General features: G+C 31.0%; 13 protein-coding genes across 17 annotated transcripts; 6 read left to right on the forward strand and 7 right to left on the reverse strand.

Annotated features, from left to right (window-relative positions):
• Positions 1–15,164: 15,164 nt before the first annotated feature.
• On the reverse strand, positions 15,165–17,927 carry LOC114168934 (putative WRKY transcription factor 31). The gene is made up of 5 exons (XM_028053915.2): positions 17,453–17,927; positions 17,082–17,180; positions 16,434–16,985; positions 16,226–16,339; positions 15,165–16,079 (listed from the first exon to the last, which is right to left on the reverse strand). Exons 1-5 carry the CDS (start codon positions 17,789–17,791, stop codon positions 15,411–15,413), a joined length of 1,773 nt encoding a protein of 590 aa, XP_027909716.1. The 5' UTR covers positions 17,792–17,927; the 3' UTR covers positions 15,165–15,410.
• Positions 17,928–20,995: 3,068 nt separating this feature from the next.
• LOC114168491 (uncharacterized) lies at positions 20,996–25,376 on the reverse strand. Its single transcript, XM_028053328.2, has 5 exons — positions 25,082–25,376; positions 24,287–24,429; positions 24,040–24,169; positions 22,706–22,897; positions 20,996–21,414 (listed from the first exon to the last, which is right to left on the reverse strand). The coding sequence occupies exons 1-5, from the start codon at positions 25,217–25,219 to the stop codon at positions 21,205–21,207; spliced, it is 813 nt and encodes a 270-aa protein (XP_027909129.1). The 5' UTR covers positions 25,220–25,376; the 3' UTR covers positions 20,996–21,204.
• A 922-nt stretch (positions 25,377–26,298) lies between these two features.
• Positions 26,299–31,144, forward strand: LOC114169920 (cellulose synthase-like protein H1). Of its 2 annotated transcripts, none has more exons than XM_028055316.2 (9): positions 26,299–26,576; positions 27,730–28,060; positions 28,182–28,304; positions 28,572–28,688; positions 28,846–29,058; positions 29,177–29,285; positions 29,395–29,582; positions 29,691–30,044; positions 30,526–31,144. In XM_028055316.2, exons 1-9 carry the CDS (start codon positions 26,320–26,322, stop codon positions 31,072–31,074), a joined length of 2,241 nt encoding a protein of 746 aa, XP_027911117.1. In that variant the 5' UTR covers positions 26,299–26,319; the 3' UTR covers positions 31,075–31,144. The 2 variants fall into 2 exon arrangements, with proteins under 2 accessions (XP_027911117.1, XP_027911118.1); XM_028055317.2 differs by having other exon boundaries at positions 28,590–28,688.
• Positions 31,145–37,071: 5,927 nt separating this feature from the next.
• Positions 37,072–51,586, forward strand: LOC114168527 (cellulose synthase-like protein H1). Its single transcript, XM_028053381.2, has 14 exons — positions 37,072–37,172; positions 37,342–37,490; positions 38,092–38,133; positions 40,293–40,399; positions 46,056–46,192; positions 46,303–46,613; positions 46,844–47,171; positions 48,755–48,877; positions 49,188–49,304; positions 49,438–49,650; positions 49,763–49,871; positions 50,048–50,235; positions 50,462–50,812; positions 50,968–51,586. The coding sequence occupies exons 6-14, from the start codon at positions 46,357–46,359 to the stop codon at positions 51,520–51,522; spliced, it is 2,241 nt and encodes a 746-aa protein (XP_027909182.1). The 5' UTR covers positions 37,072–37,172; positions 37,342–37,490; positions 38,092–38,133; positions 40,293–40,399; positions 46,056–46,192; positions 46,303–46,356; the 3' UTR covers positions 51,523–51,586.
• A 5,300-nt stretch (positions 51,587–56,886) lies between these two features.
• On the forward strand, positions 56,887–59,353 carry LOC114168529 (uncharacterized). The gene is made up of 3 exons (XM_028053389.2): positions 56,887–57,245; positions 58,085–58,108; positions 58,755–59,353. The coding sequence occupies exons 1-3, from the start codon at positions 57,044–57,046 to the stop codon at positions 59,099–59,101; spliced, it is 573 nt and encodes a 190-aa protein (XP_027909190.1). The 5' UTR covers positions 56,887–57,043; the 3' UTR covers positions 59,102–59,353.
• A 1,116-nt stretch (positions 59,354–60,469) lies between these two features.
• On the reverse strand, positions 60,470–65,522 carry EMB2795 (condensin complex subunit). 2 transcript variants are annotated; one of them, XM_028053839.2, is made up of 14 exons: positions 65,112–65,522; positions 64,931–65,032; positions 64,410–64,527; positions 64,052–64,119; positions 63,916–63,976; positions 63,622–63,822; positions 63,243–63,532; positions 62,964–63,111; positions 62,619–62,869; positions 62,484–62,514; positions 61,974–62,119; positions 61,708–61,818; positions 61,159–61,423; positions 60,470–60,733 (listed from the first exon to the last, which is right to left on the reverse strand). In XM_028053839.2, exons 1-13 carry the CDS (start codon positions 65,367–65,369, stop codon positions 61,205–61,207), a joined length of 2,004 nt encoding a protein of 667 aa, XP_027909640.1. In that variant the 5' UTR covers positions 65,370–65,522; the 3' UTR covers positions 60,470–60,733; positions 61,159–61,204. The 2 variants fall into 2 exon arrangements, with proteins under 2 accessions (XP_027909640.1, XP_027909638.1); XM_028053837.2 differs by having other exon boundaries at positions 62,619–62,875; positions 65,112–65,521.
• Positions 65,523–72,954: 7,432 nt separating this feature from the next.
• TPR7 (Tetratricopeptide repeat (TPR)-like superfamily protein) lies at positions 72,955–78,255 on the forward strand. Of its 2 annotated transcripts, XM_028055137.2 has the most exons (12): positions 72,955–73,032; positions 73,137–73,489; positions 74,020–74,250; positions 74,777–74,833; positions 74,930–75,058; positions 75,307–75,384; positions 75,473–75,543; positions 75,851–75,900; positions 76,020–76,203; positions 76,482–77,046; positions 77,293–77,436; positions 77,697–78,255. In XM_028055137.2, exons 2-12 carry the CDS (start codon positions 73,394–73,396, stop codon positions 77,841–77,843), a joined length of 1,752 nt encoding a protein of 583 aa, XP_027910938.1. In that variant the 5' UTR covers positions 72,955–73,032; positions 73,137–73,393; the 3' UTR covers positions 77,844–78,255. The 2 variants fall into 2 exon arrangements, with proteins under 2 accessions (XP_027910938.1, XP_027910939.1); XM_028055138.2 differs by having other exon boundaries at positions 72,997–73,489.
• Positions 78,256–82,197: 3,942 nt separating this feature from the next.
• LOC114170385 (uncharacterized) lies at positions 82,198–83,325 on the reverse strand. The gene is made up of 3 exons (XM_028055864.1): positions 83,071–83,325; positions 82,631–82,914; positions 82,198–82,462 (listed from the first exon to the last, which is right to left on the reverse strand). The coding sequence occupies exons 1-3, from the start codon at positions 83,323–83,325 to the stop codon at positions 82,198–82,200; spliced, it is 804 nt and encodes a 267-aa protein (XP_027911665.1).
• A 7,462-nt stretch (positions 83,326–90,787) lies between these two features.
• Positions 90,788–91,990, forward strand: LOC114168765 (uncharacterized). The gene has a single exon (XM_028053693.2). It carries the CDS (start codon positions 91,077–91,079, stop codon positions 91,557–91,559), a length of 483 nt encoding a protein of 160 aa, XP_027909494.1. The 5' UTR covers positions 90,788–91,076; the 3' UTR covers positions 91,560–91,990.
• A 2,405-nt stretch (positions 91,991–94,395) lies between these two features.
• Positions 94,396–95,796, reverse strand: LOC114168341 (strigolactones hydrolase CXE15-like). The gene is made up of 2 exons (XM_028053121.2): positions 95,048–95,796; positions 94,396–94,918 (listed from the first exon to the last, which is right to left on the reverse strand). The coding sequence occupies exons 1-2, from the start codon at positions 95,716–95,718 to the stop codon at positions 94,606–94,608; spliced, it is 984 nt and encodes a 327-aa protein (XP_027908922.1). The 5' UTR covers positions 95,719–95,796; the 3' UTR covers positions 94,396–94,605.
• Positions 95,797–103,591: 7,795 nt separating this feature from the next.
• LOC114169454 (fasciclin-like arabinogalactan protein 16) lies at positions 103,592–106,723 on the forward strand. Its single transcript, XM_028054608.2, has 3 exons — positions 103,592–105,062; positions 105,867–105,986; positions 106,384–106,723. Exons 1-2 carry the CDS (start codon positions 103,784–103,786, stop codon positions 105,938–105,940), a joined length of 1,353 nt encoding a protein of 450 aa, XP_027910409.1. The 5' UTR covers positions 103,592–103,783; the 3' UTR covers positions 105,941–105,986; positions 106,384–106,723.
• A 1,102-nt stretch (positions 106,724–107,825) lies between these two features.
• On the reverse strand, positions 107,826–119,944 carry RFC1 (replication factor C1). 2 transcript variants are annotated; one of them, XM_085669455.1, is made up of 22 exons: positions 119,816–119,944; positions 119,554–119,667; positions 118,629–119,081; positions 118,477–118,544; positions 118,225–118,300; positions 118,089–118,150; positions 117,850–117,998; positions 117,544–117,674; positions 117,252–117,440; positions 117,038–117,159; positions 116,756–116,963; positions 113,124–113,177; positions 112,772–112,941; positions 111,954–112,044; positions 111,396–111,577; positions 111,259–111,298; positions 109,414–109,538; positions 108,991–109,063; positions 108,797–108,889; positions 108,467–108,713; positions 108,327–108,383; positions 107,826–108,242 (listed from the first exon to the last, which is right to left on the reverse strand). In XM_085669455.1, the coding sequence occupies exons 1-22, from the start codon at positions 119,816–119,818 to the stop codon at positions 108,115–108,117; spliced, it is 2,835 nt and encodes a 944-aa protein (XP_085525581.1). In that variant the 5' UTR covers positions 119,819–119,944; the 3' UTR covers positions 107,826–108,114. The 2 variants fall into 2 exon arrangements, with proteins under 2 accessions (XP_085525581.1, XP_027910745.1); XM_028054944.2 differs by having other exon boundaries at positions 108,327–108,386.
• Positions 119,945–127,450: 7,506 nt separating this feature from the next.
• LOC114169916 (Calcium-dependent phosphotriesterase superfamily protein) lies at positions 127,451–131,394 on the reverse strand. Its single transcript, XM_028055311.2, has 4 exons — positions 130,937–131,394; positions 129,283–129,564; positions 128,630–128,797; positions 127,451–128,113 (listed from the first exon to the last, which is right to left on the reverse strand). Exons 1-4 carry the CDS (start codon positions 131,263–131,265, stop codon positions 127,711–127,713), a joined length of 1,182 nt encoding a protein of 393 aa, XP_027911112.1. The 5' UTR covers positions 131,266–131,394; the 3' UTR covers positions 127,451–127,710.
• Between the last annotated feature and the right edge of the window lie 12,785 nt (positions 131,395–144,179).

The following is a 144,179-nucleotide window of genomic DNA, read 5'->3' on the forward strand; positions in this document are numbered from 1 at the left end:
GGGGTGGCAATGAAGGAGAGATTCCTTGTTTTGTATTATAGTTAGATGAAGTTTGAAAAAAATTAATGTGGGGAAGGATTTGGCGAGTTGGGTGGGTATGAACTTTGAAGAGTTGAACCACCCAAAGGTTGAAAGTTTGGTATCTTTTTTTGAAGTTAGTTTTATTTGATGGTATAAGGATTGATTTTTGTGACTGTTACCGTGTGAATGTGTAGACTTGACAAATTAGAAGTCGTATAGGGTGAAGAAGAGTACAAGTCAACTGGTGCAGGTGGTTTAGATAGCAGTCAAATATTAAAGAGAAAATTCCGTTGTTTTCCCATTAAATAAATATGTTCCAGACCTTTTCCACCTCCTCCTGTTATAAACGTTTCTCCCAAAGAAATATAATTATTCGTAAAATGTAGAAAATTGTTAGTCAAGAATTTGTTAAATATTTTTATATTTCAGTCAATTTTATATGGATTTGGTGAAATGAAAATTAGTTAAATTATTTAATAATATACTCGTCCTCAACGCCTTTAATGTTTCTAATGTGTAAAGTTATGTTATCATCATTGTTTCTTGTAACTTGTCTCGATGATAATGGAACATTTTTCATGAGCTGGTGGATTTTCCTTTGAGCTTTCAAAAATTGAAGGATCATTCAAAGGTGGAAAGTAGTTGTAGAATTTGTATAAGTGATTGATAAACTCTGTTCTTTTCTTTTTTTGTTAATGCTAGTCTTAATTTATTTTATTAGTTTAAAATTTAGTTTACCCAATATTAAAAAAAAACACTATATGATAAAAAATTTGAAAGTAGTTCATCTGATGAAATTAGACTTTGTAAGTTATAAGTTATTTCAATTAACTTTAAATTTGTAATTTTTTTTAATTTTTTATTACTATTTTTTATATTTTAATCCTTTTTATTTTCTTTAACTTTTTTATCTGTTATTATTTACTTAATTTTCTAAAGACAAAAGCTTTCCTTTCTTTTCTTTCGGATTTATGCTCTAAAAATTTTTTTTTAAAATATATATAAATTTGTAATCGTGTAATAATATATTTTTATCTAAAAATTAAAATTTATTTATATTATGTAATTTTACATTAAAACTAGTTTAAAATAGTTTTTTCAAACACTTATAAACGTATATATTAAAATAATAATAATTATATATATATATATATATATATATATATATATATATATATATAATTGTGGTTTGCTTAATAATGTGATAGAAGAAAAATAGAGGGAATTAGATTCATACATAATAAAAATAAAAATAAAAATACATTAACCACGAAAAAATTAACCCAATGTCTATCTATCATTTAATAGTACTTTAAATGCTTAAAATGATCTTAAAAAAGCATGTTAAACTTATTTCAAGAAAATAATGACTTGTTTTTATTAATGCGATAGAAATCTTCTAAAAAGAAAAAACTGGTTATTTCTTCATATTTAAATTATTTTAAATAAAAATTAATGTCCGGGAACAAAATAAATTTCATATATAAGCACATTACATCACACATTGAATGAAGTAATTTTTTTTTTTCGTATAAGAAGTGGTATAGCCCTGATTAATTAGACACCTAAATTTAAGTTAATTGATACAAAATGACTAGATGTATCTGAATCACATTATCAATAAGCAATAGATAAAGAAATTATTTAAAATAAATAATCTTAAGAGGACAACCAATACTTATTTCTTTGAATTACTAAAACTAGGATTTATTATATTAGTAAGAACTACCAATATTCTTATATTCATTGAGTATAAGAATTGTTTGTATATATATAAAAAAAGTAAAAGGATAACATAAAGATCATGAAATCACACATGAATTATCAAAATTAAGTTATAAAGCTCCGGGATTATTTAATAGCTTAATCATAATCATTTATATGTGATGTAGGTCTATTTTATGACTATTTATTGAACTCAATTAATTTAATGGATTTGACAATTCAACCCAAACCATTAAATTGGTTGGAGTTAGTCCTGCTATTTTTTTAAAGTGAATCAATCCAATTATAGCTTATTAAATTCTTGAATTTTTTAATAAACTGAAGTCCGGATCAATTGTTCTTTAACTTTAGAGTAATATATTTTATTTAATACTTAATGCTTAATTTTTTTTCTCTATTTTTTGACTCTTTTTTTTACGCATTATAATTTCTTATATGCTTATCAAGCATTGCCAAGTGTTCTAATTGATTATATGTTGTGTACTTTCTGTTGTCATATTCTAAGTAAAAAAAAGGAATGACATATATAAAAAAAAAGTAACAAATGTAAGAAATATTAAACCAATAAGTATCTAGTCATTAAAAAACTAACCTTACGTTAATATAAAATAGACCATAGATATATATCTTTTAAATCATAAAACTCAATTTTCAACATAATTTGAAGAAAACAAAACCAATATTCTTAATTGAATTAGTTTAGATTAGTTAATTTTATTTTCAAACCCAAACTAAACTAATTTAACTAAATATATGGTGATAATTCACCCCAAACCCAAATTAATCCATTATGCGAATACCCTTATCCATGTATTTGTTCCTCTCATTACAAACGATTTTCTTTTAATCATAAAAGTCGGGAAAGTGTTTGATAGAGAAATTATTTTAAAATTTAAAAAGTATCTGATTTTTTACGAATTTGGATTCTTTGCTGTGTTTTTTTGTGTTGTTCCTCTACTGTACCTTCATAATATATTGATTACCACTAATTTTGACATTTTAAAATATATTAAAAAGATATTTAAAATATCAACCCAATATATTTTTAATGTTCAACAGATAACAGCACCACAAAAATCAATAGAGAATCTGAACTTGTTTTTGACTCTCATATTTTATATATATTTTTTAAAATCATTTTTTACATTTTTACCTGTATCCCTTTTATTAAGTTTTTTTTCACTGAAACTTTTTTCATAAAAAGAAGTAAGATAAGAATCTTTAAGTTTCTTGAAAATATTTTTTATATATAATTACATCTCTCCTTTTCTGAAATATTTTAGACATACCAAACATATTGACATATTTATAACATTAATGAGAAACACGATTTCTAAAAAAATAAAATTCCTAAAAGACATGATTATCATGAATGGGAAAAGAAAGTAGAAATCCGTATACCAAAGGCTCCCATGATATAAAGACATTTTTATATTAAAAATGCGTAACTTCGTTTTTTTATCATAGCAGAATAGTTATGATGTTTCTTATGTTATACTTTTTTACATTACGATATATATGTATATATATTGACTAAAAATTAAATGAAAAATGGGAAAATAATATTATCTTAAATTTTAAAATATATATATAAACAAAAATCTTTCGAAAACTTGGAAATTTTCCACGCACTTCAATTCGAAAAGTCTTTTTGAGAAAACTTTGAAACTTAGTTATTGGGATGATAATTCAGTTTCGCCCAAAAGCACCAAATGGCATGTAAGACTATTAGCGCATTCCCGTTTCTAGAAGCTCAACGAAGAGAAGTAACAAAATCATCACCAAAAGTTGACCCTTATGGTTGTTCGAGAACTATTACCCCCAAGTAAAGTAATCATCATAATCTCAACCCAAATAAAGATTAATTTTTCGTGTTAAACAACTTAATTTTTTTTTTTAGTTTGAATTATCATGTGCTACACGACATAATTGGATGGTTTTGAATGATCTCCGATTATTATAATACAATGATGAAAAGCATGGTCAAAAAGTTGAGTTTAAATTAGAAACCAATCAAGCAATTCAAAATCATTGGAATGTGAGAGTTCTTTTTTGACATTGATTAACACTCTTTAACCTAACGAAACCTATCATTACGTGTGATGGCTTTCGTCTCCTGAGATGGACATAGATCTCCAATATCTTATGCTTCAAATAAACGTCACTCTTACACTAATTTTGTTTTGGTTAATGTTCTTTGAATTGAGTTTTGGGTTATTCTTACGACATTGTAGGTTATGTGGGGGCAGAGGTTCTGGGGTTTAGTCATTGAGTTCACTTCTAAAATTGTGAATCATGTGGTTCTTTCCATCTCAAATTCTAACCATTTTTAATGATTGTGGATTTTAGAGTTAATTAATTAAAACATTTACTCTTGTCTTTAACAAAACAATCTATTAATTCAAGGGAAATGTAATTTTGATATCTAATCTTTATATGAAGTTATTATAATTATTCTCTACACATGTAATGTGGATAAGTTCTTCTTCTTTCAACATGTGTAATGTACCATCTCATTATCACATGAAAAAAAAAACAAAATAATTGTAATTAGTAATTAATAGCATTAATTCTTTTCTCAACTCTCCCATCTCTATTAAAATTCACTATTGATCAATTGAGCATAAATAATCATTTTAATATAATAGGTTCTTAAAGTCTATAATCTCCAACACACATCTTCACCTAAAACTAAGCATTAGGGTATGGTCTATTAATAGTCCAATAACCCATTACACTATAATATCCAACAACAAATCTCTTATTAGAGATGACACAATGTATTCAACAAACAACAAATATTATTAGGATAAACTTTGAATAACACTGATATCATATTAAGAACTGAATTTTAAACCTAACTCAATCTTAAAAAATTAACTTGTAAGGAAGGAGTTTGAGCCTATTGATACTATAAATCGAACTTATCTCTAATGGATGTGAGATATCCAACACAAATATTAACATATTTTGTTTTTAGTACAATAAGAAAAAAACTAATGTCTTAATACTACAACTTTGATTTTTTAAAGTTGTTTTGAACTCCGGTAATGTTTGAGATAATTTTGAACATGTTTTTGACATTTAGTAATCGTTATATTTAGTTTATTAAATAACAGATTAAAAAATATAAAATTAACCTTGAAGAGTTATAAAGTTTCAATAGCATATTAACAATTACTAAGAGTTAAATATATTCAATCACTTTAAACATTATCTGAGTTCACATAAAATTAACATAATAATTTTTTTTTTAAAAAAGACTAATTTATTTTTCTTATCATATAAATATGTAAAAAAACCTATTATTTATCTTTGAACCTAAAGAGTGAATAATATTTAATATTATTCTTTATCTCATAAGTTAATGTGGTTGTAAATTGAATTGGTTGAAATTTCGTACAAGTTTTTTGGTTATAGCATCACTTCCTCCGGAGTCAACTAGCTCTCTTGCATGAATTTTGGGGCTATACTCCCTCCTTAATACAACACCAGAAAAAGAGAAGTACATTATGATGTCAAACGTGCCCAATTTAATTCCATATAAAAGACATTCAATGAATCACATTATATTTATTAACTATAAAAAAAATGTAAATGACTATTTTGACCTTTCAATATCATAATTTACCTGAAATCATTGTGTCATTAAATTCTAATGTTTAAAGACAATAATTTGTCATTAAATTACATTTTTTAAAAGTCAATCGAATATTAACTCCTAACATTTATGAGTTAGCATATATTAAAATATGTTGCAATTTTTATGTTTTTCAATAATTAAGAATAATTCCATAAATATTAATTAAAAATTTCAAATAAGTTTAAAATAATTTATAAAATCAATGATTAAATTTTTATTTGTAGTTTAAGTTGGTACTAATTTTAATACATCGAACGATTTATTTTATTTTATATAAAAGAAAAAGTCTTGAAATTTACATGTTGATGAATTAAATTGTAATTTATTGTTATGAAAAGGGGTTTGGTGAGTTGATGGTGTGAAATAGAAGCTAAATAAAGGTGGTATTTAAAGTGTTTATAAATTTTGTGAATGACTTAAAGAGTGAAGAGAGCATGACTTAAATTTTGTGAATTTATTACTCAGCAAAAGCACTACACAAGGGAACTTGAATCATTGTCCTTTTTCCAGTTACGCAAAACACACAACATTGAGTTAGATAAGTTGGTTGCGCCAATATCCCCATTCTTAATTATGCCACCTTCGAACCATACTTCTGTCAAATTCAAATTTATTTTCTGTCAGTTATATCATATTATATAAGAAAATAATTATCTTTAGTTTAAACTTTTAAATAATGTAAAATTATTAAATATATCATTATAGACTTATTTTAAAAACAAAATCGTAAAAAAGAAAACATTTCAAATCTTAAAAAATATATATAAATGGATGGATGGCGTGACTTGTAAGGGATGAGGCATCGATATTGAAGAAGGGTTTTCGTCACACGTAAGGCACGTGGTCCTATTTTTCGTCCTTCTTTTAGTGCCAGAAAGAAAGAAAAAAAATTAGGGTTTTGTTATGCGTGGTTATGTAATGGTAGAAGAATGAAGAGAAGTGGGTCCAATTCTGATTGCATTAAGAGAGCACGTGTGAATTAAGAGCATGAGGGACACGTTTTGTCTACCAGTGGAGTGATGCAATATTCTAAGAAGAAAAATACTTAAATAATAACTATCATTACCATTTCAATTTTAAATATTATCTTTTCGATTATAATTAAGTTTTTTTTTTAACTGGAAAACTATCTCTTAATATACATTTGCATTTATTTTTTTAATATGTTTTTTTTTTAATGATAACAAGTTTTCTATCTATTCGGAACCATTTTTGGACTCTTAAATACTTAGCAAATTTCATTAAACATTATTCTGAAATAAATTTCTCTCAGTAAAGTGTTGATGCATGGATATGAAATGATGCTAAAGCATAGAGTGAGTTAAAAGAAATTTTGTAAATTAAAATATTTAGTATAAATTTCAATTAAAAAGTATTCTTCTACAATATTTCAACAAAAGAAAAATAAACAGTATAATATTTATATCTCTTTGGAGTTATAGAAGTGTATGATAGTAAATTAAGAAAAATCAATTATATATTTTAACAAAAATAAAGAACCATATAATAATCATATCTCCTGGAAATAACTATATTTTTATCAATTTTTTATATACATTTAATATACTGAAATTGAAATTCAGCCTATAGAAGGGCTTATAAGTGGGTTGGGCTTGTGCACAAATGATAATTGGGCTGATAGAAAGAATTGATGAATTTACTTTCTTAATCTTCTCATCTCACACACATTCAAAACCTCACGTCAATCATTTATTGATGTTGGAATATCCAAAAATCATGATTATTTAATTCCTTAAATAATTCCCACCTCCGATCCTTCTCTTAGTTTTAAAACTTTGTTTAAAAAAATGAAAAATATTTTTTCCTTGACATTAATAAAGTATTTATAATTTTTTACTTCATTTTTATTTTTGAATCATAATGAATACATATATGTAAAGAAATTAAAATTTGAAGTACAGTGTAAGGATATAAGTAAAAAGCGATTAATACTTTTTGTTTATTTTAAGAATGATAATTAAATAAAAAATATTTGAAAAATACGATAGTTATTGAAGTATGTAATTAGACATCAGTCACCACGTGGCTTCTTTAATGTTGCAAGTGTGGGCGTCAAGCTCATATTTAGCTGTAAATAGTTAGTCAAATAAATTTTTTTCTATTTTGAAAACTATTAAATTTTGTTAGAATTTTTTTTTTATAAAAGTGATTAAACAATAAATTTTTATTTGACAGTACGCTATTCAAAATTTACCAATATATATATATATATACATATATATATATATATATATATATATATATATATATATATATATTATATGTATAAAGTAACGTTTCATCTGATAATTTAAATATAACCTGAACAATGTTTGTCGAAAAATATTAAATGTTAAATCGCGCGCTAATTTCGTTGTTAATTAAACTTTTAGGTTTGGTTTTACCTTTCGAAATTCTCCTTTTATTGGCTCTATCATAATATCAATAGTTACGCAGCAATATATTTTAATCCTACTCCTAGTTTGGGTTTAGTGGGAAATCTATTATTTAACATTTAAAAAGATATTAATTAGGTTGGATTGCCTTATGTTTCTGAATTTTTTATATTAAACTCAATTTAATCTCATTATTTTTGTGTGGGTTGGATTAGACTGAGTTAGTTGACTTAAAATTTTGATTTTTTTTATTAAAAACTATAATTTTTAAATATCAATATAATTAAAAAATAATATAATACTTATATAAATTAATTTAAATTTTAAATAAGTCAAAGTTAAAATAAATTTGTTTAAGTTAATCTAAAATATAAGTAAATATAATATAATTTATTTCAAATATGATTGGAGGAGATCCAGTCACATATTAATTAAATTATAAATAAAATCCAATTCAATTTAATTAAATTGAATGGAGTCGGATAAAATTATTTAGCAACTCAACTCGATTAACACTTCAATATGTTCTCAATTTATTATTTTATTTTCATTAATAAATTATTCTTTTTTTTTGCTGTTTTAATTTCATTATTTTATTTCCATATAATTTGTGGATTACTTGTTCTTTGTCCTGTGTGATTGAGAGCACGAGTCCACATGTGAAAAAAAAATATTGATATAATATTAATAAAATAAAATACAAGTTTTATCTTATAAATAATTGTATATAACAGTGAAAAAAAATAAAACTTATATATCAGAGCAGTGAATACTTTGATCTAATTGGGAGGCCTTCTCTCTGCACCTCCAACAGTTCTTCTGTACCTCCCAAAATTTACTGTTATATCCTTATTTAACATACAGGTGAAAGTGGGTAGGGACGCAGTAAATTTCATTTACTACGTCGCCAACGTCCCTGCACCCCCAAAACGTTACTATTACTATTTCTTCTTCTCCCGTTTCTTCTCTGTCCCACTCTGCTTTCATTTAAATTTTTTTCAGTTTCATTCTTTGTGGTCTATAAGAGCTTTAATTTTTCTGTCCTTCATTCTTTCATTGTCTCTGGTGGGTGGTGGTCCCTCTTTCGGTTTGTATCACTTTCATTCATTTTTTTTAAAGGAATGTTGTTTATTCTCTCGGTGTCTCAGTGTGCGTTGTGGTTATTGTGGTTGAAGGTTCTGTGATTGTTGGTTCTTTGAAGGAAGGTGGTATTGTGAGTAACTGCATCCTCTTATCTTCTCTCCAAGTGTGGTAGTTCCCGTCTGTCCAGGTTAGCCTTAATACTAGCTTAAGTTTTTTTTTTCTGTTTGTGATGTGAAACGGAATTTGTTTTCCGTTTCAGAAACTATAACATGAAATCTTTTATGAAATGCATTCTGGCATCCGTTTCAAACCCTTTACCAAACGGATTACGTAAGCTGTTTCGCGAAAAAAGTCAAAATGTATGGGAAACGGATTACGAACAAAGCATTTCTTACCGCACCCCATATTTTTCTAAAATTCCAACTATTCCCCCTGCTGAAGTTAATAGAAAGGGAGAGTGTTTTGAATGATTTAGGTTTGTTATCTTGCAAGTGACTGTGGGTGGTGTAGGATTTGTTTCGTGTTTAAATTATAGTTACGGGACGGTACAATATGTAAATAATTTGATTACATGATCTAAAATTCAAAAATATTAATTATATATATTTTGAATTGTGCAACTCAAAATGTTAATATTCTATATTTTAGAATCTAAAATGCATGTTTATGTTTATATTTTTAAGTGTACAATCCTCAATGTAAATTTCGAAATACATATGCATATAATATATATATATATATATATATATATATATATATAATTTGGATAATACGTATTTATATTTTGAATTGTACAATCTAAAATGTAAATATGCATTTCAAATTTTACAATAAAAAATATTAATAATAATTTAAGTTTGTAAAATCTGAAATGTATATTTGATTTTTGGACTTTTTTTAATTATCATGGTTGTTTATATGTTAATATGTGTTAACGGAAGAGGTCGACCTTCGACCAAGGATGACCCGTCTCGACCTTCGTCTCAAGGCAACCCATATCGACATTTAGTCTAAGACGACCCGTTTCGACCTTTGGCCCAACCAACCAGTCTCAACGTTTAGTCTAGGTCGGCCAGTCTCGACATTTGACATGGGTAGACCCATCTAAACCTTTACACCGTAACAACCCGTCTTGACCTTTAGCTTGAGCTGGATCGTCTTGGCTTGGACCCATGCTTACCGAGCCTACCCGTCTTAACTTTCAGCCCTAAATAATATGTCTAGTCTTTAGCTTGGGTTAGTTTGTATCGGTTTTCATCCTAGACCCGTCTCAAATTTTGGCCAAGAATGACCCATTTCGACCTTTAACCTCAGATAACTCATCTTGAATTTCAGCCCGAAAAGACTAGTCTCAACCTTCAAGTTGGACCAACCTTCTTGATCGTCGACCTGGGATGACCCATCTCAACCTTTTTCTCGATTCAAGACTTTGTTTGAGACAAGTCGTTTCAACCTTTGGTCTGGGTTGACCCACCTTAACCTTCATGTTGTAGTGATTTTTGGTGATGGGCTTGGAGGTCTAGTGATTGTTGCGTTTGGATAAAAAATTGTTGTGGGCTTGAGGTGGCTCGCATACATTTTTCAGTGGCTGCGTGGAAGAGAACTCATGATTTAGAAAAGGGTTCGTGCATGATGTGTTTGCTTGTGTTTTGTTGCGGTGTGACTTACGTGATGGTCACTTTTGTTCCTATGAGTGCTTCAGTGAGTCGAGATACGAGTCATGGGTTGCTGGTGCATGATTTGCTTTGGTCCGTGGTGCAATGTGCAAAGGCTTCTCTGATGACGCTTTTCTGGTAATGATGGAGGAGCGATATGTTGTAGGAGGTGGAGGAGCTGCTCCATAATTTTAGATCTGCTGCTTGTGCTAGAGAGGCTACGCGATGATGGTTGGAGGTTGATCTATGACGATTGATGCATTTGCTAGGGAGGTGCAAACTTGGATTTATGTTTGCTTCTCTTCTCACTGAAGTTTTTCTAATATGCATGATAGGCCACGACGTAGTGGCGACGAGGTTTTGCTGCTTTTATGAACGTCGAACGGTGGACTTGAGTCGTAATGGACAGCGATGTCTAATAGTGTATGCAGTGAAAATGTTGGATGTGAGTGTTGGATTTGCTTGAGGAAGAAGGAGATGACATAACAAGTCCTGGTTGGTAAAATCTGATAGTGAATGATTGTGACACTTGACATCTCCTGGTTAGTCAGATTTGAAAATGGAGGACAATGACACGTGGTAGTTCCTGGTTGGGAAAATTTTGAGTGCTAGGATGAGTTTTTCCTAGTAGTAATTATACTTGAGCATTGACTAGTATTGATGTAGGTTTTGTGGTGATTATACATAGGTATCGGTTAACATTGATGCAATGTGTCTAGTAATTGTGCAAGGGCATTGGCTAATATTGATGGATGGTATGTGGTAATTATACATAGGCATTTGTTAACTTTAATGCAGGTGTACAATGAAAAGAAATTCTTCGGATGGTTTAATTCCAAGTGAGCATACTCTTTATAATGGAGTGATTGCTGGCATAGGCAATGAAGATGTATTTATTTTATTCATGGTGTGGAGATTGTTGAATTGATGAAAATAATACATCTTGGAAAGTCCCACATCACCTAGAATAAGCAATGGTATGGTGTTAGTAACTAAATAAGTTTATGATTTTAGTCCCAAGTCAAAGACACTTTAAGCTTGTATTAAATTCTTATTTTGAAGATTGTGGGTGTACTTGGGAGTTAAAAGGCATGAGAGAGTAATCTGTGTTGTAAAAACTTTTGTAAAATTTTTTACATAATATTATTCTCAGGTTGTTATTAGATAACAATCGTGGTTTTTCGTAATAATTTTCTAGTTTTGTAGTTTTCACATTATATTCTTTTATTCATCTTATTTATCTATTGATAGGATAATTCTCGAAAGTAAAGAAATTGATATTCTTTAATGCGTTTTTCCCCATCACTTTTTCACAAGAGTATGAGTGGGTCTTTGTAGAGAGGTTTCTATGCTCGGTGTTTATGAAGGAAAACAAGTAGATTTGACCCATGATGTGTTTCTATTTTATGGCTTTATAAAGTCCAGTACATAGAAGATGTGACAAATTGCTTTTAAACAAGTTAGTATAGTAGATACCAAAGACAATGTGTTTGTCCTCTGTGGTTGGGGACAAAACACACCATGAGAATTTTACCTTGCTGTCTCTCGTAAGTAAATTATGCAATATTTATGGAATCCATTCCAAAGGTTATAATACCAATAGCTACTAATTTTATACTTGTCAGTAAGAGATATCATAGGTGGCTAAAAGGGAATATCAACATAATAGTAGTAGTATATAGCTAGAAAGACTATGCTTATTTGCAAGTAATCTCTTCTTAACTTTATGCATTATGTTTTCTTAGTACTTCTTGTACCGTTTTGTGATATAAATTTTGCTTGCTAATAAAAAGAAAAACTTGACCTTAGGGAGTTTTATAGAACAAAATCTCTAGTCTATTAGGGAGATGAAAGAAAGTAGCTTCACTACATTCTCATTGGTTCATGATTGATTATATTCTAGTTGAGAGTTAATTTTGACAGTGTCTATATATGATTTGGTCCATGTATTCATAACTCAAACTATTTTGTATGACTTTTTTTTTTTAATAATGAAGTCGTTATTCATGAGATACTCAATCTTTTATTTCACTAACGAATAAAACATATCAAAGTTGATTACTATTTCATTTGTCAACAAGTGCAAGATCAAACTATTCTAACTATTTATATTTGAAGTCATAATCGACTAGTTAATGTCTTTCTCAATGTGTTGTTAACACACAATCATTAAGATCAACCAATATTTTTATGTAGTTTAAGGAAAAGTATTGATATATTTAGAAAATTAGATTTTTATTAATTTTAAATAATGTTAAGGAACAAATCTTGAAGAACTAAAAGAAATAGAAAATTTTGTTATTTTGTACTGTATCAAGTCATAACTTTGTGCTTACAAAATCAAATATATTCCCTAGTTTAAATAACTTATATTTTTTTGGTAATAATTATAAATAATCTATCTATATAATAAGATTGTATACAGCACACAAATAAAATACCGTTTTCATTAATTATTTTTTTCTTCTACTGCATATATGTTGTCTTAGAAAAAACACTAGATTCTCTTCATTGTATGTCTCATCGACGAATCATGTATAATTGTTCGTGTGTTTTCTTATTGTTTTAATCTTGTCTACGCCATAAAGCTGCCCGTGGTGCCGAAACAATAGAATGTTTTTGTTCGTTAGGTTTAGATTTTGTTGAAAAAATCACCAGCAAAAAGGCGTACATAAATATCTGACGGAAAGAATTACAAAAACATCAACGATAAAAGAGCTGAATTCATATATAAAAGATTGACATAATCTTTAATATATATAAAACTTTATAACACATTACTCTTCGTTCAGGAAGATTTTGATACAAAACTCTTGAGTCTATTATTAAAACTAACAATCAATTTTAATACCACTAGAAAATATTTTGAAAAAAAGTTATTGAAAAAATACTACCTAATGAGACATTAATTCAACCGTCACATAAACTATTTATATCAAAATCTATCTTAAAATCTTAAGAGAATAAATTTAAAGTTCAATTTTCTCAATTTTAATTTAAGGTGAAACTTACGCTCACGATTTGAATTCCAACAAAATCAACCTCGTAAGAAAACCAACGCAGAAAATCGAGTAAAAACTATAAAAATGCAGTGAGAATTTGTCCATGCAAATAATTACCCCAAACAAAATAGTTAATCCAAAGGAAGAGACCAATCCAGTTTAACATATTATTTAATCAAACAAAAGTCGATGCATGTAGTGGAATGTCAATTGTACGATCACTGAGAATAGAATTATATTTTGGTGCTGAATTTAAAAAAAAAAAAGGTTGTATTTTGGTGCTGAATAACACAGTGGTCAGAAGCATGGGAATGCTCAATTAGCCTGAGCATTCAAGAATCATAGCCTATTGCTTCTTTGAGCTTTCAAATTGGCAGTGAAGGCATGCAACAAATAAATGATGAAGCCAACAAGTCACGACCAACCCATCAAACACTTTACCATATAACTTCCCATACAAACTAGTCACATGCTAGACCCAAAAGCAAGACACAAAATCTAGTTACCACATTTCCCAATACTATATAGTGGATTTGGTAAGGTTAGGCTTTGGCGTGTACAACATAACGACAAAAGGTCCAATGAATAGTAACCTAATCGATAGCTTCACCAAAAAGCCTATATATACATGTGTGTGTTGATGAAATAGGAGGCACCACTTTAGGTCTGGTAACCACGTTAGGTTTGTTTGGTATCACAGACCAAAGTCTTTGGTTTAAATATATAACCTATATTTGTATATACCCTTTATGGGTCGCAGATAAAGTTATTCACATATACTTGCTCTTACATGATCACATATATTAAATTGTCGGGTTTAGATTAACTTTCTTAATTCAAAGTTATTCACATATAATAGTAAGTAATCTGAATCAAGTTTTTAACATGATAGACAACCTTATACGTCTTAACGTCTTTGAAATCTCATTTAGTTTATCTATAAATGCTTCTAGACCTAATAGACCAGCTGGCCATAATAAGTTTGCAGGTTTTGGGCATTAAATTCTTAAGTCAGGACTTGATAAGAGATTACCATGATCTTCTTTCTGGGGATGATGATTTTGTTAAAGGAAAAGTATCTTTGGTTCAAAAGAAAATAATGATACTAATTAATGAAGAAAACTAAACAATAGGGTTACTGTTAGATGATAGTGTATATTAGCCATGTATTCAGTTGGAAAATTCCTTTTCAACGTCAAAGTTGAACAACAAAAAGCTATTCAGCTTGATTGTGAGCTGTATTTTATTATATATATATATATATATATATATATATATATATATATATATATATATATATATATATATATATGCATGAAAACAAAGGTAAAATCATGTCGAAAATGCCTATGATGTCAATTCTTTAACAAGCTTGTGAAACTGCATTCACATAGCTGTTTGACCAGATATGGCGCCATGCAAAAGACAAATTGAAGATCATGACTCTCTCTGAGTCGGTGTTCGTTTTCTCTCACTATAAAAATATGAGTCCAAGAAGTGACATCCACTTTAACTGCTCTCAGACAGTTTTCTTGAATTCTCGTTTCCCTTTCCATATATAATGCCATTTGTTGCACGCAGTAGATATGTAGAAGTTTCTTTTTCAACAAGATAAAGAAAAAAAAAGTGAGGAAAGAGAGTGATTTCTTATATATGCATAAGCATAAATAAAATTTATGCATGTTTTTGTATACTGGTTTCATAACAACTGATATAAAAAAGTCTATATAACCAAACAAAAACTGATCTATGTCAAATAGTAACGCTTTCCTGAATCATAAAACAAATGAACAAATAGAAAGGTCATAAAATCAACTTAATTAAATCAATGTCGTAAAAAAAATGAAAGGGTGACTAATTCACTAATGGAATTGGTGATTTTATTTTATTGCTTTCCGTTGTTGTTGTTGCTACTCGTGATGTTGCCATTGCCATTGTTGGCGGTCATGTTTCCATTATTGTTAGTATTATTACTGTTGTTGTGCTGCTGAGCGCCACCAATAATGGAAGTGATAGCTGCTGCCAAAGCTGCAGTGAAGTTTGGATCAACAGCAATGGCAGCACTAACTGTTTCACTGAGGTGTGGTGGTACCTGCTGAGGGTGGTTTCCAAATTGTGAAGGATCTGCATCATGTGACATTTGAAGCCCAGAAAACTTTGATTGGTTGTAGAGTGCTTGTCCAAAAATCTGAGGCATTAAAGAGGCTGGGGAGTTTGAAAAACTCTGAGGAACACCTTGGAGGGGAATCTGTAACTGGTTTGGGTGCCTTGGGAAGTGTAGAGGGTTTGGAGATTGTGTTAGGTCCAATGTAACAGTTGGGAATGGAGCAGATGCTGAGATAGTAGCCATGCTTGAAGAACAAGGAAGGAGTGCTCTTGTGAGTAAGTTGGCATTCATCATGCTGTCAGCACTAGACATTGACCCAGAAAGAAGCATTCTTGCTGCTGAGGAAGTGGTTTGTGCCATTGCCATAGCTGCTGGTGGCAAAGGGTGGTTGTGATTCCCTTCGTAGGTTGTGTTCAGGACTGTTCGATCTTCAACACACCTTTGTACCTGTTTTTTTCAGGTACCAAACATTGGATTAGATAAACCACTTCATTTTTAACCTACCACACCTTACATTGAACAACAAAACTGATATTCTTCAACAAAAATCATCAATCTTGTATCAAACCAGGAAATCAAAGCTTTAAAGATACCTGTTTTCTAACTGGGCAACCAACAGCCATGGTACACCTATAATAAGCTCTAGGACATGGGTTTCCTTTGGCCATTTTCTGCCCATACTTTCTCCATTGACACCCATCGGTGATCTGAGACAATTAAAAGCTTCTCTATCAACTAAAATGAACAAAATTATCATGAAAAGTTTTCCAAAATTGAAGAACATGCATTATTCCTACTTACCATGGGTGCTTCTGATCGAGCTCTAACAGAAACTCTTGCCTTCCTCATGGTTGCCTCAGCCTGTTCAACGTTATTCCTCTGAGGACTGAACCTTGGAACTTTATCCCCAGCAAAAGCATGGCCTGAGGGACTATCCTCACTTTCACCCCCTCTACCATATTCCTTCTTCTCCTTTTCAAACCCTTCATCATTAACATTCTCATTCTTACTGGTCCCTAATTCCTTGGAAGCCACTTCTGCGTTGGGTGATCCTGATCGATCTTGGCTTCTTCCCCCTGATGAAGAAGAGGGTTCGTCAGTGTCAGCATTAGTAGCCAATCCAAGATCCATGAACTGTCTTGGCACCAATACCCCGCCACTCTCACCTTGCTTCTTCTCTTCTAACATTCCACCAATCACTTCTTGTTCTTCAACTCCCTCGCCCTTCTGCTGCATCAAATTCATGAAATGCATCTGAAGTGCATCGTAATTGACGTTAACCTGATGAAGCGCGTCTCTCAACTTTTGATTCTCCCCCTTCATTCTCTCAAGCTCAGCTTGAAGAACAACAAGCTATGAAAAGCACTCAATTTTAGAACACCCTCCAAAGTAAAACAAACGAAAAGAGAACCTCATGTCATCTCATTATATCTATGTATCGATCTTTACCTTATTCTCAGCTCTTATGTCTTCTGATTTGGGTGATATCTCATCATCCACCATAGATTGATCACTTCTGGTGTTGGTAGTAAGAAGATTCAGCCTAGTCTATCAAAAACAAATTACAGATTCATGAGCCCACCAACAAAATGATCACACAAATTTAAAACAATAAACCATAAAATACATGGATAAAACTTAGACAGATACGTACATCTTCAGGTATTTCTGATACTATTTTTAAATTAAAACTATAAATTCATTTCAATAATCGAGACAAAATAAAGGTTGGTATATAACAATATAAAAAACAACTAAGAATGTTTGTGTGCGAGAGAGAGTATTTTTCCATAAAATATGATGATGGTCAGGTGACTCACGTTTAGTTTGAATTCCAACGTAGGTGGGGTGGTGGAATGATGATGATTAGAGGCAGAAGCAGAAACGTTGTCGTTGTTAACGTTGTCGTTGTTGTTATTGTCGGAGAAGAAGTCCATCTCGGTTGTGTTGTGGAGGGGTGGTGGGGGAGAGTGATGATTATTGTTTGTAGAAGAGCTAAGGTTGACTTGGAAGGGGATTGTGTGGATGTTGTTGTGGGGACTAAGTTTCCACTTGTGGTGGTTTGTGTCTTCGGGGAAAGAGTTAAGAACAATAGGCTTGTGGAGGAAGAAGCTCCCAATTGGATCTGAATCCATGGAGAGTCCACCACCTCTAACCATAAATTCCAAGAGAGAAAAAGATACAGAGAGAGAGAATAAGACTAAAGAAAGAGAGAGAGAAAGAGAGAGAAGTCTGTGAAGTCTTTATAAACGATGCAATGGACTCGGCAATAAAACGGGACAACTGAGACTTAAGAAGATGACCAGAACTTCCGTTGTCTCTCTTAGCTTTGAATAACTTTCAAGTATTATTACATTACAGTTTTACATGTGGACAAAGACTTCTCAATGCTAATGTTTACGTATATATTCATAAAAAAAAATTTATTTCTTATATATATATATATATATATATATATATATTTATGTATTGTTACTATAGAAGTAGACAGATTTAACAATTTTTTTTGTACCCTTAACATTTTTCATTGCTATTTTTTAACATGTTCAAAGTTCTTGTCCAAAAGATAATTAAAAACTTACTTTTGTTATAAGAATGGAACTTGAAGGATATAACGTTACATAAGTATACTAATGGCTAAATTAGTTTTATTTGAAGAAGGGTAAGAAAATCCATGAATGATGCTTTTAGTTATAGTTAATTTGGAATTACATATGTAAATATAGGTTTCAAAATAGAGGTGTGTAATTTTTGGAAGCCTAAAAGTGTAGGGTAGATTGCGCACCCTTAATCATAGGGTAAATTGTTTATAAAAAGTCATATACTAATTTAATAGTAACTAGGAAAGAAAAGAAAGTTGGTGGATCCCGAAACGTAAGTTGGTTGACTAAACCAAATTCAACATTTGCACCAATGATATGAGGAAAAAATTGTCGAAATTAATATGGGTACGTATCGAAAGTAAATTGTTGTTGTTGTTTTTGTGTTGGAGAATTAGTATGATTTTGTAGGTGATGTTGTTGATTTGGTGTGAATGAAGGCAAAAGATTAGGAAGAGGAGATTGACGCGTTCGTTCTGGAAAATCACCGCCCTTGTTGGGCCGGCGCATGAGGCTCGTGAAAAGTGTAGTCTGAGTCAAAGGTTGTAATGTAATGTAATGTGATGAAAGACTAAGTATGGGTCCCCTCCTTCATTGCATTCTATTTTTATCCTTTTACACTCTTGACTTCGATACACACACATATGACATGATGCCTACACAGATTCACACCATAAATTAACCATCTCTTTCTCTTTCTTCTTTTCTTTTGAACAGGCATTGATATTGTATCATTGGGAGAAAAGAAGAGACATTGTATAGATAGAGAAAGGAATTTTTTTTTTTACCATATTAGTATAATTTTTTCACAAAAGTTATTGAAATGGATAAATTTTATAAATTGTGTGCATATCACTGAGTCGAGTTTGCATGATACAATTTTGTTGTGAAAAAGACATATATGCATAACACGACTTTAAAGTGAAATCGTGTTGACTCTTTATGACTTCTGTATAAGTGAAGAAGTTTGTGGTCAAACAAGACTTTTATTCCATTTATTTATTTTATTTTATTTGAATTGCAGTCGTGTTAAAATAATATGACTTTAGTGTAATGTGATTTGAATTGAAGTCGTAATTCAAATCACATTTTACTATAGTCGTGCTATATATCTTAACATAACTTTAGTTCAAATTAAAAAATAATAATAATTAAGTGTAACCAAAGTCGTATTTGCTCTAGACAACTTTTTCTCTTATAAAAAAAGTTGTATAGATTTAATAACAAGACTTCACTTTAACAAGTTTGAAGTCGTGTTATACATGCACGACTACTTCACAGTTAAGTCATGTCATATAAGTACGATTTACCCAAATTTTTAAAACCCAAATTGGTAAAATGTTACATTAAAATGTTGAAAAAAATCAAAGGTAAACATAATATACTACTCTGTGAGTATAGGTTACAAATGTCATGGTGAATATAATTAAGATAGATAATACATAATTAAAGAGATCTAGAAACATCCCGATCTTGGATTTAAACCTTTTCTTTATGATTTATTGATATCAAATTTCTTTATAAAAATCAAATTGTAAAATATTATCCATAGTTAAATATTTGTAATTAAAGTACTTTAAGCACCTTTTTGTTTTTGTATTTTTTTTAGTAATGAAATACTAGCATACTAAAAGTAAATTATTTACATTTACAAGAATAATAATGTAGATATATCACAAGGACTGAAACAACATAATAAGAGTGATTTAACTTTTTTTTTTATATGAAAACCAAACATAAATTTTGAATCATAAAAGTTCTACTTGTGAGAAAAAGTTCATGAAGTAGCATTGCTTTAATATAAAAGCAGTCGCATACACACTATAGCATGGTAATGACAATGATAGTTTGATTTCTAAATAATGTTAATGTAAAGGATTTATATATAATATAGTTTCGGAGATTATGATTGTAATTAAAAAAAATAAAAGTCATTACACGTTTGATACACGAACTATTTTATCTAATAAAAAATAGAGAAGTTATGCAACATCTTCATTTCTCCAACTCAAATAATTAAGTACCAACGCAACTTTTTATGACTTTTTTTTGGGTTATTTTAATCAGAAAAAGAGTGTGCAAATGTTGCCAAATTTGTGTAGATATTTTATTTGATTAGAAGGTATAGGTCGGTTTTACTTCTTGGATTCTAAAGTGATCATCTTAATAATAATTTCTGAACCTAACTGGACCCAACTTTTGCTTAGTTTTGTTTCCTTAGTAATTCTAATTTCTTCAGAGGTTCTTAGACGCGTAAAACCATGTGTTTTGGGTTTCTATTTGCGTCTCAAAGAAACTGCAGACATTGTAGAAGGAAGACTCTTTACAATATAGCTTGCAAGAAAGTGCATAAATTTTGTTGGTTTCTTCAACCAAAGAAACTAAAAAAAGATTATTGCTTATGATTTGAATTACTTATTTATATGACATAAAATTAAAAGTGATTGATTTGTCATTATTATGTATAAAGAGATTGGTCGGATGGTAGCTGTTTAAGCTGCATTTTATATTAGTCTTTCCTCACGTGACCCTTTTCTTCTTTCAGATCCACACTCCTTAGCATCTCAACACTACCATTGTGTTCACACTCACCCACCATCAAAAGCTAAAGTAATCACCAAAAAGTTTCCCTTTTTTCTAACTGCAATTAACATATGCAGATAATCAAACTTCGTACAATATGAAAATGTCGACATCAATTTGATGTCACAAAGGATTGATGAAAAACTAGACCATAAAATGGAGAAAAATGATACCAATGAATAAACAAAGAGCATATTTACTTCTTATAGACAAACTAGAACCGTTTCAAAATTATTCCCAAGTCAAATTTCTCAAGGGGGTGCATGTATGCAATCCACCCTACAGGAAACAAGCACCAAATTTATGGGGCCATTAAGAGTTCTGGTAAACTACTTCTACCATGGTACATAGAAGTATAACATACCATTGAGGCAGTACTAGTAAGGTATTTAGACAGTTAAATAATGTGTCATCCATGACTGAAAACGGGACCATGCGAGCTGAACTGCAGCTTCATCTTCGTCTGACATTCCCATGTTCTTCCTTCTCTTGATTCCTTCAGGAGACCTGTTCATGAATGCATGTCCATTGTTAGGATATATGTGAACCTCATGAGCAACTCCAGATTCCTTCAGCTTTTTCTCCAAGGCCTTGGCTGCCTGAGACATTAAACAATGTTCAAACACTTTTCTTTATCAGTTAAACAATGTTCAAACATGATGTTACTAGTGCAGAATTTGGAAACTCGTAACATTAGTAAGTGTCAAAAACATTTCTAAACAAACTTTTTCTTGTCAGAATGTCTTATGATGAGGAGATATAAGATTGTCTTTGTGGTGAAAGTGAAAGGGAGAAGGTACAATTTTAAAAGTATAAAACTAACAGTTAAGGGATTGGTTTAGTTTTTATCAAAGCAGTTGAATAAACTTAATTGCATTTGACAGATTATGTGCATTGGCAGCACAGGAATGATATAGAAAGGTTGTGTTTCTTTTAAGTGGTGAAATTCTATGTTCACAAAGTGCATTGGAGTTTTGCCCTTTATTAGACTGGGGAAATTGGACTGTGTATCATAAAAGCTTCAAGAGTTTCTCAACATTACTTAAAGGGTGGTGAATAATAAAAAGATGAAGAAACAGAGAGGAACAAAAACTGAAATGAATAAAAAGGTAAGAATTAGTGTGAGATTTATCCCTTCTCTACTTCAATTTCTACCACATGCACACATTAGTGTGAGATCAAGAGTCTCTAGAATACCAAGTTTCACCAAGATATACTTTAATTTCTTGATAAGTGGACCATGTTTAACAATCTTTTTAGGAATCATTTAAAAGCTTAATGTGATTTTATATCTAGAAGCAATGATAGAAAATTGAATTTGAGTGCACTTACATTACCCAAAAAGAAAAAAAAAAACATCTTTAAAATATTTTTTTCTACAGTTTAAGCCAACCAACTACTGGGCTGTGGTGTAGATGTCTTTTCTTCCTATTTATACTCTTAACCAGAAAGTATATAATGATTTTAAATTCTAATTTACAACCCTCCATCATTTAGTTTTCTAGCAAGTACAACATCTTTGTAAGATCAAGTGTCCCTCCCTTTGCATACTAATCCTCACAAAAATGAACTAAATGTATGTTTTAAGGTGTGTTTGGATTTCAGTTGGAACACTTTCAATTTTCATTGAACACTGTATGAACATATTTGACACTGTTATTTCAGATCTGGTAAGAAACAAAATTCATCTCATACCCCAGTTGACTTACAATGAGTTACTTTGTTTTAACTCAAGTTGAGTTCAACTCAACTTAATTTCCTAATTGAAATCCAAACATACACTAAGAAATTAGGCACCTCCCTTAAAAAAATGAAAAACAGCAATTATTTACTTGGCAAACAAGGCACCTTAACAAAGATCAGCAATGTGTTGCAAATGTATTCTCATACCGTAACATCTGAAAAACCAACAAAATTATCCAGCTCTCCAAAGTGAGCCTGAACAGGAGCCTTGGCTTGGGCAGGGTCTGCAAGCTCAGAAGAAGGAACTCCGTAGAAAGCTACAGCAGCATCAACATTTGGAACCAAGACTGAGCTTGCAATAGCAAGTGCACCCCCCATACAAAATCCAGTAACACCAGCCTGTTGCAATTAAAGATAAATACACACGTTGTTCAACCAGTGACTTGCCTCTAATTTAAGAAAAATGGTATTTCTCAAAATAGAAAGTATTAAAAAAAGTATCTGGATTCAGTATAATGTATCACTTTTGGCATGCTGATTTATGAGAAACAGGGGAACTAAATTATCTGTTTCGGAACAGAATTAATTCCCATGCTACCTACCTACAAAAAATACCTAAGCCAATGAGCTATTTTATTTTCAAATTACAATAATAAGCATTTTGTTGACAAACTTACCATTTCAAGACAGTATAAGACACAAAAGCACATCAAAATTATGTACTGTGCTGTTAAATGTTATAAAAATGCCAGTAAAATAGTTCCCACCTAGTTATCATGATCATGATGCAAAACTTGTCCAAATAAAAAATAAAAGGAAGATGAATTGAAACTACCATAAGTATTTGGCTGAGCCTATCTTGACTAACTAGATTAGAATTGTAAAATACTTGCAGCAATATAATAACAAAATATTAAAACTATGGAACAAAAATGATAGAAGCAGTATATACATGATAAATGGGCCAGATAATATATGACTTAATAGCACAAGACTTGATGAATTTTAAAAATACCAGGTCTTGGTTTTTTTCATGCTGAACGCCTATTTATTGAAAAATCAATATGGTGTTTTTGTAACCAATGACTTGTAATGGAAAAAAAAATTATGATTTTCATAGGTAAGTTTTTCCATTAATTCGTGAATCAAAATGCAATTAAGTGCAAACACTCCCTTAAGTCTTGATTAAGTTGTCCAATTATTTTAATGTATAAGAGGGGTTTGATGAATAAACTTGTACAACACAACTCTTACACCAAAATAACTGATAAAGTATAATGCATTGTATTTGCTGATTCAATCCTGCCTAATGCAGAGTGCCAAACCCTCAAGCTAACACACTGAATCTCAAGCAAAGGCTGGTTTATGCCTTCATGGATTATAAAACACTAAAACCCTCTGAAATCACATAATGCTGATAAAAGTAAAAACAGAATGCCTGTTCTGACACAGGTCAACACATTAAGAATTCGGTGCCTTAGTTAAGAGGGTGCTTTAAATAAATAATTTTTTATCTTGATAACACATGAATAGGTAGGAACCTTGGCTGAACCATTTGCCTTAAGCCAGTTAACTGAAGCATGAATATCTTTTACAGCGCCTTGCCAATCAAGACCATTCATCAAATGTTGTGCTTCTGCAACATCCAGACCAACCTTTCCTCTGTATAGACTGGGAAAAAGGGGGAAAAAAAACCCTTAAAAAAAATCTGAATAGAGCATATGCTACTACACAATACACAACTCACAGAGACAAAAGATAAAGAAATGGTGGCAATAGTTATCTTACTCTGGAATAAGAGCTTTGAATCCCCGACCGAGTTGAGAAATCATCACAGCATGGTTTTTAATTTCGAAATCCACACCCCACCACTCCTGAAGCACAACGATTCCAGGAGCGTTGTTTTTGCCAACAACATATGCATCAAATGCCTAATCATTGAAAACAGAAATTAAATAGCAGAAAATTAGCTATAAGGTTCCACTACAGGAAGCACATAGAAATCAATATAGAAAATGGCATAAAAAAATTTCAGTTCAACAACATCACTAAAAATGATATCTTATTAATCTTGTCTAAATCACAACCAAGCTTTCAAAAATGGTCCGCAACCACGATTTCAGCCATGTATATTTTCCACAATTTCCCGCAGCGATGAAAAAACCACGACCACAAACCTTGATACAACTTTATGCTGCAAAGTGAAAACCACATTACGGCTGAAATGCACACAAATTTCCATATGTAGGCCAGAATCAATATCAGCACAGCATGAAATAATCACTAAATTCTGACTCCAATTAACAGCCTCCAGAGTATAATTACCCAACACACCGAGGCAAAAAAAATTCCAAACTATATCTTTTCCAGTGTGGTGGCTCGTCAATACCATCCAAGTTTAACTCAAAAACCCGTTACTCAACCCCCACCCAGAAAAAAAAAAGTCAGAAAGATTCTATTTTGCAGATGAAAGAAAGTGGAAAATGAAAATTATGAACAAAATGCGGCAAAACAAAGCAACCCCATGACCCAAAAAAAAATGATATAAAAGAAATGGATTTGGAATGGGTTGTGGTGACTCACAGTGTCATCATCTCGTTGAATGCGGATTTTGTTGAAAGGAACAGAGTCAGCGATAGAACGGACTGAGAAGCGACATGCAAAGGGTGAAACGGTTCGAAGTGGGGCGGTGGTGAAGAATTTGGGAGCTACGCTCAACATTCTTCACTTGGCTTCTGTATGAGACTATGAAGAACAAATCTCTCTAAATTAAGAATGGAGAGTGATGCTGTAACAAATGGTGAAGATTCTCTTACTTTACTTTGGCTTTCTCAATGGCTTGAATTCATCGTATTTTCGTTAAAATGATTTTAGTTTTTGCAAAAATTTAATTGTTTGTTTTGCTTTTTAGTTTTTTTCATGGACCAATTTTTGTCCAACATTTTTATATCATCCAATTTCTAATAGGAGATACCATAGTATTTTCAATTATAACAAAGTGTTAACTTTTGTGTAAGTATTATTAGAGTGCTAATTAAAACGAGTAGTAGGTGTATATATCATAAAAACATATTTTTAACTAGATTTTTCCATTCAGTTGTAGGATAATGTGTACTTTATGCAAACTCTTGGACTTCATCACAAATGTTGCACTTTTTTCTCTCAGAACACCACAATAACCATTGAATCCATTTATATGTGAATGAAATAAATGATAATCAATTGACAAGATAAACCCTAATTCAATATATTTCAATAAAAAGTAATCACAACTGGTTATATTTCACTTCTCTATAACACCCCAAGATTGAAGATAGTCTTAAAGCAAAGGCTTTGAATTTGCAGATAACCTTCACGTGAAATTTAGATCTTTAGCCATTGAGATCTCGTGTGTCGTTGTGTTTTTCTGTACAAGTATTCTTATAATTAACAACACATGATGGACCATCAATCTTGTCTTAGAGTCGTGTACTAATAATTTATGTAATCTCTTTGTCGAAAAATTTCAGTTCTTTCTTCTCTTTCATGCATAAGAGAGGCTAATCAATACTAGAAAATTGACTTTAGGTAACGGGAAAATCAATGCAAATAAATTAACAATAAAACCCTCAAATTATTGACCATAATGCCATAAAAAAAAATAAAGAACTGGAGAATAAACATCCACTATAAGTTATGCCATGTGTCATAATTTCTTGTATTGATAAGTGATCAATTAGTAAATTATAGGAGTATGGTAAACCACCCATTAATTTATTATTTATCTGTTACAGATAAGGATTATAAGAACACACATTTTGTTATCAATTTGGCTCAAATCAATGGCCAAACAAAACTTTCTCCCCCTTTATGAAAAGAACTGGTACAAGCTAAATTACAAAAGGGTAACAGAGAGCTTGCTTTTGATCCTCCTGTTACTGCTGCTATGTTACCGCGTTATCTCTGTCAAAAACTACTCCTTCCCTTGGTTTGTTGCCTTTTTATGTGAGTCATGGTTCACCATCTCTTGGTTTTTCACTCTCACCACTCAGTGGAGTCCAGCAGTAATCAAAACCTACCCAGATCGTCTCTTGCAAAGGTAAACCCTTTACTCAATCATATATATATATATAGCTAACCCTTTCACTTCACTATGCCTTGCCAATTTAATTATCATCAACTGTTGCAATTACCCTCACTATAATATTCATACACTGAGAATCAGATGTTAGATTATCCTGGTTGACAAAGAGTATGGACTATTTGTTTTCTGACTAAAGTGATAGAATTGCATGTTAGGACTATGATCAAACATAGAAGTATTAAGCATTGAAGAACAGTTGGAAATATCCCATTAGTAAAAAGATGAACAACAACTGTATATAAGGAAGAAGAAAGATCCAAACCTTTTATTGTAAGGTTACTCTGACCGACTAACAAACCGATTATCTCATTGACCGGCAAACCGACTAAGATTGTACCAGTGAGTTTGCCAATAAGTGAAGATGATTGACAATCGATTCAATTGGTTTGTCAGTCGGTCAAACAGATCGGTGTGCCTTATTGATCAAAAGGGTTTCTACCATGTAAAAAGCTATGAAACCCGGACACGCCTCATCAATGGCATATTCCATGTCCTATATGTATCGGAAAAAGGCACTCGTACAACACGTATCAGTCATGTGTCTGATTTGAAAGACATTTTTTTTTTCTTTAACATGATTTTGATATGACTCCAACACAATGTTAACAATCACATATTCAATGATTTTCTAAAAAAACCTATAAACTTGTAAATTTATCACATAAGTTTCTATTATGATTATAAAAATAAGGAAAAAATATTATATGATCACTACTTTTCACTTTTTTGGATATTAAATTGATAAATTAAATTTATTTTTGTGTTAGTTGACAATTTGTTAGTTAAAAATTTGAAACTAATATGTATATGCATGTTGTGTCCTATGTTTTTCAATTTAGTCGTATATCTGTGTTCTCCGTATCATATCTGCATCCGTATCTGGGTTTCATACGTAAAAAGTCTTTATATCCCATTATGGTAAACACGGTGTAAATAAGAGTTGTCCCCGATAGAGTGAAAATATCATGTGTTTCTGCTTAAAGATGTTATTTTTTTTTACGGATTGTACATAAAAAAAGTAAGGAATTCTTATCGTATATACTGCTGCATTCATTGGAATTGGACTATGCATATGATTTTTGTTGCTGTTAGTGAATTTTCTCAGCAGTGTGCAGGAGCTTCCAGCAGTGGATATGTTTGTGACAACAGCAGACCCTGTGCTTGAACCACCTATTATTACAGTGAACACCGTGTTGTCTCTGTTAGCACTTGATTACCCACCTCACAAGCTTGCTTGTTATGTTTCTGACGATGGTTGTTCCCCCCTAACCTTCTATGCTCTTCAAGAAGCCTTCAAATTTGCAAAGTTTTGGGTACCATTCTGCAAGAAGTACAATGTGCAAGTTAGAGCTCCACTCAGATACTTCTCTGGCAAACCAGAAGGCTCAACAGACAGCAACAACACACCAGAATTCAAACAAGAATGGTTACAAATGAAAGTAAGTTCCACAGTTACATCATAATGCAACATTGGATTGATAGTTTTACATAAGCAAGCATTGAATGTGAGGACAAACATCAGATTCTGCATAATAATTTGGTCATGCAAGGTCATTGCAGGATATGTATGATAATCTTAGACAAAAAATAGAATTAGACGAGTTTCAAAAATCAAATCCATGTCATGGAGAATTTGACATTTTCTCAAACACTGAGAAGACAAACCATCCAACTATAATTCAGGTATGTAACTTCAATAGTATTCCATTAGTAACTCATATGTGCTATACATTTACAATATCTATATAATACGATTTCTTGTTAATTGCTTTTAGTGTTGATTTTTCAAAATTTGTTTACTGCTTTGATTTTGCTCTTGAAGTTTATACATGGAATGCACAGAAAACAGTTGTTTACTATTTCTGTTATATTGTTTTTATCCCACCATCTTTATACTAGTAAGAAAATACATTTAACAAAACATTACACACAATATTCTGAATTAATAAGGTTATATGGGAGAACAAGGAATGTCTTGCAGATGGATTGCCACATTTGATATACATATCTAGAGAGAAAAAGCCAAAACAGTCACATCATTTCAAAGCTGGTGCAATGAATGTGTTGGTGAGAACCTCACTCTTATTTCTCAACAATCTCACTTTAATTAACTTGTTGAATTAGACAGTCATGCATGCTACTATGTAAGTCACAAAGTTAGCTTATTGAATGCACTAGCATATTGAGCTTCTGATTTTATTTTCCCACAACAAGCTGTAATCAGACAAGAGTCTCTGGGTTGATGACCAATGCTCCATTTATCTTAAACGTGGACTGTGACATGATTGTAAACAATCCAAAGGTTGTTCTGCATGCGTTATGCATTTTGCTTGATTCCAAAGGAGAAAAAGAAGTTGCATTTGCTCAATTTCCCCAACAGTTCTATGCTACTTTGAAGGACGATCCTTTCGGAAATCAGATGGCAATTCTTATTAAGGTCATTGTAATTAAACACTAATCTTTATATAGTACAATATTAAACCTTTTTAGCACTAACTTGTTACGTTTGAAAGTCAATTAATTGCTTCTGAAAAAAAAAATTCAAAACAATGCAGTACTTGACTGCTGGAATAGCTGGATTGCAAGGACCTTTCTACGGTGGAACAAACTGCTTCCATAGAAGAAAAGTTATTTATGGCCTTTTTCCAGATAGCATGGAAAAGGGTATGTTTTTTATTTATTTAAATTTTTTGAATAAATAGTTTTAATCTAGTGCTATGCTCATTTAACTTAATTTAATTTACATGTTTGAACCTTCTACCTAATTTTTCAGGAAACAGATTATCAAAAGATGAATTAGAACAAAAGTTTGGAGATTCAAAGGAGATTATGAAAACAGTTCATGATGCTTTGGAGGGGAAGACATATTTGCCTAATCATACTAATATTTCTATGGCAATTGACATTGCAGCACAAGTTGCAAGTTGTGGATATGAACATGGCACTGGCTGGGGCAAATATGTAAATCAACTTTCTTTGAGGGCTATTTTAAAATTAATTTTTCCTTTTGTTTGGCCAATTTTGTCCTGAAATTGAAACTCAATGTACTTTAATTTATGCAAATTTTAGGTGGGTTGGATATATGGATCAATAGCAGAAGATAAACTACTTGGACTGACCATACATGAAAAAGGTTGGAGATCAGAATTGTGTACACCAAGCCCAATTGCCTTCACAGGCTTTGCTCCAGGAGGTGGCCCAATTGCAATGGCCCAACAAAAGAGATGGGCCATAGGATTACTTGAGATCTTCTTTAGCAAACACTGTCCTATTTTTGGCACCATTTTCCATAAGCTTACTCTGAGACAATGCTTAGCATACATGTGGATAATCAACTACTGGGGCCTAAAGCCACTCTTTGAACTATGCTATGCATGTCTTCTTTCATACTGCATCATCACCAATTCCAATTTCTTGCCCATGGTGAGCCTTTTCAGAAAATTATTAATACAATTTTTAAAGAATATGTGACTGTGTAGGACAAAAATTTACATTATACATAGATATAATTATATATGTTTTATTTAGTTTAAAATCCATAGATGAATTATGCCAGGTTAAATATACTTATAGTCTTTAAACTTTAAATTTAAATTCGTCTTTGTTTCAAATTTTAATATATTTTGGACCTTAAACTTTAATGTTAAACGATGTTTCAGGTTGATGTTTGAGTTCATTTCAACTCAAATGTCAACCTAAAATATGTAGAAAAAGTTTAATATTATTGAATTAGAATGACTGTATATGTTTATTTTTAAAGTTCAGACTTCTTCAAACCGTATCAAAAAAATGAGACAAACATAAATTTAAATTCTACATCAAAGTTAAAGTACTAAATTTAACCCTATATATCTATGTTTTTTCTCAGTATATAAGTGTTGATTTTGTATTTTTCTGAATGCAGGACCTAGGTATATGTATCTCCATTGCTTTTTTCGTAAGTTACAAGATATATACCATATCAGAATATTTATCAGCAGGACTATCATACAGAGCATGGTGGAACAATCAAAGGATGTCGAGAATTACACGCATGAATGCTGGTTTTTGTGCATTTGTCTGCATCCTACTGAAGTTGTTAAGAATATCTGACACAGTATTTGACATAACAAAAAAAGATGTGCCTGTTAGAGATGATGCTGAAGATGATAAGGATGCTGGTAGGTTCACCTTTGATGAGTCCCTAGTTTTCTTGTCGGGCACTACCATTTTGTTGCTGCAATTGACGATAATGTTTATCAAGTTATTGGGATTGCAACCACTGATGCCAACACATAATGGAAGTGGAGTGGGTGAGATTTTTTGTAGTATTTATTTGATAATTTGCCTTTGGCCATTTTTTAGAGGATTATTTGAGAAAGGGAAGTATAGAATTCCGTTTTCCTTGGTAAGCAAATCAATTATTTTAACATGGTGTTTTATACACTTGTGTAAAAGAACCATGCATGATTAATGGGCGTGGAAACTAAAACTCCATGATTGATAATTAATATAAGCTTGTTAGTTACCTTATATTTATCAAATTGGAATAGCAAGTGTTGTTCTCTTTGATTTTATGAAGTATTTAAACATCCTAAAACAAACAAAACATAATATACATGACATGAAGTATTTTTAAAAAAAAATACATCGTAAACATACACAAAACACACATATTTAGATCTAAAACTAAAGTGATTATTGTTTCTCATACGTTACTTTCATACATGTGTCTTTATATTCAGTCATGCATATATGTTTGTAGATCCACTCATTTACATTTACACAGTACAAACATTGCAGGCACGAACAACCCAAATAAAGATAAGGTTAAATTATTTTGTTCCTTTATTTGTCATAAAATTTCAATTTGGACTTCATGTTTTTTATTGTCTTAATTTGGTCCTTATTTTCTTAAAAGTGACTCAATTTGGTCTTCATTGTTAACTGTGAACAGATGGTATTAAATCAATGTCACGTGTCAATTTCTGGTTTTTAAAATTCTTTTTAATATTTTCTTTATATTTTTTTAATTTTTTATACGTGTCACTTCACAGTTGTGTCATGTGTCAAAAATTAACAATTTTGACACGTGGCATAATTATGAAGTGACATGTGTAAAAAGTTAAAAAAATTTCAAAAAAAAATGACACGTCACGTTGACTTTAACATTATCTGGTCAAACTAACGGTGAGGACCAAATTGAGGAAAATGATGACCAAATTGAGACAACGAAAAACTTGAGGACCAAACTGAAATTTCATGACAAATAAAAAGACCAAAAGAGTAATTTAACCTAAAAATAAACTAGTTTAGAAATAAATTTCTAACACAAAAGAATGATTTAAAAAAAAAAAACAATTTTATTAACAATTCATAATTTATCCAATTTTCAATTAAACACAAATATACTATAAACATATTGACCACAAATGAATTTATATTTATATGTTAAAAGATATTCTAATATATCTTGTGCAATACTTACACCTAAATTGTACTAAATGTAGATTATTTAAAAATATTAAAAAGATTTGAGTATATTTTATTAGAAACATAAGAAGATGAGTTTTAACTTGAAATGATTTAAGTATCACTTAACTCGAATTCAGAAAAATCAAATTCAGTTTCTCCCTAAAATAATGAAATAGTAAGTCATATAATTTTAAGTATTTTTAATAAAGAAGTATGTATATAAAGAAAATCAATAACCATAAAAACATTTTTAACCTAAGAGTCTCATTCTTAAATTTATAACTTCAAATTTACAAGAAAAAAAAATCATAACATTAGTTTAATATGTATCTTAAATTTAAGTATCAAAATCTTATAGGATGGTGCAATTGGGAATACGGAGCGGGAACAAAATTTATTATCCCATCCTCGTTTGTAAAGTAAAATATTATATTTATTCCCATCTATTAATAGGTATAAAATATAATGATATTATATCTCATGTTTTTTTATTCTCAATGATTAATATATCACTATCTTTTTTTTTAAAAAAAAAATTAATGATTCATCCTAAACCATATAAAGAATTAAAGTATGAACATCAAACAATGAGAATCATACTATAATTTTTCAATAAAATATTTGTCAGACCTTCATCTCTACCAAATAACGAGAATACATGTTGTGTTTGTACATGTTCTTTTTTTTATTGTTTATTTATCAACTAATTAACTTTTATAAAAAAACATGAATTATCAAATATTCAATATTAAAAAAATATATTTAATGTTAAATATTTAGAAAAAAAATAAAATTTGTATAAATTTTAAATTAGAATATCAAATAACAATTAGATAAAAATGAAATAATTATATATAACATTACACCATTACACATGAGTAGAATCTCATAACAACCAAAAAACTATTAATTTTGAAATTGTTACAAAACAAAGTTGATAAAGTTAAAATATATTTTTAAAAAACTAAAAAAAAAAACAAATATTCAAGTTTAAAAATATTTCAAATGTCTCCTTACTTCTTCTAAATTATAATAAAATCTCTTTTTTTTTACATTGATAAAGATTATAATATACTATTTAAATAAAATCACATAAAAAATAATAATAATTTAGATATAGATTTTTCATTTGAACTTCATGACCATATATTAAATTATTCTATTATACTAAATGAAACATCTTTATACAATTTGTGGATTTGTGGTGATAAAATTACATCAAATAGAATGATTTAGAGAATAAAAATAATTATATTAAAAATCATTAAAACAATATTCTATGTAATAAAAGATCAACAAATAAAAATATTAAAAAGTAAAAATGATATGCCTTATAAATAATTTGATATATCATTGAACAAAATTGCACACAAAAAAATAAAATGTATAAAATAAAAGGTACCTTATTAGAAATATGACAAAATTTTCTAGATATCAAACTGGTCAACTGAAAAATATTGAAAATTGTTTGAGAAGAAAAAATCTCAAATAAAACAAAAACTAAGGGTATAGGAGAATGAATAAGATAAGATTTTTTAGATTATATATGAAATGAAGGGTTTACACAATTGTACATAAATTAATAATCAAATACTCATGTGAAAAATAAACAATAAACAAAAGTATTAAAATGAAATAAAAATAATCGAATCTTGAGACCCAAAAATTATTTGAATAATTGAAATTGATAATACACCCGATATTATTTATGTGAAATATGGTGTTAATGATGATGAGAGCAAATAATTAAGAACTTGTAGGAAATAGAATGGGATGAAGAAGTCTCCCTTAGGATGCAAAGAGTTGATTGTTGAGTAAGGATTATGTGGCATAACCATGAGGGCATAATTATAAAATTTGAACACAACATATAACATTGTCCAATGGTTCACCGTATTATTCAAGAAACAATGCCAACTAAATCAATATAAACTGAGGCACATGATTGAAAGACACATGTTGAATGAGTACTTGAAACATGTTCATTTCATGTTTCCCTTTCTCATGAATTAGTTTTTTTTATTCATGCATTGCACGAGTAACTTAGATGATAAATAATATTCTTATTAGTATCTCATTAACATGATGAATAAAGAATGTAATATTTGATTTTAGTAAGAAAATAATATAATCATCATTCATAATATATGTCTAAATTATAGTAAATAATAACAGTCTCAAATATAATTTATATAAATTAAAGAAGATTAACAGCATGTTACATTACCTCAAAATTTTATATTGAAACAAAAGATTTTTATTCATGGTAACTGTTTTTCTCAACAATATTAATATTAATATTAAACATAAACATAACGAGAATAATAGCATGTAAAAAATCATTTTATATGTGTTCCTTGCAATGCCGAAAACATAAATAATAAAAATATATTCATAGCAAAATGTGCAGACTAATAAAAAAATCACACAATATATGAAAAAACATTCTCTTTTAAACAAAATAGCCAAAAAAAAAATCGTAGTCCTAAATTCATTACAGATGTAAAAGAAATTTGTATATGCGGGTATTTGCGGATAAAACTTATAATAGGTAGGATGGATATTGAAAATGAATATTCACGGGGTACGGATATTTTTATATCTGCATGTTAATGGGACGGGTACGAGTATCATATTATTTATACCCGTGGATATCCGTACCCGCTATATTCTCATTTAAATTAAAAAAATTAAATATTAACACATTGATTTTGAATGGATTATTTTTTATCAATTGATTTTAAAAAATCTCCATTTATTTGTAAACTATCATTCAACACAGTTATTTGCACTTTGTTTAAAATTTATAAATGTTATGCATTGTATTTTTATTTGAATTTATAGTTAAAATTTGTTGTTAAATATTAAATTTTTCTTTTTGTAAATACCTGCGGATACCCATGGATATTAAAAAGATATGTAGATACATGCATAACGGATACCCGACGGATATAGATAAAATACGGAACAAATATTTATCCAATGGGTAGGACACGGGGAAACTACTATCCGTACCCTACTCGTCCCGTTGACATCCTAATTACATGCAATGTAGACATGTAAAATTATAAAACAAATGCAAAAACAATCTCTAAACATGTAACCTCGTTAAAGCAAGACAATGAACATTTTTAAACCTAAAGTAACACATCAAAACTATTGTATTTTGGCAAAATATCTATTCTGAACAAATAAAATAAAATAAAAACATATTCTTAGCAAACCGTGCAGAGAACACAAAAGGAAATCAAAATGACTCAAGACTACTCATCTCATGTCATTCAGTCATGACAAATCTATAAATTAGCATGCACCATATATGGGCAAAGAACAAACGACTTTTGTAAAAGTTTTGTAAAAGTCACATCGGGGTTGAAGATTAGGAAAGTAAAACTGAGTTAGTAGCATTGGGTGATAATTCACGAAAGAAGGAACTTTTCATACAATGGTATAAAAAGATTATTTTTTTAGTGGTGAGCATAAAAAGACTAACTTTGATTTATGATCGAATGCTTTAATGTAATGATGTACAACAGAGCAAGGAAATATCTAACGAATATATATTATAATAATTTAAGTTATAGGACATGTTACACTGGACAGTACACTTCAGTTACGGTTGGCAAAACGGGTCAATCCGACTTGTTTTGGCCTACCAAAAATAGATTAAGTCAGACCAGCTCACCATTTAAAAATGGACTAGTGACTTGCCATTTTTTATAAAATTTACTTATATATATACTTATAAATAAATATTTAATCATATAAATATTTTTTACATTTTTAATTGATTAATTAATATAAAATTAAAATAATTATTATATTCACATATTAACTTATTCTATTATAACTAATAATTAGAACTTAATTTGTAAGTGTTAATGATTTAAATTATAATAGTATTATATTTTTACATTTATACAAAAATATAATATATAAAATTTAATTTTTTTAATTTTTAAAAATTACAAGAAAAATCATTTTGATTGACTAGGTGAACCAGACTAAAACAGGCTAGCATGTTAAAAACACTAACCCAACCTGCCTTTTTTTTGGCGAGCCGGTCCGGTAGGTCAGACCCGCTTTAACATTCTTAACCTCAGTAATCAATATTTATTTCAAAATAAATATTATTTAAGAATTATTTAAATAAATGTTAATATATCAAATGATAGTGTTGTTATTATTATAAGTGTTTTTTTAATTATAAAAAAATGTTATTGTAAATATTTTTGCTAAATAAATTTTTAATTTCTTAAAAAATTTATAATTATTATTTGTATTTTTAGTGTTTAAATATAAAACTTTTAAATTTATCTAAATAAATATAATATTATTATTATTATTCTATAAAAAAATAAAAAATAAAAGACCCGTGCAGCACGGTTTAGAGACTAGTTTCTCCCTAAAGTAATGAAATAGTAAGTTATATCATTGAATGTCTTCGTAAGTATTTTTAACAAAGAGAAGTATGGACATATAAATAAAAAAAAAAAAAAAAAAAAAAGATCAAGAACCGTATACAAACATTTTTAATATAAGAGAGTCTCGGTCTTAAATTTATAACTTAAATTTTACAAATAAGAAAAATCATAATATGTGTCTTAAATTTAAAACTCAAAAAATCTCATCTTACATAAGATGGTGATTCTCGAGAAGAAGAAAAAACACATTTAAGTATATAACTAAATTAACTTTTTGAGTTTTAAAAGATTAAAATATAAATAAAATTATCAATTAATTAACGTACTATGATAAAATATAATATATTAAAGTCCTAATAAAATTCTTATAGGTGCAATTGTCATTACAAAAATATGTAATTTTAGATGAGGTTTATTCCTTGAGGTTATAATAACCTCCGGTAAATAATAATAAATAATAGGTATGGTGGAGGTTTTGAGAACCGTATTTAAGTATCAGGGGTTTTTTGATGAACCCCTGGAAAATTTTTATCTTACCTTATTTTTTTATTTCTCACCCTTTTTTCTAATTTTTAATTAGATTATTCAGATTTTCTCCCTTTCTCACTAAGTCAATCTAGAGGAAGAAAATGCAGCCTTCCTGTGCCTCCATCGTTTTTGGTTCAAGTTCAAGGTAACCAAGATCTTTTCTCTCAAAATTTTGTCTCCTTATTTTTGTTGTTCTTTCGATTTCATTTCCCTTTGTCTCATTTCAATTTTGATTTTGTTTTCGTTTTCGTTTTCGTTTCCATGCTGCTATCGATTTGGTTTCCTTCTTTTCATCTCCTTTACCCATGCCCTAGGTCACTGATTACTTTGTCACCATCAAGTAGTAGCGTTGATCGTGCCACAGTTACCGGAACCAGAGTGTGATTCCATTGCCACCGCAACCAGAGTGTGATTCCATTGCCACCGCAACCATCGTAACAGTGTAATCCCTACTTTTGTTCAGGTACTCCTCTTTGCAGCTCCATCTTAGATTTTGTTCTTAAGTTTCACCACTTCGCCATTTTTTCTTTTCCAACTTTTCCTTTCTTTGCTGAGGTAACTCGGTAGGTTATTCCCTTTCTTTGTTGTATGCCTTCACACCTCTTTCTCCCTAAATACTTATCATTCACATTTCTAAATATAAGTGATATAAGTGAAACCAACACTTGTAAAAAATAATATTTCATTAATTTACTCTAGATTTTCCAGAATAATTAATCTTTATTCTGTGTAGAGTAATTTTCCAGAAAAAAAATTGTGTAGAGTAATTTGTCTATTATAAAAGTATCCCGAGAAAATGAAGTTATGACTAATTCTGTTTTAATATTGTTTGGAGGAGAAGATTCCAAAATGGGGAAACTGAATGATATAAATATGTCCCTGAAATGGCTTCCACCTCACTACACGTAATTGTGTTTATACTTTGTTATAATTGATTTTTATTTTTTGCCAAGTTCAAAAACTAAAGTTTCGAATTTCATGTGACAATCTGTTGATAAGGACTTGATTTTAATGTCTAATTGCTTTTGATAAATAATGTTGTTATCTCACTTACATGGCAGCAGCACCTTGTCCAAGATTCAACCAATTGGCAGCTCTTTATGATGGTAAAATTCTATTTATATTTATATAGATTTTGTTTCATGAACGTCAATGCAATAACGTGTGGAGTTTTAATTTTTAATATGAAAATTGGCCTTACAATGTTATTGCAGACAACTAATTTTGGTAAACCTATTCCTATAGGCCTAGTCTTAGAATATGGAGTGATAATGACTATTTCTTTCCACTAACAAAATGAATGGAAGTTGTTTGGTAGGTAGGAATCAATTACCGAAGAATGAAGATGTACTTCTCCAATATCTACATTATTTTTTAAGTCATTTTTATAACCTGTGAAGATATTTTTGTCTCCTTACAATTATACTCTCATTTTTTAGGCTCTCTATAGTTTATAGTTTTCCCTTTACTGCTTTGAAGATTGTCTCAACCCTGGAAGATGGCCTTGTTTAAAGCTCATTAGTAACTCACCAAAATTAGTGTGGTAAACCTCTTTTATGTAAATAGAAAGAATCCAAAGAATGAAATGACCTGAGTATAAATCTCATGAAATTTTGGGGTTCTGATTCCTAAAAGAACCAACAATATTAATATTATTTGTTAAACCAAGAATGGTCCTTTTACTTGCGTTTCATTTCACAAGCATAAGCAAGTGATTCTTAATATCTTTATTATTTTCATTATATACACAAACTGTAACAAGAACAAGAAGCTTATTTGTCCATGACATAATCTATCTAAGGATGGAAACTTCTGTTGGCACTTTGAATGAGAAAAAATGATCATTTTTTAATATGTGAAGTTTTCATTGCATTTTGATGCACATAAGGAAAGCCTTGAGAAGCCCTTGACACATGAAAAATTTTGCTTTTTAAATGAACCTAAGAATACTACTTAAGCATAAAGGCAATAACATGGCTTTTGTGTTTCTTTCTGCCCATATTTCCTCCGGTGGCATCTTTGTGTTTCCAAACTGTGAGGCAGGAACCAAAATGATTTGCGGATCCTTTACATTTAATAATAAAAGCTTTTGCTATGCTCTAATGTTTTAAAGTTGTTCCAGGTTGGGTCAAATTCTCCTAGGAATTCTTGCTTCTTCCCAAAACTTTTTTTATACTTTTCTCATACCTTTTAAATCTATAGGAGGCGAATGGACACAAAGAGTCAACCATTGTTGCAGCAGCAACAGCAGGATGTAGTTCCATTACAAGACAGTTACATGCAAATTTGTTACTGTTAGATCAAATCTCTATTTGTTTTGCTAGTAATTCTATTATCAAGTATACCTTTGCCAACTTCATTAAAACTGTTTAAATCTTGATTATCTTGTCACTCATGAATTTGTTTGCTAATATCCAAAATTGGTAGTTTGCTAAACAAGAACACAACCCAAGAACCTACATTTGATAGGATAATTATTGTCTACAGGTAGTGTTTAATTGCATCTCTGATCTCTACTATGCTAGTTTGTAAAATGAAATTATTTGATTGTATTATGGACTGAAAGTTATATACCCGTTAAAAGAAATAATAAAAAGTTTGATGAAAATTATCCCTCTTTGTAAATAGTTATCAATCTTTCCTTGCATTTCTTATCTATATGCTTGCTATTTTGAGAGTATTTTTTTTTTTTCATTTAAGACAATGATAGCTATAAACTTGTTTTTTTTATCATCTTAAGAAATACTTAAAAGATTATTTTGAAAAATCTCAAATAAGTTTATTATGAAAAAAACTATTCTTTCATTCTATTACTCATCCTTTCTCATCTACAGCTTTTAGTTTCCTCTGCTATAAGAGCAGAACTATCAAATTATGAAAAACATATTTTGTTTAATTAAATTTCTAGTTTTAGTTTTAGTAGAAGTTTAGCTTTAAAAACTTTTAATTTAAACCATATTTTATATATATAATACTAATTTATATGTTTCAAACGATTATGATAACTTTCAAAGTTTTATCCACTTGTTTCAAAGAATATTATAGTAATACCTTTACCACACAACCATGTAATATGATGTTGACAATTTTCATGAATGTGAGCCATTTGAACAACAAAACCTAGAAATATTATTTTCTAACGAGGATGGAAATATACAACTGGCAAGGTTTTTTTTTTCATTTTTCAATTGTTGAGTCATTTTACTAATTCATCTTAAATTATTATCCTTCATTGTTTAATTTGATGTGTTTATCTTATTTGTAGCCACCTGAAGATGAAGAAAATATCAACCAAGAAGAAAATGTCAACCAATAAATCTTCTACATGGGGACATGTAGTTACACCTGCAGCTCATCATCAATCTCATTCAGGTAATTATGATCACTTAAAACCATGAACAATTATGATCTCTCCATTTTAATCTGCTCAAAACAGTTAGATGAGAGTTAAGGTTCGAATCCATGTAAGTATGTGTTTCATGTCAAATAGGTTATATTCTGAAGTATTCCTTGAAACAAGGAATGAAATGCTACTTTATGATAAATTAGAAAACAACACTGATTTTCTTTTAAATGATTGTATATGTCTAATAAATTTTCTCTATTGACTTTATTTTTGCATATTTTTTATAATTCTTTCCACCAGAAAGACAAACAGGAAGGATAGGAGAAATAAAATTGGTAGCTATCAAATCTTATAATCATGCAATGCGTATAATTAAGAAGCATCCATGGTTTTGAACTACTACATATCATTATTTTTGTGAGAATTGATTTAGTTTACCTATCAGTTGGAACAAGCAATATGTGGCTGTCCACATTCACTACACGGAAACCATAATTTGTCATATAATAATCAATGTCTCTCAATCACATCTTCCTATTTGCTTTCTTGTTTTGCAAATTAGAATCTTGATGTCCAAACTCAATCTTCAATCATTAGCATCACTGGATAATTATGATGTAGTGGTTTTCTAAAATACGTGTGTGGGTGAACTTCTCATAAAATTCAGAGAATTTGTGGTCTCCGTACTTCTGATTAGGAGTCTCTTCAATGTTTTTTCTATATATAATCATATCCATATGGATTAGGGTTTATTAGTAGTATTGAAATTTTTGTTACTTTTAATAAAAAGGATGTCTTCATACATCTTTTTTAATTGACAATATATCATATTTCCATTGGTTTGAGATTTTTATTGATCTAGTTTTGACTTGAAGACTGATTTGACCTATAAGCTGTTTTCCTAATTTTCTAGCTTTTAGACTTTCACTATTTTTTCCAGAGACAATTTTTTCCTAAGTTGGTGATAACAAGAGTCATTTACGATCACATAAGCCTTTGCAAGTAGCCAAATATAAGCTTCAACTCCTTGGTTTGCCGGAAGATAAACATTGCTAATAGGACCAAAGTTATCACCCTGAGGATGTGGTTTGCTTAGCTCAATGGCCACTGGCTTTAATGTTCCATTATCTTGTAAGAAAATGATGGTCCTGGTAGCATAGGCCTTTGTCTCTGTTGCATTGATTCGTCTCAAATATGGAATAAGTGTGTCATGGTGATCTAGAATGAAGAGTCTGTTGTTCTCCATCAGTACGAAATAGTTCACTGAACAATGGTATAGGACTAATCCTGCTAAGTGCAGTAGGCAACTAAATTCCACCATCATAGAGTCAACAAATATCATCAAAGCTAGTAAACTCAGGTTGGTTGAATTGTAGTCTAAGTGCAGATTGTAACTTAGGTATCACATTTTGAGATGCAGATTTAAGAATATAAATTTCCTTTTACATTTTGGTTTATTGTAGGTAGATAGTGCACTCCTTATTATGTCATTATCATTCAAATGCTACCTCTCCAACACTTATTATATTAAGAGCATTATGATTGCTAGTCCACTATTGGTACTATTTGAATGAATATTTGTATTGATTGCTTATTTTGAAGTGACCTTGAAATTTTTGCTTATTTGTATTGATTGATACCAAAATGTTAAGCAATAAATAGGATAGAATAAAGTTTTTTTCGTACTCAAATAATTAACTAAACAAATCAATTATCAGGAAAGTACAACTTTAGCATTATGAGCACTAATAACTTTTTGGTATTAACAGGGGTTTTTGAGGAATTAACGGAGGTTTTTGGAACCTCAGGCATTAACGGGGGTTTTTGGAACCCCAAACATTACCTGAGGTTTTCGGAACCTCATGCATTCCTAGGGGTTTCAGAACCCCATGCATTACTGGGGTTTTTCAGAACCTCATGCATTATTGGGGGTTTTCAGAACCTCATGCATTACTGGGGGTTTTCAGAACCCCATGCATTACTGGGGGTTTTCAGAACCTCAGGCATTACTGGGGGTTTTCGAAACCCCCGGTAAGTTGCGCTACTTCCAGGGGTTGCTTAAAACCCCCGGTAATTCGTTAGCCACGCTTGCCCTTCTGGGGGAATATCAAACCCCTGGTAAAACCATTAGTGGGGGTTAAAACCCCTAGAAACGTCAAATATAACCCCCGCTAAAAATAATTATTTTTGTAGTGTGTCTTATGTAATCCGTGATTCAACATAATATTTACTGTTAAAACTATTTAAGCATTGTAGCGAAAGAGGAGTGATCCTTTTACATTAAAGTTAAGAAGTTCACAACTTAAAAAATTAACATATTTTAATTAAACTTTGTTATTTTTTTTTAATATTAAACATCAATATATATTATTATATTATTACGACTGAGTGTTAAAACATCCTCATATATAGTATTAATATATTGATTATCAATAGTTGTTTTCCTTCTTGTTTGTAAAATATATCAATTCTTTGTACATATAGTATAGACAAAAAGTAATACATTAGCTTTTGGTCACACATTTTTAGGATAACTTTTCCTTGATTGAGAATTAAATGTTGGGAAACGATTGGATAACTACTTTTTTGACCGCTTTTCTTAACGTGGTATTACGTTTTTTATTTTATATTTTTTTCTCAACGTACCTTCTATTCTAGTAGTAGAGTCTTGTAGAGAAAATGTAAAAATGTTAGACGTGCGTGCAGAAAATTCACATTCACTTATCTCATTCTTCCAAACAGAAGTGTTGTTTCATTTTCATGTGAACCTGAAGTTTTATTTTTGGACTAAAAATTACCTAATCTGTACCCCGTTTGTGGAGGTTCCCATTTTCGAACCCAATCCTTTACTGTCATTTTCGAACCCTAATCTCATTCCATTGCACCCACGAAGGCACCCATCAGATGTGTGCATTTGGGGAGGTTTTATTTTGCATTCCTCCCAACTTTTCGTCGACAACCCACGAAATTCCCCTCTCATCTGAACTCTGCAACCCATAACCTTAATTTTGAAAACAATTCCTTCATATTGGTGTCAAGTTTGCAATCCCTAACCGGAGGCTTTAGCTATTCATGTTTTTTCATGGTTCCTGGTCAGAGATTTGGGAAAAAACTTGGTTGTCACATTTTTAAACTTAACTTGCAACTGAAGAGCAATTAACTTGTAACTTATGAAAGAGTTTTTGTACAAAATAAAATTGTCAATTTTCCATATTGTATCAGGAGACACAATTCCCTTCCTAACTAAAGTGGTGGATTCCACCTGTGCACACCACTACTAGAGCCTATCCCACTTGGGTCCACAAGGTATAGGTGTATTTGGGGAAAAACTTGGCTGACACACTTTTGAACTTAACTTGCAACTGAAGAACAATTAATTTGTAACCCACAAAGTAATTTTTGCACAAAATAAAATTGTCAAATTTCTATATTGCATTCGGAAACACAATTCCCTCCCCAACTAAAGTGGTGGACCCCACCTGTGCACACCACTACTAGAGCTCATCCCACTTGGGTCCATAAGATATAGGTGCATTTGGGAAAATTTTGGCTGATATATTTTTAAACTTAACTTGCAGCTGAAGAACAATTAACTTATAACTCACGAAGGAAATTTTGCACAAAATAAAATTGTCAGATTTGCATATTGCATCAGAAAACACAATTCCCTCCTTAACTAAAGTGGTGGACCCCACCTAGGAACACCACTACCAGAGCCTATCCCACTAACATGTGTTGTGAAACATGTTAAGAAGTTAGTTGTATTCACTAATGTAGTATCCAAACACTGCCAATATATGTGTGCAAAAAGTATTGTATGGGTGACGAATTAATTTTACTTTAGTTGCATGTTAACTTGACATCTCCGGACTAAATAATTCCAAAATTGTCTTTTGCACAAAGTCCTTGTTTTGTAAGTAGTTAATTGTCATTGTGTTAGAATTAATTTCAGATATCTATTAGGAAGGGAATTTAGTTTCCTCCTGCACTTTCCAAGTATGTCAATTTTTATTTTTGTGCAAAAACTCCTTCGTGGGTTACAAGTTAATTGCTCTTCAGTTGCAAGTTAAGTTTAAAAATGTGACAGCCAAGTTTTTCCTCGAAGTGCGCCTACACCTTATGGACCCAAGTGGGATGGGGTCTAGTAATGGTGTGCACAGGTGGGATCCACCACTTTAGTTAGTGATGGAATTGTGTTTCCTGATGCAGTCTGGAAATCTGGAAATTTTATGTTGTGCAAAAACTCCTTCGTGGCTTACAAGTTAATTGCTCTTTAATTGCAAGTTAAATTTAAAATTGTACCATACAAATTTTTCCCCAAATGCGCCAAACCTTATGGACCCAAGTAGGATGGGCTCTAGTAGTGGTGTGCACAGGTGGGGTCCATCACTTTAATTAGGGAGGGAATTATGTTTCCTGATGCAATATGGAAATCTAACAATTTTATTTTGTACGAAAACTCCTTCGTGGGTTACAAGTTAATTGTTCTTTAGTTGTAAGTTAAGTTTAAGAATATACCAGCTAAGTTTTTCCCTAAATGCACCTATACCTTGTGGACCCAAGTGGGATGAACTCTGGTAATGGTGTGCACAAGTAAGGTCAACCACTTTAGTTAGGAAGGGAATTGTGTTTCCTGATGCAATAAATAAATCTGACAATTTTTTTTCTCAAATATCTGGAATGGAACAAGTAACACCATGTCGAGAGAGAAGATGCAAGGAGAAGACCCAATTTCTATCGAGGAAGAAGACGAATAACACCCTTTGTCACCAAAAATCCCCCACTGCCATGCGAGAACCTCGAAAAAATATGAACACCTAAAGTCTTCCGTTAGGGATTGCAAACTTGACACTAATATGAAGGGGTTGTTTTTGAAACTTTGAAGTTATGGGTTGTAGAGTTCAAATGAGAAGGGAACTTCATAAGTTGTCAACGAAAAGTTAGGGGGAAAGCAAAATAAAACCTCCCTAAACACACATTTGGTGTGTGTCTTCCTGGGTGCAATGGAATGGGATTAGGATTCCAAAATGGCAGCAAAGGATTGAGATCCAAAATGGGAGTTTCCACAAACGGGATAGAGATTGGGTCATTTTAAGTCCAAAAATGAAAGGTTCAAGGAAACAACAATGGAAAATTTTCACAATAATTTTATTTCGAAGAATGGAAGTAAGTGAATGTGAATTTTTTCCACCACCACGCGTGTTTTACATTTCTTTTACCATACTGTACCACTATAAGGTAGATTGAGAAAAAAATTTAAAATAAAAAACGTACTGGCACTTTAGGCAGTAAAAAAAGTGGTAAAAATAGTAGACATCCCATGTTTTCCTTAAATGTTCCATCCGTGAAAACCAACATCTTGAATTACAAATCTAGCAGCAATTTGTGAGCCGTGTGGTCGAAAATGCTTTGGAAGACTGAGATGGGACCGTAATGCAGAAAAACACTGAACATTAACGATCACCTTCACATCACATGTAATTTTTATCTTGTCCTTCTCCTCTAGTGGTCCTCTCCCTACACCGATTCCTGTGTACGGTATGGTTTTCTGTATGTAACACAACCACATGGACCAGTATCTTGTGTTACAGATAGTGCCCTAGTAATTTACGTAATGCGATGGATCACAACTTTTTCTCTGACATGTATCTATCTCTCTATATCTCGCTTCTTCTCTTTCAGACGAATATATGGGGTGCTAAAACGTTTCCCAGATGGCCAATGAAACAAGTTACTAGAAAACGAGGTACAAAATAACCATCCAATAACTGAGCTGTCTGCTGCCACAATAACAACAAAGAAGAATCTAGGGCCGGCCGGTAACTGTTAAGTTTTAACTGTCAATTCTTTGTCTGTTACCTAGCACGTGACTAATTACAATTTTTTTACGACACTCATTTGTTTATTTTAAATACACGTTCCTTCGTAGTCATCATCGTATTCACACACACTCAGAGCTCTCTTAGCACCTTGGCTCATATCAATGGCCAACCAAAACTCTTTCCCTCTCTATGAGAAACACCGGTACAAGTACACTTATAAAAGGGTAACGGAGAGCTTGCTTTTGATCCTTCTCTTGTTGCTGCTTGGTTACCGCGTTATCTCTGTCAACAACTACTCATTCCCTTGGTTTGTTGCTTTCGTCTGCGAATCATGGTTCACCCTCTCTTGGTTTTTCACCCTCTCCACTCAGTGGAGTCCAGCACTAATCAAAACCTACCCAGAACGTCTCTTACAAAGGTATGTTACAGTGTGTTTTTTAACTTTTGTTATATATTATAATATTTTTAAGCAACTCACAGTATAAGATTCCTTGCACTAACGTTAACAAATCATGTTTACATTAATACAGTCTAAAAGTACTGGTGAGGACAACCAAAATATATGATTTTTCGAAATGTTTTAATGTATAGACTGCATGTTTTTGTCTTTGGTGATGCATTGTTGGTATTAGTGAATTTTGTGAGCAGTGTGCAGGAGCTTCCACGAGTGGATATGTTTGTGACAACAGCGGATCCTGTGCTTGAACCACCTATTATCACAGTGAACACTGTGTTGTCTCTGTTGGCACTTGATTACCCACCTCACAAGCTTGCTTGTTATGTCTCTGACGATGGTTGTTCCACTCTTACCTTCTACGCTCTTCAAGAAGCCTCCAAATTTGCAAAGTTTTGGGTACCATTCTGCAAGAAACACAATGTGCAAGTTAGAACTCCGTTCAGATACTTCTCTGCCAAACCAGAAGTCTCCACGGCCAGCAACACACCAGAGTTCAAACATGAATGGTTACAGATGAAGGTAACTATTCCTTAACATAATTATACATTATTTTAATTATTCTTTTCCTGTAAAAGTTACATTAAAATTATATTTTAAGCTTTATGAGAATGATTTCGAATATATTTAGCATATAGTTATTATCCATATCAAATATTATTTTATAGAGACTTTATAAAAGGAACTGTTCTATCCAATATTTTATATAAGAATCAATTAATTAATTTTCAAGATTAAGAAAATAGCTAATATTTCAATATTAATATTGTTTTAAATTGTATATATTTGTTAAATTATTGCTAACATTTATGAGACTTTTTTTTTCAATTATTTTAAGCGCTTCAAATTATCTCATCATTAATATATTTATCATTTTAACTTTTATTTAATATTCATGTGAATGATCAAAGTAAAAATTCTTAAAATGTTCCGCATACAAAATAAAGTTAGACTTAGAAAAGGTCTAGAATATAAATGTATTTTATTTATATTTTACTGGAAAAAATGAGTCGTAACAAAAGATATTTTTTTCTAATAAATAATTAACATTGAAGACATTCTCAATTTCTCATAAAAAGAATTCAGCTATTAGATTTTAGAAGATTATTTTAGCATACCATTTTTTGTAGATTTTAATAAATATATAGGAATGTAATAACTTATAACATTTCTTTTAAAGATTAGATTTTGTTGTTTTTTATTTTAATGAATATCTATGATGAGAATTAAAATATTTGAAAGAACTTTATGCAATTATAATATTGAAAACTCTGATTTTCTGGAAAAAGTTTGAAACTGTAAGAGATAACAAAAGAAATTCTAAAATTTAGTAATGGAAATTAAAATCAAAATGGTTTTCAATATTTTACTACATAAATGATTTTATCGTCAAATTCTTTTCATATATCTACATTATACTAAGATGCATTAGCATCATCTTGTATCACTTTTTTTAGATCAAACAATAGATTTAAAAATATGATTTTTGCTAACTAATAATATTAAATCCGAAATCTTAATTGATAAAGATAAGATTGGTCTACTAAGTTAATCTTAGAGAAGCTACGTAAGATTGGAAGATAAATAGGATAAATTATTGTACTAATATTTGTATTATTCGACAAATAAAGAAAAGATTATATGTAATGCCAAAAATACAAGTTTTTGGCTACTAATATAAAAGAGAATGAGAGGTTAAGAAAAATCTCACCGGTTTGAATGAAACTGTGGGTATAGTGTGATATTTATATATCTTATACTAAAACATTAGAAAATATTCATCGTAATTAATTAATCTTAAAAAAAACTGTAATATGTTAAAATATAGTTAAATACCATATCACAAGTTTTTTGTTATGTTCCGAAACTCGGTAATTCTATCAAATACAGTAAAACGTATTTACGTTAATTTTAAAATCTTAGTAGATTACATTTTCTCTAAACTTTTAATCTGATTTTTATTGAAAAAAAAATCCAAAAAAGAGAGTATATAATTAATAATTAATTAAAGACAAACAGCAGACTAAAATCAATAAAATAGTAACTAAGTTATGTTGTCTCTGACCACAAACTTTCAAAATGGTTGTCTTGTTGTGTGTTGGCAGAATATGTATGATGATCTTAGCCAAAAAATAGAATTGGAAGCATCCCAAAAATCAAATCCAAGTCATGGAAACTTTGCTGTTTTTTCAAACACTGAGAGGACAAATCATCCATCCATAATCAAGGTATATAGAATTAATTATTTACGCCATTTCGTGAACTATTCAACAATATCAAACAAATTTCATAGTTTCTATATTCATCTACATCATATGTTTATCTTCTCTGTCATAAATTGTTTTTATATATCTTCTCTTTTGTCATGTTATTGTTTTTAAATCAATTCTATTTTATATATATTAATTTTCATATTTTATAATTTTAAGATAACATTTTTATTACTCAATGAGATATATGAACAAAACCCTGGCATGTTATATTTAACTTTAGTTTAAAACAAAATACCACTGCTTACTTATACTAAGAATTTGTAAGGTTATATGGGAGAACAAAGAAGACCTTGAAGATGGGTTACCTCATTTGATCTATATATCTAGAGAGAAGAGGCCAAAACATTCTCATCATTTCAAAGCTGGTGCCATGAATGTATTGGTGAGAAACTATTGTCTTTTTTGTTTTTCTGATATATCTCAATGGTGAATCTCTCACTTCATCTTTTTGCCATGCTTTTCATCCCAAACTCATAATCTTTTTGGTAATTCAACGTCCAACAATTATATTTCAGACAAGAGTCTCTGGGTTGATAACCAATGCTCCCTTTATGCTGAACGTGGACTGTGACATGATTGTTAATAATCCAAAGATTGTTCATCATGCATTGTGCATTTTACTTGATCCCAAAGGACAAAAAGAAGTTGCATTTGCCCAATTTCCCCAACAATTCTACGCTACGTTGAAGGACGATCCTTTTGGAAACCAGATGACAATTTTGATTAAGGTGATTGGAATTAAATACTAATCTTTACAGAAGAGAAGAAAAAACCCTTTTCAATATATATAAGTTAGGTCAATTTATTACTTCTAAGAAAATCTCTTTCTATATAATGCAGTACTTGGCAGCGGGATTAGCTGGGCTGCAAGGGCCTTTCTACGCAGGAACAAACTGCTTCCATAGAAGAAAAGTTATATATGGTCTTTCTCCAGATCACGTTCACAAGGGTACATGTTACATTCATACTTTCATGTTTTCATGTTATAATTCAGTATATAGTTTGTGTTTTAATCCTGTATATATAAAAGTAAAAATTCAAGTGTGATGTTCCTTTAAAAACTATATTAAGAATATTTTCCATGGCTTCCATGGTTTATCTTACGCATTCCAGCAATTTTTTCAGGAAACAGCATATCAGAAAAGGATTTAAAACAAAATTTTGGAGCTTCAAAAGAGCTTATGAAGTCAGTTGCTTGTGCATTGGAGGGAAGGACATATTCACCAAATGCTGTTAATATTGCAAACGTTATTGAGGCAGCAAGCCAAGTTGCTGGTTGTGGATATGAATATGGCACAGGATGGGGCAAACAGGTATTCAAATAAGGATGAGAAATAACCGTATAAAGTTTACTTCTGTTACGTCATAAGTCTTACATCGATTAGAAATATGTTCCGGTGTAAACCTGATCTTACAGTTTTTAAAAAATTATGTTTAAAATACACTTTTTAACACTAAAATAATTTGATATTTTTTTCATATATAAATACATATATATTAATGAAATTGAAGCAGAAATTGGTTTGATGGAAACTATAGGTGGGTTGGATATATGGATCCCTAACAGAGGACGTGCTTACTGGACTGACAATCCATGAAAGAGGTTGGAGATCAGAAATCTGTACACCAAACCCAATTGCCTTCACGGGCTTTGCTCCAGGAGGTGGCCCAACTACAATGGCCCAACAGAAGAGATGGGCCACAGGGATGCTGGAGATCTTTGTAAGCAAGCACTGTCCTATTTTTGGCACCCTTTTTCATAAGCTTACTTTGAGACAGTGCATAGCATATATGTGGATTCACAATTGGGGACTGCTACCAGCGTTTGAAGTATGTTATGCATGTCTTCTTGCACACTGCATCATCACCAATTCCAATTTATTGCCACAGGTAAACAAATCAAACAACAACAACCTTTAAACAAAACACAAATCCAAGTGTATGTACTTTATTACTAGAGTCCTAAATTTGTAGTATGCTTATATCTATGTTTAGGGTTTAGGGTTTATAATATGAAGATTAACTTTGGATTGTGTTTAATTCAGGACCTTGGAATGTGTATTCCAGTTGCTATTCTTGTAATTTACAAGGTATACACTGTATCAGTGTATTTAGCAGAAGGGTTATCAATAAAAGCATGGTGGAATAATCAAAGGATGTCAAGAATAACACCCATGAATGCTGGTTTCTGTGCCTTTCTGAGTGTCCTGCTCAAGACTTTAGGAATGTCTGAAACTGTATTTGACATAACAAAGAAAGATTTACCTCCAACAAATGATGTTGGAGATGACAAGGATGGTGGCAGGTACACCTTCGATGAATCCCTAGTTTTCTTGCCAGGCACTACCATTTTGCTGTTGCATTTGTCAGCAATAACTATCAGGTTATTAGGAACGCGACCAGTGGTGGCAATTCAAAGCAAGAACGAGTGTGGAATTGGTGAGATTTTTTGTAGTGTTTATTTGATTATTTGTTATTGGCCATTTCTGAGGGGATTATTTGAGACAGGAAAATATAGGATTCCCTTGTCTACAATATACAAATCAATTGTCTTAACATGTCTCTTTGTACACCTTTCTAGAAAAACTGTTGCTGCTTGATCAGGTTTAGAAACTATGGAAAAAACAATGAATATGGTGAATATGAGAAAATATTTTGTTAATATCCCATACGTTATGATTATACTCGTGGACCTGTGGTTCCATATTTTAACCGTAAAACCTTAAGACATGGGTTATGATTATAGTTATTGAGAAATTGTGGTTTCATATGGTTATATAACATTAGTCTTACGCGTATAAGACATTTGATATCACTTTAACCCCAAAATCTTAAGACAATGGTGTTATGGGTCTTTACTCTTATATAGCATTTAACTTTGTTTATTCTATTCAGTGTGAGACTTTTGACTCACACTTGGACTTTTTCCTAACATAATTTCACCATGTGCTTATTCAAAAAAATTTAAAAATAAATATAATTATGTGCATCGTATTCCATGAGTTATTTTTTATGTTTATATAATGTAGCTATTCATTTAACTGTTTATTTATAGACATGGATATACTATGTTTTTGAGTAACGAGATAGTTAATTATACCTTGGGCATATTATTAAAATATTTGTTATTATAATTTACTATTATCTTCGAAAAAAAATAAGTGGGTATGTATTAATACGTATTTCCGAATTTTCCATATGAATTTAAGCATACACCGAGATAGAAAATTAACTTTAATATAATCTTTTAAATTTTCGATATGTATCTAATTGTAATTAGCATCAAAATAGTTATTCAACAAATTGTCACAATTTTTTATGCTTTCCACACCGTCAATAAAATTATAATTAAATATAACATGTATATTAGCTGCTTCATATGTTTCAAAGGTTAGGAACTTTCAACTAAATTAAATATAAAGAGCTATCATAATAGCGAAAATTTAAATATGAAGTGTGTTAAAATTAGAGTAGTGATTGGTACGACCACAATCATGAATCCTTGTTAGTTAACTGTTACAAAATGATTAAATATAAATATGAAATAATATAATAATAATTATTAAATCAATAATAATATTAAGACAATATATAAAACAATGAATATTAAGAGATCAACAATTATAATAATAATAAAAAATAAAAGATAAAAGGTAAGGAGTAGAAATATCTTGGGTTGAAGCACGCATAGCGCTATTTTTAGAGAGAAAACGTCCCTAGGGCTAAACAAATACACAATCATATGTGTTTCAAATCAAATGTGTTTCTCTCTCAAGATACAACAACCCGCCAAATCAAATGTGTTTCTCTCTCAAGATACAACAACCCGCCAGATTGATCGAGTGCAGCGAAGGATCTCCGAACCTTATGAACACCACTGTCTTAAAGATAATATAAACAATAAAGAATAACACTCTTAAGAAAAACTCTAGTGTTTGTTGTCTCTGTTGTTGTGTCTTTCCCATACACTTAGGTGGTATTTATAAATAGAAAAGGGAGACAAAGAAGTAAAAGTAATAAGAATATAGTCATTAGCCATTAAAAACATTAATCCATAAATTAAATATCTATAAAAATATAAGTAACAATAGAATTTTTATTTTAATTATTTATTTTTTAAATTATAATAAAATATTTCTAACAAAAAGAAATTTTAAGATAATCAAATTTGATTGAATGAAAAAAAATCAGCCCAAAACAAATAGTAAAGTACGTACTAAAACGTTGTTGCTGTTTATTACTAATACTATCAATATATTTTTCAAATGCATTTTTATAATTACAATTTTAAAAATAGAATAAGCGTTTTCAATTTAAGCAAACAACTGGACTACATAAATCAACAAAATAATTTTTTGGATCTTAACCAAACAAGATTGTTTAAACCACTGATATATATATATATAATTTACACTAAGGATCTCATATACTATTCATTTGTTGCAATTTATAATTTATTATACATCTAAATTTCTATAAATAAATAAATATTTAATACCACAGTAATATTTTTTAGAGTCTTGTTAACCGGTGCCCTAAGGGTACTAGTTAAGAATAATTAATACGCATTGAATCTTGTAAAAATTCATAATTAACTGTAATATTAAAGGAAATATAACTAATGGTCATTAATATAATTTTATTTTATCTAAAGTACTAAAATGTCTAAGTGTCGTAAATGTTTAATATTTTATGGAGAATGCTAACCAGTAACTTTAAGGTACCCATTAAGGAATCATTAATACGCATTGGTCTTACCATTCTTACATCGAAAACTGGAATAATTAAGTCCATTAATTGAAATAATATAAATGCATATCACACGTTTTATAACGACAAATTAACCTTTGAAATTTTTAAGTAATAACTTTGATACTAAATAAACACTTTGAAATCTCTAAGGTCTCTATTGAAAGTTTAGATAATTAATTTTTTTTATTGCTTACTTTGTATATTTATAATTAATAATTTCAGATATTGAAATGAAAATTATAATATGACTTCCATTTTTTTACTCTCATCATTTACTCTCTGACGACTTAGTATGAGTCATTGATTATTTCAAAGGAAAAGATAGTGACACATTAATGAATGGTCCACACTAACTCACCTCAGGAAGTAAAGGGTGAGAGTCACAGAATTGAAGCCATAGTATGATTGTCCTATTGAAATAGTCTATTTATTCAGATTTGGTTAAGCTAACATGAATATTGCAAAAGGTTATCGAGAAGTCAAAGAAGGAAATTCAATGAAGTCTCATATTTCAATTGTTTTTCTTTTTTAACTTTTTAGACATTTAACACCATTCTTTGTTGGTTTTTCTATTAATTTAAATTTTTATATGTTTAATTATATTTTAATTTTTAGCAATATTAAAATATAATCATGTCAGATTTTATTTAATATCACAATTAACAATAAACTTTTACAAAATTCAATGCATATTAATTATCCTTAACCAATGTCCTTAGAACATTGATTATTAAGACCCATATTTTATTTAAGGGTCTTGCTAACCAGTGTCCTAAGAGTATTGGTTAAGAATAATTAATATATAGTGAATCTTGTTAAAGTTCATAGTTAATTGTGATAATAAATAAAATATGACCTAATAACCATCAATGAAGTTTTATTCTATTTAAAGGACAAAAATACCCTTAAGTGTTGTACAAATGTGTTTAATAAAATAACAATATTTTAATGTTGCTAAAAATTAAAATATAATTAAAAAAATAGTATAAAAATTAAGAAAAAAATAGTGTTAAACATTTTAAAAGTTTACAAAAAATAAAATTAAAGTATCATTTTGAGACTTCGTTAAATTTCTTTTCTCTAACCTCATAATCTTTTGCAACATTTTTGTTAACTTAACAAAATCTCTTGTATTAAAAAAAAAATTTCAATATCTGAAATTATTAATTATAAATACATAAATTTAGCAATATAAAACAATTTAATTACCTAAACTTTTAGTAGAGACATTAACAATTCTAAAGTGTTTATTTGTATCAGAGTTGCTTAAAATTTCAAATGACACTTCTGTCTTTATCAAATCAGTTATATGCATTTACGTTATTTTAATTAATGGATTTAATTATTGCAATTTTCAGTGTAAAAATAGTAAATCAATGCGCACATGCGCATTAATTAATCTTTAATAGTGTCCAAATACTGGTTAACATTCTCCTTTATTTAATGCTCACAATAAAAGCTAAAAAACAATTAAATAATAAAATAACTATATTTTAATGTTGCTAAAAATTAAAATATAATTAAACATACAAAAATAAAATTAACAGAAAAACCAATAAAAAATAATGTTAAAATATCTAAAAAAACAATTAAACAATTAAAGTGCTTGTTTGTATCACAGAATTATTACTTCAAAATTTCAAAGGATATTGTTAACACCCAATTTCATCTAGGTGAATGCATTCGTAAAAAAGATAAAATAAAAAATATGTTTTTGATTAATTGTCACACCCTTTTCATGAAGCATATTTTCATCCCCACTATTTGCTATTTTCATCCCCTCTATTCTAATATTTTAAGATCTTTGTTCTTAAGGAAGGATATAATTTTAATTTTTAGAAGCAATATTCTTCATAATATTTAGAATAAATATATGGGTTAAATATGTTTTTTGTCTCTTAATTTTTAGTGAATTTTAGAATGAGTCCATTTTGAAACTTTGGACCAATTTAGTCATTTATCTTTCGAAATACATGGATTTAGTCATTTTAATCAAATTTTGTTAGGTTTATTTGATGTTTCGTACGCATTTGAGGATTGTATTTGAATTGTTTATACTGTTTGACACATTTTTGATTTAATGTTAAGTCAAATACTATTATGAAACGTGCTTGAAATTTCAAATAAACTTAACAAAAATTGATTAAAAGGACTAAATCCATGTATTTCGAAAGATGAATGACTAAATTAGTCCAAAGTTTCAAAATGGACTAATTCCAAAATTCACTGAAAGTTAAAAGAACAAAAACATATTTAATCCTAAATTTAATTCATAAAAAAACAAAGTTCAAAATAGGATTTCTTTAAAACCATTTGTTAAAAAATAACTTATTAAAAATTAATATATTAGTATTTTAATCACATTTTTAAATTTAAATTATAATATGATGACTACCGATATCTACGATTGTCTCATTAATATTTTAATCATGTTTTCCACATGTATCCACATTTTTAACAATAACTAATTTATTTAAATTTATATTTTACATCAAACTTTATTTAAATTTTATTTTAAAATTATAAATATATAGATTAATAAATTTATACTCGAAATATTTGTATAACATTATATATTCAACAGTTTTTTAGAGTTGGCTTCAAAATAACAATTTTATAAATTCAAATGTAAAATTTTAAAACAATTTTATAACAAATTAAGATAAATATATTTAAAATTTTAATATTAAATACAATTAATATTATTAAAATATTTAATAAAAATATCAATTTTAATAAAAATAATCATAACATTGTATAAAAGTAAAATTTGGTCTAAATTTGGAGCGCTTGAAATTGAAAATTTAAAAAAAATGGAACTAAAATCAAATCAAATTAACAAATATGATGATCAAATTGATATTCATACAATAATTTGACACGTGTCATCATATTAGATTGACACGTGACACACTACAGACGTGACACATGGCATAAATATTTAAAAAAAATTTTAAAAATTCAAAAAACGAAGAGCTGACACGTGACACTTACTTAACTGTGTTAATTCTATACTAACAAAAAAGACCTAATTGTTAATAATTTACAAAAAAAAATATGAACCTAATATAAAAATAGAGGATTAAATTGATATTTTAGTAAGAAACAATAATAACGAAGTATTTTAACCTATTATTTACTTAGAATAAGATTACAGTAAAATAGTAATTATTGCTTGATAGAAGAAAATGACAATAAATTCAAATCGGAAGACAGAAGAGGAAGCAGTGTGAACAACTTCTCAAACTTTCCACTTGACATTGCCGACGGCCCCAAAAGACACTATCATTCGTTCCTTTTCTCTCACTAGATTTCTGTTATTACTGTCTTCACTTGTGTTTGTGTGTGCCAAAGCACAGAGAGAGAATAATGGCTATGAACCAATCAAAGGCTGTGTTGTTGAGAGTGAGTTTGGTGGTGGTGGCTCTCTGCATAGCAGGATACATAGTGGGTCCCCCTCTCTACTGGCATTTCGTTGAAGGTTTGGCTGCAGTGAGCCACTCTTCTCCTTCTGCTTGTGCCCCCTGCGTCTGTGATTGCTCTTCTCAACCCATTCTTTCCATTCCTCAAGGTCTTTCTCTGTTCTCTTTCAGATCTGATTTCCTTAATTACTCAATTACCCGTTTCCTGATCTTGCTAAAAAAATCATCTTTTCTTAATTGGGTAGGCTTTGGATGAGTTTTCGAGATCTGGGTACTGCTGGTATTTTTACTTTTAGTTTCGTTTTACTTGTGTAAGGTAGGTGGGTGTTAGTGCAATCGTGGAAGTTGAATCATGAGTGCTTCAACTGATTTAAGCAATTAATTCTTAAACTTCTGGTTCTGTTCTCCGGGCATAGTGATTTGATGAGAGGACATTGTTGATAAAACTTGTCAAACGACGGTGTAGATGGGTTTGTTTCTTTAACTTTATTGTGCTAGGGTTTTTGGTTTTTGCTTTGAGACTTAAGTAGACCAGTGAAAAGTTACAAGTTTCAAATTTTTACATGAATCGCTTTTGATGGGACTTACTAGAACTGTTAGAGCAATGAAAACGGTGGGTTTTAAAGTCTTGATGAATTGCTGAGAATAATTTGCTCATGAACTTTCAAGTGGATGTTAGGGCCTAAAAAGAAACTTGATCTACCTCCCCCTTCCTCATTACACTTTACCATTGTCAATTGCTAGTTAAAAATTGATGTTGATCTGCGCTTTCACTGTCAAATTTATGAGACTACTTACAACAAATATGAAATTAAGTACCATAACATTGGTTATCTTATCACTAATAAACTGATAAATCCGCGATTATATTAATTGTAATCTCATTTTTTTCGTACTGTTACAACTATTGTAGCTCTAATTGAGTGTCATCATGATTAATTGCCAATTGAGCATGTACTGATTTCAGTTTCTTTCTTTGTTTCTGCAGGGCTGAGCAACACTTCCTTTGGAGGTTGGTTTCGTCTCCTGAATGAACTACAGTGAATTATATAATAATCCATCTTGTTCTTGACATACTTTTTTTTTTCTATCTAACACTTGTATGACTGTAGAACTGTTGGAGTTGAAGTAACTATGTTAAGTAACTTTAAGTAGTAAGATAGCTATTATTAGTTCTCATAATTTAGGATCATAAATTTCATGCTTCACTCGTATGTTTTTCCTTTTTATTGTGAAAAGCAGAAAAAAAAAGGTTAATTCGTGGCCTACTTTCATGTTTAAAACATCTACTTATCTTGAACTATGTCCACTCTAGCTTTTTGTTTTATGTCACCCCAGTATCCATGTCAATTGCTTTGGGGCAACTTACATGATTTTGGATGTATCAAACTAAATGATAATGCCAAAATATGTACTAAAATTTTCCTTAGATTTCATGTTGCTTTATGATTCATTGCCCACTTTAAATATTACGAACAACAAATTTTAATCTTGTAATGGACAAGCCTCTGCTAGGAAACAACATGAAAACTCAATAGCAGAAGTTGTCATCCGCCAGCAGCATTCACAAAACATGTTATTTTCATTGATGCTTTTCTGTGGTTTCAACTTTCATTAACAGCAGCTTTTTCCTTTTCTTGATTGGAACTGTTATTCAGATTGTGCAAAGTCTGATCCAGAAGTGAGTGGAGACACTGAAAAAAACTTTGCAGAGCTATTGACAGAGGAACTGAAGCTGCGGGAGAACCAAGCGATGGAAAATCAGCAACATGCAGACATGGCACTGCTTGAGGCAAAGAAGATTGCATCACAGTATCAGAAGGAAGCTGACAAGTGCAATTCAGGTATGGAAACTTGCGAAGAGGCTAGGGAGAAGTCTGAGTTGGCATTGGTGGAACAGAAGAAGCTAACTGCATTGTGGGAACTTAGAGCACGTCAGAAAGGGTGGAAAGAAGGGCTTGCCAAATCTCATGCACGCTCTCAAGGAAAAGTGCAGAGTTCTTAGATACATTACATGATAATACTTTTCAACCAAATGGTTTTCGATACTGATAATAGAAAAAGCAAGTAATCGTGTCTCTCACCTGTGTTTGTGAAAGATCAAGTGTAACATACAAATGTTGTTGAATTTCTATCATTCATTTTTGGATATTGAATCCACGTGTATCATTATTTAAAGCAAGAAAGTGTTAAATGTTGTGATAAACTTCTGCATAAAAAAATATTTACTAATATCATTTTGTTTCTTTTGGCTTTAGCTTTGAACCAGCGTTCATACTTTTGTTTCCTCGTCATGTTTATTCAATTTTAGGCTTAATTCACAATGAAAATAAAAGAACCATCGAGTAAATTAATTTTGCTCAATCGTTTTAAAGTATGGTTATTCAGTTCTTCAACCATGAATTACCAAAGAATCCATTTTTTTTCTTGGTATAATAATTTTGAATAATGTTCAAAATGACTTTCCATAAATATTTTTTGTAGTATATGGATGGTGTCCGTAATGTCAGAGTGCACAAATGTAAAGTGAAAAACTCAACCATATGTCTCATTTACTCTTACTATTTTTACAGTTATGCCTTTTGAAATATTTAAAAAAAAAAAAACAAATTAAAAATGAACTATAACTTAGATGTAAAACATACGCAATGTCATTAAAACTACATGAAATATAAACTAGTGAAATGATTGTGCAAAACACAGGTGAATTTTACAAATAATTAATCATGTGGATCGTTTATCTTATTCTAATAAATAACGCCGTGTAACATAAATTAGTAATTGAATTACGTAAATATTTATCTACTTATGAATTCGATATAAAGAGAATATTGGAAATAAAAACTTACCGTACTAAACTTGAAAAAAAAATTAAGTAGTAACTCTTCTAAGTTATTACTTTATTTTCAAATGTTTTTACAATAGCTCAATGAAAGTATTGACTGTGAAGATTAAAGTTATAATAAATCCATATTGATCAACTATCGCGTTATGTTGAATAAATACCAACAAACTCTTTATTTCAACAAATTAGACAATTATTTTTTCATTAATTTTTTTATCTAATTAAATTTTAAGTTTCTTCTATATTTAGATGAGTACTAAAATAATAAAATGCCTCATTTGTGAGTACTTAAATTAATAAGAAAGTTAATAAAAACTCTTGGAAGTATCCAAATGGACAATGAAATTAGACTTGATTAAATTTTACTTTACATTGATTTAGTTGGTTTTTATCTTAAGAGATAGATTAAACAATAAACATGAGCATTTTAAAATTGTTAAAAAACGATTTAACTATATCAATTACAATTAACCATAAATGTGGTTATTTCAGTTTGATAATTAATAGAAAGTGAGAGGAAAGGGAGTGTGATTCAATAATCAGCAACTCATCAACAATCTTTGACTTTATTTATACAACGCTAGCATTAGACACACATGAAACGGGCTGGAGTTGATAATAAAATAAGAGCCTTTCATGTAGGCAAAGACAAAGATATCATGATAGATCTGAAATCTTAACGATTGTTAAACCTCCATAACCAATATTTGCAACCTCCAACCAGACTCGACAACTTGTTACTCACTTCAATGCTTTCTTGGACATGTTTCACACCATTAACAAAGTCCCCATCTGAAAATTATAACATAAATGCATGTCACGTCTGAATGAATCAAAGGCCAAATTTAATTATTGAGTCATATACGTAAAGGACATTGAACTCCAACCTCATGACCAATTTGATTTCAAGTTTTTTTTTCTCTTATCAAGTTTTTAGAGCCAAATCTGTTATCTGCAATCCTCAAATATTAACTACCATCCTAAAAAAAGCTTGAGAAAGTTCATAAGCAGATGTTTGTCATAAAAATAAAATAAAAAATTAAGAAGGCGAAATACCTCGAAGTGTTTTTTAGATTAATCGAGTAAGGAAAATGTAGACAAAAGGTTTTCCAGGAAATTTTCGAAGGTAAAAAAGGCATTCCTCAAAAATGCGCTAATATTGGAAAACAAGAAAGAAAAATCAAACCTTTCTAAAGCAAATAGTAAAGGGAACATACCAAAACATTTTTTGATTCCTGAGCGAATAATTGAGTGATGAAGAATCTAAACTGTTCCCCTTATAGAGTCGGCAACATGTGGAAGGAATATGGTAAGATCATCTAAGTTGGAGCAGTTTTGAATGCTCAATCCTTTCTCGTTTGCCAAATGCAATAGACATATGAAGCACAAGTGAGGTGAGATGTCACTAACGGTTGCAGCAGCATTGCATTCACTAGGAAAGTTGGCCAAAATATTCCTGAAAGATAAGGTATCTTTTTGACCCTTTAGTATAAAGAGTCAAAAAAACAAATCAATGTAAAAATTAGAGAAAATATCACATTGTTCATTTACTTTTAGACATATAAAGTTAAGAAAAAAATATACAACGTTAGCAATGGAACAGAATCCTAAAAAAAAAACACAATGTTGTGAAGAAGTCTCACTGTAACAAGATTTAGTTTGTCTTGAGGAAACCCAAAAGCGAAAGATTAATTTAAAAATTTATAACTAGACAACAAATATTTTGTACTCCGCATTTTCAACGAAATGGTGGAATATTGACATACCTGTGAAGGAAGTTTAACAGATTCTTGAACATGGTCCCAAATAGTAATTTTTAGTGCATGAACATCAACTTGTTTGGAAGTCTTGTCGTACTGGACTTCAATTTTATTGACCTGTCATTTGAAAATATGCATATACATCAGTTCTAACTGCAATATTTTCGACTGAAAATTAATGATAAGGACTATGTGTAACTGTTCTCCTTTCAGCACTTTATGTAACAAAATTATGTCAAGAGTAACTGTGAAAATTGTTCACTAAAAGCCACCTGGCGAGGCTGACTAATAAGAGTGTTGGAGTCCTCCACGTCACTATGAAGATCACCTCCGTAGTCACCAAAGTCATCCCCACCAACACTTCCATTGTCCCAAGTAGGGAATGATTCATATTCATTGGATTGTTCTCTAGATCCGTCTACAGAAAAACACCGTTAGTTAAAACACAACTTAGCAACAGATGAAAATGTGCTAAATGTATATTTTTTCAATATTTGTTGATGTACATTCTACATATAGAGAGAGATATATGATCACACTATACCAAATATGATGTTGATGTAATTAATGACATTTATCTCCAGAAATATATGATCAAATTACAGCACGTCAAGCTTGGTAAAATGAAAGTTTTATGCTTTAACTACTTTTTAAAAATATTATAATTTTATCAACTTTGACAGTCGAATGAAACAGAAGATTTTAACAAATTATTATAGAATTTATAAATTAATTCATACTTCATACACACACATAATATATATTGAAATCACAAATTTTACCTTGAAACCTGTTTGCCCTCCTCGCGAGACACTAAAGAAAGCATGGAAAATCATCAGTGATACAAAATAAGCATCACTCCGTGCCTTCACATTCATCAGTAGAACACTTTAAACCTCATAACTAAAAGAAACTACCTTCACATTCGACAGAAGGAACAGCTTGACAAGATCCTCTGGCTGATAGTGGCAGTCCTCGGGAAGTTTTGTATTGCAAGGCAATCTGCTTTCGGGGAGTAGTAACGATTTGGGATTCTTGGGAGAAGAAAATATATCTAGCATTTCCTTCTCAAGAGAATTTGTGAAATTTAATTCAACTTCAGCCTGTCTCTTACTCTTAGGCTGTCTAGTTTTTAGGGTCGACCCATCTTCGGAAGTAGGATGAACCTCTGAGGCTACAACAAAGACTCTTAACTAATTTACCATACTGATTTCCAAAAAATATAAAAGTATTCAAATTTTTATCTGATACCCAAACCGCACCTTTGGATTTTCGATACTTCCAATGATCAGGGCCTGCCCATGCGTTTTGCTTTGAATTAAAACCCAGACTCAAAAACAAATATCCGTCAACACTGTCAAATCTGTCATCCATATCAGCGTCAGGGGAGGGAAATGGCTCATCACTGTCCTGCATGTACAAGATTTGGAATGATATTAAAACAAGTACATTATTCACGTATTAATTATTAAAATAATAGTTTTAAAAGCCCATTCAAGACAGTCATTCATATATGTTCTATGGTTGAAAACTAAAAAAACCTGAGGGTAATTGGGAAAACTTGGATCTGCGTCAGCAATATAGCCTCCATCGGCAACAACCGTTTGGTCATCGTGATCGTCACTCCAGGCGTTGCTGTTCTCATATTCTTCTCTGTCAAAACCACTTTCATTATTAAAAGAAGTGTCAAGATCTTCAGCTGAATTCTTGTCGTGAAGTTGAACATCAGTGGGCCTTCTGTTACTTTCATCAAATAAGTTTACTATAGTCCTCAGAGTTGGAGAAATTTCATCCTTCACACGCATGTCCAACACCATCTGCTCAATACAATCTACAGAACAAAGTAAGTCCGCTCTGAATGCGCTCTTTTTCAGATGTAACTAACGACAGTTTCACCAGATTTTTTAAAAAGCAACACACCTTTGACAAAAGAAAGATCAATAGTATCTGAAATATCAGATTGATTTTGTTTTTCCATACACTTCGCAGGCACTTCTAGTGAATCAAAGAGCACCCTACATCCACCGTATACTCCAAGATTATTCATTAAAAGACCCTTAGCTCCACCTTCATCAAATTTTGCTGTTGTCTGGCGATAGAGAGGATCCACAACAAATGCAGCTGAGAAAACACAATAGCATACCCATTTTCAACACAACCTGGACTCGACACATTGTCAAACAGTAACAGAAAGAGATTAGGATTTGAGATCACCATCAAACTTCTTTACATTAAGTGCCTCGAAAGATGATTCCAATGTTGACAAAGGTGACAACTGCATACAAAAACAACTGTTAAAACAAAGCAACGTGTTTAACCAGCCAAGGCCAGGGATCCATAGACCACAGACCTTTTTGTTTGTTTCTTTCCTGCTTTCTTCTCCTCCACTTTCAATATTAACACCATCCAGGCTAGTGTCTGACTGACATGATGGCGTCATGGCTTAGCATTAGAACTAATTAAGAGCCAAATATTACAAAAATCAAAAGCAAATGTACAGCCCTCTGAATTTGAAATCATGCAGACATTCATTAATCATTAGCTAGTTACCAAGCATGCTTTAGAATTAGAGCTCTAGTAATTCGATAAGGAAGCCAAACAATCCTACTTGAACTCCTACGACAAATAAATTACCTAGGGAGCTCACTACAAACGCAGTTTTCATTTTTCAAAAAGCAAAAACAAGAAAATGATAAGACAAAATTAACCTTGCTCAGCTTCTTGGCCTGCTCTATTCATCCCACCAAGAACTTTATATGCCTCAGAATGCACTGAATCTACTCGTAATGAATAAATTTTGACTCCAGCCTCAAGAGTGCAGCTTGCCTGCCCAAACAAAATTCCAATGAACATCTGCGTTCTAGATAAACATAACTTTGCTTCTAGTGTCATTGTTGTGACATTGAAAGTAGTTTTTCACTCTTGTAAGCTAATTTGTGCTATGCATAAACAAAGAAGCAAGTAAATCTTCTAAATTACTTGGTCATAAACAGGGTTTTAAATTCTGGAGGCTGTTACAATTAAGTCAGAATCCATAATGCTGCAGGAATTTGCAGATATGATCGCAAAAGCCGCATAAATCTTCACGTTGGGGACGAAATTGTAGCCGTTGACGGCGGAATTCCAGTTTAAATTTAAATATATCACACGTGACATAGCACTATGCGATTAAACTCCATAAAACAAAAAATCTCATAAATTATCAAACTGCATATTAATGAGAACGTACTTTTTGAAAATTAGTCTCCGAGTCATCTTCTTGTTCGGCCTTGATGATATCAGTAAGGTGATCAATCAGGTTCAACTCCCACGTATTTTTCTGATTAATTTTCTGCAAACACAAAAAAAAAATAAAAACAAAAACAAAAACAGAATAGTCTTTAACTAAAAATATTTGCTTTAGATTTTACGTTTTCGCTGGCGAGTTTGATGCAGTTTTGGAACAAATCGAGGATTTGCTGTTTGTTGAGGCAGGGATCCGAGTTGGCCAGAAAAGGTTGGCTGAAGCCAAGGCTCTTGCGGCGGATTGCGGCTGCGCGGGCGGCGCGGGCCTCGTCGCGCTCGAGCTTGTCGTTGTTGGAGCCCAAGAAGAAGTTGTTGATGGGCGACTGAATGCGGAACCTCTGCTTCTGACCCACCAATGAGTTGGAGCTTAGGGTTCCCGCCATGGAGTTTGCGGATCGGTGTTAGGGTTTAATTCGGAAAGGGAAAAGTCGGAATCAGAGACGCAGAGATTTGGGAGAAACGGGAATGCGGTGGTTTCCCTCCAATTCTGTAATTTGAATTGGTGATTCTGTGAGAAACAAACACACTAGAGCGTCAAATGATATCTACAGTCTCGCTTTTTCTTCAATTATATCAATAATCAATATTTAGACATTTAAACATATAAAACATATTGCAATTAATTTTATAAAAGTATATTTAATATATAAATTGTACTTTAAATTTATAAGTTAAGCTAAAATACAATTTTGGTCTCTCATTTAAATTATTAGTTTTTTTAGTCTCTAATTACTAAGTGAAAATGGGATAATTTAGGTGTATGAGTAAATTTATCCATAAATTTTAAACTTGCTGTGCACAGTGTGCAAATCGTGTTTTGAAATACAATTTCTTTAAACAAAAGTCCGATTTTGAAACACTATTTAAGGTTTTAAGCTAAAAAAACTGAGAATAATATAGTAGTAATAAAATGATAATTAAGTGGAAGATTTATAAACCGAATAACCAAGTTAAAAAATAAATTAAATTAATAAATAATATTTTACATATTATTTATTCTAGTATATTTAATAATTTCAGGTCGCAATTTAAGAAAATATCTCAATATCAATGATAGATATATTATTAAAGATAATGAAATTTTAATCCACTTTTTTTGATACACTTTTAATCCATCATATTTCGATCATCCTTAGATCATCACACCACACCATTAATAAAAATTAAAATAAATAATTGAAGTTGAAGAGTGATTGAAGTGATAAGTTAAAAATGGATAAGAAAGAATGAGTTAAAATATCATTATCATATTATTAATTAGTTTTTTAATTTAACATTAAGGGTTAAATATGTAATATGTTTTTTGGTCTCTCAAGTTTCAGTGAAGTTTGGAATTAGTCCATGTTCAAAATTTTTTACCAATTTAGTCTTTCATCTTTGATAATACGTGAATTTAGTCATTTTAACCAAATTTTAATTTTGTTAAGTTTATCTGATGTTTCAAACGTATTTCATGATAGTATTTGATTTGTTTATACGGATTGACACATTTTCGCTTCAATTTTAACTCAAATATTATTATCATATGTGTTTAAAATGGCAAATAAACTTAACAAAAATTGGTAGAAAAGACTAAATCCACACATTTATAAAGATAAAAGACTAAATTGGCATAAAATTTCTAAAAATAACTAATTCCAAAATTCACTTAAACAAGAAACTAAAAACATATTTAACCCTAACATTAAAGTACAGTCTCCTCCCACAAAATTTTAGCAACTTAAAAGCAACATCAAAATGATCTTGTTTAACAAATATCAAAAGATGAGATAAATTTTCTCGCTATATATAATCTTAACGTACATATTTAAATTGCCAGATAATTAAAACAATAAAATTATAACTCAAATATTTTCAAAAACAAATATTTGAATTTTAGTTTAACTATGTCGAACTTATATAATTTGTTTATAATTTAAAAGAATAATCATGTAAACAAAATATAATTTTTCCAATATTAATTTATACAATAATAAACTAGAAAAATAATTGTCTTACAAATTTTACTTTTTAATTAACTTTTTAAAACATTTTTTACTACTTTTTTAAAATAAAACAATTAACTTTTTCTTTAACTTAACTGCTTTTTCTAAATAAAATAACTATCTATAATAAAATAATTATCTACAAAATAAGTTAAAAATATTTATAATTCAATTATTTATATTTACTTTAATAATTTTTTTTAAAATAAATAAATATAGACGCATATGTTTTTATCAGTGTGTTCTTATTTGATTGAGTTAAAAACCAATAATTATATTAATTTGAATCTAATACAATTAATTAAATAAAATATTTTTATCATTATTTTATATATTTGATGAGTCAAATATATAATTTCAACAAAAAAAAAACATAAATTATGAGAAAAGATTAAAAAAATATTAATAAAAACATACGTTATGTTAAATATTTTTATTGATAAAAAATTATAAAATTATTATTATTGTTGTTGTAATTATGAATTTAAATATAAATAAATTTTATCTATTTTATAGGTAGTTTTATAATTAAAAATATTAAATTTTAAAAAAATGGATAATTTAAAGAGTCATTAAAATTAAAAAAATAATTAATTTAATTTAAAAAAAAGGTATTTAAAAGATAAATTTAAAAAATAAATGTGGCCACCTAGATAATTATAATGAATAAAATGGATATCGTAAGACCCTTTTTTTCTATTTTACACTTTGTCTTAAGGAGGGGTTAGGTCTGGCCTTTTCAAGAGTCCAAGACCAGTCCACTTAAGGAGGGGTTAGTAGTATTGGTCCAACTTGGGGTTGCTCTAATAGTTTTTTTTTCGTGTACCCCGAATACGTTATAGCTTGGTGTTGTGTGAGCTGTTGTTAGGGCTCTCGTTTCCTTTAGCCCTCTTTTTCTCAGGTCAGGTAAGGAAGCTAGGGTTTCACGTTATTTTTATTTTATGTCATTAATGTTTTGTGAAATATGAGAAAAGATTGGGGAAAACGTTAGTTTTTGGTATATTTCTGAGTTAGGATTCAAATATTCATGAAACATGAAACTGTGATATTTGACGTTATTTCTCGTATTCTGGAAGCGTTGGGCAATTGTTGGGCGAGTGACTTGGTCGTTGGACGACTCTGTATTTTTCTGATATGCGCAGTTTTAGTAAAATTGACTTTTCCGACTCTTTAACCGTTGGATTGAGCTGAAATTTTAACCGTAGATCCTTAACACCTAGTTCTTGACTTTGACCGATCAAATCTTGAATCGGAGCTCTGTAGTGAGAGGAGTTTTTATCGCAAGGTCCCTGTAGTTTGGTTGTTGACAACATTGACCTTCGTTGCTTGTTTGGTGCATAACTTTCTCTATAGTTATTCAATTAAGTTGGTTCTTGTTGTATTTGGTTCTTGATTCAATAATCTTTAATTTGAATATAAATACAAAATTTTTGGAGTTTTACACAAGTTGCAGTTTTATTTCTAAAATCTCAAATCGTTTACATAATGTGTTGTTATGTGATGAGCCATGACTTGGTTGGGTTGGACATTGGTATGCATTTATAAAGCATGGGATTGAATGGGATCTTGTTAGTGCTTGATATGGCATGTGGATTTTGTTGGTAAAAGAGTTTCAACTCTTGGTGATGGTGGTTAGTGTATACCTTGATATAGAAGATGTCTAGATAAATGAAGGTATCCTAAACTCTAATAATTATTCACGCTCACATAGAGTAGAATAATTTATATGGTGAGAGTGGCAGGATTAACCTTGTGTGTAGTTGGGTGATAACCCTTGCGTTTAGACTCTGTAGAGTTTAGAAACCAGTGATCTGGATATTGAGTTAGAGAGTCATTTAATTGTTTGCTTTCACATGTTTTAGGTACTTACTGCTTTGCTTGTCTATAACCTGTTTTATAATCTGCTTGCTCAATAACTTGTTAAATATTTTACTCTAGCTTACACTTTTTCTTTGTGTCTGTTCTCTTTTTTGGCTTTTTTCTTTTGTGTTGTGAGCAGATGTGGAGACTCTTGGTGATTGTGATGTTGGCGGGGAGGTTGCGATGTAGTTAAGCTTCCTAGATCCTTTATTGGTCATTATTGAGCATTTCTTCTTGTGTACTGTTATTTGTAGTTTCTTACTCTTTGAGTAAATTTAAATTTCCATGTTATTTGTAGTTTCTTACTCTTTGAGTAAATTTCCAGTTTAATCTAATATGTGTTTAGATTCTTTTCATGGCATTGTGTTGTGTCTTTGGGTTTCCATTCCAGTATAATTTGTGATAACTGAAAAAGGTTAATTCTAATATACTTTATGTCGATGCTCTATTTTATACTATAAACATGAGACGTTCTATAAATTAGAATTATTCTACTAAATTGGGACGTTACAGATATCTCAATGATTTCTTATTTAACATATTATATTTTATATATTTATCTATATTTATATACTAGGGGAATTTATTTCTTTTAGTCTACATATCTTTTAATTTTATCGTTTAAATTTTAAATTAAAATAATTATTTTATCAATTTATTCTTTTAAAAAATTAACCGTCTTTTTAGAATTTGGCATTTTTTTAAATATAATAACTTTTTTAATTAAAAAATTACCTACAAAATAAATAAAAACTATTTATAATAAAATTATAAAAATTATTTGTATTTAATTTTATAATTACAACAATAACAATAATAATTATTTTATTATTTATAATTGTGACACGTAAATTTAAATTATATTAATGTTAAATATCAAAATTATATAATTATTTTATTTTAATTTTCTTAAAATTATTATTATATAAACTTTTATAATATAAAAAGTACTCATATAAATAAGGTTAAAATACCTTTTTATTCTCAATTTTTGTCAAGTTTTGTCAAATAAGTCCTAACTTTTGTTGTGTATTCAAATAGGTCCCAATTTTTGTCAATTTTGTTCAATTGGGTCCTTTTTGCTAACACCGTTTAAATCATTAACGAACATGAACACTAACTGTCACATGTCACTTCATATTTTTTTGGATTTTTTTTTGTTAATTTTTTTAGGGTTAAATATATTTTTGGTCTATCAAGTTTGAGTGAAATTTGGAATTAGTCTCTCTTCAAAACTTTTGACCAATTTAGTCATTTATCTTTAAAAATGCGTGAATTTAGTCATTTTAACCAACTTTTGTTAAGTTTATCTGAAGTTTCAAGTGCATTTTATGATAGTATTTGAATTGTTTACACCATTTGACACATTTTTGTTTCAATAGTAACTCAAATATTATCATAAAATACGTTTAAAATGTCAAATAAACTTAATAAAATTTGGTAAGAATGACTAAATCTACATATTTTTAAAGATGAAGGACTAAATTGGTATAAAGTTTCGAAGAGTGACTAATTCCAAAATTCACTGAAACTTAATGGACCAAAAATATATTTAACCAATTTTTTTAATTTTGTTTTAATTTTTTTAAAATGTCCACATGTCAACCCAGTAACGTGCCACGTGTCAAAATCAATGTTTTATATTCAATTTGGTCCATATATTTGTTATTTTTGTTCAATTTAGTCCCAATTTTGTTTAAAATTTACCAATTTGGTCCCTATCAAAGATGTCACCAAATTTAATTTTTATATCAAAGTTATAATGATGGAATTTTAATATATTATATAAAAATATTTAATAAAAAATGTGAATTTTAATATAAAAATTAAATTTGGTTTCAATTTGGAGAGGGACCAAATTGGTTTATGTTAATAAAAATTGGGACTAAATTGAACAAAAATAACAAATATAGGGACCAAATTGAATATAGAACATTGACTTTGACACATGATACTTTGCTGGGTTGACACGTGGACATTTAAAAAAAAATTAAAAATTTAAAAAAAAATCAAAAAATCAAAAAAACCACGAAGTGACACGTGGCAGTCACTGTTCATGGTTGTTAATGATTTAAACAGTGTTAGCAAAAAAGATCCAATTGAACAAAATTGACGAAAATTGGGACCTATTTGAACATAAAACCAAAATTAGAATTTATTTAACAAAACTTACGAAAATTGAGACCAAAAAGGTATTTTAACCTGTAAATAAACTTAGCCATTTGAGATTTCTGCATGTGAAGAGATCCAACAAGCTCAACCAACTCATCCAAGTCAGAATTTTACATCCCAACAAACTCAGTCTACTATAAGACTCATCCATTTATAAGGAGGAGCCCTGTTTGGAGACCATGAAGACTTTATTTATCTTCATTTTGCAGCTTGGATATTTATTTAGAAGCTGACTATGTAATTCATTTTGTGTGGAAGTCATATCTTTTGGAACTTCATTATGTATTATGCACCTTATTTAATCATTGATTTTGCTTAACACCTTAAGTCTTTTGACGAACAATGTTATCTATTCGAATGCATTTGGGATTAATATCATGTTTATTTGCAACATAATTTAACAACATATGTATTTGGAAGTTGACTATATAATTCGTTTTGTATGGAAGTCATATCATTTGGAACTTCATTATGTATTATGCACCTTATTTTGCTTAACAATTTATTTTGCTCAACACCTTATGTCTTTTGACGAACAATGTTATCTATTCAAATGCATTTGGGAATCATGTGTATTTGCAACATAATTTAACTTTTATGCTTCTATTTAAATTACTCAAAGTCTAATTCATTCAATAAAATTACTTAACAAAAACATACACCACTTATCATTCATTTAATAAAATTTAATTACAAAAACATACAACCAAGTACATCACACTTACAACCCACAAAGTACATGACTTGCTAATGACAACACATGTCACTTTTACAACACTTCATGGAATTGTAAACAACTTACAAACAAGGATTATGTTAATCAAACCCATAAAAACATATCATCCATATTAACAAGTTAATCCATTTGTTAAAAATCATAAGAGATTTTTCGAGATTATAGATTTGTATCTTTTGTCTACCAATATTAACATCCTTTCATCCTTATTATCTTCCTTATATCATTTGAAATAATTGCACCTTTTAAATTCTTCATTTCCACCAATTTGTTGTTTACAAACTCCAACAAAAACAAACATTTAACCGAAAACACTCATTGTCAAAAGAAAAAATATATATAGGTCCAATCAAAATTAAAATCATAAATTAAACCTTGTTGTTGGGGACTCCAAATCTGTTTTCCATCATTTTTAACAATTTTAGCCACTTTCAACATTGTAACCTTCCCACAATGACAAACTGGTGTTCCACCAAGGCCCCTATACCAACCATATATGGTTTTGTATACCCCACAAAGAACATGAACAACCCTGATTGCAAGACATTGCAGACTTTATCAACTAATACTGCGAAAAATAAGAAGATAACACAAACCCCAAATCACTCATTAGGACAAAACTTCAATCTTCTCCATTAAAAGGAAAACCTTAACATGTAAACAATCACATTTACACGGTATAATTATATTTTTTTACACATATCTCTTATCTATTGCCATATCAGCACACTCTTAACGTCATTTATGAAAAACTAACGGGATAAACTTATTGATGCAAATTAACAAATTTAAAGATCAAATTGACATTATTTTAAAAGTAAAAATCAATTTGACACACCATCGCTAAAATGATAATTATATTAGTAATTAAACCCTATTTTTAACATATAGATTATAAAATTGAAATAATGTATACATAATATTAAATAGTTATATTTAGGGATAACAAAATTTGTTACAACAATTTATAGATATTTTTAAATACAGAAAATTTAAAGGTACAATAACCACCGATAACAAATTTCTTTTAGCAAACAAAAGTTACAATGGATCAACACAATAATACAAATAATAGAGGATAAATTAGTTATATCTTTTAAATATATGAAAAGATTATTCAAAATAAGATATCATAATCCATCTTATCTGGTGGTAAATAAATAGTCATCCCGCTCCAATTACAGAACAGGGACAAAACTGCATTTGTGTTCTATAATTAAGAAAGCAAAAACCGTAGCAGTGAGTAGAAGAAGAAGAAATTTAAGATCACAAAAACGTGGAAAGGACAAGAGAGTAATATCAATTGACCATCTTTACGCATATTCGAGTCTTGTCTGTTCGGTTGGTTCTCTCTTTCCTGTTTAATTCCTATTTTATTTTGTCTTTCCTCTTTTCAGATTTGGTAGGCGGCTCCTCCAAATCGGACCCTTTTTCTTTCCAATTCCCTCTTCCTCAATTTTACCCAACACAACACCTTCTCTTCAAGTTTCCCAAAACAAACATAACTGGTAAAACGTTCATTAACCTTTTCAAGGTTTGTTCCATTCCAAAGAACAAAAGCTACGCACCTCTTCCCTTCCCCCATCATCGAGAATTGTCTCAAGTTTCGTTTTTTACGTGCTGGGGTTGCTCAGATTCGAATTGGGTATCGAGAATGTTCAACGGTATGATGGATCCCGATTTGATAAGAATCGCTCAGGAGCATATGAGTCGCATGTCACCTGCTGAGTTGGCTCGGATCCAACAACAGGTATGTCTTTTATCCTTCTCTACTCTTCCATGCAATTGTATTTGTGGGTTTGTCGCATTATTTCTTAGGCTCCGAGGTGCAATGTCAGAATCAGGTTTTTAAATTGCTGTGGCATTTGCAGTTTCGTCGCGATCGTTGATTTCGCAAAATAGTTTTATTGATGCGGCCACAATTGCTGCCAGGGGATTTTTTTTTTTTTAAATCCATGTCAGAATTAACTCTAATTCGTTATGAATTCATCCCTCTATGATGCCCTTTTCGGAGGGTACAAAATGGGCAAAAATAGGTGGTTTTTGTTGAAGAAGCTCTCAATCTAAACTTTTTATAATTATGGTTTGGCTATGTTAAACCCTTTTTTTAATGTCTGTGTTTTGTGGAATTTAAATTTGAATGTTAGGTTATGGAATGCTAGTATTTAGGATAAGTGTTTTTGGTTTATGTGAAGGAACATGTCTTGGGTTTTGATGCCGAGGTTTGTATATAGGATCAATGTTAATTGTGGTGTTGTGCAATGTTACTTGGAATTGCAGATGATGTCTAATCCAGAGCTGATGAGGATGGCCTCGGAGAGCATGAAGAACATGAGTTCTGAGGACTTTAAACTTGCTGCTGAGCAGTTAAAGCATACTCGCCCGGAAGAAATGGCTGAGATTGGTGAGAAGATGGCCAATGCGTCCCCTGATGAAGTGGCAGCGATGCGATCCCGGGTTGATGCCCAGATCAAATATCAGTTGAGTGCAGCTGAGATGTTGAAGAAGCAGGTCAGTTGTTAGTGAGAACTTTAACTGGTAGTGTCTTTGTAAAACATGAACCGTAAACCACTGGAATTTTTTTTTCTTTTATCTTATATATTGATTAGTTATGCATGAAATGCGACAATGAGATGAATCGATGTTTTAGGAAAAAAAGGACGACAGTTTAGGAGTATGAAAGAGTTGATAACAGGCACATTCGATTCTTTCTGTTGGATGCATACTACTATGACAATGTGGCAGTGTGTTACTCCTTGAAACCTAAAATAATTCGCTGAAAAACCAAATTATCATACAATGAGGAAAATGCTTTTCCAGAAGTATTGATCCATTGAGAAAGATACATAAATGAAATTACATTTAGATAATTATTTTGTTCAATGGAATGTTCTAATCAGAAAATATACATGCCGTCATTGCATAATAGTTATAGACACGAATATGCACTATCTACTACCCTGACAACATATTACAAATTTTTAGTTTCTGTAAATATCTGTCGTGTGCCTTGATGAACCAAAATTAAATCTTTCAGGGCAATGAACTTCATAGTCAAGGAAAGTTCAGTGAAGCTTTGAAGAAGTATATGCTTGTAAGTAAACTTTCTGTGGCCACTTTAGAATTGAAACATGGGACTAAATTATCATTTTTTTATTCCATTACATTAATTTAATTTTTAATATTATAGGCTAAAGAAAACATCAAAGAGATTCCATCTTTTCAAAGTAGAAAGCTTCTTTTGGCATGTTCTCTCAACTTGATGTCCTGTTACTTGAAGACAAGGCAGTATAATGAGTGCATAAAAGAAGGTTCTGAGGTATTTGTAATTCCTTTTCTTTTGCCATTGAAATATGATGTTAATCGTAAACTGTAATAGCCAACTTCAATATTGAAGTAGTGGGAATTATGTGGAAATTCTTTGGCTTAGAAATAGGAAAGAAAGAAATTATTTCACCATACTATTTTTCTTCTGTAATAATGCAAATATAGTCTTGATTCTAATTGGCTATTTGGAAATTGGCTGTTTCATCGTAGAAGTCTATTAATGTGCTTTAACTATGGTAGGTTTTGGCATATGATGCGAAGAATCTTAAGGCTCTTTATCGAAGAGGTCAAGCATATAAGGAACTAGGTCGACTAAATGTGAGCTTTGTTGTGACTCAATTAACTTTTTTACATCAAAATTGACATTTTATTTCAGTTATATTTAGTACCATTCCTGTTTTCTTAGGATGCTGTTTCTGATCTGAGCAAGGCGCATGAAGTGTCCCCTGATGATGATACAGTTACAGAGCTTTTACGGTGTGATGCTACTTCCTTCCACATACTTGCACCTTTTTTATAAACAGAAGTATTTATTGATTTGCTTATTAAATATATGTATGATACATCTACTGATGTAATTTACGAGTCTCTAATTATGATTTATAGATTATGAGTAATTTTTCTTCAATTTCTAACTATAATTCAATGTAAATATTGGATTATATACTGAATTAAGTATATCTGTTATATGTTCACTTTCATGTTTTTTCAATTGAATCATGTGTAATCTATAATAAAAGAATTAATATGTTAGAAGTAAGCTGATATAAAGTGCTTATTTCAGGGATACCAAGGAAAAATTGACAATGGGAGGTGGTGAGCAATCGACTAGCGGTATGTGTGCCCCCAAATTTTTTTTTCTAGTTTACCTTTCACTTTGCCTTAACCCTATCAGCTTTGTGGTTGTAATAAATGTCATAGTTAAGTTAACTTTGTTTGCATCATGCTTGTAGGACTAGTAATCGAAGAAATAACCGAAGAAGTCGAGGATGTACCTCCTAAAAGCTCTTTGGAACAAACAGTGGTTCAAAAAAAATCTGGTGACACCACTAAGAGTACAAGTACAGTTAACAATGGAAATTCCACATCAAATGCAGACAGTTTAGATGCATTGAGAAAAGATCCTGAAGCTGTCAGGTAGTTAGCATTTTTGTAAAAGTTGTAAATGGTCTGTCTAGAAAAATTTCTCCCTAAGCATTTATAGGAAAAATAATGCAATAAACTTCTCTATAAGCTAATTTATGGACGTTTTTATACATATTCAATATGAGTTTTAACTTCATATAAACTAATTTTTGTTAATGGAGAAATTTCTGTTTTCTTTCTTATTTTCTTTTCTTATATATGTTTATGGAAAAAATTAACCAAACAGGACCTAAGCATGTTGTGTTTTGTTTTGGTGAAAATGTTTATAGGTCATTCCAGAACTTCATTCAAAACACGAATCCTGCCACATTGGCTTCTTTGAATGCTGGACAATTCAAAGATGTGTCCCCAGATATGATCAAAACCACCTCTGATGTAATTAGTAAGATGTCACCTGATGAACTGCAAAAAATGCTTGACATGGCTTCTTCATTTCAAGGGGACAACCAATTCTTTAGAGGAGGTCCCCCTGATTCTTCTTTCAACCCGGGATCAATGCCTCCCAATGTCACACCTGACATGTTTAAAGCAGCAAGTGATATGATAAGTAAAATGCCAGCTGATGACCTCAAGAAGATGTTTGAAATGGCATCATCACTGAAAGGGAAGGAATCTATTCCATCAGCAGCAGCAGTAGATGAGATCCAAAGAAATGTTTATCAGTCGAACATGCCATCATCAAGTACTAATGAAACTACTAATTATGGGGAATCAAGTTCTTCTCATAATGTGTTTTCAAATATGAGAAGTGGTTCTCAGTCAAACTTTCCTTCCTCGAGTACTGATCTACAAGAACAGATGAGAAACCAGATGAAAGATCCAGCCATGCGGCAGGTATGTTTCCGTTACTGGTTATGTATATAAAATGATTACTAGCTTTCTTTTACATACCTGTCTGGACTTTAAATGGAATCAAGTTTCTCTCTTTATTACTCATGTTACTGCGAGTAATTCCTGACTTTTCGCATGGTCATTTTGTGTTTTCTTTTGACAAGTACTACAGATTCTCCATCTAGAAACATTCTTGTCTTCAGTATTAAGTATATATTCTCTTACAAAAGTTTAATGTTGTTTTGGCAGATGTTCACATCCATGATTAAAAATATGAGCCCAGAAATGATGGCAAACATGGGTGAACAATTTGGTGTTAAGCTTTCACCAGAAGAGGCAGCAAGAGCTCAGAAAGCCGTCTCATCCATGTCACCAGAGAGCTTGGATAAAATGGTATCTTCAAGCCCAAACTCTACACTATATTCATGTAGTCTGGCATTCATCAATAAAATTTAGTTTGCATTCATAAAAAAATTGTGTACCTAAGATGAGGACGGTAAAATAGACTTGTGGCAATTATAATTTATAATGCAAGTGAAAGTGAGATCCTTGGTTAATTGAAAAAACACAGTATAGGGTTTAGATAAGCTTAGGTTGGTTGGTTGTAGACTTGTTTTAGTAATAAGATGAACCTTTTCACTTTGTCTTTGTAGATGCTTTGGGCAGACAGGATTCAAAGAGGAGTTGAATCTGCAAAAAAGACAAAGAACTGGCTGCTAGGGAAGCCTGGCATGATCTTTGCAATATGCATGCTCATTTTGGCTATCATTCTTCACCGGTTAGGCTTCATTGGTGGCTAGAGTAAGGGTATAACATTATGAGATAACCTAGGCATTCAAACTCAACCATAATCTTCTTGTGTGATGACATGATTGAATGAATTATCAGCCAAGAGACAATGGAGAGAGGAAGGGACATACATTAGTTACCTGGAAAGCAGTGCCAAATTGGCATCTCATCAGATGTGTCCAAATTGAGAATGTGACTGACTTTTTTTTTGTAATATATTAGCTTTTGAGTTGTTTGCCATTTAGCACTGGGAGGAACCCTATCATCCAATAAATTGGTAACCTTTTATCATTTTGGTATCCTACTGTAGCGTTTGATTTGTTAAGATTATTTGTAAAATGTACACAATTCCTTAATTATGTTATGCTCACTCAAATCTATGGAACTACTAATTAGAGGATATAGTTTTACCCCTGTCAGAAATCTGTTTATGTTTTATCTGGTCATTATTTTGTCCCATGCGATTTCACTCATTTTTACTGTTTTTAGTTTTCTGGTCATGTGTGTGGCTGCCATGCTATGTTCTCACGTTTGCTTATCAATTATTTATTGTCACTGATTCTTATTCATGGTTATATGTACTTTCTAGATAAAACCTTTTTGTGAAAGAGCAGTTTCAACACCCAATATATCTTGAGAAGTCTTGAAAAAAAAAAGAATTATCATGATTATCTCGAAAGATATCATCCCAGGTATTATATCTTGAAAAGTCTTGAAAAAAATTATCATGATTATCTCGAATCATCTCAGGTCCTACCTAATACCATGCATAATACCATCTATATTCTATTTTAATTAAATTGACTAACTTTGACACAAAAAATACAAAACTTTATTCATGTCATACATAAAAAAAATAAAAAAATCATCTAAATCCGATAATTTCTTAAACTTCATTGGAATATATTAATTTAGGTATAAATGATAAATATTTCATTTTTAAAAATTATCCTGTTTCTTCACGTGCATTCACTTATAAAAACATTCTCCCAGTAATTTTATACGAAGAATTCGTATAATTATAGATTTTACTTCTTATAGAAATATATTATATATCACCAAACATATTTTTATGAAAAATAAAATTATTTTCTTGTCAATATTTAATTAAACTTAATTTTATAAAATTCTTCACTTTTTCCGTACCTTATTTCTTTAGAGGTGGAATAACAAGAACATCGTCTTTTTAATCATCATCTTAGATTTGATCTAACCAAAAATTTATCTTTCCATTTAAAATTATAAAATTATATGTAAAATTATAATAAAATTATATATAAAATTATAATATTGTGCACAAATCTAAACATGGACATTTTGTGACGTTGTCATTAGAATACTAATAAGTAAAATCATTAGAATACTAATGAGTAAAAGCACCCCCAAACCATTGTATAACAGTATTTTTCAAGTCATTAATGTTTTTGTATTTTTTTTTTTGTGTGAATTAAATTAATATATAAATGTGTACTCAGTTTTATTTAGATTTAATTCAAGGCGAGGAGGCGATGTAACAAGAAATTTTAAGAAAACATAAATTTATACGATTTTGTATGATGATTTTATGATATTACTGTATTACGATTATACGTAAAATCTAACTTGTAAGTACGATGTAAAATCATATGATTATACGTATAATCTAACTTGTAAGTACGATGTAAAATCATATTGTAAGTACGATGTAAAATCATATGATTATACGTAAAATCTAACTTGTAAGTACGATGTAAAATCATATGATCTTACAATTTTATGATTTAAATCGTAGCATTTAAAACTATTATGTATTTATCTTACTAATAAAAATTTTAGATAAAAAAACATTTATTTATATTGAATTACACGTTTTTTTTTTTAACTAGACTTTCTTTAATTAAATATTTTGTAAGTATGTATGAATATCTTAACATTACAAAAATATTTATAATTTTAAATTTATGATATTTTTTAATTGTTTTTCTCAATTCTTACCGTTATTTACCACTAAAAATTATTAATTGCTATAACTAAAACAATACAAAATATTTATATTTATGATTTAATATAAATAAAGTAATTATATATATATATACTATTTCTATTTGTTAATAATAATAGTAATAATAATAATATTTTTCTTAGAATTTATAATTTATATTTATGAGACCATTTTTTATTTATTTAAATAATTTAAAATAAATACGGAATAAAATTTTAAGTTATGTTTAAGTGTGTAAATTACAATTTAAATTACTTAGTTATTCATTTTCAAAATATTATATCTTTAAACTCATTTTGTCCTATATTCTCTCCAATGCAAATATTTTTTTACTCTTTTTTTTTAAAGCACATACATGTTCCTATCTTATTCAATCAAATCTTATTTTAGGATAAATTTATGTTCTATTAAATCTTTTATACTTTTTTTTGGTTTAGTATATGCACATACATCATAATATTCATAGGTTTTACTATTTGAGAATGCTTTATTTTGATAGGTCTAATATCGTTATCATCGCTTTGTTTGGTTAAGTAACGTAGTTAGGTAATTTAAAATTTCTTAGTTATTTCTTTAGGTGAGAGGTGATATGTCTTTGAATGTGAGTAATTATTAGATAATAATAGTTGGTTGAATTACAATCAAATTATTTGTGTTTTTGTTAGGATGGGTTAAACTTGTAAGTTGAACGCTAACTTTGAACTAGTTATTGAATTGTGTTGATTTATTGTGGAATAAACGGGATAGACCATATTCTAAAATAATGATGAAATTGTAGTTTTGATTATAAAAAAGGTGGAAATTAATGTTAGAACATGTTGCAATAAGTAAAATTAGTTGAATTGATTTAACAATATTCATAACTTTGAATTGATGTAACAATATGCATAACTTTATTGTTTTGCATATACATGGTTGTTGCTAGACCAATGTTCAAGTGATAGTATTTATTGCATGAATAAAGTATTATATCGCTCAAAAACTGAAATTTCCTTCATCAAGGACATTAATGAGAACATTCTCCTCTTCTAGGGGTGGGATAACAAGAATATTGTCTTTTTCGTCATCACCATAGGTTTGATCTAATCAAATCTTCATCTCCCTATTTAAAACTCAGGTTAACTTATAACCATAATCTACCATTCTAAATACTTGTATTATAGGAAATACACCCTTCAAATATTAAATAAATTATATACTATTTTGTACAAAATTATAATATTGTACGCAAAATTGTAAAATTGTATGCAAAATTATAATATTGTACACAAATCAAACACTCTTAGAGAGAACATTTTGTGAGTTGTCAGTTGCAACATCACTAGATGGAGAGTTAGAAGCATTGCAAGCCAAACCATTAGAATACTAACAACCAATAAGGGACCATTGTTATGACTGAGTGGACCATTATTATATAAGTATGTTGGTGACAAAATATAGAGAGTGTAAGGAAATAGAAAGGCAAAAGAGGATTGAGAGAATTGAGACGTATTCTCATCAACATTATTATGAAAGTATTTGTATAAGAGTTATATACAGAATACAAAACAACAGAAAGAAACTACTAACTACATTATACAGTTAGTTACATAACAATATTTGGATTATACAACAACACTCCTCCTTAATCCAAATTATCTAACTGTTTTAGGCCTAGCATATTTCTAAGCTTTTCAAATCTATGTTGTCTCAGAGGTTTTGTAAAGATGTTTGCAATTTGCTCTTCTGTATTGCAGTGAATCAACTGAATCTTGTTCTCCTTGAAACGTTCAATCTCAGCCTCTTCATCACCAATTACCATTAAATCATCTACGTAGACACACACTAAGAGTAGTTTTTGCTGTGAGTTTAACTTCACATAAACTCCAAATAAAACACTGCATTTGTGAAAGTCTTGTGCCATCACGAATGAATCAATGCACTTATTCCAGGCTCGGGGTGCCTGTCTAAGGCCATATAATGCCTTTTTGCAGACTATAGGCCTTCTGTTCTGCTACACTAACCCTAAAACCAGGTGGTTGTTTAACATAAACTTCCTCTTCTAGTGGCCATTCAAGAACGCTGACTTGACATCCAATTGACATATTTTCCAATTCTTTCAGCTAGCTATGGAAAGCAAAAGCCTTATGGTCTCCATGCGTGCTACTGGTGCATAGACCTTAGTAAAATCAATCCCATGTTTTTGCAAGAACCCCTTTGCTATCAACCTTGCCTTGTATTTGGCAATTGTGCCATCTGCTCTGCACTTGATCTTGAAAATCCACCTTACATTAATGGGGCTTTTATGCTTTGGCAGATCCACCAACTTCCACGTTCTGTTTTTCTCAATAGCTTTTAATTCCTCCACCATGTTTTTTCTACTATTGTATATCTATTGCTTGCTTCTAAGATATGGGCTCTGTGTCAACAAGGAATGTTAAGTGTGCAAGATCTCCATTGTTGGTGACTTCACTGTCATGAAATACTTCATAATCAGCAAGATCTCCTTCCTTATAATGAGTCCATATGGGCACCAAAGCTCCTGGATTTGGAGCGCCTCGAATGGGATACCCATATTGTTGTTGAGCTAGCACAAGAGTATAATTTATACAACTCCTTGTGCCTTTGAGAGGCACATTAGGAAAATTTTCACATGAAATGATACGTGACCTAAATTGCCAAGGAAGGCACCATCTGATCTTTCCCTTATTCAAACTTGCACAAAACTGAGCTTAATCCTTTGCCCCTTTAATTTCTGGCTTGTTTAATAAAACTTCTTTAACTGGACCTTCAACATTTGAAATACCCTTATTAATTCATGAGATGAACTACACGTACAATACAGGTAGACAACATAACATCTTCTTCTTGAGCTCATAGCAAAGGTTTAGACTTTCGTACACATCAGCGAAAATTGCATTAACTGGGCTTTCTGAATGATTTTTGTAAGCCACAAACACATTAATGGCAGTGTAGTCAACGATATTCTCCATGTTAGGGAAAAGCATGACTCCGTAGAGTGTGAGAGCTAACACGTCCATGAATGTTTCTCCAAACCCTTCTTCAGCCAATTGCCGCAAATACCACTCCAAATACCCCTGAGAGATGCCTTTCGAATTGCCCTGGTAATCATTTTACTTTCTAGCTCAGCAGGGTGCACTTTTAAGATTCCTGCTAATGTAACAATTGAGGTATGTTGACTTGAGTATTTGTAGGGAACCATGCCCTTCACTGACAATCCCAAAATATGCTCAAATTCTTCTTTTGTGGGTACAAACTGAAAATCTTGGAAGGTGAAACATCTTAACGGTGGGTCGTAGTATTAGGTCAAAGCTGTGATTGTTACAGCTTGAGCTTCCACTTTCAGCAAAACCTAATAAATTCCCATATTTCCTCTTGAAAGTATTCCTTGATATAGTCTTCATTCTTCTAGCTAACTCTCTTAAATCACTCAAATTGCTTTCTGCAACCTTAATGGATAACTTTTTCTTCAAAGAAACAAAACCTAACTGTCCCCCGACTCCAAATTCCATGTTAATTTGTCTTTTCTTTTTAAACTTAATCACAACTTTATAATTTCAGACCTAAAATTAAATAAACATGATGATATGACATGGCAAAACATAAATGCATGGATGCAATAATATGTCGTGCATGATTTTATTATTAATTCAAAATCAAGAGGAGAAAAAAAACCCGAGGAATAAAAAGACGTGTATCTCCTTTTGTGCCTTAATAAAGGTTTGGCGCCTAATGGATCTAAGGTAAAATACATGCACTCACCGAGATGGTTTCCTAATACCTAAATATCAAGATTACTAGAGCTATAGCCCACTTCATGGCATTTCCCACAATATTTGGTAAACAACAATAGGTTAGAGTGTCAATGAAGCAAACAAACTCTAGCTGGGGTTCTCACAATGACCACTTGGGAAGTACATCCACCGTGGCACTGCTACACAATCTCCTCTACTTATAAAGTTACTCAGACCCGGGTATAGGGCCCCACTCATGTCATGCACACAATGTGTGTGAAGGGAGGATAATGCATACTCCAACCCCTTCTTGCAAACAAACAGAAGAAGAAAAAAAAGGCAAATATATATATATATAACAATGTCATCTATCCTAGGATTCAAAACTCAAGCATAAAAATAAAGCAATATGAACAAAAAATTTCAATCATCCAAAATGAACAAAAATATATACAATAATAATAATAATAAGTGAAAAAAAAGTAAAACTAAAATAACATAAAGTAAAATAAAATAAAATAAATAAATATAAGAAGAAAAGAGGAGTGAAAAAGAAAAGAAAACAAATTGAAACAACCACATCAATTTTATATATTTAATTAAATGGTCTAACTTTCTAAATTCCCCAATGAAGTTGTCATCTGTCACAACCGAAATCGCGACGGGATGACAAACCAAAAATAAAATATTAAAAAAAAAGAGGTTTGGAGTCGCCACCATAGTTATTATAGGAAACTATGGAAAATCGTAAACAAAACAAGGTCTACAAAAACAGAGTTTGGGTACGAGAGTTGCTTATGTGCAGGGAAGGTGTTAGTTCCCTACAACGCCCGTCCTAAGATAGTACCTTTAATTAAAATACAAATGGATGTCGTCTCCTTTAAATGTTTATTTTCCAAAATAATAAAATGAGAAAATTCAAAAGAAACAAAAAAAGATTTTTGTTTTTTGGTCCCGACAAGAATTACTCCTTGCTCCTACGTATCTCCATTCATAATGGAATTCATAATGGAGAATCAGGGTCACATAGTTCTTTATGAAAAAACTTTTTGAAAACAATTTGTTCAAAGAAGTTGATATAGCCTTTTTTTATATTTGAAAATTTTGTATTTTTTTAGTAATTTTATAGAAGAGCGAAGGTATTTAGTACTAAGACGACGCGAGCGGTCACACGAGCACTATACATTTTAAAAGTTAAAAGGGTATTTAAATTATTTATTTATTATTATTTTCTTTAAAGAAAAACTTTTGAAATAAGATATGATACCCAAAAAAACGTGACTATTATATATCCATAATTTATGAAAATATTAGGAAAATAAATATATAAATGAATAAATGAAAGATTAGGAAATAACGTTTAGGGTTAAACATATTATTTTATTATTTGTAAAGTGTTAAATAATTTTTTTTAAAAACTTAATATGAAAAACATGGCACAACATATTCATAAAATGTTAAAACATGAGATCTCTCCGTTATTCATAACTAATGAATCCCAAAATACATGACAGTAATGCTTTTTCCACACCAAGAAGAAATGATGAAAACATCGACTTCAACAAAGATCATAACCAAATCTCAACAAAGACTGCATAACACAACAAGAGTTAAAATTTGTGAACCTGAACGAGAGATTTGATTTACAATAGTTGCGTTAGAACACCAAGAAGCATGTGTGGGTGGTGATCGAAGGTGAGTGTGTTTTTTATATGCGAGGGTTAATAGAGATTGTGTGCTTAGGGTAAGAGAGAGGTCTCTAGAATCCTGAGGGAACAAAAATTGTCCTTATTCTTTTGCTTGATGGGTTTATATACACAACATTATAAATCTAATGTAATCTTTTGTAATAAACTGAGTCTTGATTACAAATAAATTTAAAAGGCAAGAATTGGTATTAATATTATCACATTATGGGAATCCAATCACATATTTAGGGTTAAATATGTTTTTGGTACCTTAACTTTTAATGAATTTTGGAATTAGTCCATTTCAAAATTTTGGACCAATTTAGTCCTTCATCTTTCGAAATACGTGTATTTAGTCCTTTTAATCAAATTTTGTTAAGTTTATTTGACATTTCAAACGCATTTCATAATAGTATTTGACTTAACATTAAAGCAAAAATGTGTCAAACAGTATAAACAACTCAAAATACAATTCTAAAATACGTACGAAACATCAAATAAACCTAACAAAATTTGATTAAAAGGACTAAATTCACGTATTTCGAAAGATGAAGGACTAAATTGGTCCAAAGTTTCGGAATGGACTAATTCCAAAATTCACTGAAAGTTAAGGGACCAAAAACATATTTAACTCTTAAAATTTGTGAACCTGAACGAGAGATTGGATTTACAATAGTTGCGTTGGAACACTAAGAAGCATATGGGGGTGGTGATCAAAGGTGAGTGGGTTTTTTATATGTGAGGGTTAATAGAGATTGTGTGCTTAGGGTAAGAGAGAGGTCTCTAAAATCCCGAGGGAACAAAAATTGTCCTTATTCTTTTGCTTGACACAAAATTATAAATCTAATGTAATCTCTCGTAATAAAGTTAGTCTTTACTACAAAGAAATTTAAAAGGCAAGAATTGGTCTTAATATTATGACATTATGGGAATCAAATCATAGAAGAAATCAGAGCACAAAATCAAACGTGATCAAGAAAATTGATTCTAATTAATTCTAAATAGTAAGAGATATTGCTTAGAATCATATTACTACTTCCTTTATTTGGAAGAGAGGTGTCATAAAATCGGAGTAAATTACTCTAAATATTAGAACATATTCTGTTTCTAATTATTAAATTAACTTCTTGATCTGAAGCAAAAACAACAAATCCTAGAGCCGGGGTGAGAATATTAAATTTTGGGCTATCATTAGCTGCAAGAAAAAGTGGTGTGGGTGGATAGAGTATTTTGGGCTAAAGCATCAAAAGAAAATACATAAAAGATTAAAGCGGTCTTTTTCTTTTTATTTATTATTATTATTATTATCATTTAGAAAAAGAAAAAAATTTCAAAGAAAAAAACTTACTTACTTTTATTTTTTTATTTGTTTATTCATTATTTTTTTTATTATTATATTTTTTTATTATGTTAGACGAAATTGTGTGTTGACACTTGTAAAATAAAATTTCATTTTAATAATATTTATTTTAGGCTTAATTATGTTTTGAGTTCATGATAAATTTGAAAACAGACTAATGACTCAGATGGGTCGGAACAACCTGACTACCCAGTTGGCTTGGTCCTACCCGATGATCCAGACGTGTCGGGTCGTGCCAGTCGGGAAATCCAGACGGCTGAGTTGACCCGACGATCCATACAGGCTTGACCAGCACAACGATATGTACGAGCCTGTCGTGCTCGTAAAGTTCGTCGACCTGGCCTGGCATAACCTGCCTGGGTTATTGGCGTGACTTGGCCCCATTAGGTCGTCGGGTCCACTTGGCTAGTCTGTGTCGTTAGGTCAGCCTAACCCGAATAGGTTGTAGGGTCGATCGGTACCACCCAAGTCATCGGGTAGGTCGGGCCCGTCTAGGTTGTTAAGCCGATTGGGCTTGTGTAGGTCGTCAGGTAAGTCGAGAACATCTAGGTCATCGGGCTAGTCGACCCTATCTAGGTCGTCGGGCCGATTAGACTTGTTGGGATAACGGGCCCCTCTAGGTTGTTGGACTGGTCGGGCATCTACGAGTTGTTGAGCTTGCATGACACATCTTTAGGTTGTCTGGCCTGTAAGGCTCGTGTGGGTTGTTGATCCTGCCCGATCTGTTTGGGTCATCAAGTCTGCCTTGACCGTTTGGGTTGTCGGGCCTGATCGACCCTTATGGGTCATCAGGCCTGTCCGACCTTTATGGGTAGTCGGGCCCTTTCAACCTGTTTAAGTCATCAAGCCTGCCTGACCCGTTTGTGTTGTCGTGCAAGCCTAGTTCGTTTGGGTCATCGGGTTCACTTGACTCGTTTGGTTCGTCGAGCCCGCTCAACCCATCTAGGTCATCAGACTCGCCTGACCCTTTTGTGTTGTTGGGCCGGCCTGGTCCGTCTAGATCGTCTGACCTACGTCTGACCTACCTTGCCTATCAAGGTGTTCAGGCTTGTCGGGTGTGTTTGGGTCATCTACTCGGGCTAGCCCGTTTGGATTATCAAGTCAATCTGATCGTCTTGGTCTTCGGGTCAACCTGTCTCGACAATCTAAGAAGGTCAACTAGAAGACCCAGTCCCACCCGATCCCGGATAATGGTCGAGTCAGGTCGGGTCGATGGCCAAGACGATCTGGACTGTCGTCAAAAAGTTTAATAATATATTTTAAAAAATATATATCTTTTATATTTAAAAAGAAAGCATATGGGCTGGCCTTGACACATAGGGCTTTAATGTAGTTTTTGGCCTTGTGGGCTTATTTAATGTGGGGCTTTTTGGCCTTGTGGAATTTTTTGACCCTAGCCCACATGAGTCAGGGATAAGCCCTATGGACTGGACCAAATTGACAATTCTACCATAGAATTCAAAGTGTGAGATTGAGTGAGAAGAATTTCAAATTCCACCTATTTTGAGAGTATTTGAATTTCTACTAATTTAGCTAATTGAAATACTTCAATAAAATGCTTTTTAATTTATCTATCCATACTAAGCATTTGATTACAAAGAAATCTAAATTCTTAAAAAAAATGAATTGTTTCATTAAAATACTCTATAGGGACTGAATTGAACAAAAATAACAAATATCGGGACTAAATTGAAAAAAAAGAAATAATACAACCACAAACTGACACGTGACACTAACATTGACATGTGGCACAATTGTGACTTGACACATGGACAATTTTTTAAAATTAAAAAAACAAAAAAAAACCAGGAGGTGACATGTGACATGTACTATTCAAAAATGTCAACTATTTAAGCACCGTTAGTGAAAATGACCAAATTAACAAAAATTTGACGAAAATGAAAATCTAATTGAACACAAAACAAAAATGGAAACCAAATTGAATAAAAACAAAAAAAATAGGGATTAAATATATATTTAAGCTTGATTAATACAAGCAGGTAGTTTTTTTTTCTTCTTTCGTTTTTCTTTGTTTTATGAACTATAAAATATAAATACAAAGTGTTCTATCTCATTTCATATAACAAATACTACTAATTATTAAAACGTGTTGAATTACTAGTACAAGAAAATTAAAATGAATTTTATTTTGTATTGATAATATTATATTAAATTTTTCTTTATGCTTACCCTTTGAAAGTTTGTAAAAATATTTTTTTATTTTTAATTTTTTTTTCTAGTTAAAATTAAAGACAAAAACAACTGCATCTCTTCATTGAGTAGCTTTATGTCATCACCGACTAGGTAGATGATTAAAAGTATAGCTTCAGAAAAAAGATTCACATGATTATCATACATATACTTAGTAATTACGTGACAAGTTAGTTAATAATATGGTATTACCAATTAATGTTGTTATATACTACATAGATGATTAAAAATATAGTTTCAGAAAAAAAAAAAAGTTAGACATGATTATCATACATATACTTAGTAATTACGTGACATGTTAGTTAATAATATGGTATTACCAATTAATTAATGTTGTTATATACTCACTAATCACGTGACATGTTAGTTAATAATATGCTAATACAATTTGATATTGTTATTTGATCGCAAAGACTAAAACTACTATCAAAGAAAAACTATAGAAACAAAAAAAAATACAAAATTTGTTTGAAAATAAAAAAAGAATGTAAATAATATTTATTTTAGTTTATAGTCTATTTAATCTCAAGTGAAAACATTAAAGTATGTAACAACTCTTGAAACATAAAAAGAAAAAACAATGTTCATCATTTTTTTGGGTAAAGTAGTTAATTCAAGATTAAAATCGTCTAAACCAACTTCTTTATTTATGAGGTAGCAAGATTCCCACCAAAAAAAAAAAAAATACATAGATATCATTCAAAATCAAGGACTTAATTAACCGAGGGGACATTAACTTTTACTAAATAACTGTACTATTTTTTTATGAATGAAATATTCAACGATTTTGTATTGTACGTATAAACTATTTAGAGATATCTTTTAATGTAGTTATAAATTTTGAAAAACATAATTAATTAAAATATATTAGACAACGTAAATCCGATAAAAATTATTGCGATGCATTATTTATTTACACATTATATTATGACATGATCCATTATCATTCTAAAATTTTACCAGATAATTTAATGTAAAAACTAATCAAAATTCTTTTATCAGCAATTTTACTTCAATAACGTCCACATTATTCAACTTGGTTAATGAAACTAATTTATGCATAAATTAATTATATATGACTACTCAGAAAGATGTAAAGGAAAACCAATTAGTCTCTATAATAATACACTTTTAACATAAAAGAAATAAAATTAGTTTCTTTACAAAATTTAATTTATATATAAATCAGTTTGCTTATATAACCTTTCCAAATTATTTTATTATTTATAAATATACTAATTTTAACTCAAAGTCTTCATTTTTTTTCTTTAACTACTTATGAGAAAGCTATACGTAGGTTGATGTCAAACCAAAGCGATAAATGATTATCATCAACATTAGTTACCAGCTACTGACGTGGAACTGACAAGGATCCAACTTATTAAAAAAAAAAAAACTTTTAAGAAGTTGTATTAAAATAAATCTCTTATAAATTATAATCAATTGTATCAGAAATTATAGTTAAGAAAGAAGCCTTTTAAACTTTCCACAATCTCTTATTAAATCATATCAATGACGCTTTTGTTTTATCATAAAAATAAAAATCCGTTTAAAATCCGTGTCGATTGAGTGTGACATTTTCCTTTATAATTGGCGGTAACAAAAGAAAGTAATTAATATTTTCTTGATATAATATATATATATATATATATATATGTATATATCAAATTAAAATACCAAAAAATTAAAACTAAATTCGTTATAAAATAAAAGTATTTTTTCAGTTAACGTATGTTTCCTTAATTGATTTCCAATAATTATTTTTCTGATTTTTGATGACTTGGTTAAAGGTTGTGGTATGGTTGGTTATACCAAATTTCAAACCTCGACTTTAACTACCTCCATTCTCATTTTACAATCAATCCTAATTGACCTCAAAAAAAAAAAAAATCAAATATAGTAACCAAAATCTTTTAAGCATAATTAATTAATTAATTAATTAATTAAGGGAAGTGTCAATATATGGGAGTTAAAAGAAAAAAAAGAAAACCGCAGTTTCAGTTAATCTGGAAGTCTCTTCCGTTCATTCATCGAGTGTGAAGTGCGACGCGATCTTACCAAACACCGATCCGTAACCACCCTTTTCTATTAATCATTGTTGCTTCGGATTCTTTCAATTCTTTCTCTGATAATCCTTCTTTCAAGCTCCTCCACTCTCTCTTTCTTTCCCTTCCCCAAACATCCACACATAAAAAACCACAAACCGAAACGGTTGAAATCAATAATCGCAATCAGACGCGCTGTTTTTTTTCTCGTATACTTTGCTTCCGATGGTCCACCAAGTCGTCGTCCCTCCGAAGCCGGTGCAAAACCGCCGGAGGCGTGGCGTTGGCGAGGTGGCCGGGGGAGGCGCGGCTGAGTGCGCCGCCGTGTGCTGCTGCTTCCCGTGCGTGGTCGTCCACATCGCCCTGCTAGCCGTCTACAAGGTCCCCAAGAGACTGGTCCTTAAAGCCGCGCGCAAGAGACGACATCGTTTGCTGAGGAACAACAAGAACCACGATGATAACACCAACGACATCAGCAGCAACGCCCTTGTCGTAAACAAGGGCAACGATATCATGGTGTTGCACCCGCACAGGGCCAGTAGTGTCGATTTGTGGAGCTACGGCGTGGATGGCACGCGCTTGGAGGAGTTTTTTAGGCAATTCCCGGAGAACGAGATGGACGAGGATGAAGAGGGATTCGAGAAGGAGATGTGGGCCCGGTTCGCCGGAACCGGGTTCTGGCGGAGCGAGTCGCAGCGCCAACCGTAACTCTGAACCGGACCGGTCCATCGTGTGCACACATTAGATAAGAAGATTATCATAACGCCCCTATAGGAAGAGGGTGTTGAAACGGTGTCGTGACCTGGTTATTGGACACGTGTTGTGTGGTTTACGAATTCGGCGAAGCTATGTTCGTGTGAGTAGGGACAAACGAGACGACGACGTGACGATGCTACGGTTATGTTCATCGTGTGCTTGGATTTTATTTTATTTTCGTTCTTTCGGGATAATTTTAATTAGGACATTTTAAAAAAGATGTACATTTTTTTTTGGGTAAAATTGATAGAACCAAATCAAAATTAATATTTTGAATTTGCTATGAACTAATATTGATGTGAGGAAGATTCCTTCGTTCATTAGTTTAAGTTTTCTTCTTACATAAATATAAGAAATTAATAACCTCTTGTTTTACATTCGCTTCATGTTGTTCTTTCGATAATTGTTTGTGTTTGTGTTACAAGTGATTAAGGGCACTAATCTACTTTACTAATCTTAATTTGGCTTGAAAACGTGAATGTTACATGTGGTTGACTCCAACACAAACCTAGTAGTAGCTTATTAATGAACAGAAGAAAAAAAAAATGATATCTATTAACGTCAGTTGAGTACGACTTAACGAACGGAATTACACTCATATTTAAGTGTACGTAGTTTTTGTTGACCGTGTTGGAAGTTTGGAGGCTAAATGAGAGTGATGTTTTAGACTCTATTGAAAAATTTGAGATTAAAATTTATGGTTGTTGAACTTGACTTTTAGTTGCAAAAGCTAGACTTTTATTTATTCAGAATTTCATACAAGTTTTTTTTTTAAACATTCTAAAAAAGTTTACATTTTTTTTTAATTATTTTTTATGTAAAGCATGAATTCATAGATGAGATATTTGTTAAAATAAATGGCAACACCTTGTCATTTGATATTACAATGTCCAGTCTTTGGTACGTTGTTGTACTTGGTTGTATACATGGACCATGATGCGAAATGGTCCCCATAACCCATTCAATGCAAAATGGCAATGCCATACTCCAAATATTTAATCAAATATAGGCAAAGTCTTTATTTTTTAGGTTTTCTTTAAGCTGAAAATACTTGTTATATTTCTTAATTTAACAATAGTCTCCACAACAGGTAGCATAATGATCTATAGAAGCTTTAAAACCAAACATAGAGAGTTCTTATTCTTATCCTAGGCACCAACCATTTTAGGATGATAAAATTGTACTTTTGAGCCAATTTTTTTCTCTCTACTCGAAATTACATTGACATTTTGTTGTAACCATTTACAATTAGGTAGATCATGATCAATCATTTTACAATTTGAAGAAAAAATGAGGCAATTCCTCATACTTCATATCAATAATAAACGCAAATTGTGTCATTTTCACCAAAATTTGATTAGGCAAATCAGATAACAAATCAACATCAACCAAGATACGTGCAAAGAAACATTGAGACTTATTCTCGGTGTGATCATCTAAAGATAAAGGTGTGTCAATACCATGCACAATTGAGATATTAGCCTTTAACTACCAATACCAAAGGAAGACCATGCATGCACACCTAACATTGGGTTTTGGTGAGCTTCATGGAAGCTAGAACAAAATTTTTAGTCCAAGAAAAACACGAAGGATTCCGAAAGATAAATTCCAAACTCCAACCACCAAAACTCTTTTCATATCCTTAAGCGTAGAAAAATCCAATTCATAGAACTCTTTGCCAAGAGTGAATCGCTATCCATTGACCTAAATGTTTCCATGCCACTTCAAGCTTCTTATAATGATTTTTACACTAGTTTTCTTGAGCTTCATAGAAACTGGAACAAAATCTTTAGTCAAAAAAAAACATGAAGGACTTCAAGAGATAAATTCCAAACTCCAACCACCAAAACCTTTCTCATATCCTTAATCGTAAAAAAAAAGCAAATTCATAGAACTCTTTGTTAAAAGTGAATCGTTTTCCATTGACATAAATGTTTCTAGACTTTAAGCTTCTTACAAAGATCTAAATCCCATTTTGTTCATAAAATACACCCATGAAAATGATTTTTGCACTCTTCCAAACCAATAAGATAAACTTCGTCAACAATATGCACCGAGACCATATCTCCCTTTATGCAAGGAGAGGACAATTGTGATAAAGGAATATCACAACTAGTATTAAGAACATGGACAAATGTACATTCCCATACATTGGAAGAAGAATTAGATGAATGAGGCTTTCCTTGCTCCTAATCTTGTAAGCAACTCCAAGGGATATGAAACCCTAAAGAGGAAGACATACATACCCCTCAAAGAAAAGTTCCCCAAACACTGTCTAAAGAAAGTTAATACTAAATTTTTAAAGCAAGAATTTCTAAAAAACTATAATAAATTTTAAATGTCTTTCGTGAATTGTGAATGAGTTTAATATGATGAGAAATATGATTATTGAGTTTTAATTTTCTATGTATGTTTTTTTAATTTTTTTTTGTTATAGAATTTGTTCATGTTTGCGATGTATTTTTATCATAGATTTGTCGTGATTCTTCATATTTTCCTGTTTGTTTTCTTTCTTGTTTTTTTTTTCTAAAATTTTCATGTTACTATAGTGATGTCTAATATGAAATTATAAAAATTTATTTTACGAGTGTAATTAATTTTAGATGACAAACAACTAGAATGTTTGAATAATATCTTGTGACCTATAATTGATTGCAATTTTTACTTTTCTATGCAATTTTTATTTTTCTAAAAACGGACTAGTATAATTGTTTTCTCTTTTTTAAAGAATAGAAGTTCATGATTTTAGTTTTGTTTTTAGAAAAATTATAACATTCACCCTAAAGAATTTTTAAACAAGAAAACGATTTTTATTTTTTTATTTCATGCAACAATCATTTTGTCTCACTCGCAAAAACATACACATTAACTTTAACTTTTAGAATGAAAAAGTTTTATCACAATAGCAATTTAACAGAACTTTAGGTCAATGCATGCTTGATGCTTAGAATTTTATCTTTGTCCCATGTCATGAAGTTGTAGCAGAGTTTGAAGATCTTCAAACATTCCCCAGATGCTTCTCTATGAAACGTTTGATGATGAACATCAACTTGTTTGAGGGTTCTGAATTGGGATCAATAGTGAAGAAACCATGTTCTTGTCCTTCAAATTCCACATACTCTATATCTTTACCCCACTCCTTAAGCCTCCTTGCATAATCTTCTGCTCTGTCTTTTAGCAAATCACTTCCTCCGGCCACCACCAGAATCGGTTCTATATTTTTTCCTTCAAGCCTCTCACTGTTTGGCCCAAATGGATTCACAATAGGGTGATCAGTAGTTTCCCCAATCGGAATAGAAAGCCTCCAAAACCTGTTCAATCATTAACAAAACATAAACAAAACAAAATTTATTCATAGATTTTCTCACTATTTTACTTACCCTAATAATTGAACCATCAGAAAACACATAATGCAGAAATGAATAATCAAATTTACCAACCTATCAATGAGTTCCAAATTCAGAAAAGCATCTTTTGGTCCTTCAGCTTCTAACTTCGTTCGGACAGTTCCACCAAAGAAAGGTGCCAATAGAACATAACCTCTCACCCGAACCGGCGCCAACTCCGGCGACCGGAATCCGAGCCGAGCCGCCAAATGATGAGCTATGTTTCCTCCGGCCGAGTCACCCGAGATGAACACCCGGCTAAAATCAGCTACGTTGTTCAACCATGGGTCCGGCTCGTTACCCGCGGCTTGAGTTTGCAGCCACTTAACAGCCGTGAAGCCGTCGTCGATTGCGGCTGGTAGCCGGTTCTCAGGAGCCAGCCGGTAATCTGGTGCTACCACTATAACTCGAAGCTGGGAAACAAGCCGAAAACAGTAGTTTTGACAATTAGGCCAAGTGCGTGAGCCGATGCAAAAGCCGCCACCGTGAAAGTAGAAAAAGATGGGAAGCTTGGAGCCGGCTGAGCCGGCTGGCTTGTAGAGCCGAAGCTGCAGATCATGGGCAGGGTCAAAAACGACATCTTTCCACAAAACGGTGCCGTCGTCGTTTACAGGGACGTTGAAGCTTGGACGCGAAGAGCGTACTATGGAGCCGTCACTATAAACGTGAAGAACACCGCGACACTCATCTACTACGGTGGCTTCGGAATCCAATGTTGCAGACATGTTTTTTTCTTGTTACACTGTGCTTTATTTTGTGTGAGGAAAGTTGATATAAAGAGAGAAAAAGAGGTTGAAAAGATGAATGACGGTGGAAGAATGCATTGTCGTGAAAGGATTGTGATGTGAATGTCGTTTCGTTTTTTTTTGGCATGCAAGACAAACATGACAGTGTGGGAAGTGTGTCATACGTTGTTTTCTTATGCGGCAATGGAGTCTTTACTTGTGCCATTATCTCGATGGCAGCATCATGCAATGATATTATTCTTTTGTTGAATAATAAAGTGCTACACCAATTGTAGATTTTTAATGATAATTTAATTAATTATAATAGTGAGACTGCTTCATTATAAGAATTTAAAACACGTATATTTTGTACTATTTCTTTTAAATTTTTATAGACATTTATAGACTATTACAAAATAGTTAAAGACAAATATGAATATGGAGCTAAACTTTCATTAATATGGTTAACGTTTGGGCTCAGAATTTTATAATCTTTGTATTTAAAAAAGGAGAAGAATATGTGTGACATTGACACTGTCCGAAGATGGGTATTTAGAATATGGAAGGATGAAATAAAGGTTTCAATTGTTAAGATGAGGTTACGTGAGTGTAACATTTATAAAATCAAAATTTCTTTATTAGAGTATATAACGAATAGAAGATAATGGATCACGGCGAGGACGAATATTATTACCTACTCTATTTAAAAAAACACAAATTAGTCTAATATAGTATGTTCTTTTTAAAATAAGTTATTTTAAAATAATTCTTGAAAATATACATTTAAATAAAATTTTAATTTAAAGTATAATCCAAGTAAAATGAAACAATAAAAATATCAGTGTAAAGTAATTTGATTTAAAAAACAAATTCAATGATTACCACAAAGTTTAAAAAGTTATTATTTTTAAATAACTTTAATTTTCCAAATAAAATATAAAATTAAACTAAATAATTTTTTAATGGTTAATATGTTTTATTAATAATTTTATTTTGATCAAGTAATTTTTTAAAATATCTAAATAAAATTCACTAAGTATTTATCAATTGAATCTCGTAATATTAGTAGTCGTTCATTAACAAATGATTAATTAAAATATGTGTACTTATTACCTAGATGTATTTATTAAAGATATCTATTAGTGTTTGTCCGAGGTGTTTTTGTCATCTTTGGAAAAGGAAGTTGCAATCCTAATATAATGAATACACTATCATAGAAAAACAAACAAAATAAAAAAGACCCCTCACTTACTTGGGAAACTTTATGCCAGTAGACTTTTGATTTACAAACTTTCACTATAATGTCTATCTCTTACCTTGTTTTATTAAGTGGCTAAATATTTTATTATTATTATTATTATTATTATTATTTATTAAATGTGTAATCAAGGTTTCCCTCCTATGTCTAACATAGCTCAAGGATATATGATATAATAATTCATTTCCTAAAAACACCTAAGCTAAGACCTTTAAAACATCTTAAATCCATACATTTGTACACTATCGAAGGAAAGAAAGACAAAAATATATTTATTGTCGATGAAGGAGGAAATGTATCAGAATTATAAGGTTAGTTTGATAGTAAAGTTGGGAGGGCGGGAGAGGTTTTGAGTCCAACTCCCCCCACTAGCATAATAATAACAACTAACATTTGTCAATAAAAAAAAAGTGACAATTCCTTAGGTTAACAATAGAAATTGTGAATGCATAAGGTCGTGTTGTGTTTGACTAAGTAACAAAGAATTAAATTTTTAATTTTGATAGACATTTTCAAAGAACGATTATTGTAATTTACCTATAAATTGTATGAATGAAATTATGGTAAAATGACACTTTTGAGAAGTCATAATCGATTATATGACAGAACGTCATCAATTTGTTGTTTTAGTGTGTTTAAGGAAGTTGTTATTATGTTATTGTTGAGGGCATCAAGAAGTAGGGAAAAATTATTTGAAACATCGAGTCGATGTGCAGTCAAGAAAGGTGTTTCTAACCATGGATTGAAGTTTAGGAAGGGTAAAATTTTATATAGCTATAGTTTTGTGAGACAAGAGTGGGAGGTGACAATGCATGATCTCTGAGTATACTCAGTACACGTGTCTTCTGAAAGTAGAGTAAATGTCAATGTTGTGTGAGCAATTTTGAGCATTCTTTGTGGACATTTGATTGATGATTAAGTTGAAGGAAAAAAAATTTATTATACCATGTTTTAATTTGAGGAATAGGAATTGTTACAATTATTTATATATTTATCCGCTTGTAATGATATGTGTTATACGTGTGTAGAGGAGAGTGTAGGTAGAAGGGTTGAGAATTTAGATCGTTAATATATGGTTAGAGTATAATTATTGTGTAGATATATAATTTTGTATTATATTGTATAACTCTTCCATCGGTTGAAAAAAAAATATATATATTTTGAGAATTTTCTTAAGTTTTAAGGAGAATGGTAAAATATATATTGCATGTTTATGTGTCTGGATTTTTTTTTGCTTAATATCTAAATTGAAATGATTTAGGTAATACTATATTATAATTCTGCTAATTTGGAGAGTTACAAATGTCACGTTTTAATATTTATTTTCATAGTTGTAAGGGATGACTCAATTATTCTTAGGTTAAAATTAATGAAAATAAATATAAATTAAGAGTTTTATGGAAACAAATATTAATTCTTTACAAGGATTGAATCTTATTCATTAAGGAAAAGTACATTTTAGTCGTTACTTTTATATTTTCTCAACTGATAATTAAAATTATACAAATGTCAGTATTAATTCTTTCTTTTAAAGTCTAAAGTAAAAGTTTGGATTGTCTTATTCTTGAAATAACTTGTAATGGATTATATTCTCTTCAATCTCTCAGTTATTTATATAACTAAATTGAATTACTTGAATTGAGTAATAAACTAAAAAAGATAAATATTATTAGCAACAGTTCAAATAATTTAAAATAGTTTAATTTAGATAGTATAAAACCATCACATAGTTGAATTCAGTTAAATTATAGTTTTACATTATAGTTGCTATTTTTTTTTTTCACCATCGCAACTTGCTTGAAAACTAACCTAGAACCAGAGTAGTCCACAAATTATCCACATGCTTGCTGTTACAATGAGTCCAACATTTTCTGAAGCCATCAAAATTGATCCTAAAACATTTGGATAAAACTCATTACGCACACACAATTTCTGAAACTCGTGTGGTGTGGGTTTGGCATTGAAAGTCATATGTTGGGCTTACTAGAAGATCAATGTTGGGTTTTGTGTGCAACTTTAGGCCTCTTTAATGCTACATCTATTCTGCCACTATTTCCTACAAACTCAATCAAAATTCATACACAAATAATATCCACAAAAATATGAGCTGCAACTAACAAATTAGGGAAAAAAATTTTAATTCCCTTAAAATCTACCCCTTTTACAAACAAAATCTCTAAACTTTAGTTTTTTGCTTTAGTTAATCCTCAGACATATTGAAATCTTTTTTTTTTCCAACCAGTTTCTAAATTTATGTATAGAAATATTGAGCTCTAACTTTTTTCGAATCAATCTTTAAACTTTATCCTTTTCTGTAAATAGAAACCTAAACATTTAATTTAATTATAATTATTTTTTTTTAACTTTTTATATGTAGTTTTTAACAACTTTAAGTTAAATAATGTAATATTTGCAATAATGATTTAACTCAAAGCTGTTAGAAAAAAATATTTGTAAAAAACTAACAAGTTTTAAGAAATAGGTATAACAAAATTAAAATTTTGTGTTTTTTTACAAAAAAAAAAAGGTAAAACTTAAGGATCAATTGAAACAAAACTAAAGTTCAATAGTTATATATATATATATATATATATATATATATATATATATATATATATGTATATATATATATATATATAATACTATATTAGAAAAATAATTAATTAGATGAATAAAATATTTTGAATAGTGTACATGAATACTTTAATATCACAAACAATTAAATATCTCTTCATTTTCATCACACCATGTATACTTTTTCAACATACTATAAAAAATTACAATTGTTTGTATAATAATGTAAATACACTCAATATAAATGGACAAGAAAAGACGAAGATGAGGTCAGATCACTTCGAGCTTCCTTTTATTATTGAAAGTTTTACATCAATTAAGAATCATCATAATATATAAGTAAAAACAATTTTTATCTTGTAAATTAATTTTATAGGATTAAATTATTTTTAAAATTCATTTTTTAACTATCTTTCATTGGATTTAGAATAAAGAACAGAGATATTTCATTGTTTATTTTTTTTTTAACTGATGATGAGAGCATGTGATCTTCCATGTTTAATCTGAATTTTCAGCCCCCACAGTTTTCTGTGCAAACCTTACACATATGTATCCTCTTTTTATTTTTTTCCTTTTCTTCACTCCAACTTTTCTTTCCTTCTTCCTTTTCTAGCATAAATCATGACTCTCCAAACTTGTTCGGACACAAATTATATATGAGACTCCAAAATGAAACTATTACTTACAGAAAGTAACAGTGTCTGAAAATCATACGTCTCAGAGTCCTATGTTGTCTGAGAGTGCTTTTGCATGTCTTTGTTGAAAGTCTTTTCTAGTGCAATGGATTTGATCCATAAAAATCCCATGACAGAAATATTTCGCAGAGGAAAAATATTCCAGAAGAAAAAAAAAATGCACCTAAACAAAAAACCGTGTATAAAACAAGTGAAACGTCCATTCTAACCAGACTATACAATATACACATTAAACAAAAGAAGATGTTGAATTTGTGTAATCATCAGAGGACAAAAACAAAAGCAAGCACACTTGTTTTGACGAGATGTTTTGTTTGGTAGCAAAGTGAAGTGAGTATAGTCGACGCTACCCTTTACCTCTACAAGGCACTCACAACTTTTGAAGATACTTTTAGAAGGGTGGTTTGGTGAATTCACATTTTCGTATCTATATTCCTTGCCAACTACTGAAAGATATGCCAAAGTCGGAAATTATAAATTCCATAGATTAAAATAATTGTGATTAAATGATTATGTATAGTGGCACCGACAGATTTCGAGGAAGCAAAATTAGGGCTTATATTGTCATAGTCTTAATGCTCTTTCCTTCTCTCCTACCATACTATTGAAGGATACACCAAACCAAACTCATTTAATAATCTCACCAAAATCATTGTTAATTATACAATAATGGATTCTTCTACCATTCCCCACCGAATACTCATTATAGAAATTACGTTCCTAATTGTATTTTCCATTGTCCTTTTATGAGGCAAAATCCATAGTCAATTCATTTTTTATATGACTTTGGCAAGGTAACCTTCACATGTATATACCCACTTCTACACTCCTTTTCTTCATTGCGTCATATATATATATTACATCTATTATTTTCAGATAGTCAAAATTTAAAATAATTTATGGATTAAATATGTTTTTAATTTATGAACTTTGTCACAAAATTAGAATTCATTCATGTCCAAAGTTTTGATATATTTAGGTCCTCGTACCTTAAAAATGAATGAATATAATCATTTAATTCAATTATATTAAATTTATTTGACGTGTTTAACACATTTCTAAGTTGTCACTAAAACTATAACATATTAAATGGTGTAAGCTACTCAAATGCTAGATGAAAGACATTTGACACATAGAAACAATTATGTTGTTTTTGAATGAGGCAATTTAATAGAGTAAATCATTTATTTGGAGGATTTGAAATTTTTTGAAGTAAAATGACTTGTTTGGATGTGGAAATTAAAAGGAATTTCAAGAAGGTATTTCAAATAACTAAAACAGTAGAATTTGAAATTCACTAAAAAAGGAGGAAATTGAAATTCCACTCATTTTCACCCCCGTATCAATCCACTCACGAAGGTAGAGCCGGGTCAAGCCGAGTCAACCTAAGCCGAAGATCGAGTCGAGTCAACATGGGTGGATGGTCAAGTCGAGTTGGTTCGAGTTGAATGTCGAGCCAAGTCGATCTAAGTCGAAGTCGAGCTGAGTTGGCCCATGTTGAAGTTGAGACGATTCGACCCAAATTTAAGGTTGAGCTGAAGGTCGAGTTGTTCAGCCAATGTGAAGTCGAGTCGAATCGACCCAAGCCAAGGTCAAACATAGTCGAGTTGGGTTGAAGGTCGAGCCATGTCGAGCAAGCCAAGTTGATGGGCGAGCCGAATCAGCCTAAGTCGAAGGTTGAGCAGAGTTGGCCCGAATCGAAGATCGTCGAGTTGACATGGGTTGAAGGTCGAGTCGAGTCAGTCCGAGGAAAAAGTGGAGCCAAGTTGGTATAGGTTGAAGGTCGAGTCAAGTCAACATGTGTCAAAGGTCGGGCCTAATCAGCCCAAGTTGAATCTTTGTGAGCTGATCCAAACCAAAAGTTGAGACGAGATATCCTGGACCAAAAGTTGAACTAACTCAACTCAGACTAAGATAGAGTTGAGTTTGTCTTAAAATTTAAATTAGATTGCTTTATACAAACATGAAAATTGAAATTTAAGATATTTCAATTAGTTTATCTAAATAAACTATTAATGTAATTGAGTTAAAAGAAGTATATCTATTATTTTTAAAGTTTGAGATTAAAAGTATATTCAAGTGATAATTTAAATACATTCATTTGAGATATTTTCTTAAAACAAAATTGTGATAGAAATCGAATAGTATTTGACATGAGAATGTAACGAGGCGTGTGGCATTAACATCTTACAATTAACTCTGTAACTCTCAGATAATAGAGAAAAGTTGACAGCAGAATCCTTGGAAATTATAAATAATGAGTTGAAAATTAATAGTGTTTATGTTTAATAATAACCAATGAATTCTTTCTCTATCAATCAAATATGTTACCATTTTTCAACCTTGAAATCAATGAGAAGATAAAAGTGAATACTAAGGAAAGAAAGGTGAAGAGACAGACCGATAGCCCGCCGGTGGGGGATAGGTCACCCTCCATACATACAACAGATGCTTCACTTAAGGAAAATGCTAAAAACAAACCTATTTCTTTTCAACCTTTTTCACCAAATTTCTCATAAACTTTCCTTCTAAATCTATTCATCCAAATCTCCCAACAAACACTATTACATTCCATATATATTTTTTCTGATTTATTCAACCCATAACAAGATGAACTTTCCAAAAAAAATGTTTTGCATTCTTGATTTATTCCAAATGTCTTTTCTCTAGAGTTTTAGTAAGCTTTTTTATTCCTTGGTTTGTATGGTACGTACACACGAGTCTCTAGAGGACAGAAACAGCTCAGCTAATAATACCTGAGCCAAGTGGGCACCACCACCACTCTTATTTCTCTACTTTTTTATTTCCTTCCTTTCATTACATCTTTTCCATGCTATTGTTTCTTTTAGTACTAATAAACGCACACACTAATCATCATCTCATGAACTACTTATTCTCTGCGTGCTAATTGCGAACTAGTATAGTACATTTAATTAATTAATCCCCACTTTTTTTAACGCGTAAATTCGAAGATCCACAGAAAATAATAACTTTACATTACAAACTTAATCACCCTCAAATCAGGTTTCACTGTACAGCACATGCAGAAGGTGAAAAAGGTTACTGAAGACAGTCAAAACACTCCATCGAAATAGTTATTGACAATAATGAGAGTGGGTTTAATGTTTATGGCTCATTTATTCACGAGCCAGGTAGCAGTTGGGGTTAGTGGACCCCACACCAATTCCACTCCTTTGTTTCTCACTGCTCTTTCTCCGCCCAATCAAAACCTGCCACGTAAGCCATGGATTTTCACGAAGCAACCGACACCCATGGATTTACCCACAGCCATTGACACTGATAAGTAATAACTAGTGTGACTTGTTCACTCTCGTTTCAACCTCAACAACATCAAAGCCAATAAATCACACCATTTACCCCACCGATTCCCAAACAAAACCTGCTCTGTCTCCAACATAATCTCACAAACACACACCGCAACAGAATATAAAACAACATTGCTAGTGTCTGTGTTTCTCTCTCCCTCTCTCTCTTTCTTTCTTTCTTTCTCTGTGTTGTGTCTGAAGCAAAAGCCGCCATGGATTGCCGCATCTATGGCGTCACGATCCTTCTCTTCTTCCTCCCAACCCTCGCATTCTCTCTCTCACAAGGTCAAATAAACTCAAACTCAATCCTCGTGGCTCTGTTGGACTCACATTACACTGAAGTTGCTGAGCTGGTGGAAAAAGCCATGCTTCTTCAAACGCTAGAAAACACGGTAATGAACCACAACATCACAATCTTCGCACCCAGAAACGAAGCTCTCGAACGCGATCTCGACCCTGATTTCAAGCGCTTCCTTCTCGAACCCCGCAACCTCCAGTCTCTCCAAACCCTTCTCATGTCCCACATCGTCCCCAAAAGAATCACAAAACCCGAATACCAACCCGGGTTAAGTCACCCAGCTCGACCCACCCGACACAAAACCCTAGCCCCGAATCACCACCTCTCTCTCCAGACCGTTAATTCCACTCACTGGAACGTCGACTCTTCCCGCGTCACCCACCCGGATTCCCTGACCCGACCCGACGGCGTCATCCACGGCATCGACACGCTCATCATCCCTCGTTCCGTACAAGACGACTTCAACCGCCGCCGCAACCTCATCTCCATCGCCGCCGTGAAACCCGAATCCGCTCCGGAGGTCGACCCGCGCACCCATCGCTTGAAAAAACCAGCTCCCCCGACGCCGGCAGGCTCCCCACCTGTGCTGCCGATCTACGACGCGATGGCGCCGGGACCCTCACTGGCGCCGGCGCCGGCGCCTGGACCGGGTGGACCCCACCATCACTTCAATGGAGAGAGACAGGTGAAAGACTTCATCCAAACGCTCCTCCACTACGGTGGTTACAACGAAATGGCGGATATTCTGGTAAACTTAACGTCACTGGCGACGGAAATGGGACGGTTAGTTTCGGAGGGTTACGTTTTGACGGTGCTGGCTCCTAACGACGAAGCGATGGCGAAGTTAACGACGGACCAGCTGAGTGAACCGGGTTCGCCTGAACAGATTATGTACTATCACTTGATTCCCGAGTATCAGACCGAGGAGAGCATGTACAATGCCGTTAGAAGGTTCGGTAAGATCCGTTACGACACGTTACGGTTGCCTCATAAGGTGACGGCGCAGGAGGCTGACGGCTCCGTCAAGTTCGGTCACGGCGACGGGTCGGCGTATTTGTTCGACCCGGATATTTACACGGATGGACGGATCTCCGTTCAGGGAATCGACGGCGTTCTGCTTCCGCCTCAGGAGGAAGAGGCTGGGCCTGTGACCCGGGCCCAACCCGCTAAGGTCGTCGTTAAGCAAAGAAGAGGTGCGTTAATTGGTTGTTTAATTTTTTCTCTTTTTCTTCGCTTTTACTTTTCTTTTTTGTTCGTGGTGTTTGTTTGGGTGTTTTTTAAGTCAAGATGGGAAAAAGGTGACTATGATGTGCGTTTAATTTGGTTTTTTAGATTTAATTTATTATTTGCGTTTTCTTTATATTATGTGGCTAGACTTGTGCTGGTTTTAGTCATTTTTTCCAATTATTGATTAAGTATTAGTAAAAGATGTGTATAGGATGACCACAACACATAAATTCTTGTGTATAAGCTGTTTTTACAATGAAAGTTTAAAATAGATTCTTATATCTTAAGTTGAAAATAGATTGTAGCTAAGATCAAAACTTGTAGTTTCTTGAATAGGGCGTTTGGAATATGTGAGAATTTGTGCAAAGGTGATGAACTTGTTTTGGTTTTGCCTAAGTTAGACTGTTAGAAAACTTTGAAAAGTATTCTTAAGTTTTAAGAAAGAAGTCTAAAACTTTATAGAGTGCAGTGGAACCACTCAACGTATCGAATTGCTTGTTAGGTCAAGCTTCTGAAAGGTGGAAAGAAACTTTTGAGAAAAGTTGGGTTCTTATTTTATTGTCCCACCTTTGACAACAATTATCTTGCATTTGGGACTACCAAGCTTATTTCAAGATTTATCACCATCTTCTAGTTATAACCTTTTGCTTCTTAAATGGTTCACCATTTCTCACAAAATTGTTTTTCTTTCTTAATCTCATTTCAGTGATACTCTTCATAACTGATTGAAAGCTTTTAGTTTCTAAGCTAAAGTTTGAATGGCATGGCAGGAAAATTGTTGGAAACAGCATGTTGGATGCTTGGAAGCTTTGGTCAGGATTCAAGATTCATCTCTTGTCAATAAACTGCTCTCATCAGCATGCTAGCAAGACTCGTTAAGAACGAAAATAGTGAGATTCTAACTCTATATCTTATGTTACGTGACAACTAACATTAGCTTGCTAATTGGATCTTGTTGACTTAATTAAGGATTAATTATGGAGAGAGTATTCCCTGCATGTCAACTTTCATCTATTTTGTACAATAATTGAATGTTCAGAGCTAAAATTCTTATGACAGTATAAAAATCTGCTCAAGTTGGTGTTCCCTCTCTATACCATGTGGGCTTGAATATCAAATGCTAAGAAGTATAAAATATGAAAAAGTAAACTTCATTTCTTGTTACTCTTTCATATCCATTTTGGTTAGGTGCTGTTGGGGTTGGTTAATACATTCTGTAACAATTGTTTTCTATTAAGTTGACCTTGAACATTTTGTATTTACTTACACATGGTTGGTTTGATGCAGCTGCACAGGAAATTCCAAAGATGTAAAAAGTCAACGGAATGTGAAGGGTTCTATGGGTTTGGTTTTTTTTCCCCAGTTTTTGTGATGCTCTTTTTCTTTCTCCTTCTGGATTTTGTCCTTGTGGATTTGGGTCTTGAAGTGGAGAACAAAAGCTTGTGAAGTGTAGTAAAACAATATATAGTGCATATAATGCAATTTAGATTCAGTTCTTAGCAGTGCTGGTGGGATGAGAAGGCTTTTATGTAATAAGATGGCAGGGAAATCGGTGCCCGATTCAGTAAGTAATTTTACAAATGGAAATACAGTAATAATCGATCAATAAAATGATTCTTTTCTGTAATCTCCTCTTCATCCCTTTCTATCATGGCCTTTAATTACCTACCATGCATCTCTCTATTTACTTTAAAACGAGTTATAATTGGTGCCTTCTAGTTGTAGAAACATTACATAATTCAGTGCCTCAATCATATATGATGAAGCGTGATTTTAGTCCTGGATCATAATTGAAAATTACGAATTTAACGTCCAATCACAAAACCTCAACATCATAGCTATAATGTCTGCTAGTCAATGATTGTGATCTAACAACACATAAAACAAATATGGCCAAGAAGTCTTCAAACATTTTATCTAGACATTCATATAGTATCATCCATGTGATTTTACAGTTGTTTTTTTTTTAATTTATTGTATATATGTTAAAAATTGCAAATATGATTTACAACTCTCATATTCAGAAGGTGAAAAAATGAATGGTAAAAATCTTTTTATTATTATTATTATTATTATCTTCAGATTGCTCACTCGTGTGCAGAAGAAATTGGGGCCATTTGCTGAGTTGACAAGTCACTTTCCTAGTTTTTAAGCTCACAACAACCACAGGCCCACGCAGATTGTATCCTCAAACATAATGCAATTTATAAAGTAATAATAAATCACAGAATTGTAAAGGTTGGTGAGAGATCTTGCAAGGCATTTATTTAGGAAAATATAAACAAATCAAATAATGAATATATGATAATTCACTGAAATTTCTCGTCAATTTGTGTGTATATATAAAAGATAGTGTGCCCTCAATTAAGAACATCCGAATCTTGGGAAGGTGTAGGAAGCCTTCCCCTTAGTTGGGGCGATTATATTCATGAATTCCCTAACGGAAAAAAATATTATTCATACTGATACAAAGAATAAACAAAAAGTAAATATCTTTGTAAAACTGAAATTAATTTAAATAGAATTAATTCATGTTATCCAACTTATTTTTCTTGATATCTATTTGTTCTTCTTTTATCTTATATTTAACACTCTGTCGCAAAATTCATTTTCCCTACACTTGAACTTTTCCCAAAACAAAAGGAGGCAAAAATTGATGAAGTTTGCATAATTTACAGTGAACTCATTCAATTTTCTCTGCTTCGAGTACTTAATATCGCTCATCCAGGTAAAACATCATTTCGGCATTCATGTCCTTGCAGAAGAATATCACGGAAGAAAAGAGTAACAGCTCAATCCAGAAATAAAAGTTTCATAATAACTTCTAACGTAGACAGACAGAAATCATCTACATTCCAAAAACGTGGGCCACCCTAAGTAATCAATCCATGTCCTACTTGGAAAATTCACTAGAACTCAAACCTAAAACTTATGAAGCCTGAACATCAATTAGATGAAGAGCAGGGTTCTATACAAATCCAGCTAGTGGCTCGACAGAAAGGCACAATGTTTAATATTTCACCTTTTTCTTTTTGGAGCTTGAGCAGCCTTCTTCCCAGATGCAGAAGCACCTTTACCTCTACCACCTGATGCCTTCTTGGAACTCGATTTACCCGTTCCCTTCAGTTCCAACTCTACTTGCATGGCTACATGAATCAAGATGTATAAATCATAAATCACCTAAAACTCCAATAAAGAAAAACCTGCAATGGCACATGACCAGCACCTACCTTTTGAATTCAAGCTTTGAAGTTCTGATTGCAGCTTCTCACCCTTGGTGATGCCGCCTTCTAATGCATCACAAGAACAAAAATTGTCAAAAGCAATCAATTAATATTGAAAGAATAACAATGAAAACCAAATAACTTACCCAACTCTTCTGTATCAGAGGTGTTCTCTTCTTCACTCTCGTCCAAGGTGGCATCTTCACCCTTTTCGCCTCCTTCCTCGGCTGGTTCAAGTATAGCAGCAATCCGCTTCTTAGGGGCCTTCTTTATACCAGGAAGTGTGATTTGGTCGGCAATTCGAACCACCCGAGATTTGCTTTGCTCTTTGTAGGCTTTTGTCAAAGCTGACTTAACGGCAGGCTGTATGCCATCTAGTGGATTAGGCTGACCCTGATGCATGTAAAATCCAAACATTAACCCGAGGTTGATAGTAGTTTGTAGTATAAAGAAAAACATCAAATATATTTAAGAACCTTGAATTTTGATAACTCTACTATAGTATCAAAATCTTCCTGACTGATAGAGTACGTATTCATGAATTCCACAACTTGTTGAACCGCTTCAGCCTGGTCATTTTTCCGAAAGAGCTAGTTAATATAATATGTTCAGCATTTCAGCTTAAAACATTTGGAATATTTAAAATTAAAGAAACACATTTACTTCCAACCTTAGGCAGGGTTCGTAGGGGTTCAGTCAATCGTTTAAGAATAAGAGTAAGGTATTCCATGCGAATGGTATCCCTGCAACCATTTAGTGAAGCATGATTATAATCAGTTTACTAGAAACTGTAGTAATGGAGATCACTGGAGATGTAACTTTCGAGACCTAATAGATAAGACCACATACAAGACCAAATTATATCCTAGATTTGTACATATAAAACGGAAGCACCAAAACTAAGATTGGCATAATATTCAAAAATATAAAAATGATGACACAATTTCACCGGATTTGATCTGCACTTTATTTCTCTCCAAAATCATCAAGGTTTACAAATTTGCGTGTATTGACAGAAGCATTTAGAAAGTAACCAGGTGAGAATAAACTCACAAAAAGCGAACTGAAGGTAAAATATTGAATTCATATTTACCTTCCTGAGCTAGATTCACGAGAAGCAAGAATATGAACATGAAGATCGTCCAAAAGCCTATAGTTTTTGCCCATTGTCGAGTTTTTCCCAAGCCACCCACCAAACCGGTTGAAATTGCGTTCTCCCTGCAGATATAATACGAGTTATTATACAGACGTACAAGCAAAAACAGATGAGTTCAATGAAAAGAGCAGTATAAAAAGAGACCCACAAAAGCGCACCATGAATAGAGATAACCAAAACGGGTCAACCAATTTACCCCGCCAAAATGGGTTGGGTGGACTGAACCCAACAACCCGGCAAAACAACCAATGCAACTCAATCCACCATGTCAACAATGGACTGGGATGACTTGCTAAGGCTGATTCTTTTTAATTTGTAATTCTAAAAGTGAGGTATTAGGATTATATCATCACTGATTTGTGTTTGCACGTTATGATTTATGATAATGTATATTAGTAGTTTGAATTTTTTTCATTTTTTATGTTTATATTTATTAAGTGATTAACTTGTGCAGTATCTTTTCTTAACCTACTTTAATTATTTCAATTTCTTTTTTTAAAATTTTATTAAACTAACCAGCCTGTTATGGAATTTCCAAACACTGAGGTTGGGTGGACACATTTTGACACCCTTAACCATAACTATAGTTTATGATGTAAAATCATCCTTGACTCCACTTAAATGTTTATTAGCTAAAGATATTGCAGAATGGAAAACAGTTTAACATCTTTAAGTATCTAAATAGGAGAATGCAATGAAACCAAGTCAAAAGCCAAGCATACATGAGATGAATATACGGACATATTATACTTGTAAATTTAAGAATAATGTTCAACTTTTTCGAGGAGAGACCTAGAGGAGATTGGAAACGAACAAGGCATGAGCAAACCTAAACCCATATAAAGAACCATGACACTACCTCCAACCTAAAATCTTAATGCAATAGTTTTGTGGGTCTTTTCTCCTTACATGTTGTTATTCTTGTATATTTTTTCCTGATGTGAAACTCCAACACACACTTGACTTTAACGAACTCCCCCTCAAGTGTCTCTTTGACATTGGTTAGACTCTCCTTCACGAAAGTATTCTTCACCCAAGCCATGTTGGTACACATTTGAGCTATACTCACTAAGATCAACAACTTTGATACCACTTTGTTTTCAGTTTTTTTAGGGAATAGTAGGCAAATTTAAGACATATAAGTCATGAGTAAACCCATATATAGAACCATGACATCCTTTTCAACTTAAAACCTTAAGACAATAAGTTTGTGGGTTTTTCCTTCTTATATGTTATTCTTCTTGAATACTTCTATCCAATGTGGGACTCGCTCACACCAGACTCCAACAAATAATGTATGCAAGATATTTTCCTATACCCTTAATTGTCAATCTTGGATATGTAGTGACTAACTGAAAAAACTACAATAGCACGACGGCCACCATTGAGATATTTCTTTCATAGAAATCACACTGAAGCGCTCAACAAGAGAAAAAGTAAACGTTGTAAATCAGATCTAAAACTGCAGAATATAGAAGACTGAAGTGAAAGATGGGTTTCGCTGGAGATGGGTGCCTCTGTCACTCTGTTAGCATAGAAGGAAGGGACTCTGGTGTCTAGTTTTCAAAGGTCCGTAATTTAACTTTGTCCTCACTATAACAACCCTTCTTTATGGGCCAAAAAACTTAAAACAGCTGACACGTGAATGAAAAATGAACTCATATCATGTACTGTCACTGCTGAATGTGCCATTGATAACTATGTTTTCTCCCTGAGCCCAAAATAAAGAGGGCAGAAGGATGGTAAAGACATACTGCAACTGCCAACACAATAAACTTTTACCTGTTCAAGTATTTCTCTTTGCCCATGCAACAATGATGCACTGAAACAGACAAAGATGAAAAAGTGAATGGATAAACAACTAGATAGAGCAAAATCCAAAAGAAAATTGTTATTTTCCGTATCAGTTACAAACATACGGAATTATGCATGTTGCTGTACAACTAGCTTGAGAGAGCTGCCACTGTCGATATCTGCGAATCTGAACATTCACTATATCCCCATCAGCAATAGATTCAGCAGCACGGGCAATCAGGTTCATGCGTTTTATCCCATTGTCATCCTTACCAGTCGAGCTTGGTCTATAATTAATATAATTTTCCTGCAATGCATAATGCCATAAAGAATAGTTATACAAGGAATATTTGAAACACAAGCCATGTTTGCAGCACTCAAGAATAAAATTGTGCATGGATCAATTTAACCTAGGGCAGGTTTCAGATACATTTTCAAGATAGTGAATTCTAACACATAATTGGTATAGCAACTGATATTGAAATCTAAAACCATACCAATTTTATACAAGACATTCTACAATATTGTTCATACAAATGTACACGTGAAATCAAATTTGAATGAGGTTAATGTAAGAAGTGTTATCCAAGCCATTGTCCACCAACTTCTTCAGGCTGTTGGTCTTCAAAGATAATAATTTAAACAAGCAAAATTGATAAAATAATGAAAATGAATTACGAAACCTGAATAAGAAGAGGAACAAGATCAGGATCACTCATGCTAAGATTTATCCTCTCATCCATTTTCAACTTCCCAGCATTAAAACCAAAAAGCCTACAAGAAAAGAGATGTCATGAAATTGAATTTGGCCACAATCTTCCGAGCAGTTAATCCTTCAGATTTCAATGAAATCATAGCCATGCAGAGCGCCTCCACCCCCCCCCACCCTCCCAATGGATCATTGATGAAACGGCAAACATTCACAGAACTACAGCTCATAAAGTATAAACATTATAAATGTCATCACATTCACACTTGTATCAAAGCAGAATAGCGAAAAAATACATAATAACTAGCAAATCAACACTTGAAATGAATGTATGGATCCTCAAATTGATTAATTGAAATTCGAAAATTAAATCATTGTCAATAATAACAACTGTTAGCTGGAACAAAAAAAAAAAATAATTAAGAGAATCACATTCATTAAAGAACAACTTTTATAGAATAAAATGCATTTGTTTGCCAAAGACCATATCAACTTAGTTCACACCCTAAACATATTATTTCTTAACCCCTCAGAAAACCAATTGAAAGTCCATACAGCCTCCACTCAAGTACCGTTATTCCTTTGCATGCTATCGTACAATATTTCTCAGAGAAAAATCTACCTTTAAATAAGTTCATATTTTATTCCAAGCCTATTTCAGGGGGAATAAAATATTGTTTTAGTCCATTAAGAAGGCTCATTGAAATTCTAATGCTACGAACGAAGGCATGAGATATTCAACAGTATATAATGAGTTTAAAGAGTAGTACAGAGATAAAATATATATTATACTTATCAACAGCCGTGAATGGTGAAATGTCTTCATCCTTTGCATTGGTAAGAAAGCGTTGTCTAATGTCATCATAATTGATAGTTGACATAGAGAGGCTCATATACTGTAACTGATTTACTGCCATCCGCATATCTCCATTAACTCTTTCTGCCAGTTCCTCAAGAGCAATCTTAAACAATCATGGTGAACAATTTAAGAAAATAGGTCAGTCAATGCAAAGAAAATATTTTATAATTTGAGGTGGACATAAATGATTGGAAGTAATTTTGAACCCTCAAAGTCCACACAATTAATCAAAAATAAAAATCTTCACAAAACAAGATGGAACTTCGTAAGTCATAAAGAAATCACCTCATTGACTTGAAGCCCTTCAGACTTTGCAACATCCATCAACCTCTTCGCCATCTGACAGGAATAAAATATTAAGTTCAAAACTCTCAGTCCTCAGCATAATTGGTTTTTTAACATGCAAAGGAAACTAACAAACTTAAGAAAGTAATGCTACATGTTGCCGAATAGACCTGCATTTTAGGCTATGCAGACTACATATAGAAACTAAAATAATCTAATTCCCAAATGCAATGAAGCACATATCACTTAACAATAATAATCACTTTTATGATCTAGAACATGGTCATAAAATTGCACGAGTTAAAGATCCCAACTCCTCATTAAGTTAATTAGGTCGCAGACTAGGTAGAATTGTGGTGGACTCAAGTAAAACTTAACCAAACTCGCAAGTTTGTGATCAAGTTGGCAAGACTATTTGTTCTTTTTCTTTTAAGTGAAACAAATCAAGTTGTGTTGTTTTGGCTTACAAAAAAAGAAGAAAAAGCAATTAATGTTTTGTTCATATTTCTCTCTCCCTTTCTCTTGTTTTTTGTTGTAGATTGCATCAATTGTCTTATGGTGGAAGTCAGGTGGACAAAGTAACAATAAAATCATGATACTTACGCTCTTACGTAAAAAAAAAAAAAAAAAACGTTGTGGACAAAGTAACAATAAAATCATAACACTTGGATTGTTACACTCTTGAGTAAAAAAAAAAAAAGTAATACCCAGTCTATTAGTTATATCTTTTGGCCTAGTAATAAACATTGGATCCAACACTTAACCATTCATGACCGTACTTCTAAGGTTCGTTGCAAGATTTTGGGCAGTTGAAGGTTGCCATCATGGTTATCCAACAATGGTTTGTTCTTCTCCCTGCCTTGTTGTGGGATTGCATAAAGTTTGGAAATTGCACCAACTTTAATTTAAGGAAGACATTGTAGCATTTGAACTGAAATTTGCACAACTATTGAACTTAATCTCTCCTTGCATTATTGAACAGAAACTAAAATTCCTTATTTTATATTTACCTTTTATACTCTGAATTTACTAATTCTGCAATTCCTATATTGTTAGTACCATCTTATAATCTAATATACCTAGGAGTGTATAAAAATTCAGCAAAAGGAAAGGGGAGTGCCTCTCAATTGTTAAAAGTAGAAGTAAGATGGTACATATTAGGTGGAAACACAAGATAGATATTTAATGATAGATGACGTAAGTGGGAGTCATAGTATGGAATCCTTATGTCTTAAGCACAACAAAGGAACATGTTACATATATATGGATATATATATATATATATATATATATATATATATCATGTGCATTGCATTAAATAGAGATGGGCCTACATCCATATGGTAAAATACATCTAACGCTCCCCCTTAAGTTGGAGGAGTGATAAGGAGGGTGGAAGAGGTTGTAGGTTCAACTCTAACCGGAATTACCACACTAACTGGAAAGATGTTAGGATGAGTGACCATGAGGTAGTTCAATTTCCAAACTACTCTCATGCACCTACCTTTCAGGATATGAAAGTGGCTCCCACTAACTTGGTAGAAGTTTAGTGTTCGGATCCATAGATGTCAAGGGGCTTGGAATTTGTTAGCCTAGCCTTCTTTAAAACTTCAATAGGTTCTTTATGTGAGATTTAACAATTCCAATTTCGAAACATGCTACCTTAGTTCCCAATAAGTATTTAAGTTTGTCAAGGTCTTTTGTTTGAAATTGTGACAAAAGTGGTCATTCATAAGTATACACTGCCAGGTAGATACACCCAACCCCTAAACAATTAAAAAACACAAATGACCCGTCTCTCTTTGAGTCATACCAAGTTGTTGCACTATTGCACTTATTCTACCAAACCATGCCTTACGAGACTATTTAAGACAATATAAAGATTTGTGGAGATGACATACCAAGTTTAAACATTCTCCCTAGGTAACAAAACTAGACAATGACCAGTCTCTCTTTGAGTCATACCAAGTTGTTGCACTATTGCACTTATTCTACCAAACCATGCCTTACGAGACTATTTAAGACCATATAAAGATTTGTGGAGATGACATACCAAGTTTAAACATTCTCCCTAGGTAACAAAACTAGACAATGACCAATCTCTCTTCGAGTCATACCAAGTTGTTGCACTAATGCACTTATTCTACCAAATCATGCCTTACGAGACCATTTAAGACCATTTAAAGATTTGTGGAAATGACATACCAAGTTTAAACATTCTCCCTAGGTAACAAAACTAGACGGTTGCTCCATATAACCATGTACAAAGGCATTTCTGACATCAAATTGATGGCTTCTTCTACTAGTGCTTGGTGTAAATCCTCTATCTTCTACCATGTCAATCTCACTCCCCATTGACAAGTTAGATGGAAATATTTATAACATCTCAGTCTCTAAGCTTTAGCTCAAGGAACAGGATTATGTTAATCATCTCACACAAACAACATACTAAATTGATGGAAAAGATCACCCTCACTAGTTGAAAGTTTATGCCCAAGTTTGTAGAGTTCTTAAGTCAACAATTTAGTCTTCCCTGAAGGAGATATTCCTCACCAATGTCACATGTTAGGGTTTGGGAATAGCCCCATTTGTTGTACACAAATGATACTCAATGCCTCTATCTTGTAAGAATCATCAACCCTAGATGTCTTGATAGCCCCACTGTTGATTAGATGGGTAAAGTTCATAGTCTTCTACACAACATCATTGAACTATTCTCTCATATTGCCACTCCTGCATAGGAACTAGAGAAACGTCAAATATTTATGTTGATGTCCCTGTATGGGCTTCTTGACGATTACTATTCAAATTATGTAGTCTCTAACCATGCCCACATTGAACTTTCTTTGGTCCACCCTATTGCGTGTGTTGTGCAAGTTATCCCTTAATATACCTCCTTTTTTGTCCCCTTGTTGATACGTTTACATTAGCATCCCAACATGATGATCATAATTGTTCTCTCAAAGCAGATAAAGGTTGTCCCATGTGGGATCTCCAACAAATGATAGGAAGTTATATGATGGAATTCTTGTTTGTCAAAAGCACATCAAAGAAACATAATATGTGTGTGTGTGTATATATATATATATATATATATATATATATATATATAGTAGAGTACATCAAACAAATGTTATTGCTAGACTTGTTATGAATTTGTGTTACTTCGCATCGTTTGAGCTTATTTAATGGTAATGAACTACTGACTTGTTAACTTAATAGAGGATTACTATTTTGCCTTATTATGAAATTAAAATGTTCAACCATTATATTAGTTATAAATATTTTGACAATCTTTTAAATGAGGTAAACTCTCATGAGTCTATGAACCTCACAGGTTTATGTAAACTTTGAAGTTTGGCAATCTTGATATAGAGAAATAACTCAGTATTCAGATCATACACCCCATCTATGTCATTGAGGGGAAAGAAATAAAACAGGATAACCAGTAACAAACTATTTGCCAAAAATAACAACTGACTGTCATCATTTCCCTCCCAAAAACAATTAAAGTAGCTCCACAATTCAGGCAAGGTATGTAACATTTAAAAGAGTTATATTTGGCTGGAGGTACTTCATTTAGCATCACCCAATATTAACTAAATATTTTTTATTGATAAACACAGAAAGACCTGCTGCTTTGTAGGCTTCCGAAAACTTAGAAGCAAACAGTAGTTCACAAGGCTTTTAAGTTTCTGGCTGTAACGGTCATTGCAAATGCAGATAATAGGAATTTTCGATATCTTGATGGAAGCAATAAGATCAGCAACACCACCCCTATCACCAGCTGACATCCCATCAACCTCATCCATAATGAGCACAGATTTGGAAAGCTTGGACCTGAAATTTATAATTAAAACGATTTAACAAGGTGCATTATGGACTCAACTTACATGTTATGATGAGAGATCAACCGTTCCATATTAGCACCAATAGACTCATTGGTTACAAGCTCCTTAACAGAATTTGTCTTGCTTCCACTAATTCCTTTCTCAATTTTGTTATCAGCTTTTCCACGGCTATCACTAGCATTAACCTTCAATAATGAATGTATGGACACAGGTGAGAGAAATTACATGGCAAAATAGATTTTTCCAATTATACGAATTTACCAAGAAATATTGCAACCTCTATGGCTTGGAAACCAAGCTCCTGACAGACCAACTTTGCTGAAGTTGTTTTCCCTATACCAGGGGTTCCACTTAACAAGACAGCTTTTTTCAAACCAGAGTCATTTTGCTTTTTACCCTTTTTTTTGTTACCAGTGTCCAAAAATTGTTCATGCCAAGCTTTCAACCAGTTACGTAGTTGAACAATCTGTACATTACATTTAAGGAAGTGAAAACTGATTATTCAAGTTCAGGTATATATTAGAACAAAATATAACCACTAAATATGCCAATGAAGACTAGTGATATACAAGTGACTGGTTCCCTATGACATCCTTTGGATCTTTAGGTCGATATTTCTCTGTCCACATCACAGAAGATTGAACAGTAGTAGCAGCCTTTGGCTTAGCTTGCTTAGCAGGTGAGCGTGAAGACAGAGGGACTGCATTTGTTCATAAGGAATGCAACTCAGAACGTAAACAAACAAATACCCTTTAAGAAGTTAATTTTAACCTGCTGCTAATTCATGAATATAAAAAAAAAAATGATAATTAAAAAAAGGACAATCAAACGATGCAGAAAATAGAAGCAGTAAGCATAAACTTATTAGGGCTTACCCTTTACTTGCGATTTTGGAGAAACTTTTGACGGGGATGCTACTGCACCAGCCTTATTCACAGGTTTCTTTTCTGCCTGTGAAGGAGCTTTTGCAGGTTTTGATGCACGAATCATATCAAACAATCCATCCTCCGTGAGAAAGGAAGTCCTATATAGAAATATAAAACATAGGTCGTATTACGATGTTATCAGAAACTGTTTTAAATGCTTTGTAACAGCATAAAATAAGAATGCTAACCCTAGCTCTTTGGCCTTTTCAGACTTCCGCCCCCCAATGTCTTCATCGCATAGCAAATAATTCTGCAAACAGAGGCTGCTAATCACATACTGATTATAAAATTAAAACACACGTGAATTAGAAACCCTTATCCAACCGTTTTCTTGCTGACTGATCCGGTGACTCGACCACCATGGCGTTTAATCAAATCTTCAGCTTCTTCACGTTCCAAACTGTAAATGTGCAGAACAAAAAATATATAACGACACAAACTTTCAAAAATAGAAAGAGAAACAATATTAAAACCAATAGGGGAGGATAAAAGATGAGCAATGAATAAACCAAGTTCTGAACAAGCAAGTCAAGGAAAATATGACAAGGCTACGAAAAAAATTTAGAATTCAATTACCTGTCCAGTGTTCCACTAATCACAAAAGTCAAGCCAGCTAAACAGTTAGGAGCACCTTCAGGGACTTCCTGACACACAAAGGAAGTCTCAATTCATTGACAAAAATTCAAAAAAAAAAAATCAAAAGATTCAAATGCTTGATAAATCTGAACCTTTTCTCCTTTGTGTGGGGGATCTTTTCTTTCTCCAAAATTCATGAATCCACCTCTACCACCTCCTCTACCTCTCCCACCACTTGATCGCCCAGCTGCTCCCCTTCCACCACCACCCCTTCCAGCAGATTTAACAGCAGACACAGCATCTTTGTCATCTTCGTCACTTTCTTCCAAAACTGCAGGTTTTTGGGGAATTCCCCTACCTGATTCACTCTTCAATTTTTTTGTCGGAGTGGCCTCAGCTAATTTCTTTTTATTGGTGGGCAAGACAGAATCATCTCCAACATCTTCATGAATTTTCTTAGGCTGTGGTATATCTTCACTGTCCTTCACATTCTTTCTTTTAGCAGGTAACTCCTGCGTTTCTTTCTCATCTTTCACCTTTTGCTTGTTTGTGTTAAAATATTTGCTAGTTACCCTCCTCCCTGAGCTTTCTTGACCTCCAGCCACCTGCAAGAAGAGTAAAAATCATTTTCCCTTTTCCGTTCAACATTTTTTTATACATTCAAATACTCTATCATCCCAATTGATAATAATTAATTCCCTGATATGCCAAGCACTTGATGAAACCTACAAGAATATTCAGCAGAAAAAGATAGAAACACGAGAAAAAACAAAGCAACAACATAAAAAAGTTTGCTTTTATCCATTACTTATACAAGCAAACAAACCCGCAACAAAAAAAAAAAAGGTATCCCAAAACGATATTGTTGTTCTGAGGGCAATGTCAGAACCAAATTTTCGCATTCTTCAAATTCCATTATTTTTTTTCCATGCATGCCCCCATTTCCATTAAACCATTGGAAACAGAAACTAAACCTACACTCTAACTTCAAAACTCACAAGAATATCTGCATTTAAAAATGGGAAAAAAAAACAAAAATAAATAAAATAAAACATACAGCACCAGCAGCACACTCACATTTTTATCAGACTGGGGTTTATCCGAAGAAGGCTTGGATTGATTGGAAGGCTTGGAGGGAGCGGCATTGTTGCCCTTGTCATGTGATTTCATGAACCACTTCCTTATATCACTCTGCAATTCGACAGAGACAAAAAAAAAAAGAAAAAAAAAATAAGGTAACGAATTTCAAGGTGCGGAGAAAGATAATCGAAACGAAAAATAATGGTTTTTAAGAGGCGATGAGAAGAGAAAGAGAGAGAAAATAAGAACCCTAACTTACCATCTCTGCTTAGGGCGGGAGAACAGAAAGTTTGCACCACCTGAATCCAGACTCTGTGTTGTGACTTCACTGCAAAACAGCAATATTATTATTTATTTATTATCTTAAAAACAACTTCAGCTTATTTTGAAATGAAGACTTGAAAATCCATAAATATAAAATATAAATTTTAATTCAAACCAGAGAAATCAAGTAAAAGTTACTAGAAAAAATATTATTAACTTTCCTTAGTACCATTAAAAAAAAAAAAAAACAGGATCAGTATTAAAAGTATTAAATAGTATGTATGTGTTTATTTTTCATAAAAAAAAAAAACAAGTATTTGTGAAAAGTAATATTTGTTCCTCTAACATCATTATTGTTTGATATGTAAATGTAAATATTGTCCTCTAAGTTTATTATTTGATTTTCTTTCAGTGCATAATTTAAATTTAAATATATATTTAAATTTATATTAAACTATTAAAACTGTGATAATTTGAGATTTTTTGTTTTCAATATTTACGTTTAAATAAAAAATAATGCGTATTTATTTATTTCTATTTTAAAATGCGTGTTTTGACTTATTCTAAGAAAGCAAAAGTAAATGACATTTATATTTCTTTATTACTTTAGAAAAAAGTAATTGAAAGACATTACTTTAAAAAAATCATACTTTCAAATTTTTAAATATACTTAAATTATTTTAAAATGTGAAATTTAACTTAAATAATTAATTTCTTGAATAGTCGTAAATAGTTCAAATAATTCATTTAAATAGTGTCGAATAACAATTTATAAATATTTATTTGAATATATGATTAAAATATGTTGTTAAATATTTATTTGAATATATGATTAAAATATGTTGTTAAATATTTATTTTATTTAAGTTAAATGTGAAATTTAACTTAAATAATTAATTTCATTAATTTTTTTGTCGTAAAAATAATTATTTTTGAAATTAAACTTCTAGTCCCTGTTAAATGAATGAGAATATTTTTCTCTCTTCATTTTTTTTTTTTGTTGTTTTACTTATTTTTTTAGAATTTGTAAGTAAAAGTTATATTATAAAACTAAGGATCACAATGGGACGGAGACGGGTTTCACTATCTACACTTAGGGATGTTAACAGAACGGGTAGAGAGTAGTAGCTCTTCCGTATCATACCCGTTGGATAAATATAATATTTATCTTGTACCCGTACTCATATTCGTTAAGTATTCGTTATGTGGATACCCACATAATTTTTTAATATTTACGGATATCCACGCGTACCTGTGACTATTTACAAAAAAATAAAATAAATATTTAACAACATATTTTAATCGTATATTCAAATAAAATACAATACATAACATTCATAAATTTTAAACAAAGTCCAAATAATCCATTTAAATAGTGTTGAATAACAGTTTACAAAGAACTGATTTTTTTTAACTAATTGATCAAAAAAATAATTCATTCATAATCAATATGTTAATATTTTAATCATTTTTTTTATTTTTTTATTTTTATTTAAATTATAGTATAGCGAGTACGGGTATCCATTTGTACGGATACTATGATACCCGTACCCGCCCCGCTAACATGCGGGTATTAAAAATACTCGTACCAGTTACCCGTGGGTATCCATTTACAATATTCATTTTCTACCCATTGCGGGTTTTATCCGCAGATACCCACAATTTTTTTGACATCGCTATCTATACTCATCTTTTGAAAAAAAAAAGTTATCTTCATCCTCATACCCAAACAGGTATCAAATTTTTGTTCCATCCTCACACTCATAGGACAACTAGCGAGTATATACTCATACATGTACTCGTACATGTTTTTTTTACTGTTCCAATATTAATTAATTAATTTTTATAAAATAATAAAAAAATATGGTAGAGGAGACATAATATTATGAAATATTCAATATTATAATGAAGGTGTTCTTATTTTTTTCAATATCAAATATTTTTAAAAATATATATAATTATATATATTTCAAATTAAAATATCCAATAAAATTTCATAAAAGTCAAAACATTTATTAGATTTGCAAATATTAATGTTACCTAGTTCATAAAATTTAAAAATACTTTTTAAAAAACTATAAAAAAATATTTAAATTAAAAAAATATTTTAATTGTATGTTTACTTCAATTTTTTACATTCTAATGAAATCTCTTTTTGTACACTAATAAAAAGTATAATACATTGCTAACTCAAAATCATAGAAAGAATAAAGATTAAACTAATAATAATTAAAATTTAACATAAATCTTTCATCTTTTGAACTTCAATATATGTTCGATGGTGATAAAAAAATTCATAGCAATTATATTAAATTATTATATTATAGTAAATAAAATTAATGTATACAATTATAGTGATAAAGTTGCATGTATGATAATGAGTTAGTAAATAAAGACAATTATACAAAAAAAAATCAAATGAAACAATTTGGTAGACGGTTGAATGAAATTGAACGAAAGACAACAAATGTATAATTAAGAGTATGATAATATAGAAAAAAAAAACGTAAATATTTAAGAAAGCTTTTCAAATATAAACTTAGTCGAACACATAAGATGATAAAAATTGTTTTAACAGAAAAAAAATCTTCAAATAAAACAAAAATTAATAATAAAAAGGGCAAGTTTTTTAGATTACCCGGTAAATGTGAGGTTTATGTTATTGAGTTATGCAAAATTTTACAATAATTATGATCTACTATGAAATTTTACATAAAAATAGGAAAAAAAAATGACTTTTAATATTTCTCTTTGTTTATATATTTATGTAGCTGCTTTTCAGTTTTTTCCCCTTTCACCTTTCGGAGATCATTGGTTTCATTAGATAACATCATTTTTTTTACAATTCATATTGATAATAACATGCTTCATTTACCATTCAACCAAATCATTATAAAAGGAACTAAAACATGCTATCACATAATTATAATTACTCACAATTTAAAAATTTAAATTTTATTAATAAAATACTTTATAAACTTTCATAATTTTTTTCCTAAATTTGTCATTTATAGTTTTTTTTTATATCAATTGAGATATCATTAAAAAATTTACAACTTAAATTGGAACTTCATTTTTATTTTTTATGAATATTTGATGTAATGAATAATAATAAATTAATTACGAGAGATCTACCAATTTTACTTATAAATAAATATTAATTATTATATTTTATTCTTTTTAACATAAAAATTATATATATATATATATATTTAATCGGCAATTTTTAAAAATATATTTATTTAATACAATATTTAATCATTGGATTAAGAATACAAATTGAAAATAGATACATTAATATAACTAAAATTAAAAAAAAATATACATTAATTTTACTTTGACTAATAAATAATTTTTGAAACACTTAAATAGGAAATATCCATCGATATAATATATATACAGAGGTACATTAATGATAAAATTAAAAATTTGTATAAAATAATTACATGGCTATTAATTCCATAAAAACATACATATACATACATCTATATATGAAGCAAGGAGTAGTGTTTGAAAAAAAAAAGTTAAGAGAAAGAAAATGAAGGTGTCTTTGGTTTTACTCCTTCTAATCGTTGTTTCCATTGATATTGGTATGTGATATAATGTTTTGAAGTTGATTTTTGGTTTAAAATAAGTTTTTGAAGTTGAGACTAATGGCTTAACATTGAATATATTATGTATCTTTTGTGAAACAGAAAGCGATGGACCATTGAAAATGATAGAGGGAAAAGTGTGTGAAGTGAAACTATATGACTATTGTGAAAGTGATAATTGTTTGGTTGATTGTCCAAAGAAATACGGAGCAGGAGCAAGTGCTCATTGTAGCCTCACCGGTGAGTGCTTATGTGATTATCCATGCTGAGGTGTTTTTCACCTTCTTTTCCGACATTTTCTTTGATTGTGTAGGGGATTGAGTCATTAATTATACCCTTAATGTCTAATTCAAATGAAATAAAGTTATGATCTTATCGTTATATTTATTTATGTTTTTCTTCTCAATCATTTTCCAGAATTTATATATTATTTACTTCAGACAATACCCTTAAATTTTGTTGATATATATGTCAATAGACAGGTAATGTTTACTTTTGATTTTACCCATATTAATTATTATAAAAAAAATTCTTTTACTATTATTTCTCGTTGTTGTTCTCTCTATCTCAGAATAAAGAATCAATTTTTCAACCAGTTTTTAACCTTGCATACAATAAGTAACTACAAGGCAAGTAAGCATAAAAAGATCAAAACACTATAATTAAAAACTAATAAATATCTACAAGGATTCACAAGAAAATCTGAAATTGATTAAGACTACCAAATATTTTTGCAAGTCCCTATCAACGATGCCAAAAATTTGTCAAGGATTAGCGAGAATAGAATTGTGACTAATTAGGTACGGATTAGTGAGAATAGAATTGCGAGAAATTAACTATGGATTAACGAGAACAAAATTACGAAAAATTAACTACAAATTAAAGAGAACATAATTGCAAAAAACTAGCTATTGTTTGGTGAGAACGAAATTGTAACAAATAAGCTGCAAAATAGCTATAACAAAATTGCGACAAATTTCCTACGAATTACTGAGAGAAATGTTGTGACACATTAACTACAAACTAATGTGAGCAAAGTTGCAAGAAATAAGCTATAAATTAGATAGAAATTATAAAACTTTCTCACTTCAATTAGCGAGGGATTAACGACGAATTAATCATGAAATAGTGAGAAATTATATCTTGCTATACTTTGCTACCTCGATTTAGCAAAAAAAAACATTTTGTAGCAATTTGATAGTTAATCTTTCGCAAAACTTGTTAGCGAGGGATTAGCTACAGAATAACTAAGAAATATTTTGTAGCTAATATGCAAATATTTTATAGTGTTAGGTGGTGGTTTTCCTTTAGAAAGTGTACTGATTCGATGTAATAAACTCAACAAGTGTCGTTTTCACAAGGACTTTTACAAAATTTTACGATAGTCATAATTTGCCATTAAATTTTATGCAAAAAAAATGAATTTTCATATTTCCTTTTGCTTTATATATTTACGTATCTCCTTTTCAAGTTTTTCCCATTTCACCTTTGGGATATCACTAGTTTCATTAGATAACATCATTTTTTTTCAATTCATGTTGACAATAACATGGATAGTATAATGCTTCATTTACCAACTTGTTCGTCAAGTTGGTTGTCCCAAGTTCTTAGAGCGCAAAGTAGCCTAGGGACTAAGGACTGTTACTACCATACACTAGAAAGATTGTAGGAAGGTTCTCATGAGTACAAAGTGACCTTGACATCCATTTTGAGTGATCGCTTTATATGTTATCTTTTTTGAACTCAATACGTTTGAGCCAATATTGTTGTTAGTACAATTTTACATTTGTATTTTATTGTCAAAGATGTTAAGATTCTATTACTCTCTTTTCTTGCCTAATTTACATTTTGGCAATTTATTTTCATGTTCTTGCAGTATAAGATTTATGTTTAGACCAATAGTTATGCATGTAGTTTAATTTTGTTGTGTTTTCTAGTTAGAATCTTAACTTTCCTTGCAATTTAATTCAGTGAATATGCATTCTAGTTTTACCAATCTTTATGATTTCAATTTAAGTTTCTTTGTTTTCATTTGTAGTTTGAATTTTTAAAATCTCAACACACCTTTCAACATAACGAATATTCAATTTCATGATCAGATGCATAAAGTAAAATAGCGTTCTTGTGTCTTGTACACTAATTCTAGATTCTGTACATCTTATTATTTCTGTTAGAAACTATTCGACCCCAAAGTGGACATATTTTGTCAAGATGTCTTCTTGAGTGGAGAAGGAATTATTGGTCCAATCACTGAATGGTTTTGATGTGGTTCCAATCTTCAAATGCGTTGATTCTAGGTTCGTCTGTCTTGTCCATTCTATGGCATTTAATTTAGTTTTGCAGTTTAAACAATTCTAAAATCATGTAGCACAATTCTATTTTAGTGATTTCATTATATCCAGCTATGATGCTATTCATTTTACTTTAAATTTAGCTTACCATTCCCATTATATTCCATATATCATGCATTTTGTATTAGACTTCCACCTCTTAATTAGTTTCATTCATGCATTCAATTTAGTTTTTAAGTGAAAAATTCTGCACCTACTTTACTTTAAGTTTATTTTTATTTTCTCCTTTGTTATGCAAGCTAGGCTCAACACACACAAGCTAGGCTCAACATAAATGCGTTTTGAAATGAGTTTTTTATAATAAAATTTTTAGAATAAACTTTTTGATACATAAATAATAGCTTTCATAATGAGTTTTTTTCTTTCTTTTTTTCAAAATGAACCCTCTTTTCTTAGTTTTCCTCTGACATAGTAGAATGGAGACTATATCAAGATGACAATGGCTACATCAGCAATACGGTACCGAAGACCGGGAGAAGTTTAGGAGAGGTGGGGAGACCCAGCAGCTGCCAGGCATGGTGCAGTTAAAAAGGTATTTTAGTTTTTTTTGGTTAATATGAAGTGCAATTAATAATAATGGGGTGTAAGAGGAAAAAACCCATGGTCCTTGCACAATATTTTTACTGCGAATTCTCCTGCATCTCCATATTTTTGTCCTTCATCCTCATGAATATAAAATTCCTATTTTATCCTTTATAAATTGTGAAAACAAGATGTACAATATAATTCTAGAATTATATAATCTAGAAGCTTCTAAATTATGCACTAGAAAAAAACACTTTTCGGGAGCCACAAATGATATCTCCATTGCACAATCTACGAACCTAAGATGTACCGATATTTCAACTTGGATCACGTATCCATGTCTGACACTTTAGAATATTCTATCAATACTTATCAACGAAGTATTTAATTTATAAAATCGTAGTCGACTACAAGAAATTTTTTTAATAATGATTAATTTTAATGACAAAAAATAATTAGTCACTATAGTGACCAATTTAGGTACCAATTTATAAATTAAACATTATTGACAACTAAAATAGTTCAAAAAATTAGAATTGGTCTATAAATTGGTAACTAATATAGTTTCTATTATAAATTGGCTTATAAATTGGTCATTAACATTAGCTATTAAGGTTTTAATTTGGATTCATACAATAACAATCATATATTTATTATGTTTTTAAGAATTATTATACATTTTTCAATATTCATATATCACGTATCTATTACACATCGTATCTTATTATTTTTAAAATAAACGTATCAATGTATTAGATACTTGTTATATCTCATACGCGTATTGTATCCATGCATCATAATTACAAACTTTTTTTTTAAGTGTCCAGATTGACTTGGAGATTGTGGAAAATACCTTCTTTTTTGTACAAAACACCCAAAGGTCATTGACTTTCAAATTAATTTTCAGACCATCCAAATTTGAAAGCCAAAAATGATTTTCAGATTGGACAAAATAACTTCCAAAAGTTGAAGAGAGTTTCAAACGAATCCGCATTTTTACTATCTTCTTTTAAATCTTTCAAATAATATTTACTTTCAATCTTCTCGCTAGCACAGAATTACATTAACCTTTTAGACACGGTCACAATATTAAACTTGTTATGTACTTCCGTTGCAGTTAAGTTCATTGAATACCAATTCATATAAGTTGACAATTTCGAATATCAAACCAAACCAAAGTAATATTTTGGGCATTCATTGTTCATTTTGCTAATCAATGAAAACACTAGTAGCCACAAATGATAAGTATAAATGTTTATCAATGAAAACACCAGCAGTGTAATGTAATGTGGAAGCAAAACTCGTTACAGCACAGCATTTCAATTTCAAACGAGGAATTTAAGATCCATTATTGATAATGTTGAATCAAAACCCTCTTCAATTGCCAAGTCAACAACATAGCAAAGAGAATCTAAAGAGCTTCATTTCAAGTTGTACACTGCAACAAAAGGCATGAGAACACTTCCTATCCATAGTCTACCATCCTTTTCCTCCACCTCACTTACCGCTTTAACAACTTTCCCCTCACTGTCTTCCAATATCTGCAAAATTCTACCTTCAGGGCTATACTTAATAACTACTGCATGTAGGTGACCTCCTATTTGTAGCATGTAATGAAATTTTATTGGTATAGGAAGCTTGAGTATGATTTTCCTTATCTTTGGGTACAGACCACAATAGTATGGATACAAATACCTTCTACAATGAAGAGCTACCCAAAAATCACCATTTTCATTGACTCTCACATTGTCAGGAAATCCAGGTAGGATGGCTAAAATCTCTGAAGTCCCAGCCTTTTCTCCTTTCAGCCAGTATTTACGTAACCTACATAACAAGAAATGGTTTGAGAAGGTAACTTTTGCAGTAACTTGAATTCAGATATAGAAGTAATTGCCATCAGCTAACAGCAACAATCAATAAACTGGATTTTCATCATTTGCAACCTAGAGAAATCTATTAGTATTAGGCTTTGAATAAATAAGAACTAAATTTCTTATGCCGAATTGAGTATAAAGTATGCTCATGTAAAGGTGGTAAATAACAAAGTTTGGGAGAAATTCATAGGTTCTTCAAAGCAAGAGAAGTTTTTTGTAATTAGAAGTGTAGCATTTTGATTTTGTATTAAGATTTAAGCAAGTGGAAAACACGTTGATGATAAGGTTGACTATATGAATCACATGGCGTCATTCAGCTTGGTTAAAGACCAAATATTACAAGATCCCATTGTGAAACAGAAAAAAAAAAAAAAAGCCAGAAACCTTTTTTGCTTTAAGAACATATAAGAAATTCTACACAAAAGGTTAGCATAGAAAATGCTGAAACATGATATATTAGATTTACCTGCCAACAACCCCTTCACAAAAGACAAAGAAGGAACCATCCTTGCTTAAGGTAATGCCATTTGGGAATTGAATGTTCCTAAAAAGAACAGTGGTTTCCTTAGTGGCTAGATTGTATTTCAAAACCCTGCCACTGTCATCCCCAGAGAATACCAGCTGAAGGAAATTCCTGTACAACAATTATGTCAGAATCACTACAACAAAACAGATGAAACAATAAAGAATAAGCATTTTAAAATTCCAAGCCCTGAGGTAGTAGATTGGATCTTTCTCCTATATTATTCAAATTTCTCATTTCTATAAAGTGTAGGACTCCCATAAACTCCAGCAATAATAACCTTTACAAACATTTTAAACATGTCATTTCTTTTAACTGAGTATGATTTAGAAACAAAAAGAACCCAATGGTGTATTTATAGTTATCGACTAAAGTGTATAACACTTCCCAATAATATCATGCCCACACCTCCATTAACACATACTAATGTAACACTTCTATAATGTGATGTGTGGCAACATGAGAGTTCAACATTCCTCATTATGGTATCAGTATTCCCTTTTCAGCAGTGGTACATTATAATTATGTTAGAATACTTTTATCCAAAACGGTGACAAAATAAAAACTTGCAACTCTGATAACGATCAAAATCCTACCTCCTCTGATAATGAGCACTGCTCTCTGTAAAATAAACATTCCCTTCCCCATCAACATCAACATCATTAGTGAATTTCAGTGGAATTCCTTCAGCCTCAGTTACAAGAGATGTTGCTAAGCCACCCTCAGGCCCCACCTTCAAGAGCCCAAAATATGCATCAGCAATGAACAAATCACCTGTTTTCTTGTCAAATCTGAGCCCCAAAGGCCTTCCACAGATATGCTCAGTCTTCACATAACTAAATGGGGTTGCAGATGCTACAGGGTTACATATCTCCGACCTGTGTTTAGAAACAAATCATAACCATAAAGTGGAAATGGTATTGTATGCAAACTTAGCCACAATCTGGATGAGGGAAAAGGTTAACATTTAGTCATCACTCAAATGATAAAGATTTGTGTTTAAACTTAATTACAAAATGACACTGGCATGTAAGGTCCATCAATCATGTCACAAGAAGGTAGCGTCTCACAACAGTATCATGGAATATGATGTGTGGGGTAGAAAATCACAGACTAAAGGCTTGCATTGATAGTTCTGTTAACATCTTCAAGTAAAGAATTCATAGATTTTATCCAATTAAGCCATTCATCTATGAATGCAGCTATGATGGATTTGAAATAGGCTGTTAAGTTACAAACTTTTCATCGTTAGAAAAACTTATTTTCAAAGTGACAAAGGGAACGGGGTCACCCACAGGTGCAAGGTCACCCCCCAAATATTCTAACGTTGTTAATATTCCTATATTAAAATAATTGTCGCACAGCCGAATTACTGGCTTGGTTCCTCTCTCGTTAATTTTATATATTTATTATTACTAATTTTATTGAGATTACGAGCTCAATGGATCAATGACCAGTGACACTCTAAAGTTTGTGCATCTGATAAATTGTTTAAGTTCTAATAAAGGCCAAAATACAAAATACTGAAAAAAGAAAAGAAAAAAGACGATATCGGAGGAAGTTGAGTCATAAAAGCCTAGCCTAGACAACCAACTTTTATTAAAATCTTTCCAACATCCTCAACTTCAACGACGTGTTACATATTATAAGATTCAAGTTGTTGCTACAACAAAGTCAGTTTTAAACTCACATGTCTCTTTAAAAAGCCAATAATATTATAAGACAAAGTTTGCAAAAGGAGGCTCTTCCGTGTCTCTAAATAGACATAATTAAATCTAAATATTACTTTTCTTTTCTTATGCATTTCAAACACCGTCATCCAATTGGATAAAAAAATCCCACAGAATTGCGTCAAACCACCATCTGCATTTGATATTTTCAATAGCTAAACTAAAAAACACTTTTCTATCACAAAAAAAATAGTTACATAAAAAAGTACTAATCATATAAAATGCACAAAAACCATATAATACCATTAATAAAACTGTCCTACGATGTATGAGATCATGTGCCCATCTTACTTCATGCATAACAAAATTGCAGGAACGGTGTAGAAAAGAAAGAAGGGGTATAATCAATCACGTAATCCACTAAGAGAAAAAAAAAAAGGGATTTTCATTTCCTATTACGAAACTACAGAGCAGAATTAAAACGGGCAACAAATTTAAATTGGGAATTTGAACATTTTTATAAACCTAGTTAAGAAGAGTAGTGTAGTAAAGTGAGGGAGTGAAGTGAGGTAGGTAGTACCTATTGGGAGAGGTATAAGCAAAGTCAACCCAAGAGTGAGAGTTCCAGAAGACGATTCTTCCATCAGCAAGACCAGTGTAAGGGCCACGACCAAGAGGATCGAAGGCAATGCTCTCTGGTCCCTGCACCTGGTTCAGGAACTTAATCTCGGACTTCTGCAACAGATTATGTTTGTCTTGGTCGGCGGGAAAGTCGGACCATGACGGCAAGTCCACCCTCTTGGTCTGGAATTCCGGGAAATGGGCTATTGGGCTGTGGTGGAAGGGGTCCAGCCCACAGTAGAGAGCAACGAAGAGGAAGAAGATGGCAAGAGGTCGCAGCAGAGTCATGGAAAAGTGGTTACGAGGAAGAAAGGGTTGTTGGATGAAAGAAATTAATAGCAGGGTGGGTTGGGTAGGTGACGAAGCATTCGCCTCGTGACCACCTAAAACACTTCAATGCCCAATGCATTTTTCCACTCTCAATCATAAACGCTTCCTTCCATTTTAAATTCACCACGTTGGTTTAGATCAAACTATATTTAAGTACATATTGTAGTGTTTTTTTTGTTTTTGTTTTTGTTTTTTATAGATGGATTTTGAAAAGAAGAAGGAAAAGACAGGAAAATATTAGAGGATGAAGTTGTTGCGGAAAAGAGAGGGAAAGAGATATGAATTACCAGGTGAAGTTGGTTCTTATTAAAAGATTTAGAGATGATTTTAGGGTAGAGTATAGAATGAAATTTGTAAAAATTTGTGATCAAATTAATTTATATGATATATTTAGATGGGTTAAAATAATAATATCTATTAATTTTTTAAATTTTGAGATCAAAATATATAAAAATTTTGGAAAAAAATAATTTTAATGTTAAAATTTAAAGACTAAAAGCATAAAGGTTAAAAGAATTTTAATTCAACTTTTTTATTCTATTTCATTCTTATAATATATATTTTTTTATTAAAGCTACTAAGTTTCTCCCATTAACGTCGATCAATTTTTTTACTAATAGATTAATTTTGAATTAATGGTAATATTACCTTCAACTTTTATTGGTTAAGGTTAATTTATGTTTACATTTGATTATGTCGACTGAAATTTTTTTAAAGTAATATTGACCGAAAATAGTTTAATTAAAGTTGGTAGAAAAAGTTTAGTAAAGCTTAAAAATAAATCTTGACCAATGAATATTTTATTATAAAGTATTTTAGATTTTTATAAAGATAAATTTCACTGATTAGGATTTGGACTTTGGTTTTGTGGATCATGACTTATGTTATGCAGCGTTGACCGCAACAAAGAACTTTTATTGGGGTCTATTGGGCCAAGAACCAGACAAAATGTGACAATTGTAGATCGATAGGATAGAATTAGAAAAAAAAAGAACATTAAAAGAAGAAAAAATAACATACAAAATTAGATATTTATTTTATATAATTAAATTTAGTAATAAATAAAAAATTAATTATAATATATTAAATATATAGAAATACATTATAATTAAAATTGTAATACATAAATATACATTATAATTAAATCAAGGTTTACATTATTAATACATTTTTAGGTCACAAAAATGATATTAAGGAAAAGATCTAATTGTTGAACGTAATAATTATATATTACTCTGAAATCGTTTGTTTAGTTTAACAACTATGTAATGTATTAAATATATAAAAATTCATATTTAAACATAAAATGACATAAAAATAAAAAAATATTTAATTTAAACTAATAATTCATTTATTAATACATCAATAAGTTTTACATGGGAGTTATTGTCTGACATGAATGGTCAACTTCATAGCCAAAATGGTGTTAGATGTCGAACAATTCTTCTGAACATTGTTTGGACATATTTTACATCTAATATATTATTTCAGAAAGATGGATAGCAGCTGCTTTGCATAAATTTGGGGAAAACATTAAATATGAGAGTAATACCTAAAGTAGAATGATATAATTTGGGCAAAAGGAATAGAAAAAATTGACAATGTCTATGTGTTATTTTGTTAAAATGAAGGAAAATATATATTTTGACTAACGGTTTTTTACTCACTTTCGATCCATCACTCCAATCATCCTTCAATTATCTATTTCTATTTTTTTAGTTATATGATGTGATGATCTAAGAATGATTCAGATGATGGATTAAAAGTTAGTCAAAATATCATTCTCGTAAAATGAATTTGAAAGAAAGTGATACATGAATTTGAGGATAAAATTTTTGTGTTTTTTTAAAGAATTTAAAGATAAAAGTGAATGAATTTGAAGATAAAGTTTGTAGAAGTTTTAGAATGATTTTATTGATGTAATAGATAATTTATTTTTAAATATAATAATAAAGACTACTGAATTATCCTTAATGTTAAAAGTATATGAAATTATTTTTAAATTAGTTAAAAATAATTTTTTAAAAAGCTATTATTGAATAATTTTGATTTTTTTAACAATAGTAATTTTTAAAGATGTCAAAAACATATTTGTGAAGGAGTCTATTTGAATTTATTTTTTTATATAAGTATTAATGAATAATGTGTTTGAAAAAAAAAACTATATGTTTGTATATAAATGTATGAGTTCCACATATATAAAAAGAAAGAAGTATATAAATGTGTGAGTAACACTTCATAAAAGTCTAACCTGTGTATTTTGACCTGAGACCGATTCATTCATACAGAGTTAGCATGATCCATGAAACTTTTATTTCTATTTTTATCTTGTAAACTTTTTTTTTATTAGTTTTTTAACTCAGAGTTCTTTTTTATTCTCACTTATGCGAGCTAAAGGCAAGTATTCTGAGTTAGACCAAATTGATATATAAATATTAGTAAAGAATAGACTTGATTATGATAAACATTATTTACAAAAATAAATAAAAATTATTTATAATAGAATTTTAAAAATTATTTATATTTACTTTTAAAATTAAAAAAATAAAACATATGTGCATAAATTTTCAGTAATATATATAAGGTTAAATTGCTCCTTTAGTCCTTCTATTTATCAAATAATATCAGTTTGGTCCTCAAGTTTTCTTTTATCTCAATTTGATCCTCATTTTCATAAAAATGATTCAATTTATTCCTTACCGTTAGTTTGACTAGACGGTGTTAAAGTCAACGTCATGTGTCAAATTTTGATTTTTTCTATTTTTTTAAATTTTTTACACGTGTCACTTTGTGTCACGTGTCAAAATAATTCAATTTGGTTCCTTTATTTGTTTTTAGTTTCAATTTAGTCCCAATTTTTTGTAAAAATGAAGCAATATTGTTCCTCTTTAAATTGACACTCAATTTACCTTTTTATAAATCTTATGTTCATATTCTTACTAAAATTAACATTTTTATTAAATATTTATAGAAATATTTTAAATTAACTTTAAATTCTATACAAAACATTAAACTTTGGTTTTTGTTTTAAACTTTAAATTTAGTTCCAAAACTTATGTGTGACAAGTTATTTGATTTTTAATCTTCATTAAGTTTGTATAATATGATACACTTGATGTCTTTATATATGATGACAAAATTGCTAATTGTTGAAATTAAGTTTGGGGTTTAACTTTGTTTAATAATAAAACTAAAATCTTGTTTAAAAATATTTCTACAAATATTTAATAAAAATGTCAATTTTAGTAAGAATATCATCACAAGATTTATACAAAAACTAAATTCTAAATTGAGTGTCAATTTAATGAGTATAATATTACTTCATTTTTACAAAAATTGTGACTAAATTGAAATTAAAACAAATATAGGGACCAAATTGAATCATTTTAACCCGTGACACATAAAAAATAAAAAAATTCAAAAAAAATCAGAAATTGACATGTAACATTGACTTAACACCGTTTGGTCAAAATTAACAACGATAACCAAATTGAATCATTTTTAAGAAAATGAGGACTAAATTGAGATAAAAAAAAAATTGAGGACCAAACTAATATTACTTAACAAATAGATGGACAAAAAAAGTAATTTAACCTATATATAACGATAATAATAACTTTGATTAATTTTTAATTAGATAGAAAAAAGCTTCTTATATACATTTTATTTACTTTTTCAAGCATTTTTCTACGTCTGTTAGGATTATGTATATGATTGATTTCTTAAGATATGATGTATTTTAACATTCATCAAATTTTGTGATCTTTAAAAGTTTAAAAGTTTGAATGTAGTACCTACTGAATATTAAACAAGAAAGACATGTTTTCCCCTATGATTTGATAGTTTTTATTACGGTTTTATAATAACTTAATTTGATTAGATGTTGAACCTAACTGATATAACATTTCGATAAAAATTAACATTATCATGAACACAATTATTATCTTATGTTAAAATTTATTAAAAATTCCTTGTAGTGAAATCTCATTTTCCCAAATCTCTTATTTTCTCCCTAAATAAACCGCCAAATTGCATAAAAATCTGGATTTTTCATCCATGAATATAGAGAACAACCACTAAAATATGCAACGGTGTAAGATTAACCTTTTAATAAAAAAGTACGAAGAAAATACAAAATTTTATTACAAGTGATTTATAACAAAATTGTGCCCATTACCGAAATCTCTAATACACATTTAAGGAATTAACACAATCTCTAACCTAAAATTTTAAAATAATAGATATATACCATTTAACTTTCTCATTTTTACTTAATATAAGACTTAGACTTACACTTAAATTTTTGACAGATAAACTTTTTTAACACCATGTCCCATACCAAAGAAAAAAACAGATATTCCATTAATAACTATTATAACTGTTAAGAATCCAAGTGTGAGTCTAAGTCCCACATTGACCAGAAATAAGAAAGTATAACACTATATAAGCATAAAGACCCATAAACCCATTGCCTTAAGGTTTTGGGTTGAGAGTGGTGTCAATGCCTTATGTGATTGGACTCAGGTCTCATTGGTGTTGTTCTCCCCAGTGAAACCCCTCTTAATCTGTTTCTTTTCATCTTGTCATAACAAGTGGTATCTGAAAATGAGAAATACAATAACCATAACCAGAGTTTAAACATCCTTTTAAACAACACTTTTTCCAAAAGCTTATAAACCCTTGTTCAAAAAAATTTCTACTTTTGTAGTAACATAACATGTATGATATACTGTTGAAGACAGTCACCATTTTTCTCACCACCTTTATGAACTCACCATCATCATCGTCATCAAAAAACATCCTGAATGACTTCGACCAGAAATTGGACTGATTTATATCAAGCAATATTACTGTACAATGATTTGATAAAAGCCAAATCAATGCATCTTTTCTTGTTTCATAGATTTCACATATATTAAGAAACAATTGTTTGCAACCAACAACAACCAACGATATATCAATCTATCCCACGACCCACCATATCTTGTTGTAATATATCCCTTCCAACAATAGTTAGGTAAATCATCAAAAAGTTGTGGTAACTCCTTTTAGCCATGTATTTGCTTTAAATTACCTTTTATTAAGGCAATGTTAGAGTGAATCACTTCTTATATATTAATTAATTCCTTTATGATAATATCTTGTAATAGTTTTACCTTAAATCTAGTTTAATATATTAGTTTAAATTATGGCATTATGTTGTGACGTTTATAAATCCTTTTTAGATATGAGAATGATGGTTCAAAATTATAATAATGCAGTCTCATGAATCACATCCTTAAAAATATCATATTTGAAATGTTTATTTATAAATATACCTAAAAATAAGAGATTGAGTTTTTATGTATTTTTAATGTTTTTTTTTATATTCCTAGGAATATATTTGAAATGCTAAAAGAATTAAGAGAAGATATAGTGTAGTTAGATAGAATAAGAATGTAGCTTTCTTGAGAATCAAGAACTTTTTTTACAATGTAAGTGAGCAAATTTAAAATACATAAAATTACTTTTTATAACATTTAGTAGAATGTTTTGGTTGGAACATAAACAATGACATGAGGGTAGCCATAACTGTTTTGCTTACAACGAAGTTACACCCACTTAAAATTGTCTTAAAAATATCTCCAAATGATTCAACATATATTGTGATGAAAAAGACCTTTGTAACGAAAGCAAGTACGAAATAAAACAACCCTCTCAGGAAATTGATACAAATAAACTATTATTAAAAAACGTGAAGAAAATATTTTAATAATTTAGAACACAAGTGGGGGAAGTCGTGAATAAATTTAAGAACCCCATGGAATAGAATGTCTATGATCTCTTAAGAGATTCAAATCTCAAATTAAAAACAGACTATAGATTGAACCTTGTGGTTCAATTGATTTTTTTTTTTTTTTTGTGGTTAGCGTTAAATACCAAGGTGATGTATGAACATGAGAAAAGATGTTTATATACCTGTCATTTAAAACTAAGTAGGCTCTTACTATCACATGTGTTTTTATCCTTTGTATAATTATATTTGTTTTTTTTATTGACAAAAACACGTATACATATATAATAGAGTATTTTGGGTACCTTAAACCTTATACATACTTACAAGATTATCCAACTATATAAAATGCATATAATGGACCTTAAAGTTTGTACTTTAAGCAAAAAAACTTACCAAAATTGTATTCTTGTATAACAAACTACCACAAACTATAATATATAACTAGACAACTTACCAAGAGGAGAATAGAATACATTGATCTATTAAGATACTAGAGTAGAATACAAATCCTCCACTAAAAGCTCACGTCACAAAATTTGTCTTAATATATATGCCTCTAAAGAGTTTTTCATCTTTTTTAAACACCTACAACAACTTTCTTAATACTTTGGCATGAATGATGTTGCGTCCATTGAAGATTTCCATAAATGAGTCTTCTTTGGTAGATACTAAAAACTACAATTGCAGTAAAACAAAACACTCTAGACCACAAAGTCTAGGTGATAAATCATAGATATCCTTTTACAAATACCATGTTATTCTTCCTAACTCATGAATGCACTATTCCTCTCCCATGCTACACCTTAATGTAAAGCCTCCCTATGGTAAAAACTCCTTCAGATTGAGTAAATTCCTACTTCTTAATATTCCAACAAACCTAAGTATGTCATGGGTGCCTACCTATTGATCTTAAATGAATGGGACAAAAGCACCAATCAGAAAATGAAAATGTTACATTTACATTTTTATGTTTCAACCATGCCTATACTTTCACCTGGGGCAGATTGAAGATTTCATTTGGATCTAGTAGTTTGTTCCTAAATACTACATGATTCCTATGGTTCCAGAGATTCCACACTATAGCAACCCATACCCCCCTCCATAGCATATTTCCTTTGTGGTTGAGGTCCAATAGGTGAAAATGTTCAAAATGTGCTTGTACCTGATTATGACTTATCCCCAATGTCCCTGTCCATCTAGTACACATGTTCCATACTTTGGTAGCAACTCTACAGGTAATGAATAAATGAGTTATGCTCTTTTCATGCTCACCACACATAACACAATTGTCGTTGTTTAGGAATACCCCTCTCTATGTCTTAAATTAACCATTATGGGTATTCCATTTAGAATAACATGCCATATAAAAAACTTCGTAGAAGGGATAACCTTTGCTCTCCAGAAGCAATCGAAGAAGTGTTGTTGATTTGCAACACTTGCTTCTTGTAACTTTTGATATGTTGATTTAACTTATAAACCTTATCTTCACCATCATTCCACATCCAACAATCCTTTCTTCCCCTTGCAAGAGTTATCCTATGAATGTCTTGCGAGAACATTTCAATTTAAGGTCTCTCCCATTCAAACCATTCTATTCTCCCGGCCATATTCCATTACCATTCATAATTGTCCCACTTCCTAATGAACACTCTTTTCAAACCATGTTCTGTCCTCACCATTTTGTACTTGATCATACTAAAATATCCTGGATATACATCTTTTAATCTTTTGATACTCCATATCTTTGATGATTTATAATTGAAATAACAAACTCGGTGGATAACTAGTTTTGTTGGTAATCTTCTTAAATCTCTTAGATTTTCACTTATTTGCAAAATATAAACCAAATATTTATCTTTTCCAAATTTATTAAATAAATTATGAAATATCCAAAAAATAATAATAATGAAACAACAATAAAAAATAAAAATAAACAAAACTGAAAACATAATAATGTAAATTATATCAACGATTAAATCAGATTTGCACATATATGTAAACCTTAATTCTCACTCTCAACCATAGAAATTAGTTTTGATTAGCATATAATAAGACGAGCCAAAATGTTATATTAGTTATTAATTCAGTTTTTATCATTTTTAGAAGGTGAGATAAAAGATTACATATTTGCTCTAATATTGCAACAGATGTTTTAAGCAGAGCAATTTTCTTACTATGCAACATGTGAGTTACTTCATGGTCAAAATATAATTATAAGCTCTACATGAATGGCAACAGGAAATGCAATGGGTAGATTTTTCATGTAAAGAATACTAAACACTTAATTTGTGATCAGGAAGACCTTTCTAATTCTTACTTAGTCCTCCACTGTTATCACAAGTTTACTAAACAAGTTTACTGAAAGTGTGTTATTTACTATGAATTCGACTATATTAAATGAAAAAATTTACTCAGTTGGAGGGTAGAGCTTATATTTTTTGTGTTTACCAATGTTTACTAGCTATTATACATAAATATTTTGGACTAGAATCTTTGTTAGCTAATATATTTTCTTATGTTGGTAAATATTTTTTAATAATATATAAAAAAATAATAGCATAATTTTATGTATGTTTAAGAATAATATTTCAATTACAATAATTTTGAGAATGCAACATTTGAAACAAATATTTTCTTATCGTTCATCTTGTATTTTTATTTTTAACCAAATAATTGTCATTTTTAAAAATATATCAGTTATTACTACACTAATATATTAAATGCAGATTTAGAAAATGCAGAAAGTATGAGTTTGTAAGATAAGAAGAAGTACACGTTGTGAGGTTTATGATCTCAAATAAGTTATTTGGGATAAGTAGGAACAAACCCTAATATCGGAATCCATAAAAAAACAAGGAAAGCACCCCATCAGTTTCTCATTGGTATAGTGACCTTTAACACATCAATGGCCTCTGGAGTGATAATGAGAGAGGGCAAAGAGACATAGTGTCAGAAGAGTTTTGCATGAATGGGATCTTGTACAAGCGAGAAGGAGGAGCTTCTTGGTGGCCCTGCTCATCGCAAACCGCAACAAAAGGAGGCAACCTATCGTGCTTTTGACACGGAGCTTGAAGAAGAATGAGATTGGTCACCACCAACAAAATTAATAATACATAATATATTTATTAGAGGAATATGTATTTCGAGCGTGTAAGAATTACATTGATGACATGATAGACCTGACAAAGAACAAATTCGTTTAGAATATATAAATTTTGTAAGGTAAGATTTAAATTTACTTAACCATTATAAATTAATTTTACTATAGACGATGTAAGATTTCTAACACAGTGAACATGTATTTTTATGTATTTAGTTTATAGGACAATAAATAAATTACAATTTTAATACATTAGTTTCATTTTTTTTAATTTTGTTTGAATTCCATCGATGGTTATAATACATATGTCAATTGATAAAAATGAAAATGTATATTTAATTACCTCAATAACAAAGTTAAAACAAAATTAATATCATTTAAGATAGAGATTTTTGTAAATTTTATAGTGAAAAATTACATCAATTTAATATAAAGTTGATTTAGGATGAGTGCAAATCTCATATTAAAAAAAACTTAGATCGAATGGGTAAGAATGTATTAACTAAAATTAATAAAAAATATTTCATACCAAAACTTATTAGTATTTTTTATAAAAAAAATTCAAAATAAAATTAGCAAGAAACGTGAAACTTTTAGTAATAATATAAATTTATATTGTATATATACAAATATCATTTTATAATTTAATTTTGTAAAATTAAATTAAACTTATTTCACTTCTTAATAACAATTACTCGAAAATCAAGTTCATTGTAAAACGTTTTTTTTTCACTGGTGAAAAGTATTTTCACAAAATAGCATTTTTCTTCTTTTTTTTTTTATATATTTTTTTTGCGAGTGACGATGCACTTAACAATTATATAGATTGTGCTATCTATCTCAATTATTTTGGGGGGAAATTATTGGTGGGGTGCTAGTTGTAGCTAGTACGATACGTATCCCTACTTTGTGCTTCTTCACATTTGTAGTTTCGACAACTGCATGTTGTCTTTCCTTTATTCCTTTTCCTACACCATATTTTCTAATAATTTTTTTAATAAATCAAATATATAATATCAAAGATATGTAGTCAAACTTTTCAATTTTCTACAAAACTCTACCTTATCCACAATTATTCAACTAATCTTTAAACACAAAATTTTTTAGGTTTCAATTAGATATATGCTAAAGTTTATTTGATTGGTAGAAAGGAATTGTCAAATGTGAATTATTATTGAATGTCAATTTTTCAATAAATATTTGAATTTTTATAATAGATATATGTAACCGGCAACCATTTAAACAGGTACTGTGAAAAAAGAGGGGTCCGGACTAGTGTCCTTTTTTTTTTCGTCATAATCATACAAATTTATAATTGTTTTATAAAGTTATCATTTGATATTGTGACACATGTTTTGCATTCACAATTTTGTGATGAAATATTTTGATTTACGAATGAGAATAGGTCGAAAGGTATGAGTAGTATCTATATGTTATCTATCATGTTTAGAATGATCTAGTTTAGAATAACCTATTTTTTTTTTGAAATATATATATATATATATATATATATATATATATATATATATATATGAATATTTTAAATTTTAAATTTTAAGTTAAATTATTTAAAGCAAGTCTTACCATATAAATAACATGAAAAAATAATTTTAAAATAAATTTAAATAAGATTAAATATTAAAATACTAATATAAATAACCTTTCTCTTTAAAAAATAAATTTAAGTGAACTACGTTAAAGTATAAACTTCAAAAAAATTAATCTTTTTAAAAATTAATCTCATCTAAGTAAAAGATATAAATATATAAAATTAAATTATAAATAATTATTTGATGATTGATATCTTTTTCACTACAAATTTTATTTTTATCATTTATTTTTAAGAATATTCAAATTATATTCATGGGTAATATTGATTATCAAATACGGAATAATATCCACCGATCAACTAGGTGGTAATTAAAATATCCGTACTTATTGTACACAAATATATAGAAGAATATTATTCATCTAATTTTATCTGCGGTGTGCAAAATTTTTATCATCTCTATATTAAACATATATTTTATAGTTATACTAATTTAAAAGAGCTAAATATATTTTTTATTTCTATACTATTAAGAGAACTTTTATTTAATTGCTAAACTAAACTACAAAAAAATTAATCCTTAAACTTTATGAAAGTTAATTTAAATAATCATTTATGCAAGACCCATTTTTTCTGCTCTTATATATTTAAGAGTCTAACCTTAACTATTGGGCCTAAGGGTCAGTCTATAGGGTGTCCAAAACCCTTTTTCAGCCCTAATCCCCTTTACTTTGCCCATTCTCAAAAAACAGGAACCCTTCCCCCTTCCACTGTTGAGCAAAGAGCTCTGCTAGGACACAATCAGAGCACCCACTGTTTCACTCGAATGTCTTCTCCGGGTAAGTTGAACTTGAACTTTACCCCTTTCGTTCCATTTAAGTGTCTAGGTTCTACTTTGGATTGACGTTGAAACCTTATGCTAGCCTATGTGCATATGTTTTCCCAGTTTATTGCACTGGTTGGAGTTATAGTGCTCCTCTCTTCCCCTAGGACTATTGTGCTTACGTTTAACCCCACTCTAGGTAAGGGAAGCTAGGGTTTTCACATTTTGTAATATGTTGATATTTGGATACTATTTTCTGATTCAAAATGCTGGATTGATGTTTATACTTGCATGAGATTGAATTGGTTGTGGCTCTGTACTGTTTTCTTGGTGCTATCTTGGCCTGTCTGTGCGAACAGTGGAGGAACCCGATATTCTCGCCCAAGCGAGAGTACCTGGAACCCTCCCAAGTTTTAGTCCGCGTTGTCACTCAGGCGGCGAGCTCACATTTTAAGCGAGAAGACCTCTCGCTCAGGTGAAGAGGTCTCGCCTAAGCGACAACACGCGAGAACCTCATTGTTCCACTACTCGAGCTCTCGCCTAGGCGGAAGGAGCTCGCCTGAGCGAGAGACCTCTCTCGCTTGAGCGAGGGCTTCCAGCCCGAGCGAGAACTGGGCGAGGACATGATCAAGCGATGTTTTCTCCTCTGTTCTTGGTTGATGGTCACATGTTTGATTGAATTATTGTGTTGAAGCATGACTGAGGTGTTTATGCATGTATTAGATGGTTTATGGGCTATATTTGATGAGTTTAGTATGATCTTTCACATGGAACATGATTGGATGGTTCGTTATGTATATTGGCATGGGATTGGTATTCATGATAATTCTATGTTGGGTAGGTGATGCATGATTATGGTATGGTCAGGACGTAATTCCATGAAGGTTTCGTGGTGGTGCCTCATGGTCAAGACATAATTCCATGACCCTTTTTGGTGAGAGCTCATGGTGGTGCCTCATGGTTTAGGACATAATTCCATGACCCTTTTACGGGATCATGGTGGTACCTTATGGTTTAGGATGTAATTCCATGACCCTTTTGGTGGGAGCTCATAGTGTGCCTCATGGTTTAGGACGTAATTCCATGACCCTTTTTGGTGGGAGCTCATGGTGTTGCTTCATGGTTTAGGACGTAATTCCATGATCCTTTTGGTGGGAGCTCATGGTGGTTCCTCATGGTTTAGGACGTAATTTCATGACCTTTTGGTGGGAGTTCATGGTGGTGCCTCATGGTTTAGGACGTAATTCCATAACCCTTTTTGTGGGAGCTCATGGTGGTGCCTCATGGTTTAGGACGTAATTCCATGACCCTCTCGGTAAGGTTTCGTGGTGGTGCCTCATTATATGTATCCGAATATTTGAGTCTTAGAGTCTTGTTTTGTTGCTACCACATGCTTGGTTGGTTTCTGTATTCTCGACCTTTAAATTGCATGTTCAAAACCTTTTTACTCTAGCTTATCCTTTTTGTTTGCTTGTGTGTCTCGTGTATGGTTCTCTCCTTTTGTGATGATAATCAATTTATTGATGTTTGCAGATGTGGGAAATCCTTGTGATCACAGTGTGACGACGGGGATGTTGTAGCTTAGTGGGACGTGGTTTAGTGTTGGGCTGCTGTTGAGCCCATG

The sequence above is a fragment of the Vigna unguiculata genome, chromosome 11 (assembly GCF_037176805.1).
Source record: "Vigna unguiculata cultivar grain cowpea cultivar isolate G323 ecotype 2 chromosome 11, ASM3717680v1, whole genome shotgun sequence".
Lineage (NCBI taxonomy): Eukaryota > Viridiplantae > Streptophyta > Magnoliopsida > Fabales > Fabaceae > Vigna > Vigna unguiculata.

What these genes read in the sequence shown, in the direction of transcription:
- LOC114169920 (XM_028055316.2), top strand. Translation starts at nt 26,320, where the DNA reads ATGGCCAAACAAAACTTTCTCCCCCTTTATGAAAAGAACTGGTACAAG. An exon ending in AAGAATGGTTACAAATGAAA is followed by an intron (nt 28,061 to 28,181) that starts GTAAGTTCCACA and finishes AGGTCATTGCAG; the next exon opens with GATATGTATGATAATCTTAG. An exon ending in ATTCCAATTTCTTGCCCATG is followed by an intron (nt 30,045 to 30,525) that starts GTGAGCCTTTTC and finishes TTCTGAATGCAG; the next exon opens with GACCTAGGTATATGTATCTC.
- TPR7 (XM_028055137.2), top strand. Translation starts at nt 73,394, where the DNA reads ATGTTCAACGGTATGATGGATCCCGATTTGATAAGAATCGCTCAGGAG. An exon ending in TGGTGAGCAATCGACTAGCG is followed by an intron (nt 75,901 to 76,019) that starts GTATGTGTGCCC and finishes TCATGCTTGTAG; the next exon opens with GACTAGTAATCGAAGAAATA. An exon ending in AAAGATCCTGAAGCTGTCAG is followed by an intron (nt 76,204 to 76,481) that starts GTAGTTAGCATT and finishes AAATGTTTATAG; the next exon opens with GTCATTCCAGAACTTCATTC.
- LOC114170385 (XM_028055864.1), bottom strand. Translation starts at nt 83,325, where the DNA reads ATGGAATTTGGAGTCGGGGGACAGTTAGGTTTTGTTTCTTTGAAGAAA. An exon ending in TTCACCTTCCAAGATTTTCA is followed by an intron (nt 82,915 to 83,070) that starts GTTTGTACCCAC and finishes AATGATTACCAG; the next exon opens with GGCAATTCGAAAGGCATCTC. An exon ending in TTATGTTGTCTACCTGTATT is followed by an intron (nt 82,463 to 82,630) that starts GTACGTGTAGTT and finishes TTGGCAATTTAG; the next exon opens with GTCACGTATCATTTCATGTG.
- LOC114169916 (XM_028055311.2), bottom strand. Translation starts at nt 131,265, where the DNA reads ATGACTCTGCTGCGACCTCTTGCCATCTTCTTCCTCTTCGTTGCTCTC. An exon ending in GCTTATACCTCTCCCAATAG is followed by an intron (nt 129,565 to 130,936) that starts GTACTACCTACC and finishes TTCTAAACACAG; the next exon opens with GTCGGAGATATGTAACCCTG. An exon ending in TGTGAAGGGGTTGTTGGCAG is followed by an intron (nt 128,114 to 128,629) that starts GTAAATCTAATA and finishes CTTGTTATGTAG; the next exon opens with GTTACGTAAATACTGGCTGA.
- LOC114168934 (XM_028053915.2), bottom strand. Translation starts at nt 17,791, where the DNA reads ATGGTTAGAGGTGGTGGACTCTCCATGGATTCAGATCCAATTGGGAGC. An exon ending in CTCGATCAGAAGCACCCATG is followed by an intron (nt 16,340 to 16,433) that starts GTAAGTAGGAAT and finishes TAATTGTCTCAG; the next exon opens with ATCACCGATGGGTGTCAATG. An exon ending in GTTGCCCAGTTAGAAAACAG is followed by an intron (nt 16,080 to 16,225) that starts GTATCTTTAAAG and finishes TGAAAAAAACAG; the next exon opens with GTACAAAGGTGTGTTGAAGA.
- LOC114169454 (XM_028054608.2), top strand. Translation starts at nt 103,784, where the DNA reads ATGGATTGCCGCATCTATGGCGTCACGATCCTTCTCTTCTTCCTCCCA. An exon ending in CGTCGTTAAGCAAAGAAGAG is followed by an intron (nt 105,063 to 105,866) that starts GTGCGTTAATTG and finishes ATGGCATGGCAG; the next exon opens with GAAAATTGTTGGAAACAGCA.
- LOC114168491 (XM_028053328.2), bottom strand. Translation starts at nt 25,219, where the DNA reads ATGTTGAGCGTAGCTCCCAAATTCTTCACCACCGCCCCACTTCGAACC. An exon ending in TTCAAAGCTCTTATTCCAGA is followed by an intron (nt 24,170 to 24,286) that starts GTAAGATAACTA and finishes CCTTTTTCCCAG; the next exon opens with TCTATACAGAGGAAAGGTTG. An exon ending in TTGGTTTTTCAGATGTTACG is followed by an intron (nt 21,415 to 22,705) that starts GTATGAGAATAC and finishes TTAATGTCTCAG; the next exon opens with GCAGCCAAGGCCTTGGAGAA.
- LOC114168765 (XM_028053693.2), top strand. Translation starts at nt 91,077, where the DNA reads ATGGTCCACCAAGTCGTCGTCCCTCCGAAGCCGGTGCAAAACCGCCGG.
- LOC114168527 (XM_028053381.2), top strand. Translation starts at nt 46,357, where the DNA reads ATGGCCAACCAAAACTCTTTCCCTCTCTATGAGAAACACCGGTACAAG. An exon ending in ATGAATGGTTACAGATGAAG is followed by an intron (nt 47,172 to 48,754) that starts GTAACTATTCCT and finishes GTGTGTTGGCAG; the next exon opens with AATATGTATGATGATCTTAG. An exon ending in GCACAGGATGGGGCAAACAG is followed by an intron (nt 50,236 to 50,461) that starts GTATTCAAATAA and finishes TGGAAACTATAG; the next exon opens with GTGGGTTGGATATATGGATC.
- LOC114168341 (XM_028053121.2), bottom strand. Translation starts at nt 95,718, where the DNA reads ATGTCTGCAACATTGGATTCCGAAGCCACCGTAGTAGATGAGTGTCGC. An exon ending in AATTTGGAACTCATTGATAG is followed by an intron (nt 94,919 to 95,047) that starts GTTGGTAAATTT and finishes ATGATTGAACAG; the next exon opens with GTTTTGGAGGCTTTCTATTC.
- EMB2795 (XM_028053837.2), bottom strand. Translation starts at nt 65,369, where the DNA reads ATGGCGGGAACCCTAAGCTCCAACTCATTGGTGGGTCAGAAGCAGAGG. An exon ending in TAATGTAAAGAAGTTTGATG is followed by an intron (nt 63,823 to 63,915) that starts GTGATCTCAAAT and finishes GTGTTTTCTCAG; the next exon opens with CTGCATTTGTTGTGGATCCT. An exon ending in TTATTAGTCAGCCTCGCCAG is followed by an intron (nt 61,819 to 61,973) that starts GTGGCTTTTAGT and finishes TTCAAATGACAG; the next exon opens with GTCAATAAAATTGAAGTCCA.
- LOC114168529 (XM_028053389.2), top strand. Translation starts at nt 57,044, where the DNA reads ATGGCTATGAACCAATCAAAGGCTGTGTTGTTGAGAGTGAGTTTGGTG. An exon ending in CATTCTTTCCATTCCTCAAG is followed by an intron (nt 57,246 to 58,084) that starts GTCTTTCTCTGT and finishes TTGTTTCTGCAG; the next exon opens with GGCTGAGCAACACTTCCTTT. An exon ending in GAGCAACACTTCCTTTGGAG is followed by an intron (nt 58,109 to 58,754) that starts GTTGGTTTCGTC and finishes ACTGTTATTCAG; the next exon opens with ATTGTGCAAAGTCTGATCCA.
- RFC1 (XM_028054944.2), bottom strand. An exon ending in AAGGGCTTCAAGTCAATGAG is followed by an intron (nt 112,942 to 113,123) that starts GTGATTTCTTTA and finishes TGATTGTTTAAG; the next exon opens with ATTGCTCTTGAGGAACTGGC. An exon ending in CCCTACGAACCCTGCCTAAG is followed by an intron (nt 108,890 to 108,990) that starts GTTGGAAGTAAA and finishes AAAAATGACCAG; the next exon opens with GCTGAAGCGGTTCAACAAGT.